Source organism: Oncorhynchus kisutch, linkage group LG27 (genome assembly GCF_002021735.2).
Source record: "Oncorhynchus kisutch isolate 150728-3 linkage group LG27, Okis_V2, whole genome shotgun sequence".
Lineage (NCBI taxonomy): Eukaryota > Metazoa > Chordata > Actinopteri > Salmoniformes > Salmonidae > Oncorhynchus > Oncorhynchus kisutch.
This window is the reverse complement of record NC_034200.2, coordinates 16,603,527-16,747,705: the sequence shown is the minus strand read 5'-3', so window position 1 is coordinate 16,747,705 and position 144,179 is coordinate 16,603,527. Positions and strand designations below refer to the sequence as shown.

The window sequence follows — 144,179 nt, the reverse complement described above, 5'->3', positions numbered from 1 at the left end:
TGATGGAGACAGGAACGTGGAAGTGCCCTACCTGCTGCAGTGTACCATGAATGACGTGCTGGCCGAAGAGCTACACAAGACCAAGAGTGAAGAAGAACATATGACCAACACTTTCCTCGTCATGCAGAGGTATGTGTGGAACACACACGGAGAGAGAGAGAGAGTCATACATCTTCATGTTTAGACAGTATCAGATAGTCAACCGTCTCCTTTTCTGTCTGTGCCACAGGAAACTGGGTACGGCAGGGCAGAAGCTGGGTGGCTCGGCAGCCCTGTGCCACATCAGACACGACCCCACCGACCCAGGCGGCTGCTTCACCCTCACCGCTGCCAACGTAGGCAAGTGCCAGGCCATCCTGTGTCGCGACGGCAAACCACTGCCCCTCTCCCTGCTGCACAGCGTAGGCCTGGAGGAAGAGTACCGACGCATCAGACAACACAACGCCATCATCACTGAGGTACACAGCGAGGGGTGTGTGGAGGGAGAGGAGAGGTTGAGTGTATTATGCGTGTTGTGTGGGGGTGTGTAAGAGGCTGTTAATTTAAATGAAATAGTAACTGATATTATAGCTTGTGATGCACATCAATTCCATTTCACTTTAAATTCTATAACCCCCCCAAGGTTATGCAGGGCTCCACATCCAGGTACATTTTCACACCAGGCCAGTAGCAACAGAAAGCTCCTTGCCCGAATGAAAGAAATACTGGGCCGGGTCAAGATCTGACAGTAAAGCGAATGATGCGTACATCATTTCAATTAGCAAGTGATTTTAAATTTCATTTGAGCTGGGCAGGAAACCTATACTATACATGGATCATACAGACATTACTTTTTCAAGCACTTAATTATAATTTTCAAGGACCCGCATTGTATATTTAATTGTTGTAATAGACTAGAGAAAAAACGAACCATTACCATTCTACATTTTTAATAGGCCTTCCCTTTAATAGGCTTTCCCATTGCCATTCATATTATTTTTACATTCGAAAATATCTCAGAATAATGTGGGCATTGCCTGACTAAATACACCGCATGCACCGATAGTCCCCGGTGCATGCTGATGAAGTCTGTCCAGGTGGTAGCTCGTCAGTCTAGCCATTTGAGATGTCCAGGTGGTAGCTCGTCAGTCTAGCCATTTGAGATGTCCAGGTGGTAGCTCGTCAGTCTAGCCATTTGAGATGTCCAGGTGGTAGCTCGTCAGTCTAGCCATTTGAGATGTCCAGGTGGTAGCTCGTTAGTCTAGCCATTTGAGATGTCCAGGTGGTAGCTCGTCAGTCTAGCCATTTGAGATGTCCAGGTGGTAGCTCGTCAGTCTATTTGAGATGTTGTGTTGCCCATAATAAGCACACATGGTTCTTTAACCGAAATGTCGGGGAATAAATAAAAGCGTTGATTAAAAACGAATGAGAAATGAAATCACAGAGTAAATATATTTGAGCGGTAGAACTTCTAAATCGGCTCGCCTACCGCAACGTCAAGGACTTTTCAAGGACCAGATGCCTGATTTCCTCCGTTGCATGATGACTGATTTACGCATCGCAAATATTGAACCAAGACTTCTGGTTTGTATAGCCATTCTTTTCCTGCTAGATATCATAACTTGGAGCATCTTTCCTACCCAGTGGTGATGTAAATCTTGGTGGGGCAAACTAAAAAATATATATATTTTTGATGCATGCCAGCAAAGCCACTGCACAACAAAATACACCAAACAAGACATTCATTGCACTATAACGGTGATAAACGGTGCCCACAAACTGTTATGGCCTACATAAAGCTGGCCCGACAGCAGAGCTTTCTTTTCAGCACCATGGAGTGAATCCTTACCACCGCTACACCTGGTTATCAGCGGAGCCTTGTCTAGCACCGAAACAGTTCATTCAGCATCAAGCAGACAATGAAAGCGCTTACAATATTCAATGATTACATTTCTCTAAAACAGGCTATAGGCTACAGGTGCACCACCAAGTCAGAACAGTAGGCTAAGTTATTAGGGTGGAAAGTGACCAAATTATTAGGGTTAGGCACATGGGCTACTAACAGCTTACTACACAACATACACATTACTTTCTTGGCTACAGTTCCCGACTTGGCTACAGTTCCCGACTTGGCTACAGTTCCCGACTTGGAATTCCAAGTTGGATGACCGTTCAAAATTATTTTCTGTGTTCTCCCAGTAGTAGATAGTTCCAAGTTCTCTTGAACTCACTGAAGTCTGAGATTTCCCAGTTCCTAGTTTCCAGTTGTTTTGAATGCAGCAGAAGTCCTGCTGGATTGACAGCATGGCCCAATGTATTCAACCTTTCACAATTGGATACCACGAAACTGGAGAGAAAGGGGGTAAAACAGTTTAAAAGTGTAAACATTTACGTTCAACACCATGGGCTAGAGGTTACGATCTTGTCTCATCACTGCAACGCCACTACGGACTCTGCAAAGGTCGAGAGCCAAGCCGCACTGCTTCTTGACACACTGCTCGCTTAACCCGGAAGCCAGCAGCACCAATGTGTCAGAGGAAACACCGTCGAACTGACAACCAAAGTCAGCTTGCAGGCGCCCGGCTCCCCACAAGGAGTCGCTAGAGCACAATGAGACAAGGAAATCCCGTCCGGCTAAACCCTCCCCTAACCCAGACGACACTCGGCCAATTGTGCGCCATCCGCCGTCCAATGGGTCTCCCAGTCACGGCCGGCTGTGACACAGCCTGGGATCGAACCCGACGCTGCTGTCGTGCCTCAGCACTCATTGTTCAATTTGCAATTTCCAACTTGTTGTGTAATGTTTATGTCCAATGGCCAATGAGCACTGATACGTTTTATCTATAATTTTTCAAGGACTGAAAAGGATTTGCCAGTACATTGTCGACTTGATTTATGATGACTACTTGTCTAGCTTGCTAGCTAAGATTTTGAAAGTATGATGTTGACATGATCTGTCCAATCAAAGCAACTGTAGATATTACGTGATTTGACATCATCTTATGTGGCCAATGACCTTGAGCCTTCTTGGATGGGCACTTCTAATGTAAGTCTATGGCAGCACCCAAGGGACATGAATTTTCAAGCTCTACCAGTAGATTGTTTGTGTCCCCATGAGTGATAGATCATTGAGCCAATCACGGCACAACTAGAGAACATTACCAACCCCTACGCTCTGTATTTTCCGCTGGCTACCCCACCACCACAGAAAGAACTGAGCTAGGCTGAAACACCTGCGTTTTGGAGCGGCCAACCTCAAGAAAGCAAAAAAGAGACCATGTTTGTATGCAGCTTTATTAACTCAAGGATGTATTTCTTTTACATTGTTTGCAAACTGATATGTGACACATGCAAAACAGGGACACAAAAAACATGTATACAGTACCAGTCAAAAGTGGGACACACCTTCTCATTCCAGGGTTTTTCTTTATTTCTACTAAGTTCTACAGTGTAGAATAATAGTGAAGAAATCAAAACTATGAAATAACACATAGAATAATGTCGTAACCAAAAAATTGTTAAACAAATCCAAATATATTTTATATTTGAGATTCTTCAAAATAGCCACACTTTGCCTTTATGGCAGCTTTGTGAACTCTTGGCATTCTCTCAACCAGCTTCATGAGGTATGGAATGCATTTCAATTAACAGGTGTGCCTTGTTAAAAGTTGTGGAATTTCTTTCCTTCTTAATGTGTTTGAACCAATCAGTTGTGTTGTGACAAGGTTGGGGTGGTATACAGAAGATAACCCTATTTGGTAAAATACCAAGTCCATATTATGGCAAGAACAGCTCAAATAAGCAAAGAGAAACTACAGTCCATCATTACTTTAAAACATGAAGAACTTTGAACATTTCTTTTAGTCCAAATAATGTCCCTCTGTACGCCTATGTAAATATTCCATTCAAAATCAGCCGTTTCCAGCTACAATAGTCATTTACAACATTAACAATGTCTACACTGTATTTCTGATCAATTTGATGTTATTTTAATGCACACAAAAACAATGTGTGTATGTTTCTCGGAGGGGTTGGGATAAAGCAGAAGAGAAGTTTCTATTGAACAATAAAGTAATCATCTTCTTCCTCTACCCCTCTAGGACAACAAGGTGAATGGAGTGACAGACTCCACCCGCATCATGGGCTACTCCTTCCTGTACCCTGCGGTGATCCCACGGCCCTACGTCTCCAAGGTAACCCTCACCCCGCAGGACGAGTTCTTCATCCTGGGCAGCCGGGGATTGTGGGATTCTCTGTCGCAGTCGGAGGCGGTGGAGGCTGTTCGTAACGTCCCAGACGGCCTGGCTGCAGCCAAGAAGCTGTGTACGCTGGCCCAGGGCTACGGCTGCACTGACAGTCTCTGTGCCGTGGTGGTCCAGCTTTCTGTGAGCGAGGACTGCTGCTCCTGCTGCTGCAGCGACGCTCCCCAGCCGCCCCCCAGCCCCGGCCTGGGCGGCTACCCCTCCTCGGGGGGTTCGTCGATAAAGGAGCGGCCCTCAGGGGACGGCTCCCTCCCGGTCCCTCCGTCGTCTTGTAGCGAGATTAGCAGTGAGATCAGTACTAGTGAGATGAGCAGCGAGGTGGGATCCACAGCCTCCTCTGACGAGCCTCCCCAGAGCTCCCTGGTGCTGCTGCATGAACAGCCCCACCACCACCAGCTCCACCTGCACCACCAGGCCAACCAGCTCTCCCTGCAGGCCCAGCACGCTGCCCAGCCCTGCCCCTACCCTCACCCAGGCTCGGAGCTCCCTGCCCGGGGCTGCTGTTCACTCCACCCTGCCTGTCTGAGCAGCTCCTTCCAGAGGCAGCTGTCCAGTGCCACCTTCTCTAGCGCGCTGTCTGACAACGGGCTGGACAGTGAGGATGAGGAGCCCATCGCCGGGGTCTTCTCCAACGGGAGCAGAGTGGAGGTGGAGGCCGACATCCACTGCCTTAGGGCTGAGGCCTCTTCATCATCATCATCATCATCCGGATGGGAACGCCTGCTGGCCCCTCCTCCACCTCCTCCACCCTGCACCCCGGAACCACTGGAGGAAGGGGTGGAGCTGACCTTGGGGGAGGCGGAGACCAGGGAGCAGAGAGAGGAGGGCTGGTCAGTGGGGTCTGGCAGAAAGGGTGATGATGGGAAGACCCTGGGCAAGAGGAGGGGGAATGGCTCCGTGGCCCCTCAGGAGAAAAGCCACAACCTGATCGAGGTGGCAGCAGACGCCCCTTCTAAGAAGGGCGGAGGGTACTTCACAGCCCCCGCCCAGCCCGACCCGGACGACCAGTTCATCATCCCTCCAGAGCTGGAAGAGGAAGTCAAGGAGATCATGAAGCAGCATCAGCAGAAACAACAGAAAGCACCTAGCCCCGACCAGCCTGCAGACTACTACGACACACCCCTCTGAGCAGACACACCCCCTTACTGCAGTCTACTACAACCCTCCACTATGTTCCTGCAGACTACTAGGACACAAACCCTTGATAAATCCCTACAGAGTCTGCAGACTAGCTGAGTAACCTATGTATCTGAAAAACAGCACCTTGTTGAGCAGTCAGACTACAAGCGCTCAACCCGTTCCTGAGACCACATCACTGGAGTACCATGCACTGTAACCTGCTCCACCCCTTTCCCCAAAATGGCCTATAGGATAGGACATGCAAATGAGACCTTTAAAATAACCGAACCCTATAGGGTATCCTACTTATGAACACACCTTTTATGGTCCAAAGTAGTTCCACTACTACTCAGACTATACTGGATGTTGTTTTTACATTAGACAATAAACCTCTGAGTACCAATGTAATCAACACTAGTCTCTCTGCAATAGGGTTAGCCTACCACAACACACAGTTCATATGGATAATATGATTACAGTTTTTTTTGTTTTTTTTACTTACCATATCTTTTAATGTGAAGAAAAGTCACTTTTTAAAAATGAAACACGGAGACACAATCTTATTATCAATGAAATACATTTGAAATGGTACACACCAATATTAACACGCTTAACTTTTGTAGATAGGGCACTTAATGATACTGTGTTTTTTCAGTAAATCCTGGCTCTTGGCCTGTAAAAAGGCATAGAAATTTTTGTAGAAATTTGAAAGACTAACTCCTAGGAGTTGCATACTCTTTATGGTGACCTAGTCACTTTTACTAATCTTCTCTGAGAGAAATTGTGATTTTTTTTCTTCTTTTTTTCCAATGATTGTAAATAAGAGAAATGTATGCTGATGCTTTTAAAGGAACTGTGTACCCATATGTCTGTGGATGGATTTAGTGGTGTGGAGGGGGTGTGGGTCAGACCAGGTTTAGCCATTATGAAGAGCTCACTTTCCTTTCTCTCCTAGACATCCATACAGAGATATGCACACACACACACACACACACACACACTGTTATACAGTACAAGCACACACAGTTCAGTGGTTCTTCTCTTTCAGTTCTGTCTTATATCTTGGTTATAGTCAGCAGTCCCGCTAGTGTGCTCACAACACACACACAGTAGAATACATACACACAGTATTCCATCCCACCTCCCTCCTAACTGTTATCACCAGCATGACTGTGTCCAGTTCAGTAATGCAAACAAATTCTATATCCACATGGAAAGTAAACCACACAAACGTTCCTGTCTTTGGTATAATAAATCTTACATTTGTGAATATAAGCTTCCTTGTTCTGGTGGTATTTGTATATTTTTGGGTCAAAATTCAAATTCTCTCTTCCGTGTGTGTGTGTCTGATATTTTCAATGTACAGCCCTTTTTTTCACCTTTATTTAACCAGGTAGGCAAGTTGAGAACAAGTTCTCATTTACAATTGCAACCTGGCCAAGATAAAGCAAAGCAGTTCGACACATACAACGACACAGTTACACATGGAGTAAAACAAACATACAGTCAATAATACAGTAGAAACAAGTCTATATACGATGTGAGCAAATGAGGTGAGATAAGGGAGGTAAAGGCAAAAAAAGGCCATGGTGGCAAAGTAAATACAATATAGCAAGTAAAACACTGGAATGGTAGATTTGCAATGGAAGAATGTGCAAAGTAGAAATAAAAATAATGGGGTGCAAAGGAGCAAAATAAATAAATAAAAAACATTAGGGAAAGAGGTAGTTGTTTGGGCTAAATTATAGGTGGGCTATGTACAGGTGCAGTAATCTGTGAGCTGCTCTGACAGTTGGTGCTTAAAGCTAGTGAGGGAGATAAGTGTTTCCAGTTTGAGATTTTTATAGTTCGTTCCAGTCATTGGCAGCAGAGAACTGGAAGGAGAGGCGGCCAAAGAAAGAATTGGTTTTGGGGGTGACTAGAGAGATATACCTGCTGGAGCGTGTGCTTTTCCCTGTGGGAAAATTGCCTTTTTTTTTTTACCTTTATTTTACTAGGCAAGTCAGTTAAGAACAAATTCTTATTTACAATGACGGCCTAGGAACAGTGGGTTAACTGCCTGTTCAGGGGCAGAACGACAGATTTGTACTTTGTCAGCTCGGGGGTTTGAACTTGCAACCTTCCGGTTACTAGTCCAACGGTCTAACCACTAGGTTACCCTGCCGCCCCATTTTTCAGATGCAAATGTCACACAATTTTAAATTAATATAAACGAACAGCCAGAAATGCTGCTAGTAGCACTCAATTAGACTTTCCAACGCATTACATATTATCAAGAAATGCAGGATAATAATCTCTTTGTTGCGTGGCTGTCGTACAGTTTGAGTACGTTCAAAATCATACAGGTGTATGTGCACCTTATGACCAGAAGAGGTCGATATTGTCCAATATCTTTATTAGCACTACCTCAATGAAGCTCTTATTTAACTCGGCAAGTCCGAACAAATTATTATTTACAATGATGACCTACCAAAAGGCCTCCTGTGGGGACGGGGGCCTGGGATTGAAAATAAATACAATAGAAATATAGGACAAAAACACACATCACGACAAGAGAGACAACACACCACTACATAAAGAGAGACTTAAGAAAACATGGCATGACAGCAACACCGCATGGTAGCAACACAACAGTGTAGCGGTACAAATATTATTGGGCACAGACAACAGCACACAGGGCAAATACATCAACTGTCAGTAAGAGTGTCCATGATTGAGTCTTTGAGATAAACTGGACAGTTTTGAGCGTTTGTTGCAGTTCGTTCCAGTCGCTAGCTGCAGCGAACTGAAAAGAGGAGAGGCCCAGAATGTGACTGGCAGAACGGTTGTTGTATGTGGAGGATGAGGGCTGCAGTAGATATCTCAGATAGGAGGGAATGAGGCCTAAGAGGGTTATATAAATAAGCATCAACCAGTGGGTCTTGCAACGGGTATACAGAGATGACCAGTTTACAGAGTGCAGTGATGTGTCCTATAAGGAGTATTGGTGGCAAATCTGATGGCCAAATGGTAAAGAACATCTAGCCGCTCGAGAGCACCCTTACTTACCGATCTATAAATGATGTCTCTAATCTAGCATGGGTAGGATGGTCATCTGAATCAGGGTTAGTTTGGCAGCTGGGGTGAAAGAGGAGCGGTTACGTTAGAGGAAACCAAGTCTAGATTTAACTTTAGCCTGCAGCTTTGATACGTGCTGATAGGACAGTGCACCATCTAGCCATACTCCCAAGTACTTGTATGAGGTGACTACCTCAAGCTCTAAACCCTCAGAGGTAGTCATCACACCTGTGGGAAAAGGGACATTCTGCTTACCAAACCACATGACCTTTGTTTTGGAGATGTTCAGAACATGGTTAAGGGTAGAGAAAGCTTGTTGGACACTAAGAAAGCTTTGTTGTAGAGCATTTAACACAACATCCGGTGAGGGGCCAGCTGAGTAGAAGACTATCATCTGCATATAAATGGATGAGAGCTTCCTACTGCCTGAGCTATGTTGATGTAAATTGAGAAGAGAGTGGGGCCTAGGATCGAGCTTTGGGGTACTCCCTTGGTGACAGGCAGTTGCTGAGACAGCAGATCTTCTGATTTTATACGCTGCACTCTTTGAGAGAGGTAGTTAGCAAACCAGGCCAAAGACCCCTCAGGGACACCAATACTCCTTAGCCGGTCGACAAGAATGGAATGGTCTACCGTATCAAAAGCTTAGGCCAAGTCAATAAAAATGGCAGCACAATATTGCTTAGAATCAAGGGCAATGGTGACATCATTGAGGACCTTTAAGGTTGCAGTGACATATCCATAACCTGAGCAGAAACCAGACTGCATACCAGAGAGAATACTACATCCAGAAAGTCAGTCAGCAAAGAAGAAATAGGCCTATAACAGTTAGAATCAGCTTGATCTCCTCTTTATTTAAAGGACGAACCATGGCTGCCTTCCAAGCAATGGGCACCTCCCCAGAAAGGAGAGACAGGTTAACAAGGTTGGAGATAGGCTTGGCGATGATAGGGGCAGCAACCTTAAAGAAGAAAGGGTCTAAGGAGTTTAAGGAGATCCTTTAGCACCTCGGACTCAGCGACTGCCGGGAGAAACTTTGTAGCGGGACAGGGGAATAAGAGGGAGAAACATCGGGGATAGTCGCATTAGAATGGGTGGGAGATGAGGAAATGTTGGACGGGCAAGGAGTCATGGCTGAGTCAAATAGGAATCCTGACTTAATGAAGTGGTGATTAAAGAGCTCAGTTATGTGCTCCTTGTCAGTAACAACCACATCATCAACATTAAGGGACATGAGCAGCTGTGAGGAGGAGGGTTTATAGGTCTTTAGCCATTCTCCAGAACTTCTTGGGGTTAGACCCACAGAGAGAACTGCTCCTTAAAGTAACTAACTTTGGCCTTCCAGATAGCCTGAGTGCACTTATTTCTCGTTTGCCTGAACGAGAGCCAGTCAGCCTGAGTATGCGTGTGCCAAGCCTTTCGCCAAATGCAATTCCTGAGGTGGAGTAACTCTGCAAGACCACGGTCGAACCAGGGGCTGAACCTGTTTTTAATTCAAATTTTCTTTACGAGGCGTGTTTGTGACCAATACCACTGAAAATATCAAAAAAGAAGGTCCAAGCGTCTTCGACAGAGGGGATCAAGCTGATTCTATACCATTTTAGAGGCCAGTTCATGAAGGAAGGCTTGCTCAAGTTTTTTAGCAAGCGTCTTACAAATCAGGACAGGTTGTTTCACTGAGCAGCCAATACGAACACAGGCTGTAAAACAGTGATCACTAAGGTCATTACAAAACATATTAAACTAACCATAGAAGCACTGTAATGATATGCCGCTAAAACCATCTATTCTATGACTGCAACTATAGAAAAAAAAAATGGTATTATGCATATTTTTTAAATAATCTGCATTTAAAACTGTTAAGATCCTGGTATGATGGAAATGACATGTCAGCAACAGTAATGCAGCATCTATCGTACACAATACTGTAGGCACACTTCATAGCATATGTATTTATAACCCATCTTCATTACATCTACTTGATGCTGGCCATGGGTCATTTTGGTGCTGGCAGGGAGAAAACACACTACATCCCTGTAATGCTGACATTGAATATTGTGATGCCCCAGTCTCCACCACCACCACTGTTCTTGTAATTCCTCTTCACACACACACAACCACGGTCACCACCAACACGCCACCCAGCACAGAGAAAGAGGCTATCAACGCTGTGGTCACTGTGTCCTGGGTGAAGCCAGGATACTGACAAGTCTCTCCATAGTACCACCAGTCATCGCCAATTGCACACCTGGATAGGGAGTGAAAGAGGATGAGTGAAAGAGTCAACAATCCACCCACTGCACACCTGGACAGAGAGGAATAGAACGAGTGAGAGAGAGAGTCAACAATCTACCCACTGCACATCTGGATAGGGAGTGGAAGAGGATGAGTGAAAGAGAACAATCCACCCACTGCACACCTGGACAGAGAGGAATAGAACGAGTGAGAGAGAGAGTCAACAATCTACCCACTGCACATCTGGATAGGGAGTGGAAGAGGATGAGTGAAAGAGAACAATCCACCCACAGCACACCTGGGCAGAGAGGAAGAGAATGAGAGAGAGTCAACAATCTACCCACTGCACATCGAGCGAAAGAGAGATCTAACAAGACACACCTATATAGAGGGTGGAGAGAGAAAGAGGGAGTCACTACACAGGCAAAACTAGTTGAAATAACGCCATTATAACCACAAACTTGTCATTATAACATCTTAACCAGTTTTGCCTGCTGGGCTGTTTGTGTGTTTGTAAAGGGAAAGACTGAACACCCTCTGGGGAAAAGGGAGGGAATAACTACAGTAGCTCTGTGACGCTGGAGGGAGATAATACAATGAGAAGAGAAACACGCAGTAGTTATTAATGAAGCGAGAGGGAGAGAGATAAATACAGTACAGACCATTGTACTGTGTAAGCTACAAGCCCTGACAGTAAAACAGCATTTCCAGCATCCAATACACAGACTCCCTCATTCCCACACGTGATGTTAGTGCAGGGGTCAGAGTGCGGCATGGCGGTGGTAACCATGGTGACGGGTGGCACGGTAGAGGAGGGGACGGGTTGGATCGCCGTCAGATGGGACACATCTGTAGAGAGTAACGAGATGGGGGGAGGGGGGGGCATATAAGTGATGAGATGAGGACAAGCACAAACCATATTAACATAGAAATGAATGTACAGACACGGATAGGATTGGATAGCATGATTGGTTATAGAAATTGCGAGTGGGTGTGAATTTCATACCTTCATATGATGTGGACGTGTTGGTAAATAGGGGGACCACCACAACCTATGGAATTTGAATGAGTGCGATGATAACCAACAAGGTAGTGTTAATTGGATATGTATGAAACATGGTATGCTAAAGATAGAGAGAATCTATCATGCTTTTAGAGAATGTAGAGAATAGTTTTAGCCTGTTTTTGATCAACTGCTAAATACGGTAGTCTGGTCCCAGATCGGTTTGTGCAATCTTGTCAAACGTGGCAATGACCATAGGACTTGGCGAGAAAGCACTTAATAGATCTGGGACCAGTGGAAGTTTTCAGTGCTTCTTACCCTCCATGGTGAGCATGAAGATGGTGTCTCCCCCATTGATGAAATCCCTGCTCTTGGCCCTGCCATGGGCCTGGTACACGGGTGTCCCGGTGCCCGGCCCATGGAAATATTTGGTCCCATCCGCCTCTGACACCTCAATGCCCACCTTACAAGGGTCTCCCCAGAAGAACAGCTCTGAAGTCTCTGAAAGGTAAAAAGGTTTCTCAATATTCTGTAAACATGTAAACATGACTTCATCTATGACGTTACAAGACTGCTACTTTAAGTCAGTGCAAAACCAGGTGGAAAATCTCCGAAAATAATGGCAATTTCACTCATCTGTCAATGGAATGTAACTCCATGTCTTAAAGGAATTCCCTTTGTCTCAAATCTGTCAGCTGATCTAGGATCATAATGAATAATATTTAATGGAAAGGGGGAACCTGATCCTAGATCAGTACTCCCACTCTGAGGTGCTTATGTTAACTAGGCAAGACAGTTTAGAATAAATGATTATTTACAATGACGGCCAACCCCGGCCAAACTCTAACCCGGACGATGCTGTGCCAATTGTGCGCCGCCCTATGGGACTCCCAATCACAGACAGTTGTGATAAAGCCTGGAATCGAACCAGGATCTGTAGTGACACCTCTAGGACTGAGATGCAGTGCCTTAGACCGCTGTGCCGCTCGGGACAGTTCACCCAAATCAACAAAGTCACTTATAGATGATTTCAAAATGATGAGCCCAAAATGCTAATATCGGTACCAGGACTTGGATGGGATTTGTGCTACAAATGCAAAAATGTTAGCTTTTCGAATCTTGTGCCAGGGAAACTAAACCAAAGCATGGATTTCTGTAAAAGCTTGTCCATAGACTGCTTACAGGGTAAGGAAATGTGTAATTTGGGTGAACTATGCCTTTAATGAATACTGGCCCTGGACTGACTACTTCATGAAGCTGGTTGAGAGAATGTCAAGTGTGTGCAGAGCTGTCATCAAGACTTTGAAGAATCTTACTACATGATTCCATATTGTTATTTCATAGTTTTGATGTCTTCACTATTATTCTACAATGTAAAAACCCTTGAATGAGTAGGTGTCCAAACTTCTGACTGGTACTGTATATAAATATTGTTACATACACCTAATAGGTGTAGTTAAATGTGTTGTTTTACAGGATCAGCCATAGTGGTACGGCTGCCCATGGAGCAAATTAGGTTTAAGTGCCTTGCTCAAGAGTACATCGACAGATTATTTATCTTGTCAGCTTGCGTAATCGAACCAGCAACCTTTCGGTTACTGGCCCAACACTTACTGCTAGGCTAGTCTCCCTAATGATTCTATATTATACAGATTAAACAGGTTCATTAAAACCAATACGATGGGTGTAAACTACTGATGTTAGAGATGTTGCCAACTAATGAGCTAAATAACCCGCTGGTTCCGGTTGGGGTGGGCTTCATCGTACTCTCGAACCAGCTGATCATTGGCGGTCCCCCTGATCTAGAGGAAGAATTGCAGGCACAGGTAGAGTAGTCTGCTGTCCAGCCTGGCTGTGTCTGCTGGTTTGCCTGTGGCAGTGCTCAAGTGCATGAAGTAGCCCAAGCCTTTGGACAATGGACACCAGTATCAATTTTCCTTCGGATTGTTAATAACTAGGGCTCAGAGTTTCCCTGACCAGGTATCAGGGTCAGGGAAAACTCTGGGCCCTATTTATAACTGCAGTTTTTAATAACACACAAATGAACTCCGCAGGACCTTTGATCATCCTTTGGACTATAAGATAATAATAAATCTGATCTGCCCCGTCAGGTACTGAGGAATGGAGGTTGATAGTGTTGTTGTGTGGTTGTTGTGTACTGGGGGGGTGCTCACCGGTGCATTTGCCCATGTTGGATTACTCCGTGGTGGGCCCGCTGGGGGCCTGGGTCACCGTGCTCCAGTCTGCCTGGTCTTCCGGGCCATACCACAGATGTTCTCCCTCTCAAAGACAGGTGTCCAAGAAAGTGGTGGAGCGTGCTGTATCAAAAGGACACATACTGAACATCGACTTGCCAATAGCTAAACAGCAATCACAGGGAAACTTTGACTTGCTGTAGACTCCATCCAGACACACATATCGATTATACAGTATGTGCCAAATGTTGTGCCTTTTTATCTAATTTTACCATGTACCCAGGCAGCTAAGACATCTATTCTCTCATAAAGTAACAATCAAATCATGTTTTATTTATCCACTAGGGTTCCCAAATACACACTAAGAAATACACCTACTGTTCCTGTTTTTACAAAATACCTAATTTCATCAAAATCAACAGGTGTTTTGCTTTGTACATATTACCTAGCTAATCACTGTACTTCAGGTGTGCTTTTTATAACAAAAATGTGAAATTCCAGCAAAGGAGGTTCCCTGCACTGTGGGTTTGATTGAACTACAGCCACTGATAAATATATCGGCAGATCAGAAGGCCAATGTGACTGTGACTACTGACTTGGTAGATCAGTCAGTCTGCTCAGACAGTTGTAGAATAGGATATATACTTTATAATGGAAATGTGTCTTCTGCCTTTTCCAACACAACCAGAGATACACACAAGTTGAGAGGCACAGGGTCAGCCACAGTGCAGCACCTCTGGATGATGAGCAATTGTGGGGGTTAAATACCTTGCTCAAGAGCACAGCGGCAGGAGATGGTGAATGGGATCAGAGACCATCAGCCTTCCAACTGTCAGTTCAGTTCCTTTCCCATTTTTGTGTCTCCCGGCATGGCCCTTCCGGTTGCTAGTCTGCCTCGCTCACCTCTAGTCTACTGACACCCAGAGATTAGTGTCCTAATATATCTGAAGGCTGGATTCAATCTGTATCTCAGAAGTATGGCGGAAGATCCACGTTGAAGCGGGATAGAAAATTAAAGGGCAAGGTTCCCGCGTTCACGGAGACAACCTTTATGGTAAACGCTGCATATGTCGGCTCAATCTAATATTACGTTGACCTTTTTACAGATTGAATTGAGCCCAAAGTCTCACTGTAGTTGTGTAGCTTAAAGTAACTTCATTTGAATTGGTCATTTGATTTCCAATTCAGCTGACATCTGCAGCATTTACCTGAAATGTGATCCCCACGAACGCAAGAACACAGCCTTTAAAAAGGTGCATTGTGGATAGCGGTCTACAGATTGAATCCCGGCCTTACTGCAATTGTAGAGCATAAAGCGACTGAGTCCTACTGCAGTCGTAGAGGCTCCGAACCTTGTCGAGGTCATTGTCGATGAACTCCACGCACTGTCCGACGACGTCGGCGAAGGCAGGGCTCTTGGTGAAGATATTGGGCTCTGTGCCATAACGCTGTCTTACTGTAGTGCATCGTGGAACCGTAGTTGTAGGGGACGCCCAGAGAACTCGATGTGGTGTCGTTGTAAGTGTTGAAGTTGTGTTCCCTGCCTGGGGATGGAGGGATAGAGAGAGAGGGGGTGTGAGAGAGAGCTGGCATGAAAGGGAGAGAGAGGGGGGACGAGAGCAGGGAGGGGTGAGAGAGAGAGTTCAGCCAGGTTGGAGGGATCAATTTCATTTAAATTTGGCAAGTTTAGCCATTATTTTCAAATCTAGCCTTGGATTTTCAATTTGTCTCCTGAATGGACAGAGTTGACATGTAATTGACCTTCAGACCCGAAAGGTCAGGGAGACAATCTCCCCAATGGCAGATCTGCAGGGTTAGGACTTCATGTGGATTACAGCATGCTGACTGGAATCTTAAAAATCATGTCGCTGCTCTTTGCCCTTCAATTACATCTGACAAAAGTAAAGCAATGACATGATAACAATGAATTGATAAACCATGCCCTAATCTCAAGTTATGCTTCCATCAATGCTTATATGGTGTCCTTAGCCTGCTTGTCTGAGAAGATTAGGCATGTGATCAGCACAATAAGACTTATTTGTTTGTCCTGATCACATAGCTTATTGCTCTTGGGAAAAGGCAAGATAAATCAACTGTGTCTTGTGTGTGAAACAACTCGTGTTTGATTAGGCTAGCACTAATCTGCCTTTTTGTTGTCATGTTGACATTGTGACTTTGGGACTAAAAAGGTTCTATCTGCAAAAAGCATAGTTCTGAGAATCAGTGTTCCCCATCCCAGATCTCAGAAGTGTTTTGTTGTGAATTCTTCTTTCATAGCCCATTAAGGTTCTCACCTTAAAGGTACCTAAAGTGCAGAGGATCAAAATCCTGAGGCAAGTTTAAGAAAACTGTAGCTAATTGAATAAATACATGATAGAATAACACTATTTTACCAAGATAGTCAGAACGCATCATCAAATACATTAAGAAATGTATTATGATCATCAGACGAAATAGTCATCACTGAACAACGATGTGGTAACATCATTTATTTTAAGATTTCTGACCGTGTTGTTTTTTGCTTGCATGCCATTGTAGCCTAGACCAGCGAGATGGCAAAGACGTGTTTTGATTGGTCTAACTTTATTTGTTCCGGCTTGTGATTGGATTGCAGATAGAACCTTACAGCTCCAAGATCAAATGGGTTTACGCAGGTAGATCTTTCAAAAAAATAAACATTTCACTTAAAATGTACTTCACAGGCATATGAATAATCATATAAAAATCATAGTGGCGGTCAGTGCCATTTTTAAGATGAGGGAGGAGGATTTTCTTTCTAATACAGCATATTGGATGACTCTCATTCATATTCCATTCACCCAGTTCAATGTAACAGCGATAGGTTTAGGCTACTACATGATACTCGAATTTTCCTTATACCCATCATGAGGTTGCTACAACCTAGCCTATGAATGACATTTACAACGTCGAGAGACAAACTTGAGGTGACAGACAGTGACATGAAATACTGCTCTTGCCTACATCTAGCTGATATATGGTGTAATCATTAGTCCAACAGTTGCAAACGAGAGTTTCTATTGGACAAATCCATGTATGTTTATCCCGGTTTTGTTCTGTTTGCTTCCGTTTAAGAAACGTTTTTCAACAGAATTAGCGGAATGAATACACACCTGATCACGTGTAAACATGAGTTCACTCTCATAACAGCAACGTTGTATTTCCCTCTCTTCCATTCGCTCGTGGACTTCATCAGTTCACAACAAATCAGCTGTATGTGACCAGGCGAAAAAAACCTTTCCTAGCCAAACCTTTACAAACAGCCAACATCGTTGTTACCATATTAGCTAAAGTAACGTCATAGTCAGCATAGCTAATATAACTAACATGTTATTATACAACGAGTGGGTCTAATCCTGAATGCTGATTGGTTAAAACCGCATTCCAGCTGGTGTCTATTTAACAATGGCCTGGTGTAACATAGGGTCCTTCTAGCAGTGGTAAGGCCAAAAATTCAGCAGTAGGTGGGCAGGCAGAGGTATAAATGGGGATTGATTTGCACAGCGCTGGTGATGATGGTACAATATACAAGACGATACAAGTTGATACACTACCAAAAGTATGTTGACACCTGCTTGTCGAACATCTCATTCCAAAATCATGGGCATTAATATGGGCAATTAAGTTGGGTGATTAGGCCTGGCTCACAGTCGGCATTTCAATTCATCCCAAAGGTGTTCGATGTGGTTGAGGTCAGGGCTCTCTACGGGCCAGTCAAGTTCTTCCACACCGATGAACAACCCATTTTTGTATGGACCTCGCTTTGTGCACTGGGGCATTGTCGTGCTGAAACAGGAAAGGGCCTTCTTCAAACTGTTGACACAAAGTTGGATCACAGAATCCTCTAGAATGTAATTGTATACTGTAGTGTTAAGATTTCCCTTCACTGGAACTAAGGAGCCTGAACCATGAAAAACAGGCCCAGACCATTATTCATCCTCCACCAAACTTTACAGTTGGCACTATTGCATTCAGGTAGGTAGCATTCTCCTGGCATCCGCCAAACCCAGATTCGACAGTCGGACTGCCAGAACATGAAGCGTGATTCATCACTCCAGAGAACGGGTTTCCCTATGCTCCAGTGTCCGCGAGCTTTACACCACACCAGCCGACGCTTGACATTGCGCATGGTGATCTTTATTTATCTGTTATTTTACCAGGTAAATTGACTGAGAACACATTCTCATTTGCAGCAACAACCTGGGGAATAGTTACAGGGGAGAGGGATGAATGAGCCAATTGTAAATTGGGGATTATTAGGTGACCATGATGGTTTGAGGCCCCGATTGGGAATTTAGCCAGGACATCGGGGTTAACACCCCTACTCTTACAATAAGTGCCATGGGATCTTTAATGATCTCAAAGAGTCAGGACACCTGTTTAACGTCCCATCCGAAAGACAGCACCCTACACAGGGCAGTGTCCCCAATTACTGCCCTGGGGCATTGTGATATTTTTTTAGACCAGAGGAAAGAGTGCCTCCTACTGGCCCTCCAACAGCATCTGGTCTCCCATCCAGGAACTGACCAGGACCAACCCTGCTTAGCTTCAGAAGCAAGCCAGCAGTGGTATGCAGGGTGGTATGCTGCTGGCATCTTAGGCTTATGTGCGGGTTCTCGGTGATTTAATGTTTGTCTATGGAGATTGCATTGCTGTGTGCTCGATTTTATACACCTGTCAGCAACATGTGTGGCAGAATGGTGTCACATCCCTCAATTAGAGTTCCATACATTTGAAGAATCTATGCCAAGGTGCATTGAAGCTGTTCTGGTGGCTCGTGGTGTCCCAACTCCCTATTAAGACACTATGTTGGTGTTTCCTTTATTGTGGCAGTTACACGTAATTCATTAATTGTAGTATTTATTTTATACAGTATATTTTGTTCATGTTTATCAAGGGTGGCAATCATTTTGGAGGTGACTATATTTGTCATTAGAAACATGCTGATTGAATTTCTTTGAAAAACATGTCATCTAATCGTTTCTCCCCACAAACATAAATATTTTGAGATGTCAAATGTCAATAACATATAATTTATATTTCAGTGGAGGCTCCTCAAAGGAGGAAGGGGAGGACCATCCTCCTCAGTAAATTTCATAAAGATTTAAATCAAACATTTAAAAAGTTATCCTGTTTAGATAAAACTATACTAAATATAATCACGTCAACAAATAACTGATTAAAACACTATTTTGCAATGAAGATCTACAGTAGCTTCAACAGCACTCTGTAGGGTAGCACCATGGTGTAGCTGGAGGACAGCTAGCTTCCGTCCTCCTCTGGGAACATTGACTTCAAAGCTAAAACCTAGGAGGCTCATGGTCCTCACCCCCTTCCATAGACTTACACCGTAACTATGACAACTTCCGGAGGACGCACTCCAGCTTATCAGAGCTCTTGCAGCATGAACTGACATGTTGCCCACCCAATCAAAGCATCAGATAATTAAATCTAGTACTGAACACATAAGCTACAGCTAGCTAGCACTGCAGTGTATCAAATGTGGCGAGTAGTTGACTCAAAGAGAGTTGAACAGTTTGGAACAAATTAATTTCTTCCAAAATGAAGGAGAAGCAAGAGAAACAGAGATTGTCATATTTTTTCACTTTCAGTTTCACTTACTTAGCTAGCAAATGCAGCTAGCTAGTTTGACAACTGAAACACCCTACTCAAACAGATGTCTGCTATGTTAGCTAGCTGGTTATGACTTTCCAACGCTGGAACTCTTCCAAGTCAAGGTAAGTTTTTGGTATTATTAATTTAGGGTTTCCTTAAGTGTTAATGCTCAACAAGCCAGTGTTTGGAGGATATATTGACATGGGTGTTAGTAATATAATAAAACCAATATAATCTCCAAACACCGGCTTTGAGGGCATTATCACTTTTATACAACGGATTACCAACACATTCACATAACGTTATTTTGATTAATTTATTCATACTATTTCGTCCTTTCACAAGATATAGTCCCGGCACAAATCTAGGGTTGCTAGAGACGAGACGTCGTTCAGTCTATTTGTTCTGTATCTATGGACCTTGTCAATCGTTCTAAATGTGCCATTGCCATACTGGCTGGCAACGTTCGAATCCCTTGCTTGCTAGCTAGTCAACTACGGCTAAGTTATTGTGATGTAAACCAGAATAACAGCAAAGTAGCTGCATTTGCACTTGTTTAAACTGTGAAATTTATTTGAGTACATCCATAACAATGAGCTAATGAGGCGTGATTTTGCCTGGCATAGAAGCTAGTCAATAACACAATCACTTCTGAAGCTGGAAATACGGCAAAGTAGCTGTGTTTAGTTTGACCTTTTTTTGTATATATCCATAAAAAATTATGGCAGCTGATTCATGATTTTGACTGGCTGAGAAACACTGCCTTCCTTGTCTCGACTCATTCATTACTACGGGACAGCAGGAGATCGAATTTGAATATTGAAACAATGTTGCACATGTCGGAGAGACAGACAGCAAGGTTCAAACAAATATCCGCTGTTGAAAACTAAATGTTAGTCTAAAAGAAATGTGAGATAATGTCGAGATGCTTTTTATAGTGGAGATCAGGTTTATAAGTTGCCTGGCTGGGCTGATAAGACAGTGAATTGCGCAGTCAGATGGAACAGAGTAAATAGGCATTTCAACGTCATAGATTTAGCCAGTGGCAATATGTGGATTATAAACTGGGTGGTTCAAACCCTGAATGCTAATTGGCTGAAAGCTGTGGTATATCAGACCATATACCATGGGTATGACAAAACAAATATTTTTACTGCTCTAATTACGTTGGTAACCAGTTTATAATAGCAATATGGCAGCTCTGGGGTTTGTGATTTATGGCCAATATACCACGGCTAATGGCTGTGTCCTAGCACTCAGAGTTGCGTCATGCATAAGAACAGCCCTTAGCCGTGGTATATTGGCCATATACCACACCCCCTCGGGCCTTATTGCTTAATCTCCATGAACTCTAAACAGAAGGTTTATTTAAAGAGGAAAGAACGCTGATGGAAGGGTTGATTACACTGCATCCATACCTGTAAATCAGAATTAAGACTGTGGCTGATATGTCACATATGATATCTAGCCATTTTAACACCTTCATGAGTTATTCACAAATGTAGTCACTTCAGACGATTTATCATCAAAGAGAACATTTAAATGAAAAAGTTTCAGTCCTCTTGCCGAAGATCCAATACAATGTGTCCTGTCCTTGATTATAGGTTGCAACTGGGACAAGGTAAAGATCGACCAATCAAACTGAGCTTAATATAGAATCTGAGTTCACTGTTGTGAAACTAGGACTCAGGTGATTGGTTATTGATATTCTTAGGACGCTGCTTTATTTTACTTAAAATAATAGGATCTTAGGGAGATGCCTAATATTGTAGAACTGATTCAGTCTCAGCTCTGGCCATGCATTCACCTTCACTGACCATTAAGAATTCTGGGTAGTTACAGCACTATGGCCTCTGGAACACTCAAATAAAGGTTCAATAAAAATAAATATTGAAAAAAAACATTGCCACCGTAGTCAGGTACTCTCTGATACTACTACTAGTAGTACCACAGTACTAATACTAGTACTTCTAGGTTTAGTACTTTGGCTACTACAGCATTATTGAAATGATTGGGTTGTTCACCAATGTGGAGCCTTTTGAGAAGTGTAACTTGGTTAAAAAAAATCAGAATAATTGATTTCACCTATCATTCTGTCACTAAGTACACATGTTCACCTTCAGAAAAACATGTTTTCCCATCTAAAGAGGTTGAATAAAAAATAAAAAATCTATAGTAAGTGCCTATTAAGTGCCAAATAAACTTACAGGGTTGACCGTAAATTTCATCTTAAATCATCCATAAATCACCTTGTGACGGCGTGAATGGAAGCTTCTTTTATTCAACAGGGAGTGGCAATTGAATATAAGTGTCAATCTTTTTTATTGTTCAAGGCCCAGTGCAGTCAGAATTCTGTTTTTCCTGTGTTGTGTATTGTACAACAGCTGGTAAAACTAACACTGGAAAAGTGTAAAAATCAGTGTTATTTCCTGAGTTGCTGGTTGAAAATAAAATCTACACAGGATCTTCTATTTAGCAGGTTTGCATGGGCAGGAATTTCATCACCAGGCGGTAAATTCGTTAATAGACCAATAAAAAAAAAAGAGAATTCCGAACCCCTCTGCCAATAACAGCTAGTTTTCCCCTCCCAACTCAGACCACCCCCAGACAGCCCTAGCTAAGTTTTGCTTGAGATGTTTTTTTGTTGCTAAAAATCTATTTTGATCAATTATTATAGAAAACTATTACTATTAAAACGTATAATGTTCAAGACTAATAATGTTCAATGTTTCTTCTTTATTTAAAAATGTATAATTTCACCATAATAAAACGGTTCAGTTCAGTTCACGTAGCAGGGTTGACCTTAAAATGAGGGGACAGATGTAAATTAATCCCTAATCACATGAAATAAATAATAATCTTCAGAAATGACCAACTAGGTTCAATAAAAATAAATATTTTTAAAAAACATTGCCACCGTAGTCAGGACCACGGGTGGGGCAGTGGTCTAAGGCACTGCATTGCTGTGACACTAGAGACGCTGGGTTTGAGCCCAGGCTCTGTTGCAACTCTGTGCACCAATATTGAATTTTAAAAGTCTGTTCTATTACATTATTATTAGTCTCCTATAGACCACATGGAGAATTCAATAAATCTGTCGCAGCCGGCCGCAACTGGGAGGCCCATGGGGCAGTGCACAATTGGCTTAGCGCCGTCCGGGTTAGGGAGGGTTTGGCCAGCAGGGATATCCTTGTCATCGCGCACTAGTGACTCCTGTGGCTGGCCGGGCACAGTGCACGCTGACCAGGTCGCTAGGTGTATGTCGTTTCCTCCGACACATTGGTGTGGATGGCTTCCGGCTTGGATGCGTTCTGTGTTAAGAAGCAGTGCGGCTTGGTTGGGTTGTGTTTCGGAGGACGCATGGCTCTCGACCTTCGCCTCTCCCGAGTTCGTACGGGAGTTGCAGCGATGAGACAAGACAGTAACTACTAACAATTGGATACCGCGAAATTGGGGAGAAAAAGGGGGTAAAAAAAATAATAAATGACCAACTAGGGCTAATGGGGAAAACCTGGAAAAAAATATTTGGGGGTTAAGTGGGTTGAAATCTTCCTAGAAATCACAGAGGGACATTTTTGTACTTTAGCAAGACTTTATTCATATGACAAATCTGATTCATTGAATTGTCCATGTGGTCTATATTAAAGGGGACTAATAATGTAATACAACAGACTTTTAAAATGTAATATTGGTTCCTACTTAAAATATCAAAGGGATGCATGCAAAAGGCACCATTTCATGGAATGACCTCACTACTAGTAGTACTAATCCTATGATTCTGTGGATTTAGTGTCTGTATACTCGCCCAGTCATGTGGATCGTATCCACAGGAACAGGGCTGACTTTCTTAGTGGCTGATGTGATGGGTGGGGGTGGTGCTTCAAGATGGGTGCCGTACTCAAGGTACTTCCTGCAGCTTTAGTAGTTCATTCTCATCTTGTTGAAAAACTTCTGAAAAGTGAAATCCCAAATGAGGTATAACCATTAACATAAAATGGGTGATGTGAGGGTTAATATTAGGTAACACCTCATGTAGAACAACGAGCCAGATATTTCACCAGGTGAATAAATGTGAAGCATCTGGTTGGTGTTTCCATTCCCTACCTGTTACGTTCCTTGTCGTAAGGCATGGACCAAAGCGCAGCGTTATAAGTGTTCATGATTTTTATTCATCAAATCACTCGAACAAAAAAAACAAAGTGAAAGCCGAACAGTCCTGTAAGGCAAAGGAACTATACAGAAAACAACTACCCACAAAACACAGGTGGGAAAAGGCTGCCTAAGTATGATTCCCAATAAGAGACAACGATAGACAGCTGCCTCTGATTGGGAACCACACTCAACCAAAAACAAAGAAATAGAAAACATAGAAATAAAGAAACTAGAATGCCCACCCTAGGCACACCCTGGCTAAACCAAAATAGGGAATAAAAGCCTCTCTATGGCCAGGGCGTGACACTACCAAATATGGTGATGAGAGGAAGCCCAGTGGCTAGCAGTGGGAGATGGATTTTGGTCGACATTCTGCACATTTTCTCAAGGATGATACATTTGATCACCATACATTATTTTTCTAAAACTAGAATAGACTTTACCCTTTGCCAAAGTTTTTCAAAATGTCATTTTTTAGGAGTGCAAGAACAAATTGAGTTTTTGCACACGTGCAGTTCACAGAGTAGGCGTTCCCTAACAGAAATATGCAAATAATGCGAGAAAGCTCCAAAAGGCAAGCTCGCGAATGGCTCTGCTCAACTCCTTGTTGTTCTGCCCACTATGATTAATTTGCTCCCATTGGAAACGACAGGCTCTGGTCTAGCTTGAGTTAGTTATAAAAATCTTTGGTAACACTTTATTTTAAGGGGCCCTTATTTCAGTGTAATTATGTAACACATATGTAACACATATTGTAATTAATTGTAATAATTCATAGTTACTGTACTAACATGTAACTGGTGGTATTTGCAGTCCGTAATTAACGAGGTGTAACAACGAATGATTGTTACCACGCTTGAGTCAAGTTTCTGATACCATACGAACACATTTGTTAGTCTGCAGAAACCATGTTATACTGTAACTGTTAGCCCATTGAAAACCAACCACCTCATTGACACAACTCAGTGTACAATGTAAATCTGGTCATGGTGTGATTTGGGTGGGCATTCTATGTTCTATTTTCTATGTTTTGTATTTCTTTGTTTTGGCTGGGTATGGTTCTCAATCAGGGACAGCTGTCTATCGTTGTCTCTGATTGGGAACCATACTTAGGTAGCCCATTTCCCTCCTTTCTGTGTGGGAAGTTGTCTTTGTTTGTGGCACTATAGCCCTTAAGCTTCACGGTCGTTTTGTATGGGTTATTGTTTTGTTGGTGTCATTTTAAATAAAGGAAAAATGTATGCTCACCACGCTGCACTTTGATCCAGTTCTTTCAATGGCCGTGACAGAACTTCCCACCACCAAAGGACCAAGCAGTGTGGTGAAAGTGACTCCTGGACATGGGAGGAGATCCTGGATGGTAAGGGACACTGGAGGCAGGCTGGGGAATATCGCCGTCCAAGGGAGGAACTGGAGGCAGCTAAAGCAGAGCGGCGGCGATATGAGGAGGCAAGTCACCGAAGCAGACACGAGAGGCAGCCCCCCCAAAAAACAAATTGGGGGCACACGGGGAGATTGGCAGAGTCAGGTTATAGACCTGAGCCAACTCCCCGTGCTTACCATGGGAAGAGAGTGACTAGTCAGGCACCAGGTTATGCGGCTCTGCGCTGTGTGTCTCCAGTGCGCTCTCATAGCCCGGTGCGCTCTCTGCAAGCTCCCCGCAGTTGCCATGCTAGAGTTGGCATTAGGCCAGGAGGGATTGTGCCGGCTCAGTGCTCCTGGTCTCCGGTGTGTCTCTTTGGCCCGGGTTATCCTGCGCCAGCTCTACGCACGGTATCCCCAGTTCGCCAGGAGAACCCCGTGCGGCCAGTTCCAGCACGTGCCGGGCTAAAGTGGGCATGCAGCCAAAATGAGAGATGCACGTGGTAAGCATCAGATCCCAAGTGCTCCCCCACAGCCCGGTTCATCCTGTGCTTCTTCTAAGGACCAGGCCTCCTCTGTCTTCCCAGCCTAGTGGGCCCTGTGGCAGCCCCACGCACCAGGCTGTCTATATGTCTCTCCCATCAGTGAGGGTCCCCAGTCCGGAGTCTCCAGTGACGGTCTCCGGTCCGGAGCCTCCGGCGACGGTCCCCAGTGTGATTTGGGTTGGCATTCTATGTTCTATTTTCTATGTTTTGTATTTCTTTGTTTAGGCTGGGTTTGGTTCTCAATCAGGGACAGCTGTCTATCGTTGTCTATGATTGGGAACCATACTTAGGTAGCCCTTTTCCCTCCTTTCTGTGTGGGAAGTTGTCTTTGTTTGTGGCACTATAGCCCTTAAGCTTCACGGTCGTTTTGTATGGGTTATTGTTTTGTTGGCGTCATTTTAAATAAAGGAAAAATGTATGCTCACCACGCTGCACTTTGGTCCAGTTCTTTCGACGTGACAAGATATGACACCAATCTCGATGAAAATGTGCAAATCAATTTGATTGGAAGTGCACAACTCCATGCCTCGTCAAGAGCCATTTCTCACTAAATTCTGCCATACGTGGAGAATCTAGGATTTACATGTACAACAAATTATTGGGATTTATCAAACTGTTGCAGGCAACATACAGGCATGTTTTTATTAATAAATCAGAGCCATACTATGTATATTTCTCTGGTAAACGCCCTCCATTCACCTTTTATGGTAACAGAAACACCCTAATTTGCTGTCTGATTTGGAGATGTTGGAACTGAGCCATGACAGTTTTGGTATGGGCAGAATGTGTTAATCTTTTGCAGTGACCTTTTCATGCCACCTATACCCTCACATCACACCCCTTGGCTGTGCTGCTCATGCATTGAATCTGCTCCTCAAGGACATCATGGCACTGAAAACAATGGATACACTCTACAAGAGAGCCAATGAAATTGTTAGGTATGTGAAGGGTCCTCAAGTTATAGCAGCAATCTACCTCACCAAGCAAAGTGAGAAGAGTAAGAGCACCACATTTGAAGCTGCCCAGCAACACCCATTGGGGTGGTGTTGTCATCATGTTTGACAGTCTCCTGGAGGGGAAGGAATCTCTCCAAGAAAGGGCATTATCACAGTCTGCCGATATGGACAGCCCCATCAAGAGGATCCTCCTGGATGATGTATTTTGGAAGAGAGTGGTAAGCAGCCTGAAACCTATAGCAGTAGCCATTGCACGGATTGAAGGAGCGAATGCCATCCTGTCTAATGTTCAGACTCTGCTTGCAGATGTAAGAGAAGATATCAGTACTAGCCTGCCCACTTCACTGTTGCTCCAAGCAGAGGAAACTGCAGTTCTGAAATACATCAAAAAGCACGAAGACTTCTGCCTGAAGCCCATACATGCCGCAGCGTACATGCTGGCAAGAGCATCCTGTCTGGTGCAGAGATCAACAAGGCGTATGGTGTCATCACTACCGTGTCTCGCCACCTTGGCCTGGATGAGGGCAAGGTTCTTGGCAGTCTGGCGAAGTACACTTCCAAGCAAGGGCTTTGGGATGGAGATTCAATATGGCAGTTGTGTCAACATATCTCATCAGACACCTGGTGAAAGGGACTTTGTGGATCTGAGGCTCTTTCCCTTGTTGCCTCCATCATCCCCCTACAAATCCCATCAACATCAGCTGTCTCAGAGCACAACTAGTCCTTGTTTGGGAACACACACACCAAAGCACGCAACAGGCTGACCAATACAAGGGTTGAAAAATGTGTGGCCATCCAAGCAAATTTTGGGCTTTTTGAGCCTGACAACGAGCCATCCTCAACAAGGTTGGAAATTGACAGTGAAGATGAGGCCTCAGAGTCTGATGTTCAAGAGGTGGACATTGAGGAGGTCCAGGAAGCAGACATGGAAGCCTGAGAGGAAGACAACTAAATCTTTAGTTTCTAGACTATCATTTTACAGATGTATGTTAAATGTTTTTGGGAGATGCGATGGATCATTGGGGATCATTCAATATTTCCTTTATTTTGTTGTTCAGTGAAATCATCCCATGTGAAGAGTCAACTCATTTAATTAAAGTTCAATTCGTAACTAAATAGTTTTTTAAAATTTCTATTGGAAGCATTTGCAATTATGTCTACATATGATAAGGTAAAATGTTTATGTTTCTGTCTCCATATGATATGGTAAATATATCCAATGCAAAAAACATCTACATTTAAATGGTATTAATATGAATTTGCATACATTTCCGTTAATTCCCATATATTCCTGTTAATTCCCATATATTCCCATTAATTCCCACGGAAAGTTTCCACCTCTGAATATTCCCCAAAATGTGCAACCCTAGTCACAACATGTTGAAGTAACAATGCATTAGAATGTTGTCCACGACCATTCTCTTACCTTACCCTATTGGATTAATAAATATTGTTAGACTCCAACCATCTGCCTCATGTGTCTGCATCTGGGTCTCGCCTTGTGTCATGATACCACCTGTACAATCTTCTTAGAGAATTGTAACTGATTTAAATTGAATTGACAAGTGTAAATACAACAGGGCAAACCCACCTGACAATTACATTTTCACTTTCACTCTGTTGACGTGAGGAAGTTAGGAAATTACCTAATTTCTGACCGCTTAAAACGTCATTCACTCATACAAGTCTTTGGCTTTGAACTGGTCAGGTGTACAAGGCATGTAACAACTTTGATTAGGCAATTTCTTAATCATTTTCTGGACACTAATCTTTGGAAATGTTCAAGTCATTACAAAACTTCAAAGGGATCAATTTAATGGTTGTTTGCACATTATTATTCACCAGTAAGGGCATGATACCTGTTAGACATTCAGCCCTCAGCCTCTGACGCTGTCATATAGTTCCTTACCTACAGAGAAGCGACTGCTAACCTCCCTGCATTGACTCCAAGCTACGCTGTGTGCTTTATTATCAAAACAGTGGCAGAGTGAAAAAATATTATACAGCTAATTTTTTCTGACAGAAGTCAATATCTGACCATTAGTTAAAGGTACCAGCTCATGTACAAGTACCAGTCAAAAGTTTGTACACACCTACTCATTTAAGGGTTTTAATTTGTACTATCTTCTACATTTTATAATAATAGTGAAGACATCAAGACTATGAAATAACATACATGGAATCATGTAGTAACCAAAAAAAGTGTTAAACAAATCAAAATGTATTTGAGATTCTTCAAAATAGCCACCCTTTGCCTTGATGACAGCTTGATGAGGTAGTCACTTGGAATGCATTTCAATTAACAGGTGTGCCTTGTTAAAAGTACATTTGTGGAATTTCTTTCCTTCTTAATGCATTTGAGCCAATCAGTTGTGTTGTGACAAGGTAGGGGTGGTATACAGAAAATAGCCCTATTTGATAAAATACGAAGTCCATATTATGGAAAGAACAGCTCAAATAAGCAGAAACGACAGTCCATCATTACTTAAGACATGAAGGTCAGTCAATCCGGAAATTTTCAAGAACTTTGAAAGTTTCTTCAAGTGCAGTCGCAAAAACCATCAAGCGGTATGATAAAACTGGCTCTGATGAGGACCACCACTCTGTGAAGCATTTATTTGGACTGCAATTTCTGAAGCTGGTAACTCTAATTTAACACGTTTGTTAGAGTTAACAGCCTCAGAAATTGCAACCCAAATAAATGCTTCACGGAGTTCAAGTAACAGACACATCTCAACATCCACTGTTCAGAGGAGACTGTGTGAATCAGGCCTTCATGGTCAAATTGCAGCAAAGAAACCACTGCTAATGGACACCAATAATAAGAAGAGACTTGCTTGGGCCAAGAAACACGAGCAATGGACATTCGACCGGTGTAAATCTGTCCTTTGGTCTGATGAGGTCCAAATTTGAGATTTTTTTTGTTCCAACCACTGTCTTTTTGAGACACAGAGTACGTCATTGATTGTGTATTCATTTCACGCTTTCTATCTTTCTATTGATCGAGTTCCCACTGATCGATCACATGATACTGGTGGACTTCCCTCTATCTATCTCTTCTTGCCATTAATATTCATATCTACATTTACAGTCATGTCTAATGTGAGATGGAGAGTGGATGAAGGTTTCATTACTGGCGAACCGGTCGTCCAGGGATATCCTGAATTGTGACCTCTCTCTCTGCCCGGCAGCTGTGGTCCTGTCCAAATGGCGGGGCAGTGCTGTGGCAGTTGGGAAATGGATGTGTGACTGAACTGCTGTGTGGTCTGGTACGTGTTATTTAGGCCTTGTGCAGGCGCTGTAGTCGACTGAACTGCAATGTAAGAGCATCATTGGCTCAGCAACCACTGGCTACAGCTGTTCATATCAAGGGGTTTGAACGGTGATGTCCTGGAACTGTCGAGAGATCAACTGGAGTTACGGAACAAACAACACTGTTGCATTCAGTATACGTCAAACTACAGGCAGAATTTGATATAATGTATTGTATACACATGTAGGAGAAAAACAAACTTTTTATTTGACGTTTTGAGAAACTTGCTGAACACCTATCAGGGCCAAGTATTACTATACAGTATGTGAGTTCAGTTGAAATATGGTCATAATAGGCATGTATTGATCTTCGTCTTGCTTTAACAGCCAACACCTTTTGATACACCGAAAGAGTTGTGCCTGGGGAGCTTTTTCAAAGTAAAGAGGCACATTCTCACACAGAAGGATTCAGGAGGAGGAAGTAGTTAATTAACCGCCTGACCAGTCTAGCACTGGACATATTTGTCAAGTGAGTCAAGTGAAATGGAAAGATGATAGCACTTAATCATGCATGGATCATCGACCCCTATCGCGGCAGAGCTTCATTTGAGCGAGTTCCAGTCTCAGAGAAATCTGGTCAATTGAAGGCCCCTTGTTACACAGCCAGACTAGTTAGAACTCTCATTACTCTCATTTGACTGTCCTCTATTAAAACAATGATCCATGTGCTCCCAACTCACCCTAAACTATCTAAATAAATATATATGGAGTGTGTGACTTTATTTTGATAGGTTATCGTTTATTTGCTGTTAGTCAGCAGGCTTTTGATCCCACCTTGTTTTAACACATGCGATTAAGCTGATCAAGCTCGTGGTGAGAAGCTAATTAGTAGAATACGGTGTGCTAGATTTAGGATGGAACGAAAGCCTGCAGGAGGGTAGGGAGCTGATGTAGATAGTATCACTTTACATGCATGCACACACACTCAAGGACACACACACAGACAGATTGAGTTACATAAGAGGCTAGCCTATAATAGGGCAGGGGCCAAATACTTTAGATATGGTTATGAGGGATAAGGCCCAGGGCCCGGTTTCCTGATAGCGATGGAACTTAGGCTTACAAGTGTTTTAACATGCAACTTTACTACAACGGCCAAAGATGTAATATGCATTTCCCAAAACACCAGGCAAAGACAAATGTTGTCGTTGGAGCAGGGTAACCTAGTGGTTAGAGTGTTGGGCTAGTAACATTAAAGGTTGCAAGTTCAAATTCCCCCAGCTGACAAGGTACAAATCTGTTGTTGTGCCCCTGAACAAGGCAGTTAACCCACTGTTCCTAGGCTGTCATTGAAAATAAGAATTTGTTCTTAACTGACTTGCCTAGTTAAATAAAGGTAAAACATTTTTTTTTAAATGTGTTGATACTGATAGGATCGAAAGCAAGGCAGCGCCTCTCTTGGGTCAGCTTTCGCTTTTCAAATATCACCTTAACTTAACAGTAGAATTATTCCAAAATACTGAGGACTGATCAGCTCCTATAGATATATGATCTATGGCTTCTAATAGGTCATATTGAGGTGGCTTATTCTAATGACTCACCATATATGAAAGCACAAAACCAGAGATGTGGCACATTGTGAACACACATCATGAAACATATTGTGGCAAAAATAAAATAGCCTAGGCTACAACAGCCTACAATTAGCAAAACAGAATAACTAAATTGATTGAATATGAAATAGATTTCAATAGCCCAATTCTTGAAATACATAGGCCTGTGTGTAGCTCTATTTTATATTTTAATGCTATCATCTCAGTTTTCATTTTAAGCTATTTTTTCTTTTCGCTTGTTTGTAACACACTCCAGAGGCTCCAGTGTGGCACAGCGATCTAAGGCATTGCATCTCAGTGCTAGAGGCGTCACTACAGACTCTGGTTCGATACCGGGCTGTATCACAACCGGCTGGGACCGGAAGTCCCATAGGGTGGCACACAATTGGCCCAGCGTCGTTAGGGGAGGGTTTGGCCGGGGTAGGCAGTCCATGTAAAATAAGAATTTTTAACTGAATTGCATAGTGAAATAAATCTAATTAAAATAAACTGCAAAGGCATTGGCAATTTTGAATTTCTTGTTATCTTCTTTCTGAATTCATCAGCGGTCAGATACAGATAAACATCTTGATTCCATACTGAACAAAAATATAATTGCAACATGTAAAGTGATGGTCCCATGTTTCATGAGCTGAAATAAAACAGCCAAGAAATTTCACATATGCACAAAAAGCTTATTTCACTAAAATGCTATACAGAAATGTGTCTACATCCCTGTTAGTGAGCATTTTCCATTTTCCAAGATAATCCATCCACCTGACAGGTGTGGTATATCAAGAAGCTGATTAAAGAGCATGATCATTAAACAGGTGCACCTTATGCTGGGGACAATAAAAGGACACTCTAAAATGTGCAGTTTTGTCACACAACACAATGCCACAGATGCCTCAAGTTGAGGGAACATGCAATTGGAATGCTGACAAAAGGAATGTCCACCAGAGCTGTTGCCAGAGAACTTAATGTTTATTTCTCTACCATTAGCCGTCTCCATCATTGCTTTAGAGAGTTTGGCAGTACCTCCAACCAGCCTCACAACCACAAACCACATGTAACCATGCCAGCCCAGGACATCCACATCTGGCTTGTTCACATGCAGGATCATCTGAGACCAGCCACTCAGACAGCTGATGAAACTGTGGGTATTGCGGTGAATTGTTAGATACTACTGCACTGTTGGATCTAGGAACACAAGCATTTCGCTACACCCGTAATAACGTGCTAAATATGTGTATGTGACCAATAACATTTGATTTGATTTGATTTTGAATTGGGAAACCGGGCCCAGTTCTGCACAGCATGCTACGGAACACAGAAAACAGTCCATTTTACATTACAATTCATGAGAGTGATAGAATCAAGCTGTAGCATAGCCTTAACAAGGATGTAAGGATGTGAGAGCCACAAGTAAGACTTTTAAGACCGTTAGCAGAAAGGTAGAGCTTTTTTAATGTTTTTTCAAATCCATGTTGCTGTTTGAAAAGCCATTATCTTGGCATATAACACATTTCTTGTAAATTCATAAAATGGGAATGACCTGTATTTTTTGTTAATATCTGAACATTGACCTCTCTCTGTCTTCTCCCATTGATTTCTTTCTCACTCAATCTTTCCCCTCACACAATCTCCATCTCAACTTTATTTTCTCTTCTTCCCCTTGTCATCATCCTCTATCAACCTCCACTCCCCAACAGCGTTTCACTTAGTGTAAAAGAGTCAAAGAGTCTGAAAAAGTTTACATCAGGACATTTCCTCAGTTCCCATTCATAATGAATTCATTCATAATCCTCCATCATCACAAATGATCACACAAGACAACACCTTATTCAAAAAATGTCATCCAGGTCAACCATATAATGAAACTTGTTGGCTACTTTATGAACAAGAAAAGGGTGAATTTGGGTTTTATAATACCTGACTCCTGACTTTGCAATTAAATTAAATTATACTCCGAATTACTAGCCTCTGAAAATCCTCGGCATACCGACACTCACCACGGATGTTTCTGTGATTGAATATCGATGTTGCTGGTCATACAAATTCAAACGGGCCACACTGTATGGTGTATTGAAGGAAAGCCTCATTTGTTGTCTGTGGTGAATTTTAATGTTTTGCTCGAAGAGTTCCACATTAAAACACTTCCCTTTTTTGGGGGTTTAAAATCCCATCATGGTCACGTGTCAAAACCTTACTGGCTCTGATGTTGGTAAGGGATATTAACACTGTTGTGGGTTTTCCTATGTGAACTTATGAGGTCCAAATTGATGATAATGAGCATTGTCAAAGTCCCTTGTAAAAATGAACGAGTGGAAATTATCAAAGTAAAAAGACACCTTGAGAACATACAACTGGCGTAAAAGAGAATTGACAACTACAACTTTTCCACGCATTTCTTTCTTTGTCAACTCAAAGAGAACTGAATCTGAGATGCCCTTTGAAGATACTGTATCTGCAGAGAAGATCTACAGATATAGTGAACAGAAGTGGAGGCCGGCATGAGCTTCTTATGTTTGAATCTTCAGTGAAAGGAGTCATGGAATAAAACACAGGCAGGCAGACAATGCATTCTTTTAGCATAAAAAAAGAGGTTGAAACAAAGGGCCGGTTGGCATTATCCTTTCCCCTGTCAGTTCTGTGAATGTCACGCCCTGGTCTTAGTATTTTGTGTTTTCTTTATTTATTTGGCCAGGCCAGGGTGTGACATGGGTTTATTTTGTGGTGTGTTTTTGTATTGGGGTTTTAGTAGGTATTGGGATTGTGGCTTAGTAGGGTTGTCTAGAAAAGTCTATGGTTGCCTGAGGCGGTTCTCAATCAGAGGCAGGTGATTATCGTTGTCTCTGATTGGGAACCATATTTAGGCAGCCATATTCGTTGAGTGTTTGGTGGGTGATTGTTCATGTCTCTGTGTTTGTTTGCACAAGATAACCTAAACAGCCTTTCGCGTTACGGTTCTTGTTTTTGTATTGTTTGTGTTTATTCGTTTATTAAACATGTATGAAAATTACCACGCTGCATTTTGGTCCGATCCTTGCTACACCTCTTCGTCAGAGGAGGAGATAGAAGAAAACCGTAACAGGAATCACCCACCACAACAGGACCAAGCGGCGTGGTGACAGGCAGCGGCAGCAGGAGCAACTAAGTTTGGAATATACGACTTGGGAGGAAATAGACAGGTGGGCGGTCGACCCAGGGAGAGTGCCGGAGCCCGCCTGGGATTCGCTGGAGCAGTGCGAAGAGGGTTATAGGAGAATGGAGTTGAAGAGATTAGCATGGCGGCGCGGAAAGAAGCCCGAGAGTCAGCCCCAAAAATGTATTGGGGGGGGGCTCAGGCTCAGGCTCAGGGAGAGTGTGGCAGAGTCAGGGTTCAGACCTGAGCCAACTCCCCCTGTTTATCGTGAGGATCCAAGGAGGAGACCAGAACCAGAGCCGGTGTTGGAGGTGAGCGAAGCAGAGACTGTGAAGGAGTTAATGGGGAAAGTGGAGGAGAGAGATGAGGGAGTTGCTAGTTTGGTGCTTTAGGTACGATATTCGCCCGACGGAGCGTGTCGGGGATTTGATGGCACCTGGGTCAGCGCTCCATACTCGTCCTGAGGTGCGTGTTAGCCGGCTGGTGAATATTGTGCCAGCCTCACGCACCAGGCCTCCTGTGCACCTCCCTAGCCTTGCCTGTGCCAGCCCTGCTCTCAAGCTCTCCAGTACGCCTTCACGGTCCGGTCCATCCTGTGCCACCTCCACACACCAGGCTTCCTGTGCGTGTTCTCGGCCCAGTACCACCAGTGCCAGCACCACGCACCAGGCCTTCAGTGCGCCTCGCCTGTTCAGCGCTGCCAGAGCCTTCCTCCTCTCCAACGCTGCCGGAGTCTCCCGCCTGTTTAGCGCTGCCAGAGCCTTCCTCCTCTCCAACGCTGCCGGAGTCTCCCGCCTGTTTAGCGCTGCCAGAGCCTTCCTCCTCTCCAGCGCTGCCGGAGTCTCCCGCCTGTTTAGCGCTGTCAGAGCCTTCCTCCTCTCCAGTGCTGCCGGAGACTCCCGCCTGTTTAGCGCTGCCAGAGCCTTCCTCCTCTCCAGCGCTGCCGGAGTCTCCTGCCTGTTCAGCGCAGCCAGAGCTGCCAGTCTGCATGGAGCAGCCAGAGCTGACAGTCTGCATGGAGCAGCCAGAGATGCCAGTCTGCATGGAGCAGCCAGAGATGCCAGTCTGCATGGAGCAGCCAGAGATGCCAGTCTGCATGGAGCAGCCAGAGCTGTCAGTCTGCATGACTAAGACTTGGTTGGAGTGGGGTGGGCGTCTGTCCACGGTGGCGGCTCCGGCTCGGGACGTGGACCCCACTCCAACCAGGAGCAGCCAGAGCAGCTAGATCCGCCAGTCAGCCAGGATCCGCCAGTCAGCCATGATCTTCCAGATCCGCCAGTCAGCCAGGATCCGTCAGTCAGCCAGGATCTTACAGATCCGCCATTCAGCCAGGATCTGCCAGAACCACCACAAGGGGACTAAGACTTGGTTGGAGTGGGGTGGGCGTCTGTCCACGGTGGCGGCTCCGGCTCGGGACGTGGACCCCACTCCAACCAGGAGCAGCCAGAGCAGCTAGATCCGCCAGTCAGCCAGGATCCGCCAGTCAGCCATGATCTTCCAGATCCGCCAGTCAGCCAGGATCCGTCAGTCAGCCAGGATCTTACAGATCCGCCATTCAGCCAGGATCCGCCATTCAGCCAGGATCTGCCAGAACCACCAGCTAGCCAGGATCTGCCAGAGCCAACTACCTGCCTGAGCTTCCTCTCGGTACTAGGCTTCCTCTCGGTACTGGCTTCCTCAGTGCCGAGCTTCCCCTCAGTGCCGAGCTACCCCTCAGTCCCGAGCTTCCCCTCAGTCCCGAGCTTCCCCTCAGTCCGAACTAGGACAAGGTCGGCGGCGAGGGTCGCCAATCAAAGGACGCGTTACAAGGGGACTAAGACTTGGTTGGAGTGGGGTCCACGTCCCGAGCCGGAGCCGCCACCGTGGACAGACGCCCACCCGGACCCTCCCCTATGGGTTTAGGTTTTCGGCCGGGAGTCCGCACCTTGCGGGGGGGCGGGGTTCTGTCACGCCCTGGTGTTAGTATTTTGTGTTTTCTTTATTTATTTGGCCAGGCCAGGGTGTGACATGGGTTTATTTTGTGGTGTGTTTTTGTATTGGGGTTTTAGTAGGTATTGGGATTGTGGCTTAGTAGGGTTGTCTCAAAGTCTATGGTTGCCTGAGGTGGTTCTCAATCAGAGGCAGGTGATTATCGTTGTCTCTGATTGGGAACCATATTTAGGCAGCCATATTCTTTGAGTGTTTGGTGGGTGATTGTTCATGTCTCTGTGTTTGTTTGCACAAGATAGGCTGTTTAGGTTTTCGCATTACGTTTCTTGTTTTTGTATTGTTCGTGTTTATTCGTTTATTAAACATGTATGAAAATTACCACGCTGCATTTTGATCCGATCCTTGCTACACCTCTTCGTCAGAGGAGGAGATAGAAGAAAACTGTGAAGGTGAATTAAAGTGGAGTCATTCAGGTGTGTAGCCAGAGTTTCTGGTCTACACACAATACCACATAATATCAAAGTGGAATTATGTTTCTAGACTTTTTATTTTTTAGAAATGAATTAATATTGAAAAGCTCAAATATCTTGAGTCAATAAATATTCAACTCCTTTGAAATGTTCTGCTCGACTGAGGGACCTTACAGATGGCGTATCAATAAACCCAGTCACTACAAAGATACATGCGTCCTTCCTAACTAACTTGCCGCTGAGGAAGGAAATCACATTTCACCATGGCTGTGATAGTTTTCTCCTAAGGTTGTATCAACAACATTGTAGTTACTCCACAGTACTAACCTAATTGAGTGAATAGAAGGAAGCCTGAGCAATTTTTTTTTTTAAATGCATCCTGTTTGCAGTAAGGCACTAAAGTAATACTGAAAAAAATGTTGTACACATTACTGAGTGCCACTCTCCATATTTTTAAGCATAGTGGTAGCTGCATCATGTTATGGGTATGCTTGTGATCTTTAAGGACTTTTTTTCAGGATGAAAAATAAACAGAATGGAGCTAAGCACAAGCAAAATCTAACAGACACTCCAGACACCTTTCAGCAGGACAATAACCCAAAATACAAGGCTACACTGGAGTTGTCTACCAAGAAGGAAGTGAGTGAATGTTCCTGAGTGGCCTAGTTACAGTTTTGACTTAAATCTGCTTGAAAATCTATGGCAAAACATGAACATGTTTGTCTAGTAATGATCAACAAACAACTTGACAGAGCTTGAATGATTTTGAAAAGAAAATGGGCAAATATTGTACAATCTAGGTGTGCAAAGCTCTTAGAGACTTACCCAGAAAGACTCACAGCTGTAATCACTGCCAAAGGTGATTCTAACTTGTATTTACTCTGCGGTGTGAACACTTATTGTGTTGGAATTATTCTAATCAAAAGGGGAGACTTTTAGATTCCTTCAAAACAATCTAACTTTATTATTTAATTACTGCAGTAATGGAGCTTGTCAACGACCCTCCCGTAGGTGATTTGTTGAGAGCCCTTCCAGCAGGACTAAGCCACAGCATTTTATAGCAAAGTCCATCCTCCTGAATGTTCATGACAAATCAAAGATGAGAGAATTTATACAAAAGGTACATTTTTCTCTCACGCAACAGACATCAAGATTTACATGGCGCCAAATATCTGTCTCTAGTTCATTTACTGCTTGCTTATACAGGAATACTGATGCAACATAGACACTAGGTCCTTTCCTTAAATAAACTGGAGATTGGGTCTCTCTGGGAACCAACAGACAGGCACACATACACTAATCAGGGAACGGAATGTTGTCTTATCACCAAGCCATCGTAAATCCATAAATCCTTGCGGTCAAACAAGGAAATGATTCCAATCATTTTTACACCATGCATTTTTCCCATGGGGGATTTTAGAAATAAGGGCTGTGTTTCGTGTAGGCTTACCCTGGAGTGACGTTTTCATAATTGTTTAAATCTCTCTAGGACAACGTGAATAATCAATATATTTCCCATTATTGTGTATGTGTTGGATACAAAGATGGTGTAGTAATTTAAAAACCATGTTAAACACTATTATTGCACACAGAGTAAGTCCATGCAACTTATTATGTGACATTTTTACTCCTGAGCTTGTTTACGCTTTCTATAAAATGGTTGAGTAGATTCCACTTTGACATTATGGGGTATTGTGTGTGGATGGGTGACACAATCTCAATTTTAAATGCAGGCTTTAACACATCAAAAGGTGTGAATTCTTTTTTAAAGCATTTTATATTCCCCAATTGTTCTACCTTTGGGATCGCATTTTCCAAATATGTCATATTAAATGCATGTCTTCAGCTAACTGCACATCCTTCTACATGGGACCTCCATCTGAAAAATTCAAACAGCCAAGGGCTGACCATGTGAAATAACCAGGTCTTTTTGAGATGAGAGATGGTGCTAATTTAATTAGCGCCCTGCCAGCCTGATTCATAGAGCTGCTGGTGAGTGTATTGGGAACGGCGGGTTAATGTCTTCCCCAGTCCACACCGTGGCTTCACCAGTGAGGTGATGGAGTGTTTCTAACACAAAGTGTCTCTCTCCATCTCCCCCTGAGTATCTCGTTCTGCTCTCCTGATTCAAACGATCAATATTAAGGAAAAACTAGGTCAAGGAAGAGTAGGAGCGGCGATGAGGAGGAGTGTCAAAGGGGGGTCTTTCCTTCAAAAGGTCTCTCTTTTCACCCCATAGGAGAGGACAGAGGATGTGCTTATTATGTTAAACTCTAATGTATAGGATCAGTAGTTAGTAGTAGTTGGTTCTTTCTGTAGGCGTATTCGGATTATAGGAAGGAAACCCTGCTGACATGCATGGTCCAGAACCTTCCAATGTGTTTCATGAAAGCTATTTTAAGAATATTAGGTTTGCTTTCTTTACTTTCATCTGTGTGCCTACTGCACGTTGCGTCACAATGTTGCTATGAATGTTCTCTTGAGGACTGGTGCCAGAATGAATGTATTACCTAATGCATTCTCAATTGGCGCTGATGAAGATTTAGTCTAAAGTGCAAATCATTAGTATTAAAACCTTTTTCCATCATTGTGATGTTGACTTTAGATGTAGGTGGACGTAGGGCCAATTGCAAGTTACAGTAGGTCAAAGTGGAGCAATACAATTTCAGAGGGTGGTTTTCAACTTATAGAGTGCAGAAGAAAGAATAACAGTGACATTTTATTTTGCCTGTCATTCAAGGTGGGGTTCGAATGAGGCTAACACACAGAACGCATAAAACCTTGCTTAGCTTTCCATAATGGTCTGTAAATGACTTGTGTGTGGTCCATGTCTTTTTACGTGAATGATAAGGTTGTCAAGGTGATGAGGAAATGCTATATGTCGTGTTATTTGTCACCTCAGCCGCTCCTTTGTCCTGGTTCTCTGTCCATTCAGATGAAAGGCTTTTGAGAACAACCTCCCACCTGCTCTTCAAAACATTGAAGGCAATGGAAGGAGAGCATTTCCTATCAACATCATTTCAATAACAGCTGTCACCTCCATTTGCAGCATATTTAATTATACATGTTTTATTGTCACATTCACTAGAAAGGTCAAGTGAAATGTGTTGTTTTATAGTCAGCCGTAGTTGTACGGCATCCCTGGAGCAAATTCAGGATAAGTGTCTTACTCAAGGGAGCATCGACAGGATTTCACCTTTTTGACTTGGGTATTCAAACCATCGACCTTCGGTTACTGGCCCAACACTGTAACCGCTAGGCTATTTGTTATATTACAATCTCAAACCAGTGAAAAATGTTGTTTAGAGCTCTTTGAAAATTGCATATTGATGAGAAAAAAAGACAAAGGAAGAAAATGTAATATTTTACATTGTGAAGGGGAGTGGGTTTGCATACTCTTAGAGGACAAATTGAATGTTTTACATTCTGAAGGAGAGTTAGTTTGCACACTCAACTAACTCCCGTTCAGAATTTAAAATATTGAATTATTTTCTAATTGTTTTCTAACACTTAGACCTGTAAATGAACAGACTACAGGTTAGAGAGAGACAGAGGACTGGGGACACATCCATAAAGATGAGCGATTTTAAAATATACTTTATGGTACACCTTGAGTCATCCAAGTTCAACAGTAATATACTCAGTCTGTGCAGGGAAATGGAGGAAGGAAAGGATGGTCTTGCATCACCATGGAGCAATTTAATGCAGCCTAATGGCTGAAGTGGGAAAGACCCAGACTAGCTTGAAGGCCATTTTTTTTCTGTTTATGCAAATACTACAGACAAGTTTTTTTTTTAAACAGTCATTTTCAAAATACATTTACATTTGAAAGATTTTGGGGGAAAAAGCAAAGTAACTGTTTTTCAAAGAGAATCCTTTCATTAAAGTAAGTAATGGACTCGTTTATACACCCACTGAGATACAGTGCCTTCAGAAAGTATTCATACCCCTCGACTTATTCCACATTTTGTTGCGTTACAGCATGAATTCAAAATTGATTAAATATATGTTTTATCTCACCCATCTACACACAATACCCCATAATGGCAAAGTGAAAAATATTTTGGGGTATCAGGTTGATTGTAGAGGTCTACACATTGCGAAACGTATAGTCATTTAGCTAACGTAGGCTAATGCGATTAGCATGAGGTTGTAAGTAACAAGAAAATTTCCCAGGACATAGACCTATCTGACATGGTCAGAAAGCTTAAATTCTTGTTAATCTAACTCCGCTGTCCAATTTACAGTAGCTATTACAGTGAAAGAATACCATGCTATTGTTTGAGGAGAGTGCACAGTTGTGTACCTGAAAATGTATCAACAAACCAGTTAGGCAAATTTGGACAGACTTGATACAACATTTTGAACATGTCTAATGCAACGGTTCATTGGATCAGTCTAAAACTTTGCTCATACACTGCTGCCATCTAGCCTCCAAAATCTATATTGTGCCTAAACTGCAATATTACATTGTGGCTACTTCAAAGATGATATTTTACCAGATCTAATGTGTTACATTCTCCCACATTAATTTCCCATTTCTACAAACTTCAAATTGTTTCCTTACAAATGGTATCAAGAATGTGCATATCCTTGCTTCAGTTCCTGAGCTACAGGCAGTTAGATTTGGGTATGTCAAGTGACATGGCCTACTAACTAATATGACCACTCTATACCCTCCTCTTTGAGACACTCACAAACAAGCCCCCACGGAGCTCGTCTGAAGTGTGTAGCGCCGATGTGCCAACTTCTGTCTGTAGTGTCCGAATTGTTTGGGCTACAAACTAATGTGACCCCACTATGGAATGGGGAGATTCTCACGAACAAGATTATGTTTTCCTACAACCCCCACAAGTGTCGTGGACCTCGTCTGAATGTAATCTCATACCAGTTAAAAAAATGAAGTATAGAGGTAGTTTTGTGCCAATATGGGTTAAATATGTGTCAAAAAACGTAAAATATTTCATAAGCTTTCTTATATCTCCTAGATGTAAGACAGACAATTCACAACCTTACTCCTTATGATAGTTATTTTAACTGTTTTGCCATTCATGAATGTTTTAGTTAATGCATTTCTGTGGACTATATTAGTAAAGGCCAAATTCAATATTTGTCACCCGTTTCAAGAAGCTAGGCATATGTTGCACATCACTACTTCACAGGAAGTACACATCGACAACAGCCACCCTCGAAGCATCGTTACCCATCGCTCCACAGAGCAAGGGGAACAACTACTTCAAGGTCTCAGAGCGAGTGACGTCACCGATTAAAACGCTATTAGCGTGCACCTAGCTAGCCATTTCACATCGGTTACACATGTGACAAATAAACCAGAGACGGTAATGGGAAGAACATGACCTGCACCAAAATCAGATTACGATATAGGCCAAGGACTAGATAAAGTCTATTTTTACCTGGAGTTTTTCCTTATTGTAGGCTACTACTTCCCCCACTTTTAGTCTTGATATCTTTGGTTGTTTCTACCTTAATCAATCTGTTTGGCACATGGCCTCATGTATGAATCCTTAAAGAGATGGACGGGGCTAAGGCTTAAGAGGGTGTGAACGATGCTGAATGTGTGTAGACAAAGAAGAGCTCTCCAGCAGGTGTACCAAAACATTCACGGGACATTTTCTCAAAAGCAGAGTTACAAGTTTATCAACTTTCAAAGCAGAATTTCTTTCCCATTGTTTCTCAAATGGAGTGTTTATATGTAATTTCTATTAAGAAATATAAGGTAACTGCAGTTTGACAGGGTTTTCATCCTCCCCAGGGCCAGTTTATTTCAGGAGTTTTTTAAAACCATGTGACCTGATTAGGAAAAACTGGCCCCATCATAGCTCATATAAAACCTTATAATAACTGATTAATCACTGTCATACCTTATAGGGTCCAGAGTTTTCCTAGTTAGGTTAACATATACGGAAAAACTCCAGGCCCCAGTGGTAAAAATTGCCCCACTGCTCTGGGACATATGGTGCCACCAGTCTGTTTGCAGTTGTCAGTTATCGTCAGGTATGTGGATGATCAGGGCTTTATTCAGGAATGTTTCTTGGGCTACTTTGTGTGCAGTCTGTGTTTGACTTTATGAATGTTGAGATGTCTGATTTTTACTTCATATATAAATACATTGTCCAAACCTACGATGGCACAGCTGTAATGGAATGTATCTGCTATTTGTATTTACAGCCAAGTCCCCTCCTGTTCCTCGAATAAGAGGTGATGACTACACCACTCCACTCCCATTGTCAACTTTCTACTGACATGAACTGAAGCCACGTCTCATGTGCTCGCTCATCCACTGGCACATTGAAGGTTTCCCCTCCAAGCACTGAGTACCCCTATCAATTTTCTCTCATTACTATATGTTTAGTCAATCACATTTTTGCTCATCAATTATTTTACTCCTTGCTTGGAGTAACTCATTCTTACCTCTGTTGTCTAACTGTGTAGTGTGTTGTGTTATTGTTTTGTGTCTTCCCAGTCAAATCCTGCCCTGCACTGGTCAAGCCTCTGAACAAGTCAACTCATGCCTCATACCCTCAGTCAATCACTGCTGTGATCCCTTTCCAGCACTGTGTAAGTAGTCCTCTCATTCCCCATAATATTGTACTAAACATGTCTTTATTATATGCTTTAGGTTGAAATCATTTGTCTTTGACGATTTTTGAAACACTCCTTGTCATCTCCGTGCGTTCCGCACCTATACCATGGGTCTCCCATCCACCTCAATGTTCCAAGTCACCAGCCCCCACTGCTACAGGGGTCCTAAAATTCCAAATCAATTAGATAAATGATCAATGGTATTACCATCTTAAAACAATCCCCCCCCCCCCCCTCCTCAATTAGAGATGAATTGCTGTGATAGGAGATAACTGAGGATGGATCCATAACATTGTAGTTACTCCACAATACTAACATAAATGAGTGAAAAGAAGGGAGCCTGTACAGAATAACCATTCCAAAACATGCATCCTGTTTGCAAATAAGGCACTAAAGTAAAACTGCCCAAAAATGGGGCAAAGAAGTTCACTTTTTGTCATGAATGTTTGGGGCAAATCCAATGCATCACTGAGTACCACTTCATATTTTCAAGCATAGTTGTGGCTGCATCATGTTATGGGTTTGCTCGTCACCGGCAAGATCTAGGGAGTTTTTTAGGAATAGGAAAATAAACAGAATAGAGCTAAGCACAGGCAAATCCTAGAGGAAAACTTGGTTCTGCTTTCCAACAGACACTGGGAGACAAATGCACCTTTCAGCAGGATAATGACCTAAAACACAAGGCCAAATATACACTGGAGTTACATACCAAGATGACATTGAACATCCCTGAGTGGCCTAGTTACAGTTTCGACTTTAATCAGCTTGAAAATCTGTGAAAGACATGAAAATGTCAAAAATGAACTTGACAGAGATTGAATAATTTTCTAAAGAATAATGGGCATATATTGTACAATCCAGGTGTGCAAAGCTCTAACAGACGTACCCAGAAGGAACCAACGGCATTAATCACTGCCGAAGGTGATTCTAATATGTATTGACTCAAGGCGTTGAATAGTTATCTAATCAACATATATCAGTGTTATATTTTCCATTCATTGCAGAGTATTTTGTGTAAATCATTGACAGCGTATGACAATTCAATCAATTTTAATCTTACTTTGTAACACAATAAAATGCAGAAAAAGTCAAGTGGTGTGAATACTTCCTGAAAGCACTGTACCTGTATTGCAGTACCTAGGGAGAAATCATTTTACTGTCATGTAGCAATTAAGGAGGAAGAGTAGATGTGGGGTTTGAACAAGCAACCCTGTGGAATCAGAGTGAACTTCCTTCCACCTGTGCCAAAAAGGCTCACATCTTGGCTGAGGCTGTAGTGAACTGATATACAGGGAGAACGGATATGCTAATGTCTGCGAGAGAGTCTGAATGTTTGTCTTGTCAGATTCAAATTCTCCCCAAATTGGGAATGAAAATAAAATCATAAAAGATATACACACTTCCAACTGGGCACAGATGTAAGTTTAACGTATAGATTTGATTTACATTTGGTTGAGTTGTCAACTATTGTGAATTCAACAAAACATTTCACCATGTCTTTGGATTTAGGTTGAAATGTAGGTGAAAAATTTACAAAATTCCCTTATGTTGATGACTTTTTGCAAACTCAATGATTTTCCACTTTGATTCAACGTCATCACATAGATTTTTGGATTGAAATGATGTGGAAACAACGCTGATTCAACCAGTTTTGGCTGAAAGGTGTTGCTGGTATGAAAGCCTAAATGTTTATTTCCTCAAATCGACATACTCATAATTGCGGTAAAGTTCTCGGTAAACCAGTCCACGCCTATGCCCACTTCTAAACATGCCGGCATGAGCAACGGAGATATAAAAGCCTTATCCCAGCAAGAATGTGGTAAAAATGGGACTGTGACTTGGGTCCTAAAAAGCATTGAGTTTTCAATCCTTAGATATTTTGCATGATGAAGTTCTCCACTTTATAATACAACATAGTATAATGACAATAAGCAACAGCTTGTAGATAAAGGAAATACATTGTATCAACATAAAGCTAACTTCCGTTAAGGCTTTTTATCCTTGATTGAACTGCAAACAAGTGCTAACAACTGTGAGACGTTTTTGCCAAACAATGAAATGTTCATGTCTGAGGCTGTGTTCAGTATTATCATCAACATTAAATTCATTCTAACCCACATGGATGTCTGGGTGCTTCAAGGACACTACATTATCATCTTTCAGATAAGCTTTGTGCTTCATTAGACCAATTATAGCAGTACCACTGTCACGGTTTTCTTCCGTCGAAGGAGAGGCGGACCAAAACGCGGCGTGGTTGAAGTTCATGGTTCTTTACTAAGAAAACTCAAACATGAACTAACTACAAAACAATAAACGTGAAAACCGTAACAGTCCTAACTGGTGCATAAAACACAAAGACAGGAAACAATCACCCACAAAATACCCAAAGAATATGGCTGCCTAAATATGGCTCCCAATCAGAGACAACAATAAACACCTGCCTCTGATTGAGAACCAATCTAGGCAACCATAGACTTACCTAGACACCTAAACTGAACACAACCCCATAAATCTACAAAAACCCCTAGACAAGACAAAACACATAAATCCCCCATATCACACCCTGGCCTAACCAAAATAATAAAGGAAACAAAGATAACTAAGGCCAGGGCGTGACAACCACTAATTGAATGTCCCTTGGGAATCACAGATGCAAGATAGACCTTTGCCGGGTCACATACAGTTCATGTTACTTTTAATAAACAATATTTAGCTGCGCCACCAAGTAATGATACAATAACAACAACCTGTGGTTAAAGGAATGTAAAGGGATCAATGTTTAGCCCATTTTTATATCCCAGGTCTTTCTAGCTATAGTAAACAAGAACTAAGGAACAAAAAGTTTCTGCCAAACAATGCCTTTTCATTCCTGGTAGGCAGAACCCTCCCCAGTGCTGGTTTTAATCTCATCAAGATTAAATTAATTCTATCCCCTGTGGGTTTCTGTGTAGACAATTAATTCATGGTCACTACCTTTACATCTCTGAGATAAACTAGCTTAGCAGTGTTCTAGCATGATTCACTGTTCTGCGTGCCAACGCAGCGCTGTAGTGGAGGGGAGAGAAAGGCATATGGGAATCCAGGGGCCAATGGAGATAGTTTAAACATGCAAGACGGGTAACTCTTCCTCTGCCGATGCAATTTGTTTGAGGATAATTCATCTCAGCTTTCACGGTATGACAAATGTGAATGTTTCCCCCTTTTTTCATTTTCTGTGGCAAATTACATTTTCAAGAGGTAACCATATGCGCATATTAACCATGTAAAAAATCCTTTGCAGGAATTGCCTACAGTATTATGCATCTTATTAGTCAATTGTTGAATGAATGTATGTGGATAAAAATGAAATAATTATATATAGCACAACCAAGGCAAAAGGGTTATACATGCTTATGGCTGCTAACCTGGTTTTGTCGTGCAAGTGGCACTTTGTGCTCTTTTCAAGGGATGGTTGCCAACTTCTTAATAACCTTTTGTGACTAGGGGGCAGTATTTTCATTTTTGGAAAAATAACGTACCCAAAGTAAGCGGGATATTTTGTTAGGACAAGATGCTAGAATATACATATAATTGACAGCTTAGGATAGAAAAAAACACTCTAAAGTTTCCAAAACTGTAAAAAGATTGTCTGTGAGTATAACAGAACTGATATTGCAGGCGAAAGCCTGAGAAAAATCCAATCCGGAAGCGCCTCGTGTTTGAAAGCTCTGCGTTCCAATGCGTCCCTATTGAGCAGTGAATGGGCTATCAACCAGATTACTTTTTCTACGTATTCCCCAAGGTGTCCACAGCATTGTGACGTAGTTTTACGCATTTATGTTGAAGAATACCCATAAGCGGCTACATTGTGTAAGTGGTCACCTGATGACTCTCAGAGTGACTTTCGCGTAAAATACAGAGGTAGCCATTATTCCAATCGGTCCTACTGAAAAACCAATTGTCCCGGTGGATATATTATCGAATAGATATTTGAAAAACACCTTGAAGATTGATTTTAAACAAAGTTTGCCATGTTTCTGTCGATATTATGGAGCCAATTCTGAATATTTTTCGGAGTGTTCGTGACCGTAATTTCCGGTCGATTTCTCAGCCAAAATGTGAAGAACAAATGGAGCTATTTTACCTACAAAAATAATATTTTGGGAAAAAATGAACATTGGCTATCTAACTGGGAGTCTCGTGAGTGAAAGCATCCGAAGCTCATCAAAGGTAAACCATTTAATTTGCTGCTAGCTGGACAAAATGCTATGCTAGGCTATCGATAAACTTACACAAATGCTTGTCTAGCTTTGGCTGTAAAGCCAATCTGAGATGACAGGATGATTAACAAAAGGCTAAGCTGTGTCTCAGTATATTTCACTTGTGATTTTCATGAATAGGAATATTTTCTATTAATATTTATGTCCGTTGCGTTATGCTAATTAGTGTCAGTCGATGATTACGCTCCCGCACCCGGGATGGGGAGTCACTAGATCCATGTGTTCAGGGGTGGTCTGCCAGTCACAGGGACGACAACCCTACCTGGGATGGGGGGTGGTTTTTGAGGGAGGGAAATTGGAGGACAACTGGAGGTCTACTTAGAGTCAGTTGGAGCTACAGTATGTTTACCAGGGCATCTATCGTGGTACAGCTACGTAGATAACGGACAGGCATCTATTCTGGAGGTACTGGTAGGTATGGATAAGCATCTCAAAATAAGGGTAAGTATATCAAAATATAACCCATCCTGGTGAATTGAATATAGGTAGCTATAATTAAAATGGTTTGGCTGACAATAGCAAAATAAGTATAGTTTTTACATGGCGAAAGAAGAAGGATTACCATATGTATTGCTTACAGGAGACTCATTCAATATATTCTGGGAAAAAACATTGCTATGGTAAAATATATGTCATGTGCTAACGCCTTCACAAGGTGTTATGATCCTATTAAAAAGAGTATCTAGATCTTGAGGTGCAATCTGTTCAAATAGATTCTCAAGTAAGATGGACTGCATTTAATATAATAGACTACATGACCAAGAGTATGTGGACACCTGCTCTTCACACATCTCATTCCAATATCATGGGCATTAATATGGAGTTTGCTGCTAAAACAGCCTCCACTCTTCTGGGAAGGCTTTCCAGTAGATGTTGGAACATTGTTGCGGGGACTTCCATTCATCCACAAGAGCATTAGTGATGTTGGGCAATTTGGCCTGGCTCACAGTCAGTGTTCCAATTCATCACAAAGGTGTTTGATGGGGTTGAGGTAAGGGCTCTGTGCAGGCCAGTCAAGTTCTTCCACATCGATCTCGACAAACTATTTTTGAATGGATCTCACTTTCTGCACAGGTGCATTGTCATGCTGAAACAGGTCAGGGGCTTCCCTGAACTTTTGCCATAAAGTTGGAAGCTCAGAATCTTCTAGAATGTTATTGTATGCTGTAGTGTTAAGATTTCCCTTCAGTGGAACTAAGGGGCCTAGCACGAAACATGAGAAACAGCCCAGACCATTATTCCTCCTCCACCAAACTTGTAGTTGGCACTATGCAAGTACCAGTCTCCTGGCATCCGCCAAACTGAGATTCGTCCTTTGGACTGCCAGATGGTTAAGCGTGATTCATCATTCCAATAAACACATTTCCACTGCTTCAGAGTCCAATGGCGGCACGCTTTACACAACTAAAGCCGACGCTTGGAAATCCATTTCATGACGCTCCCCACAAACAGTTCTTGTACTTACGTTGCTTCCAGAGGCAGTTTGGAACTCGGTAGTGAGTGTTGCAAACAAGGACAGTGCACTATCAAAAAGATTCCCGGCAGCTCCGGAATCAATCAGAGCTAATCGGAGTGAGAGGCTAGGGTATTCAGGGAATTTAATGGGAAAACACACTGCTTGAGTTGACAGAAAAGGACGGGAGATCTTGCATCCCACCTTGGTTGGAGCAGGAGAATTCCCTGGCTTGTCACCTCCTCACCTCTTAGTGGATAGAGAGCAGGTCGGGGATAAATTACCACTTTCTCCACAATAGGAGCAGAGGCCCAGATTCCTCCCTCTCCTACACTCTGCCTTGGGCAAACGTGCAGAGCCCATCTCCATCGGCTCTGGCCACTGGGCATGTGTAGCCATGGACACCGGATTCTGCACAGGTCTTCGACGGGACCGCAGGAGGTTATCCAAACAACTAGCCATGATGATGAGCTGGTTGAGTTATCTGTACCTCCTCCCACAGTCCGCAGCGGAACACGGTGACCAGAGCCGACACGTTCCATCCGGTGGAGGCCACGATGGTCCGGAACTCCAGAGCGAGGCAGTCCTAGATCCCTGGTGTAGTCGGAGTAGGTGCTCACCCTCCTCTCGGCCCTCCACAGGATTATCAAACACCGAGCGGAAGAGGAGGGTGACGCCCTCATAGGACTCAATCGCCCATTTCCCAGACCGCGGCACACCAGTCCAGGGCCCTTCCGTCGGTTGCCACCGAGATGACGGTGGCAACCCTGTCTCTCCCGGAGACAGCCTCGGTGTGGCGAGTGAGGTACAGGTCTCATTGCAGAAGGAATCCCTTGCATCTCGCTGGCTCGCCGTCAAAGCGTTCCAGGAGGGACAGGGGTATTCCGAGAACAGGTCTGAGGTTCCAAGGTCTGCAGAGACAGTCCTCTTGATGCTGGACTGTCTCTAAGATGGTCGACAGTTCGGTCTTTCCTGCTGTCTCCATTTAGTGGGTTGGTTATTCTGTCACTCTGTATAATGATAGGAGACAAATGCAGGAATACGTAATAGGGGGTTTTATTTTCTCCACCCAAACAAAAGAGTAAGGTGTAAACCTTTAAATAATGCACGGAAGGAGACGTAAAACAAGTGCACAATAACGCGTAGCATGAAAGTCGCTACAACAGCACAGGTTCTCACAGGACCAACAGACATAGTAACAATAACAGTTGAAGTCAGAAGTTTACATGCACTTTAGCCAAATACATGTAAACTCAGTTTTTCAAAATTCCTTGTCTTAGGTCAGTTACCAGGGCTCCAGTGCTCCCCCACAGCCCGGTCCTTCTGGTGCCTCCTCCACACACCAGGCCTCCTGTGGCAGCCCCACGCACCAGGCTGTCTCTCCGTCTCCTCCTTCCAGGTTCTCACGTCAGTCCTGAGCTGCCAGAGCCGCCCGTCTGTCCTGAGCTGCCGGAGCCGCCCGTCTGTCCTGAGCTGCCGGAGCCGCCCGTCTGTCCTGAGCTGCCGGAGCCGCCCGTCTGTCCTGAGCTGCCGGAGCCGCCCGTCTGTCCTGAGCTGCCGGAGCCGCCCGTCTGTCCTGAGCTGCCGGAGCCGCCCGTCTGTCCTGAGCTGCCGGAGCCGCCCGTCTGTCCTGAGCTGCCGGAGCCGCCCGTCTGTCCTGAGCTGCCGGAGCCGCCCGTCTGTCCTGAGCTGCCGGAGCTGCCCGTCAGTCAGGAGCTGCCGGAGCCGCCCGTCAGTCAGGAGCTGCCGGAGTCTCCCTTCACTACGGCCCTGCCGGAGTCTCCCTTCACTACGGAGCTGCCGGAGTCTCCCTTCACTACGGAGCTGCCGGAGTCTCCCTTCACTACGGAGCTGCCGGAGATGCCCTTCACCACCGGGCCGCCGGAGTCGCCCTTCACTCCGGTGCTGCTTGAGACTCCCGCCTGTCCGGCGCTGCCGGAGTCTCCCGTCTATTCGGGGCACGCTGTTAGGGTCCCCAGTACGAGGTCGGCGGCGAGGGTCGGCGCTCCCAAGGCGCCACTTAAGTGGTCCAAGACTATGGTGGAGTGGGGTCCACGTCCCGCGCCAGAGCTGCCACCGCGAACAGACGCCCACCCAGGTTCCCCTATAGGTTCAGGTTTTGCTGCTGGAGTCCGCACCTTTGGGGGGGGGGTACTGTCACTTTCTGACCTTAGTTCCTTTATTATGTATTTTATTGTGTATTATGTCTTTGTGTTAGTTGGGGTGGGTAGTCTATGTTCTTTTTTCTTTCTATGTTGTATTTCTGTGTTTGGCCTGGTATGGTTCTCAATCAGAGGCAGCTATCGATCGTTGTCTCTGATTGAGAATCATACTTGTAGAAAAAAAATTAAGAATAACCCTTGAAAGAATAGGTATGTTGAAACTTTTGACTGGTACTGTACATATTATCTCAACTAACCTGTGCTGTACCCCGGCACATTGACTCGGTACCGGTACCCCCTGTATATAGCCTCGTTATTGTTATGTTATTGTGTTATTTTTTTACTTTATTTCATTTCATAAATATTTTCTTAACACTTATTTTCTTAAAATTGCATTTTGGTTAAGGGATTTAATTAAGCATTTCACAGTAAGGTCTGTTGTATTCTGCGCATGTGACAAATAACATTTAATTTGATTTTAGCTTATACTATACTAAATAAAACAAATGATTTGAATAACAGTGCCAAAAGTGTGGTTTCACATAATATTATTGTGTAAGTTTTCCTTCAACGGGATATGACCTCATACCCTTACATCCCTGAAAGTTCCATAGGTCCCTACTCTACCTGCCTGTGGCTATCCAGGGAACAATGGACAGGTAACTCTTCCTATGCAGATGCAATTTGTTTGAGGATAATTAATCTCAGCTTTGAGGGTATGACAAATGTGAATGTTTCCCCCTTTTTTTAATTTTCTGTGACAAATTGAAAATGTATTTTCACAGAGGTAACCGAAAGGGCCTTTGACTTAATCCAAGCAATGGAATCCATTTAAGGTTACGTGGGGGGGGATATGCAATGAGCATCTATTGTAATTAATGCTGGATCAGGGAGGCACATCAATCAAAACTATTTAAATTGAGGTGAATGGGGGTGAAGGATGACCGCATGAAATTATGTTGGTCCTAAAATTCATTATTAATATTATTATTATTATTCCACTTTAGGAGCTGTTCTGCCAGCCAATCATGTAGAGTCCCTAATAATAATAAAGTTGGTTTCAAAAGTTGTGTTGAGCTTGTATTGAACACTCTAGTTGTTGACCTATTTAACCCCCTAGAATGTTGTCCAATGCCCACAAACATTTTTGAATGTGAAAATATATTTGGAATACAAGTATGTACAGATACAGTACATCCAATTAAATGGTGATGGATCCGTACATACTGTACAGTGGAAGGTTATGCGACCTCTAAAGACCCTTAGGGTTGGGTGAGTGACATGGCCAAGGAATAATTTGACATGTGTACCATAATATATCACAGGGAATGCTCACACAGAATACAGGGAACTATTTTACACAGAGACATATAGATAATGGGGTATTGTCCACAATTAAAAGCTACTTTTTTTCCTCTTCAGCATATAATGATCCTACTCACATAAGCTACATAAGTGGAGAGGCTATTGATCCATGGAATGCCATCACACAAATCCACAAAGTAAATTATGCATTTCATGTAGGTTACTCATCCCACTAAACTAAAGGGAACTATTATCATATTTAGACGAGTCTAGTCCAATACAATTTATAACTTGTTAAGTTGAGGAAGTTTTAGATTTTGAATGGAAATAATCAAAATACAATTTTAGATAAGTGTAATGTGCAGTCAGGTAATGTTGTCATGTATGAATAATTTTCTGAATACCATACATACAAAATAAATATGTGTATCGGTAAAAGCCCCGGGCTCCAATTGGCTCCAGAATTCTACAAATTTCCACCTGACATCAGTCATTAACAGAAGCGTCATGCTGTTGAATTCATTCGGTAGTGTTTTGACAAAGCCAGTGTAGTAGGCTTCAGAACACGTGGTCAGATTTCTATCAGAATCCCAATTGACACACAGACGATTCTCTCACAGATGCACCATGCCACCTTTCGCCAGGAACCTCAGCGTTCATTTTGGAGACCGGGGAAGCTGATTGTTTTGTGTGTATGTTTCCGACACACAACTCATTGAATAACCATGGCTGGACATGATCAATGTGGATTGGAGGGCATCGAAAGGTAACTTCCTGGGGCTTTCTAGAAATTGACAAGCAACATACCTGGAACCCAGCAGCACGCTCTGACAAGGTAAGAAACTGAATTAGCCTAGACTTTTTTTCATTTTGAATGCACTATTAGGCTTTTGGAATGGGATTCAATATGTAGCCTACTATCAACACTTTTATAAAAGCTTTGCCTGCAAGAGTTGGTATCAAATATGTTTCATAATTTGATTTTTTTTACAGTTCTCATTTTACATAACAATAGAACACTGTTTATTGCTGTTATCACCAGTGGTGATGCTCTTTGGGAATTATTGTTGGACATAAAAGACTGTAAAGTCAGCAGCAAATCAGTTCCAGGTGATTTTCATTTTGGAAATCTGTTCCAAAGTATTCCCACGTATAATATACAGTATCTTTCAATTATATGTATAATATACAGTATCTCTCAATTATATGTATAATATACAGTATCTCTCAATTATATGTGTAATATACAGTATCTCTCAATTATGTGTAATACACAGTATCTCTCAATTATATGTATAATATACAGTATCTCTCAATTATGTGTAATATACAGTATCTCTCAATTATATGTATAATACACAGTATCTCTCAATTATATGTATAATACACAGTATCTCTCAATTATATGTATAATACACAGTATCTCTCAATTATGCGTGGGAATACAGATTTCCAAAATGAAAATCACTTGGAGCTGATTTGCTGCTGTTTTTACAATACGTTATGTCCACCAATAATGTGATCGTATACTAATGTAAGCAAGGTTTGAAATGATTATGTTTTAGTCATATATGATATCTGTTTGGGCTTCTTGCGGTCATTTTGCAGTCTACAAATTATTTGTAATTATGTGACCATCCGCTCAAGAAAAAATTGTCCCGCGGCTGAATCTAGTTGATGATCCCTGGGTTAGGGGTTAAGTTTAGGGGAAAGGGTTAGCTAACATGCTAAGTAGTTGCAAAGTACCTAAAAAGTAATAAGTAGGTCCCAAATTGCTAAAATTATAAAGTTGTCCATGAAGAGCAAAGAAAGCGCAACCTTTGGGTTGCTAGACACTCGTTATACACCCACCCATCCACCCTGACCAACCATCCTCAATTCAATTTTGCCTTCAGTTAGCTTCTGTCTTATGTAACCATGCCAAATGCAACATATACTAATATGAGTGTCCCTGATTTGTTACATCTAAACCAGGCTGGGATTCTACAAAACATGTACAACATTTTTCACAACCACAGAGCTTTGTTTTGTCAGGATATCCAATAATAAAAAATGCAGAGAACTCACACGATACAAAATCACTCCATAATCCATCTCAATTCCACTGAATTGAAAAAAATCTAGACGGCATAGTCTAGGCTAGAATTCATGTTACTCACCAAAGGTGTTGAATTGGTGTGACAGAAAACTCAGCTGCAAAACATCAACTGAAGATACATAAAATCAGAGTTAGCGCATACCTGGTAATTAATTACCGTTCAGAGTTGATGACGTGTTCTGCTTTCGAACGGAGCTCACGGCAAATCAATTACCGAATTTGGCCAACCGTAAGAAAAGTCGTTTCAATTTAACAATCCTCCAGTCAGCATGGAGTTGAATTTAGTTTGCTAACCCCCAGGGTGACTTTTGATTAAAGCAGTGGTGTTCTAAAGTCTAGGTCATTGTCTTGTCATCCACACAGGTAAGTGGTAACCCTGCACTTCACCAGCCTACTTCTGTCAAACGAGTCAATCGAACTCTCATTTAACAGCTGTGGTGGTTGTTTAAAGCAGAGCTCGCAACACAGTGTTCAAAGTCAATACAAGTGCTTTTGGAAGATATTGATCCTCTTGTCTAATCATTGTCTTGTCTTGGACTAATGACAATACGAGTTCTAACAAGGTGATACATTGACATTTTAATTGTGATTTCAGATCTGGTTGGAGATGTTAGTTATGCCATTGCTCAATATCCGGTCTTTCTAGGCAACCCAAAGCAATTGACCCCTGTGACCCCTGTGTCTGGTGACATCATTGGTCTGGTATCAGATGTCTAACAGATATGTACTTGATCCCCTCAATGAAAATGGATGATTAAAGATGGATCACCTGTAAAGGATAGTTTAGATACAGCCTTTATTGTTTTAGTTATTATGTCATTCGTTAAGGCTGCTAGTTTCACTGCAGATTTCATGTCCTATTTCTGCAATACTTTTCATGTGAAAATGGAAAAAAAGCATCTCATATAATGATTGATGTTTCATCTTAGGGAGAATAACATTGAACCAACAACAGGCTGAGAGTTGATGGATAAGTCACAGGAGGCTGCTGAGGGGAGGATAGCTCATAATAATGACTGGAACAGAGTGAGTTAAATGGTATCCAACACATGGAAACTATGTGTTTGCTGGTTTTAATAGCATTCCACTCATTGCTCTCGAGCCATTACCACGATCCCATCCTCCCCAATTAAGGTGCCACCAACCTTCTGCACTGTAAGTCTACATCCTTCCCCCCCCCCCCCATGTCTCCATCTGTTTCTTTCTCTCGCTCATACACACAGACACACACCATCTTCTTTAGAGTAACCTACACTAAATGATGCATGCATAAAGATTGCAGTCTTGCAATGCCAATATCCATTCAGAAATCCATTTCATACTACCACCAATGGTCCCAGCGCCATGCACTGGTTTAAATGTGTGACCACATACACTCAAACAGACTCACACTGAGCTAACATGACCCTGCAGTGCTAAGCACCACATAAATCATTGCTGTGAGCAGCCGAAAGGATCATATACTACCATAAGGTATAATCCCATTCATTTCTTTCTGATATCCCACCACACACACGCTCTCACACACATACACACACACAAAAAAAAATCAGGCGTACTCTCAGCTCCCATCCCTCTCTATGCCTTGGAGCAAAAAATAGTTCTTACTCATCTTTCTGTTAACAATGCAACTTAAAACCACCCTTGTGATGGGTTGTGTGGACTGAGGGGCTTGGATTTACTGACGAGAGGGAGAGAGAGAGAGAGAGAGAATAAACATTGATCATGTTTAGTACACATTTGTAACTATATCTCTTTCTATTCTCTTCCATTTCAGATGAGGGAGATTGCCAACGTTGAGGACATTGCATTCCATTCAAACATACCTGTGGCGGCGGACATAACAGTAGCCATAGTGTATGCTGTGTTTGGTAAGTGAGCTCTCTCTTCAAAAAGGGTTCACTTACACCCCCACCCCCCAGTCAGCCACATGTGAATGTAGGCAGAGAGGAGAGGATGAAGCATGTTGCTGACCTGTAACATGATGACCAACTCTCTCTGTCAGTTCTCGGCATGACGCCAGACTACACACTGGGACTTAACCTGGGAGTGTGTGTGTGTGTTCTCATGTGCGTACGTTTTATTAGTCGAATGTAGAGGATACACATGGTATGCACCGTCCAACGAAATGCTTATTTGCAGGTTCCTTCTCGACAATGCAACCAGAAGAAACAATAGAAGATAAGAACACGAACATAAAGTAAATGGCTCAGTAGAACAGAATAAATATGTCAGCATACATTTAATGCAGGAAGGCACAATTTACAGAATAATATGTACACATGTTTTGTGCAGTGTCGGTATCTAGCAGGAGTAGGCAGGGTTGCCATGTCCATCACTTTCTAACCACATAGAGCAACTTTTAAAACGATGTCACGGGTGAAAATGTATTGGTCGCTGGTTGTTTTTTGTTGTTGGCTACTTCTAAGTTGCACCCCGCCAGCCATGTAATTTCTCTTTAAAAAAACTCAAATCGATTTCACTGTGACCTGCTGGTGACTATCAGGCACTGAGACAAGCTGTTGCTGAGTCAGGGGTACCGTATGGGGTGGGAAAGTTAAGACAATTCTAAGGGCCTGTGACTGATAGGGGCCCTAAAAAATGATTAGAACATTAGGTTAAAAAAATTCAGCGTTAAATTATTAACATATCATCATTAATATACGTTTTTATTTGCAATGTACAAATAAAACCAGCGTTTTATTTTTCTTTTCTTGTTTTTGGTAAAAAGTTAACCTCTTGTTTTCGAGAAGACCCTCTTAGGGGGAAGGGATGTAGCCACTATGCAGAGTCTCCCTCTCATGACTTTAGTAGGCCGTGGGTAGACAGAGGCCTTGTTCTTCCACCAGCTCAGAGGATCCTCCAAATAGGATCGCACCTCCATTATGGCATCTGCTGAGGGATTCCTTCATGCTGCATCCCCAGTTGCTCTCTCGTCAAACAGCATCCAAACAGAAGACGTTTCTGGCACCACTGCTGGTGCTTCTGCTCCATCTGATCCCTCTTCTTCCTGTTGCCCTGGTGCCTGAGCCAGCTGACTGCTGGGGCTGTCCCTCCCTGCTGCTGAGGTTATTCCTTGAAGAGCCTCATCAATCAAGTGCAGCGGTTTCTGATAGCACGTGATTATATTCCATTCTGTGGAACTTTCTCTCCATTGATGAACATAGGGTGTCCATCAACTCTGTCACATGTCCTGTGGTTACATTTGCTTCTCTCTGGCGGCTGGCTGTGATTCGCTGCAGACCCTTACACAGTATCATTTTTTAGGCTGTCACATAGCTGAAAAGAGAGAACAGTAACTTATTAGTTCAGGTTCAAGTTTTGTCTACTGATACTGCATTCATATACATATATAATGCTGGATTAAATAATGATGTTGTAATAACTGCTTACGGTACCTGTCTCCACTGATCTCCACAGTGACTTGCTCAAAGGGTTCCAGGACTCTGCACACCTCCTCCAACACCTGCCATTCCTCTTGGGTCAGAGCATCAACAGGTGCATTGACAATGGCCAGGGTAGAGATCATGGCATCCTTTGACTCAAGAAACAGCTTCAACATATAAAATGTTGAATTTCACCTTGTAATGCAGTCTTTTTCAGGCCTCAGCTCAGGCATCCCCATCTGGCGTTGTGTAGACGTTCGTTTTTGAGCACCTGCTGTGCTCCTGTTGAAGTATTCCCCAAATGCTTTCACTTTGTCCACAGTGGGCTTCATCACCTTCAGAGCATCTCTTACAACCAGGTTGATTGTGTGGGCAAGACATGGATGATGGAAATTCTGAAAATGTTCATGGCTTTGGTTATGTTAGTTGCATTGTCGCTAACACGAGAGACCACTTTTCCATCTACTTGCCATTCTCTGGCCACTCTCAACAGTTCCTCTACCAAGTTCTCTGAGGTGTGTCTGTTGCTGAACTCAAAGCAGTCCAGAAGACAGCTAGACATCAAAAAAATCTTCAATGAAGTGACATGTAACCAACATGTAAGAAGTGGTTACCCTTGATACCCGACCATTTCGAATCCCTCCGTACCTTCTCCACTATGCAATCTGGTTTCCAAACTGGTCATGGGTGCACCTCAGCCATGCTCAAGGTCCTAAACGATATCACAACCGCCATCGATAAAATACAACACTGTGCAGCCGTCTTCATCGACCTGGCCAAGGCTTTCGACTCTGTCAATCACCACATTCTTATCGGCAGACTCAATAGCCTTGGCTTCTCAAATGACTGCCTCGCCTGGTTCACCAAATACTTCTCAGACAGAGTTCAGTGTGTCAAATCGGAGGGCCTGTTGTCTGGACCTCTGGCATTCTCTATGGCGGAGCCACAGGGTTCAATTCTCTTTTCTCTGTATATATCAATGATGTCTCTCTTGCTGCTGGTGATTCTCTGATCCACCTCTACGCAGATGACACCATTCTGTATACCTCTGGCCCTTCTTTGGACACTGTGCTAACAAACCTCCAAATGAGCTTCAACACCATACAACTCTCCTTCCGCTGCCTCCAACTGCTTTTAAATGCTAGTAAAACTAAGTGCATGCTCTTCGACCGATTGCTGCCCACACCCTCCCGCCCGACTAGCATCACTACTCTGGACGGTTCTGACCTAGAATATGTGGATAACTAGAAATACCTAGGTGTCTGGTTAGACTGTAAACTCTCCTTCCAGACTCACAATAAGCATCTCCAATCCAAATTTAAATCTAGAATAGGCTTCCTTTTTCGCAACAAAGCCTTCTTTACTCATGCCGCCAAACATACTCTCGTAAAACTGACTGTCCTACCGATCCTTGACTTTGCCGATGTCATTTACAAAATAGCCCCCAATGCTCTACTCAGAAAACTGGATGTAGTCTATCACAGTGCCATCCGTTTTATCACCAAAGCCCCATATACTACTCACCACTGTGACCTCTACGCTCTCGTTGGCTGGCGCTCAATACATATCCCTCACCAAACCCACTGGCTACAGGTCATCTATAAGTCTTTGCGAGGTAAAGCCCCGCCTTATCTCAGCTCACTGGTCACCATAGCAACGCTCACCCGTAGCACAAACTCCAGCAGATATATTACACTGGTCATCCCCAAAGCCATTACTTCCTTTGGCCACCTTTCCTTCCAGTTCTCTGCTGCCAATGACTGGAACGGATTGCAAAAATCTCTGAAGCTGGAGTCTTATATCTCCCTCTCTAACTTTAAGCATCAGCTGTCAGAGCAGTTTACCAATCACTGTACCTGTACACAGCCAATCTGTAAATAGCACACCCGACTACCTCATCCCCATATTATTACTTACCCTCTTTCTCTTTTGCACCCCAGTATCTCTACTTGCACATCATCATCTGCACATATATCACTCCAGTATTAAAGCTAAATTGCAATTATTTTAGCCTCTATGGCCTATTTATTGCCTACCTCCCTACTCTTCTACATTTGCACACACTGTACATAGATCTTTCTATTTTTCTTTTCTTTTGTGTTATTGACTGTATGGTTGTTTATGTGTAACTCTGTGTTGTTGTTTTTGTCGCACTGCTATGCTTTATCTTGGCCAGGTCGCGGTTGTAAATGAGAACTTGTTCCCAACTGGCCTACCTGGTAAAATAAAGGTGAAATAAAATAAATAAATAAATAAAAAATGTCCAGCAGTCAGTGGTAAGGCAAACTGCAGTCGCTTTCCTGCACTGAAGCCTTTGTGCTCTCGTACAGTTGTGGAATAAGGGATTTTGAAAGGGGTTTTCTGCTTGGAATTGTGTACATTGGATTTAGACTATAGCTATAATTTCTACAATCTCCACAATCGAAAATGGCTGGAAATCGGTGGCAATCATTTTAGCCAATGCAATATCAATTTTGGCCTTGTTTTGCAACAGACATAGAGTTTGGCATAAACTGGTCCATAGAAGACTGCGTTGCTGTGGGTCGCGGAGTAGGCCTACTTGACTGAGCGGATATATCTGCACGTGTGGGTGCACAGTTAGCGTATGCCGGTATAAGTTGGGCATTTATATGAGATTTTGTTTTGACAAATTCTGGTGCTCTAACATTGTCTACATTATTAAAATAAATCCAAATGCTACTGTGCTTCTGACTCATTTTCCAGCTGTTGTTTTCACAGTTGTCCTTCCTCTCTTTCCTCGGCTGCTAAGTGTGTGACTGTGAGTGAGTTGGCTCGGCCCTCCCTCACGCATCTTTGGTTCATTGGTTGACACTGCGTGTCTGATTGACAGGAACAACAGGTGAGGCTGTTAGTCTGAGCAGACAGTAAGAAAGTCTGTGTGTGCTCGAGCATTTACCCCTATATTATTTTATTTCATTTTTCATTCTTTGAATTAGTTAATTCTATTAATTTAAAATGTTTAATTATTCATATCCTATTTAAAAAAATATATATATAAATAGATTCGGCTTCTTCTGATATGTGTCTCCCAAAGATCACCTACAAGAGCTGGCTCTTGGAGCAAATGACCCTTCACTAATAGCATTGAATTGAGAGTGCGGAGTGCCGGTGGAGCATCATGCCTCAGCTTCCTAAAGAAAAATATGGCTTCCAAAAATGAAAAGAGAGAAAAGAAAGGGCGACAGAATGTCACCCAATTTTTCACAAAGGAAGGTCGGTGTCGCCCATGAGTGGTGGAAATTGACCTGTTAGCTTAGTCCATATTGAAATAAGCAAATGTTGCTCTCCTAACATTAGCTACTTCATATCTTCACAGAAAATTCAGAGTGTTTTCATTTCGCTCCACTTTTAGCCAACATTTAATCAATGTGGGCAAAGTTTTTGCAAGCTATTCATACTAAATCAGTTGTCCCTGCCCCTGCCTGGTGCCAGGCCCAACAGATGCAGCTTCAGGCTCAGCAGCCCCGTCTCCCCATCCCCATACCCCTGAACCAACCCCGTCTCCCCATCCCCATACCCCTGAACCAGCCCCGTCTCCCCATCCCCATACCCCTGAACCAGCCCTACTCCCAACTGAAGAAGGAGGTGAACAGCATTGTATTGAATGACATGTAATTTAGCCTAATTGCAGGTACTGCAATGCATTGAGGACAGGAATGTGATTCCTCAGTCAGGAAAAATCTCACTTGACACAGAGGCAGCCAATATCATAGCCTTAAAAGGAAGAGATGCAGGCTCTTAGAGATGGATGGGAGTCCGTCCTGTCTGAGGCAACACTGATTGCTACGCATATTTAGCAAGGAACACAGCCCCCACAGGTAACGGAAGAGATTCCATGATGAGACCTCTCAACAGACAGCTCAGGACAGTGCAGCAATGGTGTTTCGGAACACAGTGTTTTTTTAAAAGAATTTTCTGCTGTTCTGAAAGTTGGGCAGATTAGTGAGGATTAAGAAACACCCTTCTGTTTGCCAGCCACTGATCATGAAATATTCCAGAGATCTTACACCTGAGATTCAAAAGGAAGTAAGACACCTGAACACTGTATATGCTGCCACTTTCCCCCCTAACTTGTCCCCTCTTGGTCTCCTGAATGCAATTTGTAAGATGCAGCTGCAAAGTATTTTTGGAGAAGTGTGCATTGCTTTACGTATATTTGCACACTGCCTGTGACCGTTGCTGGTGGCGAGAGCATTCAGTAAGCTAAAACGGATAAACTATTTGAGGTCCAATATGTCCCAGGACAGGCTTTGCAGTCTCGCCATGCTGTCCATTGAAATTCAGTTAGCTAGAAATCTGAACTTCAAAGACTTGATCAGTGACTTTGCTAGCAAGAAGGCTCAGCACTGGGCTCTTGGTGAGTAAGGCTGAGCAAGGGCCAGTGATAACTGTTAAATGACATGGCTGTGGATATTGGATCACAACACACATGATGCCCACAGGCTGAGAACAGACTGAGAACAGACTGAGAACAAGATATATCGCAAAGTAATTGCGTGATTTCCATAAAATGTGTTGTGCACAATCAAGTCCCCAAGTGGAAGAAACCTATTGATTTGGTGACCTCTTGACCTTTCCTCTAGCGCCACCATCAGGCCTTTTCATTTTGTTGTCCATTTTCCATTTCCACTTTTACAGCTGCTTATTTTCTAGTTGTTATGTATACATAGCTCAAATCTGCTGCTGATTTTATTATTTTGTTTGTTATAGAATTCTATAGATGACCATGTTAATTTATTTTTAATTGAAGAGGTTAATGTATATTTAAGTTAATTTATTTTAAGTTATTCATTAATGTTAAGAGAATTTTCCATTAAAATTATCTTTAGACTGTAAAAGATGGCATTTAGCACATTTCTTATAGAGGGTATCAGTCTTACATCAAATAGTGAATTCCATTGTACGCAGAATGTTGCATGCATATCTGCACAGAGTTATATTTTCATAGCTCACTGTCAGTAAATATTGGACAACAAGAGAGTTGCTGGCCTGCAAAGGTAGAGTTATTTAAAGCTTTGAATGGGTCGGTTGGGTTCTGGAGGTGTGTGGTTACAGCAATTGCGCAGGGTTGGTGTGGCCTGTGGTGGTGCGGCCCAATGTGATATCTTTTCACGCCTCTGTGCTGAGTGAGTGAGTGGTGGGCTGGGGAGGGCGCGTGTGTGTGTGTGTGTGTGTGTGTGTGTGTGTGTGTTGAGAGAGCACTGCAGCAAGTGCGCCTCTGTGCTGAGTGAGTGAGTGGTGGGCTGGGGAGGGCGCGTGTGTGTGTGTGTGTGTGTGTGTGTGTGTGTGTGTGTGTGTGTGTGTGTGTGTTGAGAGAGCACTGCAGCAAAAAGCTTAGTCCACTACTGGCTGAGTCATGTGAGTGAGAGGAGACAGAGCAGAATGCTCGCACGTTGTGACAACTGTTGACCAGTTGTAGGTCGGCTATTTAGATTATCAGTATATAGACACCTTTTTAAAAAACCTTTTTCCCATAAAACATATTAACACGCTAGAACTGATGTGTTTCAGGGATGCTCAGTTCTTGGGTCTCGGGGGCTGCCTGAGTGGAAATTTGAAATGTAAGTTATGGAACTCCCTTGTGTGCTTCTGTTATGAGGAAAAGTCCTCAGTGAAATTTAGATGTGGATAATGATGCATTTGCATCTGTTGGCCATCAAGTAACCTATTAATGTATATGCCATTGTAGGCTACCATTTGATACAATAAATATGTTGAGTCATCGCAAATGAATTTGTGCCACTTGTGTAGCCTACCGGTAAACAGACTGGTAAACAGATTTAATAAATAGCCTATAACAGATTATTGTTGTTGTAGCCTTGTGTTTTTATTTCATTATTAAGGGCCATGTTTAGTTAATTAAATTGGAAGTTATCAAAACTCTGTCGCAATTGCAGTTCAATTGTTAGTACGCATAAAATTGACGGTAACAGGCAGTCAGATTAGGCTACAGGTAAATAAAATAAACGCTGGCTGTTGTTGACCAGCATATTCAGTTCATATCCACATTATTCATATTTCATTCGGTGATTGAAATTATGACCACATCCTCAGAAGCCTATTCCAGCAGGCTATTGGGAAACACAAAGCACTTCTTACCTCGAAATCGCCTTGTTATTCATGTTGAATCAATTAGTCTGTCAATTTGAACTAAGCAAGCTGCTAAATCATTCAGTTTACACCTTGCATATATCTTGACTAGGCTACTGTAGCCCATCTGAAATTAGATGTAAGCCTATCAGGGGCTATAGGCTACCTGCATCTTGCTAAGCAAACCATGGCAAAGTTGGATTACAATCATATACCCAGTTTTTAGTCAGTAGTATATGCCTATTAAAATGACATGTCAATCTCTCAAGTATGCCATTTATAACGGGTTGTAGTCCTAATATCTGGCACATAGGGGAGGATTGTGGACTACAGGAAAGGAGGACCGAGCACGCCCCCCATTCTCATCGACGGGGCTGTAGTGGAGCAGGTTGAGAGCTTGTGTTATTATGCCATTATTAATTACCATGTTAAGTTAATTAAATTGGAAGTTCCTTGGCGTCCACATCACCAACAAACTGACAGTGTCCAAGCACACCAAGACAGTTGTGAAGAGGGCACGACAAAACCAATTCCCCTTCAAGAGACTGAAAAGATTTGGCATGGGTCATCAGATCCTCAAAATGTTTTACAGCTGCACCATCGAGAGCATCCTGACAGGTTTCATCACTGCCTGGTATGGCAAATGCTCGGCCTCCGACTGCAAGGCACTACAGAGGGTAGTGCGTACGGCCCAGTACATCACTGGGGCCAAGCTTTCTGCCATCCAGGACCTCTATAAAAGGCGGTGTCAAAGGAAGGCCCTAAGAATTGTCAAAGACTCCAGCCACCCTAGTCATAGACTGTCCTCTCTGCTACCGCACGGCAAGTGGTACAAGTGGTACCGGAGCACCAAGTGTAGGTCCAACAGGCTTCTAAACAGCTTCTACTCCCAAGCCATAAGACTCCTGAGCAGCTAATCAAATGCCCCCTCCTTTACGATGCTGCTACTCTCTGTTATTATCTATGCATAGTCACTTTAATAACTCTACCTACATGTACATATTACCTTGACACCGGTGCCCTGCACATTGACTCTGTACCGGTACCCCGCTATTGTTATTTACTGCTGCTCTTATTTGCTATTCTTATCTCTTACTACTTTGTCTTTTTTTTAGGTATTTTCTTAAAAATGCATTGTTGGTTAAGGGCTTGTAACTAAGCATTTCACTGTAAGTATTCGGGGAATGTGACAAATACAATTTGTTTTGATAAATAATTGCCAGAAAATAGTTTTTTTTGCTCAGAAATTTTGAGAACATCTGTCCAACTTTCTTCACTCACACTCTCCTGTCGGATTGATCTGTAGTTATGCAGAAGAGAAGAGATTTATGTACAAATATAAACTGGGTGGTTTGATCCCTGAATGCTGATTGGCTGACAGCTGGTATGACAAAGCATTTATTTTTACTGCCATAATTACTTTGGTAACCAGTTTATAATAGCAATGAGGTAGTTCGGGGGTTTGTGATATATGGCCAATATACCGCGTTGCTATACCACATTGCGTCGTGCATAAGAACAGCCCTTAGCCATGGTATATTGGCCATATACCACACCTCCTCAGGCCTTATTGCTTAATTATAAACTGGGTTCGTGCCCTGAATGCTGATTTGGCTGAAAGTTTCAGACTCTTACCAGGGGTATGACAAAAAAAACTATTTTTGCTGTTTTAATTACATTGGTAACCAGTTTATAATAGCAATAAGACACCCCTGGATTTTTTGGTATATGGCCAATATACAATGGCTAACGGTTGTATCCAGGCACTCCGCTTTGGGTCATGCTTAAGAACAGCCCTCTGCGGTATTATATTAGCCATATACCACACCCCCTGGTGACTTATTGCTTAACCATAGCAGTCAAATGAGTTAAATCGACATCCATTGATGGAAATTGATCTGACAAGTTTACGGGCTAATTATATTTTGTCTTGAGACATATTCAAATTCCATTATTATGTCATAACTTACAAGAATAGTCATTTTGATGAAAACTGAATTTTGCTTCTAACGTCGTAACAAGTTAAAAGGATATTCCTTCTTAATTTTAGGGCCCGGCCCCTTTTTTCTCCACTTCCTGCTTGAATGACATGCCCAAAGTAAACTGCCTGTAACTCAGGCCATGAAGTCAGGATATGCAAATAATTGGTACCATTGGAAAGAAAACACTTTGAGGTTTGTAGAAATTTTAAAATAATGATGGAGAATATAACACAAAAGATATGTTAGGAGAAAATCCAAAGAAAAATCAACCAGAATAATTTTTTTTGAGACCATTCTATTAGAAATGCAAGAGAAAGGTCATATTGAGAATTAGCTCCCTGGATGCAATTCCTATGGCTTCCACAGGGTGTCAGCAGTCTATGTTCAAGGTTTCAGGCTTGTAACTTCAAAAACGAATAAGAAATATCAGTTTTAGTAGGTCACAGTCTTGGAAATTCGTGTTTGTGCGCACCATGAAGACATTACGCACCTGTTAAAATCGGTTTCCTATTGAACATACTTCTTTCCGAAACAAATATTATAGTTTAGGGTATCTGGGGAGTAAATAGAAATGTATTTTGACTTGTTGAAACAAAGTTTAGGGGTAGATTTTCGGATTCCTTTCTCTGCAAGTTGAACGAGTGGATTACTCAAATCGATGGCGCCAACTAAACAGACTTTTTGGGCTATAAAGAAGGATTTTATCTAACAAGACTACATGTTATAGTTGGGACCCTTTGGATGACAAATCAGAGGAAGATTTTCAAAAAGTATGTGAATATTTAATTGTTATATGTGAATGTATGAAACCTGTGCTGGTGGAAAAATATTTTGACGTTGGGCGCCGTCCTCAAACAATCGTATGGCATGTTTTCGCTGTAATGGCTACTGTAAATCGGACAGTGCAGTTAGATTAACAATAATTTAAGCTTTCAACCGATATAAGATACTTTTATGTACCTAAATGTTTAAAATCCACAATATTTATGATTATTTATTTGAATTCCCCGTCCTCAAGTTTCACCGGAAGTTGTCCCGATAGTGGGACACCGATCCTTAAGAAGTTTTAATTGACTCGATAACGTTATAGAAAAAGGGTGGCAATTCCTCTCTTGCTACAGAAAAAAAGTGGGCTAGTTTTCAGGCATTTTGGGCTGGTTTTGAGTGGTCATTGTCTTTGAAATTTTGGTTAGTCCTGGCAACCCTGGGTGGAGGAGGCGTCTTGCGGTGGGTGTACTGTGAGCAAGTGACACGGGGAACAAAGATTTTTATAACTAAACCATGATAGACCACAACTTGTCGTTTCCAGTGGGAGAAAAATAATCGTAGTGGGCAGGACAATAAAGGAGGTGAGCAAAGCCAAGCACGAGCTAGCAAGAGCCTATTTGAGTGTTCTAGCATGTATTTGCATATTTCTGTTTGGGACACACGCTCTGAAGTGCACGTGTACAATCACTCAAATCGCCCTTGCACTCCTTCTAAACAACGCAATGTTTAAAACGTTCTTTGTACTTCTATACTGAACAAAAATATAAAGGTAACATGTAAGGTGTTGGTCCCTTGTTTCATGAGCTGAAATAAAAGATCCCAGAAATGTTCCATACGCATAGAATTCTCTCATTCTGTGCACAAATTTGTTTACATCCCTGTTAGTGAGCATTTCTCCTCTGCCAACATAATCCATCTACCTGACAGATGTGGCATATCAAGAAGCTGATTAAACAGTATGAGCATTACACAGGTGCAACTTGTGCTGGGGGCATAAAAGGCCACTCTAAAATTGAGTTGTCACACACCACAATACCACAGATGTCTCGTGTTTTGAGGGAGCGTGCAATTAGAATGCTGACTGCAGGAATGTCCACCAGAGCTGTTGCAAGAGAATGTAATGTTAATTTCTCTACCATAAGCCGCCTCCTACGTTGTTTTAGAGAATTTGGCAGTACGTCCAACCGGCCTCATAACCGTAGATCACGTAAAAACACGCCAGCCCAGGACCTCAACATCTGTTTTCTTCACCTGCGTGATCGTCTGAGACATGCCACCCTGCCAGCTGATGGGTTTGCACAACTGAATAATTTCTGCACAAACTGTCAGAAACCGTCTCAGGGAAGCTCATCTGCGTGCTCGTCATCCACACCAGGGTCTTGACCTGACTGCAGTTCAGCATCGTAACCAATTTCATTGAGAAAATGCTCACCTTCGATGGCCACTGTCATGTTGGAGAAGTGTGCTCTTTATGGCTGAATCCCGGTTTCAACTGTACTGGGCAGATGGCAGACAACGTGTTTGGCGTCGCGTGGGGAGCGGTTTGCTGTTGTCAACATTGGGAACAGAGTGCCCCATGGGGATTTATGGTATGGGCATGCATGAGCTATGGACAACAAATGCAATTTCCAGCAACTTGGCACAGCCTTTGAAGAGCAGTGGGACAACATTCCACAGGCCACAATCAACAGCCTGATCAATTAATTAAATATATTATATGCAAAGGAGATGTCGTGCTGCATGAGGCAAATGGTGGTCACACCAGATACTAACTAGTTTTCTGATCCACACCACTACATTTTAAAAAAAGAAGAAAGAAGGTATCTGTAACCACCAGATGCACATCAGTATTCCCAGTCATGTGAAATCCATAGATTAGGGCCTAATGAATTTTCCTTATACGAACAGCAACATCTTTGAAATTGTTCCATGTTGAATTTATATTTTTGTTCCGTGTAGATTTATGCAGTGTCCTTGTTCATTAGTTACATCAATGTGTAATTACGCTCCATTGATAGGAAAAGTCTGGGGAAATAATATACCATATTCATTGACTCTGAACACTGCCCTTAATATTCCTTTGGGACACAGCCCCATTGGGACGTCATTTATTTCAAACATGTTCTTTAACTATACTGATTACAGGCATAGACATAGAATTACTAGAACGGACATACCCAACAGAACACGGCCATTCGACAGTACAGCCGTGCCCGTTCTAGTGTTTATATTTCTGCATATTTATATACCCCTCCAGTTGTTGTCCTGAGGCGTGTCCGTCTCTGTGGTAATTATCACAGCAGAGTACTGAGTGGTGTCTCTGTCTCTCTCTCTCTGGTCTGCAGGTGTGTGCTCTCTGTTTGGCAACAGCACACTGCTCTACGTCTCCTACAAGAAGAAGCGCCTGCTCAAACCAGCTGAGATTTTCATTATCAACCTGGCCATCAGCGACATGGGTCTGACCCTGTCCCTCTACCCCATGGCCATCACCTCCAGCATCTACCACAAGTACTGTACACCCATGTTTACACCACAGAGCCAAGCCTAGCAAATATCTACCACAGGAACTGTACAAACCATCAAATAATAGTGAAATAAGGGAGTACCCAGGTCTGGCACTGTATAGTATTTTACAGTGCCAAGCCAAGCTGTACTGTGCTGTCTGACCTGGTTACTCATCCACTGGATCCTCCTGGAAAGGATCATGTGAAAAGGACATTTCCAGGCCAGCACAGTGCAGTTCCCAAGCCACAGTAGCAGCCCATTGGAGAGGAGAGGAAATGCTTCACCTCACATGTGACTGGCTCCTATACTTCACAGACACACTGTAAAGGAATCCTGTAGTTTTGTTACGGTAACTTACTGGCAGCCAATTGCCTGTACATTACTGTAAATAAAGGTACATTAAGTTCATGTAAAAACCAAAAGGATTTTACTTTCTTTTTTTTACAGTGCAGGAAACTGTAGTGTTTTGATGTCTAACGCTGGCCTTATGCCACAACACTGTGTAAATGCAGATTAGTAAAGGTTTTGGGTTTGGATTAAAAACTATCCTCTCCAACAGGTCCTGCTTTACTGTACATTGAATGATTAGTGTGTTCTCACTCTCTCTCTCTTTCGGTATTTCTCCCCCCCTTCTCTATTTATCCCTCTAATTCCCTCTCTCCCTCTACGGCCTTTCTGACCCCTCCCGCTCTCGCTTGTTCCCTCTCTTTCTGTTCCTCCCCCTCTCCCTCAGGTGGCTGTTTGGGAAAACGGTGTGTTTGATCTACGCGTTCTGCAGCGTGTTGTTTGGGATCTGCAGTCTGACCACTCTCACCCTGTTGAGCATGGTGTGTTTTGTGAAAGTATGTTATCCTCTCTACGGTAAGTCATCAAAGAGCCTGGCCCTAGTCTTGCCCATGGAATTGACAGAGGATTAGTAAAAGTCGACACTAAGTAGTTGACTGTTGATTTATTGATGGGGCGAAAATCTAAAGTTCAAAGGAACTAGATAATCAAAAGAAGTAGATAATTCCTCAGTGACCGAACAAACATCAGCCACTGCTTTGATGGCTGACAAGTCCACTTGCAACTGACTAACCAACACTCAATTAGTATGGCTTGTGATGTTGGCAAAAATTGTGCCATCCAGCTGAGGCACACTCTAACAAATGAGTTATTAATGTATTCTCTCATTGCTGTTCTTTCTAAATATGGTCTAGTACATAATGGATCAGTTATCCATGTATTTAGTATGTGCACCATAACATACCCAGGGCTGGAAATTGAGAAAATCACTCTGGGAGCATTCAAAACAGTTCTGAAAAATGTGTACCTGTCAAAATATTCCCCTATGACATTTTCAGTTTTAGAAATCCCCACCTGTGCTTATCAGAATCTCTAATGATGACCATGCTATCCTATTAAGCTGACTATCTCCCTATCCATCCATCATCTCTCCATCTATCCATCCTTCTCCCATCCATCATCCATCTCTCATCTCCCCTTCCATCCATCCTTCTCCCCACCATTGATCGATCCATCTGTCTCCCCATCCATCCATCCATCTCCCCATGAATCCATCTCCCCATGCATCCCCCATCCATCTCTCTACCCATCCATTTGTCCATTCAGGTAACCGATTCAACCCGGGGCATGGCCGTCTGCTGATAGTCTGTGCATGGGTCTGGGCCCTGGTGTTCGCCTTCTCCCCTCTGGCCCACTGGGGAGAGTATGGTCCAGAGCCATATGGCACAGCCTGCTGCATCGACTGGCGCCTGTCCAACCTGCACCCCGTGGCCCGCTCCTACACAATGGCGCTCTTTATCTTGTGCTACATCGTGCCCTGCTGCATCATCACGGTATCCTACACGGGCATCCTGATGACGGTTCGAGCCTCTCGTAAGGCCATGGAACATCACGAGGCCCGGCCGGCCAAGATGAGCAACATCCAGGCTGTTATTGTGAAGGTGAGCACTGAACAGAGTCTAACAGGGGTACTGTACCGTAAAGCATGTTCTGACAACTGTTGATTTTAAAAAGGGATAAATATATAGTAGTAGTCAAGTTTGGACACATTCAAGGGTTTTTCTTTATATTTACTATATTGTAGAATAACAGTGAAGACATCAAAACAATGAAATAACACATATGGAACCAAACAAGTGTTAAACAAATCAAATCAAAATATATTTTAGATTTTAGAATCTTCAAAGTAGCCAGCCTTTGCCTTGATGACAGCTTTGCACACTTTTGGCATTCTCTCAGCCAGCTTCATGAGGAATGCTTTTCCAACAGTCTTGAAGGAGTTCCCACATGTGCTGAGCACTTGTTGGCTGCTTTTCCTTCACTCTGCGGTCCGACTTATCCCAAACCATCTCAATTGAATGACTTTCCCATTGTTCCTCAAATACAGTGTATGATATACCATTTTGTAGTTCTGAGTCTATACTTTTATCCAATGTGGTGAGTGAAAAATGTACTTTTAACAAGGCACACCTGTATTACAGGTGACTACCTCATAAGGCCAGTTGAGAGAATGCCTAGTGCAAAGCTGTCATCAAGGCAAAAAGGGTGGTTCCTATGAAGAATCAACAATAAAATATTTTGATTTGTTTAACCCTTTTGTGGTTACTACATGATTCCATATGTGTTATTTTATAGTTTTGATGTCTTCACTATTATTCAACAATGTACTGTAGAAATTAGTACAAATAAAGAAAAACCCTGGAATGAGTAGGTGTGTCCAAACTTTTGACTGGGACTGTATTTGATTGGATGATTCATTAATTCAAAATTCAATTCAGAGTATTGTAAAGTTGTAAAGAGTACTGTACCTGTATATGCACCCCCATAGGGGCTTTATTAAAGTACTCATCCTCTCCCAGTCATGTACAGTACAGTACAGTATGTGCATCAACGCAACGCAACACACACACACACACACATCTCTCCCTGCAACCAGCCCCGCTCCAGGGGTGATGGTCCCCCCTCACCCACTCATACCGGAGATTGATGCAAATCTTATTATCAGGAAAACTACTCTGGTTGGGGACTCTTCTCTGAGGCGTGATTCCAACGTCATCCTCCATATTGAAAAGGGAGGGCCTAGGAGTCAGAATTAAACAAATTTAGAGGAACGAAGCGACGGGTGAAATATATATATTTTATATCAAAAGCCTCGCTTCAGAGACAGGTGACTTTCTAAAGTTCAGCTCCATCTCTCTCTCTCTCTCTCCCTGAGATTGGAAGTGACCTCAATAAATCCCCTAGTGATGGGAGGTTCTCATCAGAGGGATTTGGCTAGTTATACAGGAATACATTATGATGGATGTGGAGTCGGGTGCCTGCTGCACCCGCAGCTTAGTGGGCATCATCAGCCACAGCCTTCCTTGCTATACGTTTGGCTCAGGATCCATACGAGAACGCTTCACCAATACCTTCTTACTCTCTTCATCCAATCAGTGGCAGTCAGATAGGCCCTAATATCCCTCGCTCTAACCGTGTCGTTAAAAGAATCTCAATTCCTATTTCAATCATTCAAGCCTCGGGAGTCAGTCAGTTGTGAATGGAGTGCCTAGTGCACTAAAACGCCATCTGCCAATAGATCTTGTTAAACTGTTAAATAACATTTGCTCTCTCCTTCTCTCTCACTCTTTCCTTCCCCCCTTTTCTGTCCTATTGTTTATCTTTCTCCTCCAGCTGAGTGTTGCTGTCTGTATCGGTTTCTTCACAGCGTGGAGCCCTTATGCTGTGGTGTCGATGTGGGCAGCGTTTGGACACATGGAGAACATCCCACCATTGGCGTTCGCCATACTCGCAATGTTTTCCAAGTCCTCCACCATATACAATCCCATCATCTACCTGCTGCTCAGGCCCAACTTCCGCAGGGTGATGTACCGGGCCCTGCTGAGCTTTCGCAGGGCCTGTCTGAAGGGCTGCCTGTGCTCCTGCTCCCTACGCGCTGTGGGGAAGTGCCGCTCCGGCTCTGTGGTCCAGGTTAGCCTCCGGTCGCTCCGCAGACCACCAGGACACGACCAGTCCTGTTCCACCAACTCATCTGCCAACCAAGCCCTCGCCGGGTACAGAGGTTGTAGCAGCACCTGCGAGAAGTGCAGCGATGCCTTCGAGTGCTTCAGACACTACCCCAGAGATTGCCATGGTGGCACCAACCCCCCCAGCTCCTCAGTCAACACTAACGCACCTCAGGATCAGCTCTCAACAGAGCCCCAGCTGCAGCCACTGACACAGAAACCAACACGGAAGCAGAGGCAGAAGCATAAAAAACAGGAGGCCTGTCACAAGAAGTCCCTGCGAGCCACCATGAGCAGCAAAAGGACCTCGGAGATCGACAACCTTCAGATCAACTTGGAGATGGTGCCGGGACACGCAAAATTTGCCTGGCCCTAGAATGTGATATATGCGTCCTCTGGTTTTATACTTTTTACATCTCGGATATATATATATATATATATATATATATATATATATATATATATATATATATATATATATATATATATATATATATATATATATATATATATATTTCAGTTGATATTTAAAATGACTTTATTTATTTATCTGTCAAGATAGACAGTGACTTTGTTGAAATGCGCTTAGTAAAAACCTAGGTTGTCCTTCAGGGATTCATGTGGGCTGGAGGAGAACACAGTGGAACAAAATGGCACCCCATCATCCTCGGAAGGATCGGGACAGAAACCAAGGTACAATACTGTTTGCGGCAATAAACAGTTTGACACATGGACGATGGAAAGCGAAACCCACATTGACATCAGTTCCTCTTCCTCTACAATCCCATTTCCATCCGGTGTTTACAGTTGTCTAATACAGGAACATATACAGTAGGTGCTGGATTGTTTTATGTTGGTTCAGTACAGCATGGTTTAACTCAACATGAAACTGTTGACTTTATGTACAAAGGAGATCGATGAGAGAGACAGCGATAGAATCAACCAAAGTCATACGCAACAGCTGAAGATACTGATATTCACTCAACAATAAGCACTCCAGTATACATACTGTGTACACAGTGGGGCAAAAAAGTATTTAGTCAGCCACCAATTTTGCAAGTTCTCCCACTTAAAAAGATGAGAGAGGCCTGTAATTTTCATCATAGGTACACTTGACAGACTATGACAGACAAGATGAGAAAAAAAATTCCAGAAAAGATCCCGCAGGTCCCCCCGTGTGGTTCTGGGACACATTGTGAACCGTGTTGTGTGTGAAAACTGTGTGAAATATGCATGGCAGTCATCGGCATGGAATGTCCTCCGTTGCAAGGTTAAAAAAATGATTTGACCAAATCTACAAACTGTTGATTCCTTCCAATCATGTTACTAGCCATTAAATCTCCCCCCTGTTTTCCACAGCTGAACTAACAGTACTGTAGCACTTTGCCATGCACCTTCTCTCTCTGGGTAACTGTCTGTTGATTTATTCATTCATTTAAATGCCAACTGCCTATATGAGAAACTAATGAGCAAAGATATTTTTGTATTCTTGGTTAAAGTAAATATTGGTTCTTAATTAGATTGAATTATGGGGAGTCAATTGGAACAAAGTTCATTTAAACATCCACAAATCTGATATAATGTAATTATTGCGTGGAAAACAGACGCTAATCAGCATTTGCATTCGCTGATTTATTCATTAATCATACATGCAGAGATACATTTGCTCCTGTTTGCGAAGCGGATTAACAGGCTCCAGCCTTGATAAGAATGTTAGCATCACGATGTGGGAAGGTTTACAAAAAACATGAACCAATGCCTTTCAAAAGTGTCGAGCTTATCTCTTCTTCGTCCCTGATCCTTTTCAAGACATGCAATTAAAAAACAGTGTTTCGCAGCAGCCCATCGGCCGTGTGGTAGTCAGATAGAGATGGACCTCTGGGATCGGATCTGGGGTCAGATCTGGGGTCGGATCTGGGGTTGGATGGGTCCACACTCCGAGGAGAAGCTTCCTAAATACAGTAGCTGATGTTATTCTAATCAAATGCATATAGGCTCTACCCAGGTTCCTGTTGTTGCCTGCTGCCTGGCCAAATGAAATCTGGGCACTAGTCAAATGAAATTGAATTGGTCATGTACACATATCTTGCAGATGTTATCGTGGGTGTAGAGAAATGCTTATGTTCCTAGCTCCAACAGTGCAGTAATACCTAACAATACACACAAATCCCAAAAATAAAAAGGAATTAAGAAATTAGAACGACCAATGTCAGAGTATGGAATATGTGGCTCATATATATATATATACAGTTGAGGTCGGAGGTTTACATACACCTTTGCCAAATACATTTAAACTCAGTTTTTCACAATTCCTGACATTTAATCCTAGTAAAAATTCCCTGTCTTAGGTCAGTTATGATCAACATTTTATTTTAAGAATGTGAAATGTCAGAATAATAGAGAGAATGATTTCTTTCAGCTTTTATATCTTTCATCACATTCCCAGTGGGTCATAAGTTTACACACACTCAATTAGTATTTGGAAGCATTGCCTTTAAATTGTTTAACTTGGGTCAGACGTTTCTGGTAGCCTTCCACAAGCTTCCCACAATAAGTTGGGTGAATTTTGACCCATTCCTCCTGACAGAGCTGGTGTAACTGAGTCAGGTTTGTAGGATCCTTGCTCGCACACGCTTTTTCAGTTCTACCCACAAATGTTCTATAGGATTGAGGTCAGGGATTTGTGATGGCCACTCCAATACCTTGACTTTGTTGTCCTTAAGCCATTTTTTCCACAACTTTGGAAGTATGCTTAGGGTCATTGTCCATTTGGAAGACCCATTTGCGACCAAGCTTTAACTTCCTGACTGATGTCTTGAGATGTTGCTTCAATATATCCACATAATTTTACCACCTCATGATGCCATCCCAAGTCTGGTTCATCCTTGGGAGCAATTTCCAAACGCCTGAAGGTACCACATTCACCTGTACAAACAATAGTACGCAGGTATAAACACCATGGGACCAAGGAGCCGTCATAGCGCTCAGGAGGGAGACGTGTTCTGTCTCCTAGAGATGAACGTACTTTGGTTCGAAAAGTGCAAATCAATCCCAGAACAAGAACAACATGTGCAGTTTGCAACTGCACATGGGGACAAAAATCATACTTTTTGGAGAAATGTCCTCTGGTCTGCTGAAACAAAAATTGACCTGTTTGGCCATAATGTCCATCGTTATGTTTGGGGGAGGCTTGCAAGCCGAAGAACACCATCCCAACCGTGAAGCACGGGGGTGGCAGCATCATGTTGTGGGGGTGCTTTGTTGCAGGAGGGACTGGTGCACTTCATAAAATAGATGGCATCATGAGGAAGTAAAAGTATGTGGATATATTGAAGCAACAACTCAAGACATCAGTCTGGAAGTTAAAGCTTGGTCGCAAATGGGTCTTCCAAATGGACAATGACCCCAATGGCTTAAGGACAACAAAGTCAAGGTATTGGAGTGGCCATCACAAAGCCCTGACCTCAATCCCATAGAACATTTGTGGGTAGAACTGAAAAAGCGTGTGCGAGCAAGGATCCTACAAACCTGACTCAGTTACACCAGCTCTGCCAGGAGGAAGGGGCAAAAATTCACCCTACTTATTGTAGGCTTATTGAAGGCTACCGAAAACGTTTGACCCAAGTTAAACAATTTAAAGGCAATGCTACCAAATACTAATTGAGTGTATAAACTTCTGACCCACTGGGAATGTGATGAAAGAAATAAAAGCTGAAATAAATCATTCTCTCTGCTATTATTCTGACATTTCACATTCTTAAAGTAAAGTGGTGATCCTAACTGACCTAAAACAGGGAATATTTACTAGGATTAAATGTCAGGAATTGTGAAAAACTGAGTTTAAATGTATTTGGCTAAGGTGTATGTAAACTTCTGACTTCAACTGTAGACCAGTGTTCAATGAATATGTACATAGGGCAGCAGTCTCTAAGGTGAAGCGTTGAGTACCGGGTGGTAGCCGGCTAGTAACAGTGACCAAAGTTCAGGGCAGGGTACTGGGCAGAAGCCAACTAGTGGTGACTTTTTAACAGTGATGGCCTAGAGATCAATGCTATTTTTTTTGTCTCTTTGATGCATCTGTACTGTATCTGCCTTTTAGATAGTAGTGGGGTGAACAGGCTGTGGCTCGGGTGGCTGAGGTCCTTGATCTTCTTGGCCTTCCGGTAACACCGGGTGCAGTTGCCGTACCAGGCAGTGATACAGCCCGATTGGATGCTCACAATGGTGCATCTGTAGAAGTTTGTGAGAGTCTTAGGGGCCAAGCCACATTTCTTCAGCATCCTGAGGTTGAAGAGGCACTGTTGTGCTTTCTTCACCACAACATCTGTGTGGATGGACCATTTGTCAGTGATGTGCACACAAAGGAACTTGAAGCTTTTCATCCTCGTCACTGTGGCCCAGTCGATAGGAGTGTGCTCCCTCTCTCTCCTCATGGTTTAGTGATGAGCAAGGAGGGCACTATGGTGTTGAAGGCTGAGCTGTAGTCAACGAACAGCATTCTTACATAGGTATTCCTCTTGTCCAGTTGTGATAAGACAGTGTGCAGTGTGATGGTGATTACGTCATCTGTGGATGTTGGGGCGGTATGCAAATTGTTGTAGGTCCAGGGTGTCAGGTAAGGTGGAGGTGATATGATCCTTAGCCTCTCAAAGCACTTCATGATGACAAGTGAGTACCTAAGTCCTGTTGTTGCTGTCTGGGTACACTAGTACATCATCTGGGGCCGGGTCAGGAGTTTGTCCTGGTCAGGAAAAACCATAGAATTGGAATTAAGAAGACTAATAATGAATTTAATAGGATCTCCTCTATGGGAACAACACTATTGGCCCCATGTAATGTTTCTTGGTGCTTCAACGGAGAATGGTATATCCACATTCAGAAGATTTGTATGGACTAGAATCAATCCGATTGCCCCTTTTCGGCTATGCACCTAGCATGACTTAGTGAGTCATTGACTACAAACAATTAGATCGCTTCTCAACAATTATGACAAAAATTCACTTCTCTTGAAACAGACTTTATTTAAAAACACAGTGAAGTGACAACACCAGCTCTTTTTGAGATGCCTCTCTCACCCACATATGAGCATACACACACACACATTTAAGCGTGCACACACACATGCACACACACACACACTACTAACTGCTACTGCCAAGCATCAAAATAACATACAAGCACGCACCAAAGCACATTCATTGACGTACAATCAGGGTCATGTCCAAGAGCAGACATTTTGATGGAAAATAGACCTGCAGTGCATGACTGCTGTTTTGTATCACAAAACACTACAATAGTTCATTTAAACTAGCCTAGAGACAAGAGGTTTCAATATCAGCGGACCTTTAATCTGTCAAATAGGGAATTGCCTCAAACAAATTCATATGCATTCATGTTTCATTTGCCGTACACTGGGGTAACTAATTGTCATGCATGGAGGAGGAAATTCCTGCCTGGCAGCTGTATGGGATAAATAGTGTAAGGTTGGAGCCCTTCGATGAGGCTGGTTCCGCATGATTATGAGACAAACCTGACAAGGAATACATACATTCTGCTGCCCTCTAGCGGAGAGCAGGTGAGCAACGACGTCTATGCTGGACAAGTCACATGTTTGTTGTCCACAGGAAACATGCATCTCTGTTCTGTTCTTGGAAAGCTACTGTACATGGTGTGCTTTTGAACTACTGCTGACCTAAATAATCAAGGTCTCGAATGTTGATGATCGAATGATTGGTTGAATCAGGGTGTGTTGGTGCTGCACAGCCATAGAATTAGAATGAGTTAATTATATTTCTATATGCACTGACTGCACACCACGTAGCTCGCCTAGACCAAGGATCACTATACTGGAAGGATTATAATTTATTTTTAAATGTTCACTTCCGTTTTTCTTTGGTGCTGATAAAAAAATATTAAAATCAACTAAGATAAAATATGAATAAAAACATATTTCTGATTGTGAGTGTACTGGATTTTTAGAACGTACTGTGTGACACAAAATGTGTCTCTGAGTTCACAGCAGATGTTTCCAGTCCAAAGGCTTGTTTTATCCAAGTGATTAACTTTTTGAAAGACTGACAGGTAGTGGAAGTAAAGAAGATGACACTGTCAATTAAATTGGGAGTTTACGAGGGTGTCGGAGACAGGTTTGGAATGTGTTCTTATGGATGTAAGGACTGACCATCCACAATATCAAAATTATAGTTTTAACCATGTTTGGAGGCTATATAGTGTTTGCTTACATTTACTTTGTTTACAAACATTGGAGTAAAACAAGCCAATATTCGGAGTTCGGAGTGGTAAATTACGACGCAAGCTAGACTTTTATAAAGCTAGCCAGCTTCAGTTAGCTCCACATTCCATCTCAGCCTGTACTACGATGGTGGATTTTGCTTGTCTGCCTGCTGCTTAACTCTAGCAGGCTTTAACTGCGTGTGCATGTCACACATGTCTAGTCAAAGGCCGAACTCTTCACTGAGACAATGCTGAAACATTCATCCAATGCGAATCAGCACCACATTTTTGTTGTTGTTGTGTGGAAATCTAAATGAAAGAAAAGTTATTTAGCAAATGCAGCAGGCTATGGTGTGAAATAGGCTTTTAGAAGTGCAGTCTTTATTTGATATATTATCGTTAATGCCGTCTTTTGTGTGCTTATCCAGGGGTAAAAAAAAAAAAGTATAAATTCCATGACTGAAACTTACGTCGATCTCGGATCGATTGTCTAACCTCTCCTTTCATGTAAGAAAGGCATGACCATGCTTTTATGGAAATGGGATAATTTGATACATTTAGTAAACTGTGAGTTTAACCAATTCCAGTCTCCTTGCTTAGGGGGTTCGGAGTCCTCCCTGGGATTATTTTTTATGTAGAAGGAATGAAAAGCTCAGTTCTGGTAACTTTTTAAAAGGACATTTTACTCCAAAATTTACAAAAATAAAATTATGCTGCAACATCTAAAATATCATTTTCACCTTTAGAAACCGGCCAAATAACATATTGGTAAAAATTATTTTAACATAATGGACCATGCACATAGCCTATACATGGTCTATTTTATTAGATGTGCTATTAGCCAATAAGCATAATCACCTGTAGCCTACTGTAACTGACACAGCATAGGGGCTATAAAATTATGTACATATGATGAAGCAAATGAAGCATTTCTCCATCTGCATACCACATTGGACACAAAAATCCTGATTGTTATTATAAATCATTATTTATTATAAATATGAATATATACAGTGTATTCGGAAAGTATTCAGACCCCTTCCCTTTTTCCACATTTTGTTACGTTACAGCCTTATTCTAAAATGGATCGAATACATTTTCTCCTCATTACGCCCCATAATGACAAAGCGAAAATAGTTAGATATATTTTCGAAAATTTAATCAAAATAAAAAACAGAAATACCTTAATACCATAAGTATTCAGACCCTTTGCTATGATACTCGAAATTGAGCTCAGGTGCATCCTGTTTCCAATTATCATCCTTGAGATGTTTCTGCCACTTGATTGGAGTCCACCTGTGGTAAAATCAATTGGAAAGGCACATACCTGTCTACATAAGGCCCCACCGTTGACGGTTCAGGTCAGAGCAAAAACCAAGCCATGAGGTCAAAGGAATTGTCCGTACAGCTCCGAGACAAGATTGTGTCGAGGCACAGATCTGGGGAAGGCTACCAAAATATGTCTGCAGCATTGAAGGTCCCCAAGAACACAGTGACCTCCATCATTCTTAAATGGAAGAAGTTTGGAACCACCAAGACTCTACCTAGAGCTGGCCGCCCGGCCAAACTGAGAAATCGTGGAAGAAGGATCTTGGTCAGGGAGGTGAACAAGAACCCGATTGTGGAGATGGGAGAACCAGAAGGACAACCATCCAGCATTCCACCAATCAGGCATTTATGGTAAGGTGGCCAGACAGAAGCCACTCCTCAGTAAAAGGCACACGACACCCCAAAAGGCACCTAAAGGTCTTAGACCATGAGAAACAAGATTCTGATGTAACCAATATTGAACTATTTGCCCTGAATGCCAAGTGTCACGTCTGGAGGAAACTTGGCACCAACCTTACTGTGAAGTATGGTGGTGGCAGCATCATGCTGTGGGGATGTTTTTCAGTGGCAGGGACTGGGAGACTAGTAAGCATCGTGTGAAAGATGAACGGAGCAAAGAGATCCTTGATGAAAACCTGCTCCAGAGCGCTCAGGACCTCAGACTGGGGCGAAGGTTCACCTTCCAACAGGACAACGACCCTAAGCACAAAGCCAAGACAATGCAGGAGTGGCTTCGGGACAAGTCTCTGAATGTCCTTGAGTGGCCGAGCCAGAGCCCGGACTTGAACCCGATCAAACATCTCTGGAGAGACCTGAAAATAGCTGTGCAGGGACGCTACCCATCCAACCTGACAGAGCTTGAGAGGATCTGCAGAGAAGAATGGGAGAAATTCCCCAAATAGAGGTGTGCCAAGCTTGTAGTGTCATACCCGACAAGACTCAAGGCTGTATTCGCTGGTGAAGGTGATTCAACAAAATACTCAGTAAAGGGTCTGAATACTAATGTAAATGTGATGTGTAGATTGGTGAGGATATATTTCTATTTTAGAACAGTGGGTTAACTGCCGGTTCAGGGGCAGAACGACAGATTTGTACCTTGTCAGCTCGGGGGTTTGAACTTGCAACCTTCCGGTTACTAGTCCAATGCTCTAACCACTAGGCTACGTAACAAAATGTGGACAAAGTCAAGGGTTCTGAATACTTTCCGAATGCACTGGTGGTTGCGGCTGTTGCAAATGTGAAAATACAATCACAAGTTTGCAAAGCGGATGCTATCATTTTTTATTTTATTTATTTATTTTACCTTTATTTATCTAGGCAAGTCAGTTAAGAACAAATTCTTATTTTCAATGACAGCCTAGGAATAGTGGGTTAACTGCCTGTTCAGGGGCAGAACGACAGATTTGTACCTTGTTAACGCAGGGGTTTGAACTTGCAACCTTCCGGTTACTAGTCCAACGCTCTAACCACTAGACTACCCTGCCGCCCCATTACAACTGTATGTGTAACATGAAGATTTTTTTTTTTTTACACACAAAAACATTTGATTAATACAAACATTTAAATCAGTCGGCTTCCTCAAATGGAGGGGATGATGACAAGCTTTGCATGGAGGGTATCTGATTGAATTATTCCTCAACTTTTGGCTCAGACACTTCATTCAGGATAAAAATTTGTTGCCGATTATCCCGAGGATTTGACCAAGGTTGCCTCGCCAACTCCTCAAACCTGATTTGTAGTATAGGGCTCTGATGTGGCCCAACAGTTGAACTAAACTCATGAGGCATTTATAAGTTCTTCCTTCAATAATCAAATGGGTATATATTGTTAACTTAAGTCCAAAAATGGATGAAGCAACTGCAGATTTCCCAAAGATTGGAATGGTGTATTTGGGCTGCTACACTCATATCCAAATCATATGGCAAGAAAATTACAGCCAGACTACCTTCAGTAAGTAAGTAGTTCAAAGTCAATACTAACAACTCAACTCACAATCATTACACGTTAGACTGGTTGGTAGGAATGTAAGGGTGAGGGTGGGGGGCTGGAGTCAATAGTAACCCCTCTGGTATAGGGGTAGGGGGAATTGAATACAGTTGATACAGGCTACTGTACCTACAGAGAACTGTTGGTCCCGCTGGAGTGCAGAAGCCTCTTCAACAGGTCGACTTTAACACAGTTCTCCAGGGCTCTGCAGAGCCGGCCCACGGTGCAGCCCACACAGCCCTCCTTCATCCTCCAGCGCTCCAGCATCTGGTGCACCTTTTCAGGCAGCCCGTCACGTTGGTAGTCATGGTCGATGGTCTCCACCTCCACCTCGCTCAGTCCCAGACGACGGGCGCAGCGCTTCCAGTCCTTCCCGATGTTATCTCTCAGGAGATCCAGGTGCTCCTCCGTCACAGCCTGGTCCTCTGAACACAGGAAAGGACCCAACATAAAATATTGTATAACGTGAAAGTTAAAGCCCTTTTCTGTGATATTCACAAGGGTTTTTGATAATTTACTGTCAATTAATGATACATACCAATTGACTGTTGAATAATATTATTTATAAATTCCCCATGGTCTTAGTTTAACTATCCAACCAAATTATAACCCCAAATATATACTGAACAAAAATTTTAGCAATTTCAAAGATTTTACTGAGTTACAGTTCATATGAGGAAATCAATCAATTTAAATAAATTCATTCGGCACTAATCTATGGATTTCACAACTGGGAATACAGATATGCATCTGTTAGTCACAGATACCTTATAAAAAATGGGCCTCTAATGGGCAACAGGATCTCATCACTGTATTTTTTGCGCATTCAAATCGCCATCGCCAATTGTGTTTGTTGTCCGTAGCTTAAGCCTGCCCATACTATAACCCCACCGCCACCATGGGGCACTCTATTCACAATGTTGACATTAGCAAACCACTCGACCACACGACACCATGCACATGGTCTGCGGTTGTGAGGCCGGTTGGACATACGGCCAAATTCTCTAAAACAACGTTGGAGGCGGCTTATGGTTGAGAAATAAACATTACATTCTCTGGGAATAGTTCTGCTGGACATTCCTGCAGTCAACATGCCAATTGCACACTTCCTCAAAACTTGAGACATCTGTGGCATTGTGTTGTGTGACAAAACTGCACATTTTAGAGTGGCCTTTTATCTTGGCCAGCACAAGATGCACCTGTGTAATGATCATGCTGTTTAATCAGCTTCTTGATATGCCACACCTGTCAGGTGGATGGATTATTTTGGCAAAGGAGAAATGCTCACTAACAGGGATGTAAACAAATTTGTGCACAACATTTGATAGAAATAAGCTTTTTGTGGTTATGGAACATTTCTGGGATCTTTTATTCAGCTCATGAAACATGGGACTCAGACTTTACATGTTGCGTTAATAATGTTGTTCAGTGTAAATTTGTAAACAAACAATGCATAGATGAATGGTTTTATGGTACATTTTGTGGTTCCCTTCCTGAACCAGATAGCATAGAACCCCTCTATTGTGGCCAAATGCAAAATCTGTGACTAGTAGAAAACATGACATAGACAAATAGGAAGCTGATGTCTATTTTCAGGAAGTAGGCTCCTCTTTGCAGGATGTAGTCTACTCTTACCATACATCTGCAGGTTTTCTTTGAGCAGAGAGAGTGAGTTGGGCCCGTTGGAGAGAGAGCTGGCTGAGCTGCTGTATGACTCATGACCCCTGATGCTGAGTGTGTTGTTGCTGCCTATCTGGATCCCACTGGCATTCTGGATAAATAGGCCTGCTGCAACACACACGCACATGTACACACAAATGCAACGTTTCTCATAAATGCCTTCCTGATTGAATTGCTAGATAGCTGTCATGTTGACTGTGGAATCTACATCAGCTGTAGACTAGCTGTAGTAATGGTGATACTGGTATCAAGCACTGTAATCTTTGTGCATCATCCTTACCTGGGTCTTGTGAAAGTCCAACCTTGGCACCTGAGTTCAGGCGCAGCCCTGCAGTGAGGTCTGGGGCAGCTGACTCTGGCACTGGGTAGGCTGGCCAGGACTGGAGGCGGTCATACTGGGCGTAGGGATATTGCTGCTGGGGGGAGTACTTGCCATGGCTCAGAGATGGGCTGCTGGTGGACTCAGGGATGTGGCTTGACAGCTGGTGTCTTGGTGTGGTGGTACCGGAGGGGGCCGTAGCCTCGTACAGGTCAGAGAGATGGAGGAGGGGGTCCACCTCCACGCTGCTGGGCTGGACGGCCTGGGTTTTGGTCCAAGACTGGACAGAGGACACTGGGGGCTGAGGGGGCCTGAGGTCTGGGAGGCCTCTGGTGGAAGTGAGGTCCTGTGAGGAGAGGCGCTGTGGGGTGGCAGGGTGAGGGTAGGGGCTGAAGTCCGGCTGGTCCATCCGGCAGTAGCTGCCGAATTTGTGGTACTCGTACTCCTGGGCTAATTTGACCTCCAGGTTTGACCTCGAACTGGTGACCAGTTTGAGCTCCATACCCGAGGGGGTGCTGATGGGGCCGAGGGCCCGGGCATCTGGCTGGATTAGGGATGGCTCACAGGGAAGGAAGAGGTTCAGGTCCTCAATGCTGGCCTCCACTGGACCAGCTTCTATACGGACAGCCCCAGCACTGTCTGAGCTCAGCAAGGGAGCTGGCCGGTCTATAGTGAGAAGAGGTAGAGGGTTCATTAAAAAAAAGATGAATTCTAAATTGAGATCCATGTGCATTACCTCTTAACGTCGTATAAATGGTTTATTGGTGAGAATGAGAGATTTGAACGAAAAAGCTAAATACGGGCAAAGATCTCAAGTTCGGGTCTTAGTTCGGGCTGTTACGGTGACGGCATTACCGCCACAGTGGCGGTCAAGAGTAATGAGTGCAGTCGAATTCCATCCATATTTTTTTCCTTCACATTTTCAAACAGTTCATTTAAATTTTCCAATGGGGCAATACATTTGGGTGAGGTTTTTTTCTCGCCTGAGTAGCCTTGTTTCACTGCCAAAAAATAAAATTAAACCATCTAGTGTTCAGCGAAATAACAACACAATGTCAAATACTGGAAGCCTAGTCAAATAATTAACATCAATCACATTAACCGTTACTCTCTCGCGGGAATTCCACTAACGGTCCTTATGTAGCTAAACGTAGCTGCTGCTCATTCCGTTTGCTCGAAAATGGATAAATGGTTAAAAAAAGTAAGGCCCGCGTCCATAGAGACACATACCAGCTCTACTGGTAGTACTGCTACTACCAGCAGTACTACACCTGCACCTGATGATGACACAAGTTGTTCTGCTTCCATGAGCAAATCCAATGCTAGCATCAGCAATTCTACATTTGTTGTTAGCCCAGCTAGCATGGACACTGACAGTTGTGAATCTGATGCAGCCGAAGAGCTACTGCCCCCTTACCCAGGAAAGCACCGAAAGAAAGACAGGGACGTTTAGAAACATTACATGCCAATTTGAAGAATAAGCCACGGGAGATTTTTTTGAGCGAGAATTAAGATGACTTTTGGGTAGTTAAGACATGTTTAAAAGCAACAGATACCATTAATAAGAAGGGGCTAGAAAAGTATTATATGGTGAGCTACGGAGTGGCTAGGACAGGCAAGCCCCATACTATTGTGGAGGACTTAATTATTCCTTCTGCCGTGGATATGTCTGGGCCAATACTTGGGGGAAAGGCCAAAAAAACTATATAGACAATGCCTTCAACAAACAAAACTGTTTGTGACATGGAAGGAGATGTTTTGAAACAATTACTGCTTCGCATACAAGCCAGTGAATTCTATGCGTTACAGCTGGGTGAGTCAACAGACATGGCGGGCCTTGCACAGCTCCTGGTATATGTCTGTTACGTTTATGGGGGGTCAATTAAAGAGGAAATCCTCTTCTGCAAAGCACTGGAAACACAGGACAACAGGAGAGGATATTTTTTAAGTACTGGACAGCTTTGTGACATCAAATGGACTTTGGTGGTCAAGATGTGTTGGTATCTGTACTGATTCCGCAAAAGCCATGACAGGGAGACAAAGTGGAGTGGTATCGCGCGTGCAAGCAGTTTCCCCCCCGACGCCACGTGGGTACACTGCAGCATCCACCGAGAGGCTCTTGCTGCCAAGGGAATGCCTGACAGCTTGAAAGACGTTTTGGACACTACAGTGAAAATGGTTAACTTTCTTAAAGCAAGGTCCCTGAACTCTTGTGTATTTTCTGCACTATGCAACAATATGGGCAGCGACCATGTAACGCTTTTACAACATACAGAAGTGCGCTGGTTATCAAGGGGCAAAGTAATGACATGTTTTTTGTTAATTGAGAGACGAGCTTAAAGTTCTCTTTACTGACCATAATTTTCACTTGTCTGACCGTTTGCATGATGATGAGTTTCTCACACGACTGGCCTTACTGGGTGATGTTTTTTCTCACCTGAATGATCTGAATCTAGGATTACAGGGACTCTCTGCAACTATATTCAATGTGCTGGACAAAATTGAGGCTATGATTAAGAAGTTGGAGCGCTTCTCTGTCTGCATTAACAAGGACAACACACAGGTCTTTCCATCATTGTATGATTTTTTGTGTGCAAATGAACTCAAGTTTACAGACAATGTCAAATGTGATATAGCGAAGCACCTGAGTGAGTTGGGTGCGGAATAACACAGGTACTTTCCCAAAACGTATGACACAAACAACTGGATTCATTATCCCTTTCATGCCCTGCCTACAGTCCACTTACAGATATTTGAACAAGAGAGCCTCATCGAGATTATAACAAGCGGTTCTGTGAAAATTACATTTTATCAGAAGCCACTGCCAGATTTCTGGATTGGGCTGCGCTCAGAGTATCCTGCCTTGGCAAATCGCACTGTTAAGACACCGATGCCCTTTGCAACCACGTACCTATGTGAGAGTGGATTCTTGGCCCTCACTAGCATGAAAACTAAATACAGGCACAGACTGTGTGTGGGAAATGATTTAATACTGAGACTCTCTCCAATACAACCCACCATAACAGAGTTATGTGCAAGCACACCCTTCTCATTAACCTGCGGTGAGTTATTCACAATTTTCGATGACCAAATGAAGTTTTATATGTAAGATGGCTAAATCAAAAGCAAAATTATTGATTATTATTATTTGTGCCCTGGTCCTATAAGAGCACTTTGTCACTTCCCACGAGCCGGGTTGTGACAAAAACTCACTCATTCTTATGTTTAATAAATGTATTGTAATAGTGTGTGTGTGGCAGGCTTACAATGATGGCAAAAAACAACATTTGAGAGTGCGCTGACCCTGGTGCTAGAGGGGATACGCAGCTGGAGGTTGAATGTTTTAAGGGGTACGGGACCACTGCTCTAAACAATCTGACATCAATGCAAATGTAATCCAAACACTTCATGAGAGCCCATGAGCTCATGTTGAGCAACATTTCTACAGGCTCTGCAATATGCTTGAGAAAAAGGAGTGATCCCCATCAGCTTTCTATAGGCTAGACCTACTATTTATTTCTCTCAACATTGCTAATATTAAGCACATTGCTTCTCTTCACAACTAGAGTATAGCCTACCTGGCTGGCATGAAAATGAACCATGGGAAAAGCGTCTTCCAATCGCTATTTAAGTGCATAGATTACATGCATTTTTTCTGCTGCATGTTTTGAGACAGGTGCATGATAATGGTCCATTCTAAATCAAAACATATTCCATTCTAAATCAAAACATATTCCATTCTAAATCAAAACATATTCCATTCTAAATCAAAACATATTCCATTCTAAATCAAAACATATTCCATTCTAAATCAAAACATATTCCATTCTAAATCAAAACATATTCCATTCTAAATCAAAACAAATTTCACTTATATTATTTAGAATATGTAAAGACAAGATAGTGTGACAATATAAGTGTGACATCATTCATCACACTTGTGAATGATGCCCAGCTTAAGGCAAGAAATCATAGTCGCACACCTCATGTAGCCTAGCCCATATGCCTATATGTTTTGATGATACTTGCATCAAAACTAAAGTGGCCAAATAACTTCTTAAAATTAAGCACATTAATCCACTTTACAACTGGTGTAAAGCCTAACTGGCATACATGCGCACCGTGCGAGTTTCAAGTTTGAGGAAAATAATTTCACCATAAAAATTCACCTTTTATAATTAAAGCATAATCGCATTTGTGCTAATGGAACATTTGCGCTTATAGCCTACTGCCATGTGTGCGCATTGCTACACTTATAATATGATGAAATAGCATAATAGTTATTAATATTTTAAGCTAAACATAGTTTTTTTGATGCTATTGGTTGTATTAATTTGGGATCTATCGCATCCCACAACTGTCCCAGACTATGTTTGGAATATTTATTACTCACACAGAATAGAATAGGTTGACTTTTGTACTATGGGGGATAGTAAATAGACATAAATTAATGCTTTTGCTGTTCGTTAAGACTTCTCATCTTGGTGGCTGATGAAATGTACAGTAAATATGGACAGTTCTTCCTAAATCTTCAATATGTGCCTAGGAATTGGATAAGGATCCAGGCCGTTGGGTCCCTGATGTGTCTGTCTTTGCTTGTAGCCTGTGAGAAAGACCCGATCACGTGACGGAGAGCCAAGTGAGTGAGAGGTGCTTCGGCACGCAGCTGGGAGAAGGGAATTATGATTATTATATTCAGCCCAAGGGCACAATGGCCACTTGCCGCAAAAGGCACGGATGTTTTTAGGGGCTATTACAGCCACACAAAGGGGATGCAGCCGGGAAATTCAAGGCATTATCAAATACGTGTCAAATTGTGAATGAGAGACTGATGAAGTATGTACAGACTGCACAAAAATCAAAGCAGAGCTCATGCCTTTCGTGCAACTTTTTTCAAATCATCATTAGTCACATCATGCAGCCTTAGAATGTATGAAAATATATAACCCAACATTTGTATCGCAACTAAAGTTACATAAATAACTCTAAATGAAGCATATAGGAGGCCCTGTTTCTTTGTTAACCGCTCACCACAGAATAGTCATGTGTTCACTCCCTCAAATCGTTTGGAGAAAATATCCTTTCTATTTTATTCAGCTTTGTTCAATAATGCCACAGACTTCTAAGCAAATATTGTCTGCTAAATTAACTAGTGTAGCCCACAGCCATATGGCATAGTCAGATCAGGGCCTAACATAAGGACAACTCAGAGTATGCTATTCTGTTCTTCTGAAAGAGACTACATTTTCTTCATATCATGTTTCTTTAGACCTGTCTAAAATAAATAATGGATTTATTGTGACGGTGTAGGCTATATTTCATGGATTTGACTTTTTAAAATGTAGATGTTCCAAAAGGTCTGCATCAGTGGCTTGTAGGCTATGCGTTTTATGTTAATTAACAGTCAATTAACATAAGACGGGCAGTTATTTGCTTGACAATCACCAGCTGACAGAATGTCACGACCGCCACAGCCCTAGTCTTAGTGTATCCTGTCTCGTAAGATGTTTTTTTTTTTTTAAGTAAAAAAATAAATAAAATTGTCATGCCAAATAGTTCAGTGGACTTTGACCAACCTCTTGGATCAGTGTGCTTAGGCTGAGTATATTAAACTTGACACAAGTCTACACCATGCTGAGACTGTAGACAGTGTGCGGTGTAGAGTTGTAAGACATAAGGCTGTGAGTGGTCTAGAGGTATACGGCCAGGGCAACAACTACTCTTCCTGAGGACGAACCACACCAAAGCAGCCACATTACATATAAAACAAAAGATAAAACAGTGAACTATGTTTGTACTAAATGAGCTTAAGAGAAAACGGTACATCATATAACATCCCTACACCACCACATATTCACATCACAAAATATTCAATAGCACCATACAACTATGTGTGCGTGCGTATGCATGTCTGTACCTTTGTGCGTCTCTTCACAGTCCCCTTTGTTCCATAAGGTGTATTTTTACCTGCTTTTTAAATCAGATTCTACTGCTTGCATCAGTTACCTGATGTGGAATAGAGTTCCATGTATTCATGGCTCTATGAAGTACTGTGTGCCTCCCATAGTCTGTTCTGGACTTGGGGACTGTGAAGAGACTTCTGGTGGCTTGTGGGGTATGTATGCATGGCTGTCTGAACTCTTTGTTAAGTGTTGCAGTTATTTCAATCACTGTAGTATCTGATGTGTATAGTGTTGAGTCATCTGCATACATATACACACTGGCCTTACTCAAAACCAGTGGCATGTCATTAGTAAAGATTGAAAAAAGGAAGGGGCCTAAAAAGCTTCCCTGGGGAATTCCTGATTCTACCTGGATTATGTTTGAGAGGCTTCCATTAAAGATCACCCTCTGTGTTCTGTTAGACAAGTAACTATTTATCCACATTATAGCAGGGGGTGTAAAGCTATAACACTTACGTTTTTCCAGCAGCAGACTATGATTGATAATGTCAAAAGCTGCACTGAAGTCTAACAAGTATAAAGAGGAAGCGAGCAGTCTGGAGTTGTAAGGCGGAAAGCTATAAAAGGTCAGGGCCTTGAAGCCCGCCTCCCGTGGTGCTCAGACCACTCACCTGCTGTAAGGCTCTCAGGAGGCATCGATAAAGATTTCATCTTCTCCACCAGCTCCTCAGGCCCCTCGTACAAGTCCTACATGCCAATGAAAAAGATCACAAGACGCATAACATAGTTTAAAATGTGTTATGGACCTTTTATGATAGATGAGGTAATATTGTGGTAATATAATGAGGTAATCACACACTCACAGAGGTGATAGTGTTTTCAAGAGTTAACAACAACTTAGTGAATCGCCACAAACAATGAACCCATCAATATCTTTCACTAAGTTACTGTATTTGTTTCGACAATGTTTTGTGAAACACTTGGTTAATTAAATTATGTACTCATGACAATGCTATCACCTTGTTCACGCAATCAACTTACTCTGAGACCAAGTGAGTCCCTTTCTACATCTGGCTCCAACTTCTCCCTGTAGACGGGCAGGAAGAAGTTGTAGCCCTCTTGTCGAGAAAAAGAGAGAGAAAGCAATTAGAGCAGTCATATTACTAACATAGCCACATAAGAGTGTGTATTAGACTCGTGAATACCAAGGGATCACTTGAATTGACTTGCCCCTGAACAGGCAGTTAACCCACTGTTCCTAGGCCGTCATTGAAAATAAGAATTTGTTCTTAACTGACTTGCCTAGTTAAATAGAGGTAAAAAATACACATTTTAATTTAAAAAAATTGATGCTCGTTGAAGTACTCATTTATCCATTAGGTCCAAAGTTGACTTGTGATGATGACACAGCACATTGGTTAAATATTGCACTTGTTTAGAACTCGTGTTGGAATGTACAAGTTGCAAATGCTCTGTAATACACCTTTTAATACCACGTCTGTACACGTGTGTGTACGCACACACACACACACACACACACACACACACACATTCAAAAGTTTGGGGGTCACTTAGAAATGTCCTTGTTTTTGAAAGAAGAGCTAATTGTTTGTCCATTAAAATAACATCAAATTGATCATAAATAGTGTAAACATTGGTAATGTTGTAAATTAATATTGTAGCTGGAATCAGCAGTGAAGAGGCGACTCCGGGTTGTTGGCCTTCTAGGCAGAGTTGCAAAGAAAAAGCCATATCTCAGACTGGCCAATAAAAATAAACGATTAAGATGCGCAAAAGAGGAACAGAGGAACATCCAGGAGTCGCCTCTTCACTGCTGATGTTGAGACGGGTGTTTTGCGGGTACTATTTAATGAAGCTGCCAGTTGAGGACTTGTGAGGAGTCTATTTCTCAAACTAGACAATAAAGTATTTGTCCTCTTGTTCAGTTGTGCACCGGGGCCTCCCACTCCTCTTTCTATTCTGGTTAGAGAAAGTTTGCGCTGTTCTGTGAAGGGAGAGTAGTACACAGTGTTGTACAAGATCTTCAGTTTCTTTGGAAATTTCTTGCATGGAATAGCCTTCCTTTCTCAGAACAAGAATAGGCTGACGAGGTTCAGAAGAAAGTTATTTGTTACTGGCCATTTTGAGCCTGTAATCGAACCCACAAATGCTGATACTCCAGATACTCAACTTGTGTAAAGAAGGCCAGTTTTATTGCTTCTTTAATTAGAACAACAGTTTTCAACTGTGCTAATGTAGCCGGTGTGAAATGGCTAGCTAGTTAGCGGTGGTGCGCGCTAGTGGCGTTTCAATTGGTGACGTCACTTGCTCTGAGACCTTGAAGTAGTGGTTTCCCTTGCTCTGCAAGGGCCGCAGCTTTTGTGGAGCGATGGGTAACGATGTTTCGAGGGTGACTGTTGTGTGCAGAGCGTCCCTGGTTCGCGCCCAAGTCAGGGCGAGGGGACGGACGTAAAGTCCATACTGTTACACTAACATAATTGCAAAAGGGTTTTCTAATGATCAATTAGCCTTTAATAAGTATAAACTTGGATTAGCTAACACAACGTGCCATTAGAACACAGGATTGATGGTTGCTGATAATGGGCCTCTGTACGCCTATGTAGATATTCCATTTAAAAAATCTGCCGTTTCCAGCTACAATAGTCATTTACAAATGTCTACACTGTATTTCTGATCAATTTGATGTTACTGTAATGGACAAAATTGCTTTTCTTTCAAAAACAAGACCATTTCTAAGTGACCCCAAACTTTTGAACGGTAGTGTAAATCCAGTTAGTCACAGGTGTATTGGGACCCCTGAAGGGTCTGGTTCCTCTCAAGGTTTCTTCTTCACCCCCCTAAATAGTTATATCAAGCTCCTGTTGCCCTGAACTTGCTATTTAGGTCTGGGTTTCGTGAATTAAGCAGTGATATTACTTTGTAAAAAGTGCTATACAAATACAATTTGATTGATTGCCATTGTGCGTATACTGTAATACATGATTTGAAATACCTGTACCTCAATCTCACCACACATATGCACACACACCTCTGAATGTTGGCCGCCATTGTGGATCCTGATGCCAGCAACTCTTCATTAGCTCTATGATCTCTACAGGAGTATCACCAGGGATGAGGTATTCATTCGGACGATCGCCTTTACGGACACACTGGCAGATATGGTCCTCACTCCGAGCATCTGAAAATACAGTAGTCCAAAATGAATTCAGTGCATCTGTACAGGCATTTCAAAACATTCATAAAATGTTTACTATAAAATACAGTGGTCTCCAAAAGTATTGAGCCAGCGACACAGTCCAAAAGTATTGAGCCAGCGACACAGTTTTTGTTGTTTTGGATCTGTACTCCAGCACTTTGGATTTGAAATGATAAAATGACTATGGGGTTAAAGTGCAAACTGTCAGCTTTAATTTGATGGTATTTTCATCCATATCAGGTGAAATTACTGCACTTTTTGAACATATTCCCCCCATTTTAGGGGTCCAAAATTGGGACAAATTAAGTTGTGTATTAAAGTAGTAAAAAGTTAAGTATTTGGTCCCATATTCATAGCACGCAATGAAAACATCAAGCTTGTGACTCTACAAATTTGTTGGATGCATGTGCTGTTTGTTTTGGTTGTGTTTCATATTATTTTGTGCCCAATAGAAATTTATGGTAAATAATGTATTGTGTAATTACTTATTGTAAATAAAAAATATATAATGTTTCTAGAGTGAGAAAGTTACCGATGCACAAATATCAACCTTCCCAAAAACATTCTAACCTCCCGTTATTGTAATGGTAGAGGTTAGCATGTCTTGGGGGTATGATATTTGTGTGTCTCTAACTTTCTCACTCATCATTATTCACGGTCCATTCAGGATAATGCATTATTTACCATTCATTCCTATTTGGAACTAAATCATCTGAAACACAACCAAAACAAACAGAAAATGCATCCAGCAAAGTTGTAGTCACAAACTTTGTGTAGTTCAGTTACCTTTATATTCTTGGGTACCCTGCCAACATATGTTTCGTGTCTAAGCCGTTGAATTGCAACTCCACCTTGTCTCTAATACTGAAGTTTTTCCTGTTTGATTACATTGTGGAGGGAATGACTACTCCGTTTGTATTCTGTCATATTCCCAGTCACCTTGCCATGGTTAAATGCGGTGGTTCGCGCTTTCAGTTATCTGCGAATGCAGCCATCTATACATGTTTTCTGGTTAGGGTAGGTTTTAATAGTCACAGTGGGTACAACATCTCCTGACACTTCCTGATAAACTCAGTCCCTGTCTCAGTGTATTAGTCAAAATTATTATCGGAAGCTACCCGGAACATATCCTAGTCCGCGTGATCAAAACAATCTTAAAGTGCAGATTCCGATTGATCAGATTAGCGTTGCATAGTCCTTAGCATGGGTACTTCTTGTTTGAGTTTCTGCCTAGAGGAAGGGAGGAGCAAAATGGAGTCGTGGTCAGATTTGCCGAAAGGAGGGAGAGGGAGGGCCTTGTATGCATCCCGGAAGTTGGAGTAACAGTGGTTGAGTGTTTTAGCAGCGTGAGTACTGCAGTCGATATGCAGCCTCAGGATATACAGTGGGGAGAACCAGTATTGCCGATACTGCCGTACACTGCCGATTTTGCAGGTTTTCCTACTTACAAAGCATGTAGAGTTCTGTAATTTTTTATCATAGGTACACTTCAACTGTGAGAGACGGAATCTGAAACAAAAATCCAGAAAATCACATTGTATGATTTCTAAGTAAATCCTTTGCATTTTATTGCATGACAAGTATTTGATCACCTACCAACCAGTAAGAATTCCGGCTCTCACAGACCTGTTAGTTTTTCTTTAAGAATCCCTCCTGTTCTCCACTCATTACCTGTATTAACTGCACCTGTTTGAACTCATTACCTGTACAAAAGACACCTGTCCACACACTCAATCAAACAGACTCCAACCTCTCCATAATGGCCAAGACCAGACAGCTGTGTAAGGACACCAGGGATAAAATTGTAGACCTGCACAAGGCTGGGATGGACTACAGGACAGTTAATGGAGGCGAATGTGGACATTGAGCCTAAGGGAGAGTTGCGAGTAGTATGCACCAAATCTCCAGTGCTCAACCACAGCTCGGTTCAACCTGTGCCTGCACTCTGGATGGTCCAGGCTAAAGTGGTCATCCAGCCTGGAGGAGTGGTGCCAAGGCTGCGCACCAGAGCTCCCCCACAGACCGGTCCATCCGGTGCCTCCTCCACACACCAGGCCTCCTGTAGGTCTCGCCAGCCTGGTGGGTCCTGTGGCAGCCCCACACAGTCTCTCCGTCTCCACCCTCCAGGTTCTCTCTCCAGGCCAGAGCCGCCTGTCTGTCCTGAGCTGCCAGAGCCGCCCGTCTGTCCTGAGCTGCAAGAACCGCCTGTCAGTCAGGTGCCTGCCGGAGCTGCCCATCAGTCAGGAGCCGCCCGTCACTCCCGCGAAGCCGGAGCCGCCCTTCACTACGGCGCGGCCGGAGTCTCCCATCTATTCGGGCCCGCTGCAAGGGTCCCCAGTCTGAGGATGGCAGCGAGGGTCGCCGCTCCAAAGGCGCCACTTAAGCGGTCAAAGACTATGGTGGAGTGGGGTCCACGTCCCGCGCCAGAGCCGCCACCGATGACAGACGCCCACCCAGACCCTCCCCTATAGGTTCAGGTTTTGCGGCCGGAGTCCGCACCTTTGGGGGGGGGGGGGGGGGGGGTACTGTCATGTTCTGACCTTAGCTCCTTTTTTATGTCTTTGTGTTAGGTTGGTCAGGGCGTGAGTTGGGGTGGGTAGTCTGTTATTTTTTCTAGGTTATATTTCTATGTGTTTGGCCTAGTATTTTTTTTTATCAAGCAGGTGTCGTTCGTTGTCTCTGATTGAGAATCATACTTAGGTAGCCTGTTTTCCCCATTTTGGTTGTGGGTGTTTAATTTCTGTTTAGTGTTTGTTTACCTGGCAGAACTGTTTAGTTTTCTCTTCGTTATTATTTTGTGTAGTGTTCAGTTTGTTCAATTAAAAAATGACGAACACTTACCACGCTGCATTTTGGTCCTCCTCTCCTTCCACCAACGAGAAGCGTTACAATATGGATGAAAATACCCTCAAATTAAAGCTGACAGTCTGCACTTTAACCTCATAGTCATTGTATCACTTCAAATCCAAAGTGCTGGAGAAGAGCCGAAACAACAACAAAATTGTCACTGTCCCAACACTTTTGGAACTCACTGTATATGGCTGAAATCACATCCGATTACTATAACCCCAACAGGCCTATGTAGACTGAATTAGCAACACTCACTTTCAAAGGGCTCCCTGGCAGTGAGGATGACCCAGATGACAATAGCGAAGCTATAGATGTCAGACTTCTCAGAGGAGAGTGTATGGATGCTGTCAAGGTGCTCAGGAGCCATGTAGCACAGAGTACCAGCTGCCCTGGCACCCCCTCCTCCAGCCCCCATACGTCCTAGCCGGCTCTGCCTGCGAGACTCCTCCTTAGTCAGTCTGCTCCACGTCTGACAGGTGGCCAGGCCCAGGTCTGCAATCTGGAGCACATTTACAGACATGCATATTCATACATGTACATGCATTACGCACACGCATACATGGATTTCACACACACATCCATACACATACACTACCATTCAAGAGTTTGGAGTCACCTAGAAATGTCCTTGTTTCTTAAAGAAAAGTGTATTTTTTGTCCATTAAAAGAACATCAAATTTATCAGAAATACAATGTAGACATTCTTAACGTTGTTAATGGATTATCTACATACAGTTGAAGTCGGAAGTTTACGTACACCTTAGCCAAATACAATGGAACTCAGTGTTTCACAATTCCTGACATTTAATCTTAGTAGAAATTCCCTGTCTTAGGTCAGTTAGGATCACCACTTTATTTTAAGAATGTGAAATGTCAGAATATTAGTATGATTAATTTAAATCAGGTAACAATTAAACATAGTTCATTAGATAACAGTCTTCAAATGAATGTTAAAGTCTAGTCACGACATATATTATACAGTGTGTGCTGTACCTTAATATGAAAATCGTTGTCCACCAGTATGTTTTCTGGTTTGAGATCCTTGTGTATGACACGGTTCTTCATCAGGTACACCATCCCCTCCAGAATCTCCAATATGATCCTGCCCTTGATAGATATCGGCACAGAAACCTGGAGAAAAGACAGGAATATATAAAAGTTGTTATCCCAAAGAGAAAACAGCTCGTTGATATTACACAGACCAAAGTGTGATGCAGAGACCTCCCACCTCTGCAGCGAGGATGGAGGCTAGCCTGTGAGTTCAGGAACTAACCTATAGTGAGACTGTAGACTAAGTTAGATATTGTTGTTAATGTAGTTGTCATTGTTTTTGTTGTGATCTCCTCTAACCTGGTCCAGCATGGCCAGCAGGTTGCCTTTAGGGAGGAGCTCCATGACCAGAGAGTAGTCCCCATCCTCCAGGATCACCCCCAGCAGCCTGACCACCCGCTCATGGTTCAGTCTTGTCATCAGGCTGCCCTCTTCTAGCAGGGACTGCTTATTGCCCCTGGGGAAGACAGGGAGGAAGGCTTGGTCAAGATTACCAGTTTGAAAAATGTGTTAATTTGGAGATGTATTACTATGTAATAACTAAGCTAACTGTAGGCTACTTGAGCACTATACACACTACAGACACCCATTTTCTCTGTTTTTATCATCATTTGTGTCACAGGAATAGAGAAGTGTAGCCTACCCATTGGACTGGTTCTTTTTCTGTGTGAACTCATAAAACATTATCTAAAACAGTGGTTACCAAACTGTGGGGTACGCCCGTTCGTTTTTAAAGGAACTCAGTCCGACTTTAAACTTACTCTTGAAAGTTGTAATAGTAGAATGCACAGGGTGCAATTTCGAAATTGGGTAGGGCATCATCAGTTCCTCTTGTCATGTTAGTCATTACGTACCTTAAGAGAGCTATTTATAACTATCCCAACACAAATACACATTAGACATGGCAAAATGTATAGATTTGCAAGACAATTAGCTTTAAAACTGCAACATTTTCTTTGCACCACATAACAAAAAGTGTAGAATTGCAGGAAATAAGCTTGAAACCTGCACAATTCTCTCCACCAACAATAGGTGTGTGAACAGTTTGTGTCATGAACAATGCTGGGCGCATAGAAATAGACGTGGCGCGGGATGTTCCCAAATGCTGAAAGGGGAATCCCTGATCTAAAAGTTATGTTAAACCATGCAAGTAAGTAGCATATCATTCAAATCATTTTTTTATCTAACTAAAAATAAAATATTAGGAAACAAACTTTACTTCATGGATAGCATAGAAAAATATACTTTAAAGTTGCTTCTTTAAATTAGAAAACAATATGAAACTTTTGGAGCGTGACAGTCACAACACTGGTCATGGACACTGGGGAATCCCCACCATGGCCCTCTACTCACTCATTGCGTGGTGGCCCGGTGTAGACGCTCTTCAGAACCACCTGACCGAGGGTTTTGTGATAGCACAGGTACACGGTACCGAAGCCGCCGTAGTCCAGAGGCTCCTTTTTGATAAGGTCAGAGGATTTCATGTAGATAGAGTCCTGCACTGCAGCCATGGTGGCTGTCTACCTGGTCCGACCTCGGTATGTCCCTCTAGCATTGAGATTAGACCAGCGCATAAATTGTTAATAATAAAGCGCAATATCTCATTATGTAAAAGTATCAATAGTTGATTTCAGAACGAAATGAGCAGTAGGCTAATGAGATTAAGCGGCGTTGAATCGAATTACAGAACTGAATCTGGAAGTGAAACGTTACGTTAGTCAGACATCCACGACTGTAACGTTAACTTCAACACATTTAACGACAATGTTGTCAATTTCTAAAGTACACAAAATGAAGCCCGCATACCGTTTAACATTCGATGTAAATAGGTTATGCCTATGTATGCACTATGATTTAAAAAAATGTTGGACAAAACTGTAAATTATAGAGAAATATCCTACTTTCACACTCCACGGATAGTTCCGGGATTTGTCAAACTCGCTTTTTCTTCTTCGACGGGGTTTAAGGGCGGTTGGCATTCAATGTTGTTGGTGCATTACCGCCACCAACTAGAAAGGATAGTGAACGAGAAAAAAAATCCATTGCGGGGAAAAGGTGGAAAACGACATACAAAAATAGACACATCCATAAACAAAACACATCCCAACCCTTCAGTCATAACAAATATTGTAAATTAAAATGACCGCTCTAACAATGGAAATACATGTCATCGGAAATGGAAGGCAGGTGGGAGGTGAGATGTGTAACCATTCTAGCCATTGTGAGGGCAGATACACATGTAAACAATAGGCCATTGAGATAGTTAGAGAATGTATCGTTGTATCTGTGCCATTTTAGAGTCTGTGACAGAATAGGCAGTGCCATTGAGGCTTTCTCCATTTTAAAGTAGTCCATTTTCTTCATTGTCTGATTGCTCCCATTCATAGGAATTCCCACCCAGTTGACTACCTTAAAATGGTGGACGCCCTCAATGGCAAGGTCCATGCTAAAACGTTACATAGTAACAATAATATGCCAACTACTGTCTAAAAATAACAATGAAATAATAGTATTTTTTTTTTAAGTACATTAACAGCATTAAAAAAGTTTTACAACTACTATTAGGCTTACGACGAATGAAACTAATAAAACGAAGTATCAATAATATATACATATTATACTATGTAAAGTAGTTTTTTCAAAGATGCCTAAATGCCACGTTCGTCCACTTATATCAGTGCATTCATGACAACTTAACCAACTTCTAAACTTCTATTCGATCAAATAAGACTCACAAAGCAAATTAGCAATTACATTTTTTGTTGACCAAATTCGTCACCCTCTCATTGCCCTCCGTACAAAAATTCCACACTTCGTGTGCTTATTTTTTGGACAGATTTTGGGCAGAGTATACAGTACAGTACCTCTCACTTAGACTCTTCTTCCCTGGTCACAGACCAATCCAAAACACATCCCTACAAAGGCTCAGCTATAGAGTACCACAGTATGAGTCTTAACACTTATGTTTCTTAATACATTGTTGGATAGGCACTTGTAAGTAAGCATTTCACTGTAAGGTGTACCTGTTGTATTCTACACCTGTTGTATTCGGCACGTGACAAATATTTGTTTTGTTTTGATTTGAGTCATAATACCTATAAATTATAGCGGTCAAACACGGAGATGGTTCCAATCTCCCCCCCCCTCACTTTTATCAATATAGTCGCCTTACCCCCCCCCAAAATGAAATACTAATTGCCTGCTTATGTAGCTTTCATAAAGAACTAAAAATGCCTGTCTCAACACTGTAAAAAGTGATTAGTTGTATCAACTTAATTGAATTACTTCAACTGGTAACAAGCAAACTAGTAAAAAAAATTCAGGTCAAATAAACACTTTAGATTAAATGTAATTATTAGGTCAATGACACTTGTATTATTTGATTACAATCACAATTTGCCTCCGTAAAACTTAAATGTTCATTTTTTCCAAACTTGTTTATTTGATTTACTGAAAACTAAAATACTATGCAAAAACAACCTCAAATACAACAGATGATGCAATCTCTATTGCACTCCACACTGCCCTTTCCCACCTGGACAAAAGGAACACTTATGTGAGAATGCTATTCATTGACTACAGCTTAGCGTTCAACACCATAGTACCCTCAAAGCTCATCACTAAGCTAAGGATCCTGGGACTAAACACCTCCCTCTGCAACTGGATCCTGGACTTCCTGACGGGCCGATCCCAGGTGGTGAGGGTAGGTAGCAACACATCTGCCATGCTGATCCTCAACACTGGAGCCCCCCAGGGGTGCATGTTCCAGTCCCCTCCTGTTCACCCACGACTGCCTGGCCAGGCACGACTCCAACACCATCATTAAGTTTGCAGACGACACAACAGTGGTAGGCCTGATCACCGACAACGACGAGACAGCCTATAGGGAGGAGGTCAGACACCTGGCCGGGTGGTGCCAGAATAACAACCTATGCCTCAACGTAACCAAGACTAAGGAGATGATTGTGGACTACAGGAAAAGGAGGACCGAGTATTCACCCATTCTCATTGACGGGGCTGTAGTGGAGCAGGTTGAGAGCTTCAAGTTCCTTGGTGTCCACATCACCAACAAACTAGAATGGTCCGAACACCAAGACAGTCGTGAAGAGGGCACGACAAAGCCTATCCTCCCTCAGGAAACTAAAAAGATCTGGCAAGGGTCTTGAGATCCTCAAAAGATTCTACAGCTGCACCATCGAGCTGCATCCAGCTGCACCAGTGGTTGCATCACTGCCTGGTACGGCAATTGCTCATCCTCCGACCGCAAGGCACTACAGAGGGTTGTGCGTACGGCCCAGTACATCACTGGGGCTAAGCTGCCTGCCATCCAGGACCTCTACACCAGGTGGTGTCAGAGGAAGGCCCTAAAAATTGTCAAAGACCCCAGCCACCCCAGTCATAGACTGTTCTCTCTACTACCGCATGGCAAGCGGTACCGGAGTGCCAAGTCTAGGTCCAAGAGGCTTCTAAACAGCTTCTACCCCCAAGCTACTCTATGTTCATCATATATGCATAGTCACTTTAACCATATCTACATGTACATACTACCTCAATCAGCCTGACTAACCGTTGCCTGTATGTAGCCTTGCTACTTTTATAGCCTAGCTACTGTATATAGCCTCGATACAGCATTTCATCGTCTTTTTACTGTTGTTTTTAATAATTTACTTACCTATTGTTCACCTAATACCTTTTTTGCACTATTGGTTAGAGCCTGTAAGTAAGCATTTATCCGGCACACGTGACAAAAACAATTGATTTGATAATTAGGCTTCAAGAAAAACAAACTCTTGGATTGGAGTAATTTAACTGAGTTACTTCAACTGGTAACATCTAATTGAATGAAGTCCATGCAAAACAAAATATTAGGTTGTTCAAAAACATTAAAGTACAGTATGACAAAACCTTTCTTTCACAATGACACATTTTTGGACACAACTTGCATGTACAACACAATCTGCATGTATAAAAAAAACTCTACACAAAACTCTTCAGTGTAGTAGGTTACAAGAGCGGATTGTCAGGGAAATAGATGGGAAAGCAGAGTGGGGGGGAGATAGAGATTAAAGGGAGAGAGAGGAGGTGTGTTTTACAGAGGTATAACCTATTCAAACAAAATCACCTTAAATCCTAAAATAAACAAAAATATTTGGACCAATCAGCACTGGGGTGCAATAGTGTTTGTTACAATGGGTTTTATAGTTTGCTAAACAGGTTTTGCAATTTGGAAGCAATAACTGAGTCATCAAGCGATCAAAAACATTTTGTTGAACTATTGTGCAAGCCCAAGAAAGACAACTCCTTCAATGTACACAAACCAACTGGTCCAAACTAGTTGGGAAGTGTCACATTGAATACTGATTGGAGACAGGCGCAGGAATACGAAATATATATATTTTTTAATTTCACCTCCCCAAAATAGCGTATGTCATAGACATGATGGGGATGAAGCCCAAAACAAACACTTATATATAAACTCAGCAAAAAAAGAAACGTCCCTTTTTCAGGACCCTGTCTTTCAAATACAATTCGTAAAAATTCAAATTACTTCACAGATCTTTATTGTAAAAGGTTTAAACACTGTTTCCCATGCTTCCCAACAATTCATGAACATGCACCTGTGGAAAGGTCGTTAAGACACTAACAGCTTACAGACTGTAGGCAATTAAGGTCACAGTTATGAAAACTTAGGAAGCCATTCTACTGACTCTGAAAAACATCAAAATAAAGATGCCCAGGGTCCCTGCTCATCTGTGTGAACGTGCCTTAGGCATGCTGCAAGGAGGCATGAGGACTGCAAATGTGGCCAGGGCAATACATTTCAATGTCTGTACTGTGAGATGCCTAAGACAGCGCTACAGGGAGACAGTACGGACAGCTGATCATCCTCGCAGTGGCAGAACACGTGTAACAACACCTGCACAGGATCGATACATCCGAACATCACACCTGCGGGACAGGTACAGGTTGGCAACAACACACCAGGAACGCACAATCCCTCTATCAGTGTTCAGACTGTCCGCAGTAGACTGAGAGCGGCTGGACTGAGGGCTTGTAGGCCTGTTGTAAGGCAGGTCCTCACCAGACATCACCGGCAACAACGTCGCCTATGGGCACAAATCCACCGTCGCTGGACCAGAAAAGACTGGCAAAAAGTTATCTTCACTGATGAGTCGCGGTTTTGTCTCACCAGGGGTGTTGGTCGGATTTGCGTTTATCGTCGAAGGAATGAGCGTTACACCGAGGCCTGTACTCTGGAGCGGGATCAATTTGGAGGTGGAGCGTCCGTCAAGGTCTGGGGCGGTGTGTCACAGCATCATTGGACTGAGCTTGTTGTCATTGTAGGAAATCTCAATGCTGTGTGTTACAGAGAAGACATCTTCCTCCCTCATGTGGTACCCTTCCTGCAGGCTCATCCTGACATGACCCTCCAGCATGACAATGCCAGCAGCCATACTGCTCGTTCTGTGCGTCATTTCCTGCAAGACAGGAATGTCAGTGTTCTGCCATGGCCAGCGAAGAGCCCGGATCTCAATCCCATTGAGCACGGCTGGGACCTGTTGGATCGGAGGGCTAGGGCTAGGGCTAGGACCATTCCCCCCAGAAATGTCCAGGGAACTTGCAGGTGCCTTGGTGGAGGAGTGGGGTAACATCTCACAGCAAGCACTGGCAAATCTGGTGCAGTCCATGAAGAGGAAATGCACTGCAGTACTTAATACAGCTGGTCGCCACACCAGATACTGACTGTTACTTTTGATTTTGACCCCCTCCTTTGTTCAGGGACACATCATTCCATTTCTGTTATTGACATGTCTGTGGAACTTGTTCAGTTTATGTCTCAGTTGTTGAGTCTTGTTATGTTCATACAAATATTTGCACATGTTAAGTTTGCTGAAAATAAACGCAGTTGACAGTGAGAGGACATTTCTTTTTCTGCTGTGTTAATATATTTAAAAGTTTGTGAGGGTTTTAGATGCCAAGCCACATTTCTTCAGCCTCCTGAGCGCTGTTGCACCTTCTTCACCACTGTCTGTGTGGGTGGACAATTTCAGTTTGTCAGTGTTGTGTATTCCAAGGAACTTGAAGCTTCCCACCTTCTCCACTGCGGTCCCGTCGATGTGGATAGGGGGGATGTCCCTTTGCAATTTCCTAAAGTCCACGATCAGCTCCTTTATTTGGTTGACGTTGAGTAAGAGGTTATTTTCCTGGCACCACACTCCCAGGGCCCTCACCTCCTCCCTGTAGGCTGTCTCATCATTGTTGGTAACCAGGCCTACTACTGTTGTGTATTCTGCAAATGGGATGATTGAGTTGGAGCTGTGCATGGCCATGCAGTCATGGGTGAACAGGGAGCACAAGAGGGGGCTGAGCACACACCCTTGTGGGGCCCTATTGTTGAGGATCAGTGAAATGGAGGTGTTGTTTCCTACCTTCACCACCAGGAAGTCCAGATGGCACCAACAGATAGGGCAGCCGTGCTTCTAGTTCCTAGGCAACTTTGCAGTATTTTGTTTTTATCTGTTATTTCTTACATATTTTTGGGGGGAGTAATTACATACAGCCGGGAATAACTTTTAGATATCAGAGCAGAGGTAACTCACCAGCATTACAACCAGGAATAAGACTTTCCTGAATCGGATCCTTTGTTTGTACCCCCCAGGGAAATGTAACTGATTCGAGAGGCTGATCTAAAATACTGGCAGCGGAGAAGAGATATTCGGAGTGGACTTCTAATCCACAACTTCCAAGTATATTACTCGCTAATGTTCAGTCTCCGGATAATAAAGTAGATGAACTCAGGGCAAGGATCTCCTTCCAGAGAGACATCGGGGATTGTAACATACTCTGTTTCACGGAAACATGGCTCTCTCAAGATATACTCTCTGAGTCCATACAGCCAGTTGGGTTCTCAGTTCATCACACAGACAGAAATAAATATCTCTCTGGGAAGAAGAGGGGTGTATGTTTCATGACTAACTACGAAGGGAGGGCCCTCCCCTGATCACGACTCCATTTTGCTGATCACGACTCCATTTTGCTCCTCCCTTCCTATAGGCAGAAACTCAAACAGGAAGTACCCATGCTAAGGACTATTCAATACTGCACTGACCAATTGGAATCCACACTTCCAGATTGTTTTGATCACTCAGACTTGGATATGTTCCGGGTAGCCTCTGAGAATAACATTTACGAATACACTGATACGGTGGTGACTGAGTTTATCAGGAAGTGTATAAGAAATGTTGTACTTACTGACTATTAAAACCTACCCTAACCAGAAACCGTGGATAGATGGTAGCATTCGTGCAAAACTGAAAGTGCGAACCATTTCCTTTAACCATGTCAAGGTGACTGGGAATATGGCCAAATAAAAGCAGTGTAGTTATTCCCTCCATAAGGCAATCAAACAGGCAAAATGTCAGTACAGAGTCGCAATTTAACGGCTCAGACACAAGACGTATGTAGGCAGGGTCTACAGACAATCACGGACTACAAAAGGAAAACCAGCCACGGCTTCCTTCCTGGACAAGCTAAACACCTTCTTTGCCCGCTTTGAGGATAACACAATGACACAGCCCGCTACCAAGGACTGTGCCTCTCCTTCTCTGTGGCCAACGTAAGTAAGACATTGAAGCAGGTTAACCCTCCTAAGGCTGCCGGGCCAGATGGCATCCCTAGCCGCGTCCTCAGAGCATGTGCAGACCAGCTGGCTGGAGTGTTTACGGACATATTCAATCTCTCCCTATTCCAGTCTGCTGTCCCCACATGCTTCAAGATGTCCACCATTGTTCCTGTACCTTAGAAAGCAAAGGTAACAGAACTAAATGACTATCGCCCTGTATCTCTCACTTCTGTCATCATGAAGTGCCCTGAGAGACTAGTCAAGGATCATATCTTTTCTACCTTACCTTACCTGACACCCTAGACCCACTTCAATTTGCTTACTGCCCCAATAGATCCACAGACGATGCAATCGCCATCGCACTGCACACTCCCCTGTCCCATCTGGACAAGAGGAATACCTATGTAAGAATGCTGTTCAATGACTATAGCTCAGCATTCAACGCCATAGCTCATATCCAAGCTCATCGTTAAGCTCGAGACCCTGGTTCTGAACTCCGCCCTGTGCAACTGGGACCGGGACTTCCTGACGAGATGCTTAATCGATATTTTTAGATAGTAGATCTTATGTATAGGATATGTTTTTTCATTTATAACACTGTCGTGATTTCCATGTATTCATGTTACAGAGATCAGCACATCAATAACCTTCCATGTAAGACATCCTATAATCAATTAGGCTACACATTGTGTGTGTGGGTGTGTGTGTCCATGTCCTGTTTTGGACAATAAATCTAAAATGTACATGTTATCTGACAGAGTTGATAATGTTGTGGTGCTTTTGTTCTGTTACCTACTTTTCTTTATCAACTTTTTTTTACCGACCTCAAGACTCCATCTGTCTATTAAACTACATTGATTGGTTGGGGTATATCGGTGGCCCTGATAAGGGCCTACTTTTCTTACATAGGCAATGGACAATATCATTGAGGAGTTGTAATCATTGCCAAAGGTGATTCTAACATGTACTGACTCAGGGGTGTGAATATTCATGTAAATGAGATAGTTCTGTTTCAATTTCAATACATTTGCAAACATTTCCAAAAACATGTTTTCACTTTTTCATTATGGGTTATTGTGTGTAGGGTAAAGGGGGGCAAAGAAAATGTAATCCATTCAGAATTCAGTCTGTAACACAGCAAAATGTGGAATAAGTGAAGGGGCATGAATACTTTCTGAAGGCACTCTAGCTAGCAAATCTTTCCTTGACGTTCTTCTCTCCAGCACCACTTTACTCACAAAAGTAAAACAAGAATGCAGGAAAACCACGGACTACCACTTAGCAGTACGTTTTGTGTACATTTCTTGAAACTTTTTAAAGCTGTGTTGTTGTGTATCCTACAGGGCGCTCTGTCCCAACTGCTGTATGGTCAACCTGCTGTATGGAATGTTGACGATGTGCTTGAGCAAGCAGGCTGCCTGCATGCAGAGAACTATTACTGTGCAGCAGGTAAATATTCCAATCCAAGTTTTATCTGGAACTGATATGCCTACCTCCTATTTAGCTATTGAAATTAAAATAAAATTAATGCATGCATTATGTTAATTGCTTAAAAGCTACAAGGGAAAGAATAATAGTCATGATAGTTATTTAGTCAAATTCAGGGGTAAAAAAAAGGGTTGTGTAAATTCTGGTGGATTGTTGCAGGATATTGAAATAAAAGACAGAGGCCTGCATGTTATTTGTTGAATTTTGAAAACAAATTGAGTTAATCATAATAGAACTTCAAAACAGCATTCATTGGAACAGAAGACAATGTGCAGCACAATAAACAGTACAATTAGCTAACACACATCAAAGATTACCATCAGAAGCCAACATCAAGCGATCCGATGTCATTAATTAAACAACCAATTATTTCATTGTACTGCAGTTTTACTGTATTTTAAAATGGCAGTGCATTTTTTGTAAATGTATCCTGTATTATTGTGCATGTTTATCTTACATGTTGGTAGCCTAGAACAAATGTTATGGAAGTGAGTGTGCCCTTTTCAATTGGGTGGACTGCAACTACGGCATAGCCTGTAGCAAAAGCAAAAGCATTTATAGCATCAGAGATTTTCTAAATTAGGGACCATCTCTGATAGCTATAGGGCCATAGAGACTGTCACAAATGTTGTGCTTTTAATGAACTAGCAAATTCCATGACTTGGGGGTGAAATATATCACATTTCTTTGTTTAAAAAAAAATTGTATTTCAACACCTGCCGAATAAAAGCCTAAAATGGCCCTACTCCTGAAAAATATGATTCTGCCGGACCTTGGAAGAGCTTGGCCCGCATGAAGCACCCCGAGTCCCCCAAGTCTCAGATTTATCCCATTGTGTTGACTGGGTACGTTATGCCACGATACCCTAATCTTGTCACGCCCTGGTAGAAGTATTTTGTGTTTATATTCATGTATTGGGTCAGGCCAGGGTGTGGCATGGGTTTTTGTATGTGGTGTGTATATATTGGGATTGTAGCTAGTGGGGTGATCTAGCAAAGTCTATGGCTGTCTGGAGTGGTTCTCAATCAGAGGCAGGTGTTTATCGTTGTCTCTGATTGGGAACCATATTTAGGCAGCCATATTCTTTGAGTTTGTCGTGGGTGATTGTCCTTAGTGTCCTTGTTCCTGTCGCTGTCAGTTTACACTAGTATAGGCTGTTTCGGTTTTCGTTACGTTCTTTGTTTTTGTAGTGTTTAATATTGATTCGTGTTTTTTCGTTTTTTGTTCATTAAACATGGATCGCAATCTACACGCTGCATTTTGGTCCGACTCTCCTTCACACCTAGAAAACCGTTACAAATCTGCTTTTGTTGCACTCTGCCAGCTGATGTTTGCCAAGTGCTGAATCATACAAACCCTGTTGAAAAATAACTTTAATAATTGTAATGGTTCGAGTGTCTTACATGCAATGGGTGTATGGCCCACGAACAATATGCCCATGTTTATATAGATTGATGTCTATTAATTGAACAGCATTTTATATAACTGGTCAGTTGTTCAATCAGATTTCAACCAGAAACCAGATATCAACCAAAAAGACATCTTGAACTGTTTGTGATCTGCTTATAGGACTTCCAGACCAGATTTCAACCATTTATTTTGGGTGGTTTATGTTAAAGTGTGAATGCAGCTGGACATTTTGGTTAAAGAGAGACTCTTAGCCTGTGCCGTAGGCTAGGTTACACACAATGATGTCACAGTTAAGACAACTTTTTTTGGTTCCAAAACAATTCACATGTTCATGGAATTACTTAGCTATGGATGTTCTTGCATATGTTGAGTCTTGACAGTGTTTGCAACATATGTAACAAATGTTGTTACAATCCGAATATCTGTGACTAATTTATATGCATTAATGTGCATCATCCACGTGTATATTTATTGATCAATAGCTGCCATATTGCTTTGAGAGAGATGTGTCCTTAAATGACACATATCAATTGTCGTGCAGAGCCGTCATTCAGTGCCAGAGGAGTATCGTTTTAACTGTTTTTCACAACATAAAAAATTGCGGAAAATCCATCATGGCGGACCAGAGGCAAATATGTTCCTTGTGAGGAGAGGGATTTATGTACTCTGTGTCCTAACCTTAGATCAAATGGGGTGAGGGGAGTTATAGTGCCCCTATCTGGTCAGTCAGTGTAAATGTTGTAAATGCCAGATCTCTATGACAGCTTTTTGTCTAAATCGGGACGGTGCTGTCTGAGCTATTGTGTCATCCACAGTCTCCTTCCCGATTTGATTGTGGGGGACAATAAAGAGCGCAGTAAAAATAGACCACTATCACCACCTACTGGTGGAATACATTTTCTCACAATTAATCTACCAAAGAGAATATAACGTCTTACTACATAGGCCGATGCACAACCACACACCTCCTGACTATTGGGAGATGCACATTATAGCGTGATTGTCATTCTAAAGATCTAAGTATTACACCATACTGCTTCAAGTCACCTCTCCAGCCTACAGTATAACAGAGAGTGTTGTGTGGCACTTCCTGTTGCTGCAACATCATATTGTTAGGGAGCTTAGAAGACCTGTTGGCGCTGACCGCAATGATATTTTGTGTGTGTGCATGTGTGTGAGAGAAAGCATGTGAGTGTGTGTGTGTGTGTGAGAGAGAGAGAGAGAGAGAGAGAGAGAGAGAGAGAGAGAGAGAGAGAGAGAGAGAGAGAACATGCATACACATACAGTGCATTCGGAAAGTATTCAGACCCTATACCTTTTTCCACATTTTGTTGCAATACAGCCTTGTTCTAAAAAGATTTCCCATCATCAATCTACGCACAATACTCCATAATGACAAAGCAAAAACAGTTTTTTTAGAAATGTTAGCAAATGTATTACAAATAAGAAACAGAAATACCTTACATAATTATTCAGACCCTTTGCTATGAGACTTGAAATGATGGTCACTCTGACAGAGCTCCAGAGTTCCCCTGTGGAGATGGGAGAATCTTCCAGCAGTACAAACATCTCTGTAGCACTCTACCAATCAGGCCTTTATGGTAGAGTGGCTAGGAGGAAGCCACTCCTTAGTGAAAGGCACATGACAGCCCACTTGGAGTTTGCCAAAAGGAACCTAAAGGACTCTCAGACCATGAGAAACAAGATTCTCTGGTCTGATGAAACCAAGATTGAACTCTTTGGCCTGAATGCCAAGCATCACGTCTAGGGGAAACCTGGCACCATCCCTAAAGCATTGTGGTGGCAGCATCATGCTGTGGGGATGTTTTTCAGCGGCAGCAACTGGGAGACTAGTCAGAATCGAGGCAAAGAATAACGGAGCAAATACAGAGAGATCCTTGATGAAAAGCTGCTCCAGAGCACTCAGGACCTCAGACTTTCAGTATGTATTTATTTTCTGAAATTTGCTAAGATTAAAAAAAAAAATACTATTTTTTTTTTTTTGCTTTGTCATTGTGGGGTATGGTGTGTAGACTGTTGATGATTCTTATTTTTTAAATCCATTTTAGAATAAGGCTGTAATGTAACAAAATGTGGAAAAAGTCAAGGGGTCTGAATACTTTCCAAATCCACTGTAGAGGAAATATTGATTGTGTGTCTGTCTGTGAGACAGTAGGCTAGCCTAATTCTTGAAACGTGTACCATCCAATATGGATGTGAAGATTTTCTTGATTGCTCAGAGAGAGAGAGGGTCATGGTCATCTGAATCATGTAGGCCACTTTACCACAGCCTGGCTGTTCCTGGAAGTCAATGGACATTGATAGATAATGGGTCATGCTGCGCAAGCATATATCAGCCATGGCATTGTGAAAGACAGACTGCACTAGATTGTTTTTTATAAGGATCGTTACCAGAAGGTTTTGTTTTTGGACACCGTCTCAGTTTGACTTTTTTATGACTACTTGAACCTTTTCGACCTATCAAGTAATGACATACAGTATATCAACAACACTTATGACAGTGAAACACACAGGCAGCAAATGTCATATAATAATACAACATAAAAATAGCAAACCCTAAAATAACCAGAATGTTTTAAATAATCTATTTCAGAGTACTTTACAGACAGTAAGAAATACACAACAAGACACTTTCACTTACCGTCAGAATGACTCAACACAGCCAAATCACACTGAATTAAAAAAAAAACGCAGTCACAAAACAAGAGAGATTATGATCCATTGATAAAATAAGATTTTCTCTGAAACCAGGATGGGAAACCACCTGAATTGTTGCCCATCTGACTGTGTGGGTGACATGTGACTCGACTGAAACATGCAGAGTTAGAACCTAGGCCTAGATCTGGAGTATGATGTACGCTGTAAACACCCCCGGCCTCAGCTTCGTTCTCTTTCTGTCCCCACACACTAAAGCCACAACAAAGTATTTCACATCATTTGCTATGGCTCTGGGTTCTCTTTCATGAGTCATGGTCATTACGGTAACCCTGACGTTCCACTATTTTACTGGATCTTATCATCTGCCATATGTAACAGAGTTAATCAATTTGGTTTAAAGACGCACAATGCAGAAATCGCACTGCCATTTCCTGGTTGCTAAAATTCTAATATCAGTTTATGTGACAAACAAGCAAGTATAGTGTAGAGAATCCTTGTACTTTCTAAACTGATGTGAAATATATTTTCCATAAACAAAAATCTTGTATTTTCAGCTGTTTGAAGCTGGTGTATAAAACAGAAAGTAAAAGACGCACAAATTAATCTTAAGAACAGGCAGCATAGAAATAGTGCACATAGAACAAATCTAAGGCTTCTTAGACTTGCTTTCAATGAGAATGACAGATACAGTATATAACACACATTTCTATGTGAATTTGGTTGGGTTGCCCAAAAAGTTACATAGTGCAGCTTTAATCAATACAATGCCTTCAGGAAGTATTCTAGCCCCTTTACGTATTTCACATTTTGTTGGTCTGGTCTCTGTGGTTGAACCTTTGTTTGAAATGTGTGGGGTACAGAGATGAGGTAGTCATTCAAAAATCATGCAAAACAATATTATTGCACACAGTGAGTCCTTATAACTTATTATGTGACTTGTTAAGACATTTTTTACTCCTGAACTTATTTAGGCTTGCCATAACACAGGGGTTGAATACTTCTTGACTCAAGACATTTCAGTTTTTATTAATTTTACATGATGGGGGTATTGTGTGTAGGCTAGTGACACAACATCTCAATTTAATCCATTTTAAATGTAGGCTGTAACACAACAGAATATGAAAAATGTGAAGGGGTGTGAATACTTTCTGAAGGCACTTTAAATGTATGGGTGTAGTCAATGCATCACTGTCTATCTAAATGTCTACTTTGTATAAGTTAGCATTGTAACCACTTCGGCCCACAGCAAAGCTCTTAATACGTTTGGTAAGCATTTGATTCAAAGCAAATAACCCTCAATATGTTTTTAAGCTTCTGGTCACGATGTAATTACAATTATCACACAATATATACACAGAGTACAAAACATTAGGAATACCTGCTCTTTCCATGACATAGACTGACCAGGTGAATCCAGGTGAAAGCTATATTCCCTTATTGATGTCACTTGTTAAATCCACAATCAGTGTAGATGAAGGGGAAGAGACAGGTTAAAGAAGGATTTTTAAGACTTAAGACAATTGAGACATGGATTGTGTATGTGTGCCATTCAGAGGGTGAATGGGCAAGACTAAATATTTAATGGCCTTTGAACGGGGTATGGCAGTAGGTGCCAGGCGCACTGGTTTAAGTGTGTCAAGAACTGCATCGCTGCTGGGTTTTTCATTCTCAACAGTGTCCCGTGTGTATCAATAATGGTCCACCACCTAAAGGACATCCAGCCAACTTGACACAACTGTGGGAAGCATTGGAGTCAACATGGGCCAGAATCCCTGTGGAACGCTTTCGACACCTTGTAGAGTCCATGCCCCGACTAATTGAGGCTTTTCTGAAGGCAAAAATGGGTGCAACTCCATATTAGGAAGGTGTTCCTAATGTTTTGTACACTCCGTGTACATTAGTTGTCTCATATTAAGATAGAGAAAGACATTGGCAGCATCTCACTACTTTCCACATCTCCAAAATAATAAGTCATTTAATTAAGAGTGATAAACACATACGTAGAGTTAGTGGCTTTTAACAAAAATGCATTTGTATGTTGTGAAATTAGAATCCTTTTGTTTTGACACGGTGTTGACACGTTCATTCATTGTTTGAGAGATCTTTGACTGTATAGGTATGGCCTACCCATAGCGTCTATGGCATAGACGCTAAACAAAAAGTGAGTAAGAGTACCGTCCTTAATTTGCAGAGCGCAGACCTCTCTAGATAAGAAAACACTACATATCCCAGGAAGCATTGGCACTGGTGATGGGCATTCCAGCTCCCAAACTGCTCTTTCAACAAAATATGTTTTGTATTTTATCAAGTCAAACAGTTTGCGATAGTTTGTCTATGATTGGTGTTAAAGCAATTCTAATTAAAGTATTAAATGAAATCATACTCTACCTTAACCACAATGTATTTAAAAATGCATGGTTTGTTATGAAAAAGAATGCTATTAAACATTTGCATTTAAAGTTGAACTTTTTAATGTATGTAAACAAAGTGCATATAAATCTGACCATTCAAAACGAATACAATCTAAACAGCATAATAAAATATTGCACCATATCAAAGAAGAATTTATAACAATGTGCAAAACTGCAGCATCCCACTTAAAACATTAAACTGGTCCTTCTTTTCTCTCTCTTCTTTATTGCCATGTTATAACCAGCAGCACACAGCAATGCTGACCATATTTAGCTTTTATCAGAGATTTGCATTCAGAAATGCAAGCTGCCTCACTTTCGAGGGGCTGATGCGGTTTCTTCTCTCGGTAATTATTTGTCCTGTTTTCGAGAAGACCCTCTCAGAGGGAAGGGATGAGGCCACTATGCAGAGTCTTCCTGTCATGACTATAGTAACCCATGGGTAGACAGAGGCTTTGCTCTTCCATCAGCTCAGAGGATCTGCAGATCTTGGAGGGGCTCCTCCAAATAGCATCGCACCTCCATTATGGCATCTGCTGAGGGATTCCTTCATGCTGCATCCCCAGTTGCTCTCTCGTCAAACAGCATCCAAACAGAAGACGTTTGTGGCACTACTGCTGGTGCTTCTGCTCCATCTGATCCCTCTTCTTCCTGTTGCCCTGGTGCCTGACCCAGCTGACTGCTGGGGCTGGGGCGGTCCCTCCCTGCTGTGGAGGTTATTCTTTGAAGAGCCTCATCAATCGCTCTGGCATCACTGAAGGCTAACTTCTTACACCTGGGGTCAAGTGCAGCGGTTTCTGATTGCACATGATTATATTCCATTCTGTACAACTTTCTGTCTATTGATGGACATAGGGTGTCCATCAACTCTGTCACATGTCCTGTGGTTACATTTGCTTCTCTCTGGCAGCTGGCTGTGATTCGCTGCAGACCCTTACCACAGGAGTTGTCACGTTTCTTCAAAATTGAACCCAGAAGCAGACCAGGACAAGGAGAGTAGGAAGAAGGTGAGTATTTATTTACAAGTGAATGTGAGTGGGTAGATACATCCAGGTGGCGTAGCGGGCAGCTGTGGTGAGTTGATGGGAGTAAATAGGTGGATCCAATGGGGAAGCGGAATCCTCCGACGACCAGGCGGGAATGTGGTAAATGATCCGGGTGAGTAACTGAAGACAGAACAAACGGAGGTAAGTTGAAGGCAAGCAAGACGTACAAAACAACAAAACAAATTCTATCCAACTTGAGGCTGATACTATGGCACAACATACTGTTCATGGCTAACGATCCGGCAGGGAATGGTTGTCAGGTCCGGGCTTATGAAGAGGAGAGATGATGATCAGGACCAGGTGTGCAGATAGCTGATGGGATACAGGTGCGGGTAATCAGAACTCCCAACTGGCTACATTGCCCAGGAACCAGACAGGGTGCGTTCCAGGATGCCGGAAAAAACACTCCAGGACAGAACACTGGCAAAAACAGACTCAGGAAATGGGATTCGTGACAGGAGTATCAATTTTGAGGCTGTCACATAGCTGAAAAGAGAGAACAGTAACTTATTAGTTCATGTTTTGTCTACTGATACTATATTCTCATCTACAGCTCATATACAGTGGGGAGAACAAGTATTTGATACACTGATGATTTTGCAGGTTTTCCTACTTACAAAGCATGTAGAGGTCTGTAATTTTTAGCATAGGTACACTTCAACTGTGAGAGACGGAATCTAAAACAAAATTCCAGAAAATCACATTGTATGATTTTTAAGTAATTCATTTGCATTTTATTGCATGACATAAGTACTTCGCTTATGTTAGCTGCATTGTCGCTAACACTTTTCCATCTACTTGCCATTCTCTGGCCACTCTCAACAGTTCCTCTGCCAAGTTCTCTGAGGTGTGTCTGTCGCTGAACTCAAAGCAGTCCAGAAGACAGCTAGACATCAAAAAATCTTCAATGAAGTGACATGTAATCAACATGTAAGAAGTGGTTAACCTTGATGTCCAGGAGTCAGTGGTAAGGCAAACTGCAGTCGCCTGTGTGCTCTCATACAGTTGTGGAATAAGTGATTTTGAAAGGGGTTTCCTGCTTGGAATTGTGTACATTGGATTTAGACTATTGCTATAATTTCACAATCGAAAATGGCTGAAAATCGGTGGCAATGATTTTAGCCAATGCAATATCAATTTGGCCTTGTTTTGCTACAGAAATATACTTTGACATGAACTGGTCCATTGAAGACTGCGTTGCTGTGGGTCGCGGAGTAGGCCTACTTGACTGAGTGGGTGGAGGTGCTGGCTCCACCACTATCACTAGCAGGCCCGCTAGTTTCTCGAAGCTCCGCTACAGCTAGCTTCACAATTGGGTGCACAGTTCGCCGGTGTAGGTTGTGCGTAGAACCAGCTTTATATGAGATTTTGTTTTGACAAATTATACACTTTGCTCTAACATTGTCTACATTATTCAAATGCTACTGTGCTTCCGAATCATTTTCCAGTTGTTGTTTTCACAGCTGTCCTTCCTCTCTCCTCGGCTGCTAAGTGTGTGACTGTGAGTGAGTTGGCTCGGCCCTCCCTCACGCATCTTTGGTTCATTGGTTGACACTGCGTGTCTGATTGACAGGAACAACAGATTCTGAGCAGACAGTCAGAAAGAATGTGTGTGCGCATGAGCATTTAGGCCTATATTATTTTATTATTTTTTTCGATCTTTGAGTTAGTTAATTCTATTCATTTAAATATTTTTATTTTATTTTATTTCATTTATTCTATTTTTTTTATATATATATTTTTAGAAATAGATTCGGCTCTTCTGATATGCGAGCCAGCTTCCAACGTTCACCTTCAAGAGCCGGCTCTTAGAGCCGTTCGTGAAAGACCCATCACTATTTGGCACCACCACGCTGTTGCGGACTGTGTGAGGTCTTCGCTCGCAATTTGGGGAGCTTTTGGGATAGCCTTTGGAGAACTACTTCTCGAGACAAGAGTGCAACAATATTTTACGTAATTTTCCTTCCATTCGTTGGTTTTACAGACGTATTTGATTTCAATGGGTAATGGGCTCAATAAGGTATGTTATTTGTTGAAATATAGCCTATGTGCATGCGCTCATATACTCGGTCTTCGCGTACACTAGTTCGGTAGACCGCAGGTTTCAATTAATTATACGATGTCGATCAAGAACGCGTAGTCAGCTGTATTTAATGTGTGCGTTCTATTGCTGCAGTAAAAACATATTACGCCTAATGTATTATATTGAATCAGGTATACATTTGCGTCATATCATTTCCACTTTATGCCATAAGATTGTCACTTGTACTGCTCTATGTACTGTACCCTTGAATTAATATAGGTGTCTTTCAAAGCAGCTTTCACACACACCCGGTCTGTAGGCGTTGTGCTTTTATATTCCAACTCCTTGGCTACACAGTGGATAAATTCCATCGAAAACAAACCACATGGTTTGGTGATATTACTTGTTCTGGGTGTAATGCATTGCTGTGTGTTATCACATACTGTAGGCTACATGTCATGAATACTTTAGCGATTGACCTTTTCAAAAGTTGGCTTGGTACTTGTTGTACACAACAGGCGTCATCAACTCATTTCAATTGGAAAATATTTCTGCAACCCTCATCAGTGTTATTCCAGCTGCGGGATGAGGGATAAAGACTTTTACCACACGCACGCGCGCACGCACACACACACACACACACACACATATCCCCATTAACATTTCTTATTATCACCATTATTTTGTGCGGAGTCAGAGTGACACGTATCAGTTGTCTGAGCTCACTCGCCTCAATACCAATTGTGTCAAACTAAATATACCGTCCCTGCACCTCCACATTGTCTTTCCTGGAGTACACAGGCTATATCTTTGAGTTTCGTCTTTGCTGTCAGTAATGGTAGAATAAGCCAGGGGACTTGTATTTTGACTAGTAATATGGTTACCTAGCCTAGCTATTTGGGTAATGATTTTAATGCGTGTTGTAATTATGTTAGGTTTATGTACAACAGTGAATGAATGTAAACAAGAGGTCACACATTAATATTCTATGCTTACCTTCCCATAGGTCCTGCCTGACTTGTACTTGGGAAACTTCAAAGGTATGTGTTTCTTCCCCCCACTCTACTGGTCAAAGGCTTGAGCCTAAGGACAAGACAAGCGTCCTCCGTCACTGTTTTCCCCTTCCAGTACATTTCAGTGGCACATTCATTTTGAGAACATTCTATGAATATTTCAAGATTCGAATAAATATTTCTAGTTTGTCATTCGATACCTTTTTTCCTCTCACAGATGCGAGGGACAGGGAACAGTTAACGAGGAACAACATCACACACATCCTCTCCATCCATGACAGTGCAGCCCCTATCCTGCCGGTAAGAAAACACTACCCAGGGTGCCATTTACTAGAACGAAGCTAAATACCACCTCAGAAATGTTTTACGCATGAGGCCATTATATGAATGAATGTACACATGATGTAATGATAGCCGACGCATGCATTTACACACGTTCATTCATGCTTATCCCGTATCATGCACGGTTAAAATCCAGTTTCGGGAAGAAATTCCAATTTAGATGGATGTCAAACATATCAATCATGTTTACCATCGAAATATGCGCGCACAGTTTGTTTAAGGAAATGAATTGCACGTCTGACAGTCATGGGAAGAGTATCAAATCAAATCAAATCAAATTTATTTATATAGCCCTTCGTACATCAGCTGATATCTCAAAGTGCTGTACAGAAACCCAGCCTAAAACCCCAAACAGCAAGCAATGCAGGTGTAGAAGCACGGTATGGTAAGTATGGTAAGTATGGTGAGTATGGTGCGTGTTTGCCCCTGGACCTGTCTGTCAGGTAATTCCGGACTGCAGTATGAGAGTAGGGCTTAGCTTGTAGCATTAGACTATGCCCCATCCCAAACCAACCAGGTTCCCATGACTTCAATAGAAATCATCTGTTGGAGCCTGTATGAGCTCTGTGGGAGAGTGTAGGTGGGGGATTAGGCAGAGAGGAGTTTCATTTGAGTTTCTGACCCAGTGCTCTGGCTCGAGTTTGTGTGGAACTCGGTGCTCTCGCATTCTACTACTCCCTCTAGCAACTAGCAAGGTCTGTCCCCTTCCATCACTTCCTCACTACAGCTGCAATTACACTTTCACAAACACAGCCTATAGGCAAGGCCCTTGTGTGTAAGCTTACATAATGGTTCTTGCTGTTTGCAGAAACACTTGTAAGACTGAGGATTCAGCATGGATGTAATAGTGTGTAGTGAGTGGTGTTTTCAACGATCCTGTTGTCCGACTTTGCCTATTAGATTGTGATTGTGTTAGACCGTTTAACAGTTGGCCGTTGTCCTGCAGGGGATGACTTATCTGTGCATCTCAGCAGCAGACCTGCCCACACAAAACCTGTAAGTACCCAAATACACAGCACCACACAGTGCTCAAGGCTACCGGGTACAGAACAGAACAGCACAGGACTGAAGCGAGGTAGACCATTCATATCCATTCTATCCGGCACATACACTCTGTGTGGGCGTTTCTAGTTCATGTTCTATTGGTATGAAAATGATGTGCTTCACATTCTCACCATTTAGCTGTGAATCAAAGCACTGAATAAATTACTAGATGACAAGGTGATTCAGCTTCTTATTTCTTATTCAGAAATCATGGAGGGATTTTTTACACACTAAGATTAAGACACAAACATATACAGAGATGTACTGAGCACTCATACCAACATATATTATACATACATACATAGATAGGTGGACAGATAATGCTGAAACACACACACACACGCACACACATTTACTCTGGTTAAGTGTGTAGAATGCAGGAGGTCTGGTCCTCTGATATGCAGGAAGGAACAGGAAGTCTATGGTTCTGTACTGCAGTGTTGCCTCGTCCATCTGCACTGTGCCTCTATTTTTATAACACTCCCCAAAACGCACGCACTACGCATGCACACACACACACAGATGTGCTGTCATTAACCCCTGTTACCCCCACTCCTCGACGCTCCAGCGCGGTGTGAAACCTGCAGGCAAAATATGAAACTGGCCCTGACTAACCAGAGATGGAGACAGACAACAGTTTCTCATCCTGGTCTTGTCAGGAGGATAGATGGATGGTCCTAGAGCCTAGTAGAACACACCCATCCTCACCCCTATGGCCCTCTCATCACGCATACCTCACCGCTCGCACACCCTTAACCACTCATTACCCCAGTTTTTATGACTAGGGAGGGGGCACGTTTTTGGGCAACTTAAGTGTTACTTGTCCTATGTGCTTTCTTTTCCACAACTGATACAATTGTGTTACCATTATGGGAATGGCAACTGGTTTGTAACTTTTTTATGACCTGCTTATGACCTTACATAACCTGTATTTGTGTCATTCTCAGGAGAATGCACTTTAAACAGAGCATCATGTTCATTCACGAGTCACGTCTCAAAGGAGAGGGTTGTCTGGTCCACTGGTGAGAAGCTTTATCAAATACGAAACAACTTTATTTGTCCAACTGCTACTGTATCTCTGGGTTTAACTGAGTGCTCACAAGTGAACCCATGTGTGACGATGGTAAGCAGAAGACAGATAGATAACGCAGAATGCTATTCTTGAACTTCCCCAAACAACAATCTTGATTTGAATGTATTGTGTTTGCTAAGCTATCTGAGGTATATCTGGTGAGGTTGAGGGTCTTCTGAGAAATACAGAGGAAGACCTTCCTTGATATTCATTCTCTAATGTTGCCTCCACATCATACCCTCCTTTGTTTGACTTCCAATTCAATGTATTGTCTTTTAATATGGCCTTCTGCTGATGTCATTTTATCTCTATCATGGCCATACCCACTCCTATCCATCTCTCCTTCACCATCCATCCCTCTCTCCATGGAGTCTGGCGGGTGTGTCTCGGAGTGTCACCCTGGTGGTGGCCTACATCATGACGGTTACAGGGCTGGGCTGGCAGGAGGCTCTGGCTGCTGTGAGGGTGGCTCGGCCCTGCGCTGGGCCCAACCTGGGCTTCCAGCGCCAGCTCCAGGAGTTTGAGACCAATCACGCTGACCAGGTCAATACAGAAGGGGATAGAGGAAGGATAGATGGGAAAATGTCATTCTTGGAGGAAAATGGAAGTTCTATAAAAAGTTACTTATCATTAAAAAGGAATGTGTTAAAGTTCCAATGCAGCCGTTTTATCTCAATATCAAATCATTTCCGGGTAACAAGTCGTTTCCGGGTAACAAGTCGTTTCCGGGTAACAGTTAAGTACCTTACTGTGATTGTTTTCAATTAAAATGGTCAAAAAGGAACAAGAAAAGCAATTCTACACATTTTGCTATCACATTCAGTCCGGGTGTCCGTTTGTTAATCTGGCCATGTTTCGAACACTCTTTCTTATTTGTCTATTAACTCATTTACCGACTGATGTCATCAAAACTCCATCCCACCAAAATAGGCTGATAATTCAGGTGGTCTTTTCAAGCAGCTCTTACACTAAAAGGGCATTATCATAATTTTCACAATTTCACAGTATTATTCCAGCCTCATAATGTAAAATAAAAAACACAGGAACATTCCCATTTTTGACTGCACTGGGCCTTTAAGCATTAAAGCCTTCAGAGCGAGGAGTCAGACTATGCTGTAGTTACTTTAGAAAGAGAATACACCTGCCTCAATAGACAATAATATTGACATACTGTATTTTGTTGTATGTCTCTGCAGTACAGGGAGTGGCTTTGGCAATTATACAAAGAGAGGCCCTTCAACGACGAGGATGACATTCGCATCCTGTTGGCCAAGAGTTTCAAATCCAATGGGGTGGGGGTGGAGGTGAATGTTGAGCCGTCCACCCCTCCAGGATTGCAGGGTACCTGAGATCCCTTATCCAGGTCTGAAGGCTTACACTGTGGGATGATACCACTCTGGCTCCTAGAGGGTGGGTGGGGGGTTCTTTCTCTGTCGGTACGCTGTTAGACCAGTCTCTCTCTCTCTCTCTGTTGTTGTTCCTCTACTGGAGAAGACTGGGGGAGGATGGATTGATGGATGCACCATTTTGAGAATGTTTATTGATGTTTTATTATGGCTAATACCACTGGTTTTATTACCCCTAATTTATGCACAGTGTTTAGTTATATATGGCACTTTCAGCATTTGTACTTGTTTTTCTAAACCTCGAAAATGTATGATATTGTTGTCATGTCATTTGTTCCTACTTGAAGCCACGTCAGCTTTTTGTGCATTAATAAAAGGATTAAAGATGAAATTATGACTGAGATGAAATGGTTATTAACTACCGGTAGGTCTGCTATGCTGTCAGATACAATGTGATGACAGACAGACATTCTCTGCTCTGTTTACCTCTGTTTCTGGGTCTATTTCCTGTTTGTGTGTTAATGCAAAGGAAGCCTTGCATGACAGCAGTAAAAACAACATTTTCAGCCCCCTCTGTCAGCATTGGAGGGATACAGAGAGCTGGGCATGCGTGCCACTGGCTCTGAAAAGGGATGCATTTGAATTTGTCTGTTGCCTACCAACCCACGCACCTACATATAATGTAGCCCTTCTCCAATAGATATAGCATAGAGCCTATGAATTAGACCCAGTTGATATTAAAGGTTATGTGCATGACACAACCACTGGAGGGCAGCAGTATAACCACAGTAAAACAAATTGAGGCTATATTGTATTTGTGAATGAAATGAAAACACACTCCACTAAAATATCCCATATTTTCATCAATGTCATAGGCTACTGTAATTAACTTGCAGGAGGATTGAGTACATTTTAATTGCCATATAACTACATTATGAAAACAACAGCACAAGAACAATTCTATTTTAGGACTTTATAAAACAATATTTAAAGCATAAACATAATGGTAATGGAATCTATTGACATAATTACAATTTAGGGAGTTTCTTTTTTGATATTGACACAGGTAATTGTTCCATTCCATGGTGACGTTTGCTTCCTGTGTTTGCCACTCGAGAGGGATTCCCCATCGACTGTAGGTTGTTCTCGATAAGCTTCAGAGAATTGCAGCTCCTCCCAGTCGCGGCACCGACACATCAAGATGTGACTGACTATATGAATAGGGCACCCGATGCTCTCACTTGAGAACAGTGTCACTAAATCGATTTCATCACTTGTCAGAGAAGCTCACATGGTTAGAGGTAAGGAGTTTATTCTCACTCACAGTAGGCTATAGGAAGCATAAGAGAGGGGAACGTTCTGAAGTTGATGCAGTGATGTTGATGCACTTAAAGACTATTATGTTATTTATTTTATGCATGTGATTATAACACTGTTTTTCTGATTTTACTTATGAGCCTACAAAATATGAATTCCATTGTCTTTGAATTAAAATAACCCAAGACATCCAGAAGGGTTTCATTCTTAAATTAAGGCCTACCTATTTTGTATGTGATTTATTTTATGCAATTCAAAAATAAATAATAATAAATGTGTTAGTGCATATTTAATCAACAAATATATACTATCAAATAAGTTGTGATATTATAGCTTAATTTCATGAAAGCATGGCATTTAAAAAAAAATAAAAGTGTGACTTCCCTGATAACATTAACCTTCATCACTCAGCACAAACTGACATTGTTTTGCATTGCATGATAACGGACTTATTGCAACGCACATTACCTACCTTAGTGCAACGCACATGCCCATCCTTCTATTGCATGTGCTTTTTGACAGAGATGAACTTAGAGGGGGACAGCGGTCTGTCAGTGAGCTGCGGCAACGGGAAACTTAGACAGTGGCTAATCGATCAGATTAACAGCAGTAGCTATCCCGGACTGGTTTGGGAGAATGGCGAGAAAAGCATTTTCAGGATCCCCTGGAAACATGCGGGCAAACAGGATTACAATCGAGACGAGGATGCTGCACTCTTCAAGGTGCGTTTGGACCCACACACTCACTTCACCATACTTCTCTGCAGTTTTTTTCTTCTACTTTTTAGTTACTATATACAACGGGTGAATATTGAATATAGTGTGCAGGTACCCCATGAAGTATTCCTAACTCAATCATATTCAGTCACTCAATTCACTCTCCAGACCTAGTCTACTTGGGCAGGTGTAATTTACATAATTTTCTATAGACTACCTGTTGTTGTTTTTTTGTACAGTATAACAAGTGATCATCTTTGTTCAAGGCAATGGATATTTGTTCAAGACAAAGACCAATGCATGTTGATTTTGATGCAGGCCTACTAATGCCTTACTTATTGCCAGATACATTTAAATTGAATGCAGAGACAAAGTATAAATCAAGTCAATGTATTATGCTGTTGATTATTGCAGGCTTGGGCATTGTTCAAAGGGAAACACAGGGAAGGAGTGGACAAACCAGACCCCCCCACATGGAAGACTAGACTGCGATGTGCTCTTAACAAAAGTAATGACTTTGACGAGCTGGTGGAGAGAAGCCAACTTGATATATCAGACCCTTACAAAGTCTACAGAATCATACCGGAGGGAGCTAAGAGAGGCAAGTTTTGTTCATCTAATTGCTGTATTTCCAAAGTCAAGTCCATGTCACAAGTGTAACTTGCTGTCAGAAATGTCTACTGTACCATAATTAATTTATATAGGCTACTGGCAGGTGATGTCACAGATTTCATATGTCAAAGGTAATGAAAACACTGTCTAACTCTTAACATACCCGAGCAGACACACACACAGCCAGCAATGTTTCATTTTGCCACCATCGTCTAATGAGGCAGGAAGCCGAGAGGAAGCCGATGCATCGACCAAAAAGGCCTCTGAGCTTTTTTTAGAGGGCTTCGGTTTACCCGTGCAGAATGCACTACATACACACTTAACCTTGCATAACGAAGGCTGAAGGCTAGACAGAAGACCCCTTTGTCACTCTCATATGGCAGTCTTCAGGAGTGACTCTTAGAGACCATACCTGCAACCTGGGGTTTCAAACACTTGAATCAAAAGTTGTTATCGCAAGCTTGTATAGTTGTTGTGTTCAACTGTTTGAAGGGGCTGAATAGCATGTGAGCTCTGTCTAATAATGTTGACTATAGTGACATGTTTTTTTATTGAGGATTACACACATTTCTGAGGGACCTCCACATCATTTTGCATTGTAGATTGGAATATAGAGAGTTCTATGTGTGATGTCTAGTGTTACATTTCCGTTATGTAGGGATCAAGACGGCAGAGACAACGTTACATATGAGCTCAGAGAGCAACTACCCCATGCACTCTCTGTACCCAACTCTACACAGCCCGGTAACGTCATTTGTTTACCTCTGCAACATGTACCTTCAAAGGTCTTCAGATCTTCAAAGTTCTTCACAGTTCTCTCTTCCTGCTGTGTGTGGATCAGGAACCCACCACTATCTGACTAACAGCTGTCTCCTCTCCCCCTGGCTTTGTCCCAAGGTGTCTGGCAGCTACATAGTTCCCCAGGAGAGGAAGGAGTGGAAGGACTACAGCCACACACAGGACCACCAGCAGCAACCTCAGCCTCAGCACCACCAGCCACCCCACGTTGAGCTGCAGTATAGCCAGTGCCACTACCCATCGCCACTCAGCCGACTGTGGCACACCGGGCCACACACAGATAACGGTGAGACATGGCATAGCATGGCCATGGTTATGGGGTGGGCACTGATTATAGGAAAGAACAGATAATGGAGAGAAGAATACACCGTATATTTATTTGTATTTATTCATTTGACCTTCATATAAACGTAACAAGGAAAAACGTCAACGATTTTACTGAGTTACAGTTCATATAAGTAAATCAGTCAATTGAAATAAATTCATTAGGCCCTAATCTATGGATTTCACATGACTGGGAAAACAGATATAAATCAGTTGGTCACAGATACCTTAAAACAAGGTAGGGTGGTGGATCAGAAAACCTGTCAGTATCTGGTGTGACCACCATTTGCCTCATGCAGCGCCACACATCTCCTTCGTATAGATTTGAGCAGGCTGTTGATTGTGGCCTGTGGAATGTTTTCTCACTCCTTTTCAATGGCAGTGCGAAGTAGCTCTATATTGGCGAGAAGAGAAATACGCTGTCGTACATGTCGATCCAGTCCAGAGCATCCCAAACAAGCTCAATGGGTGTCATGTCTGGTGTGTATGCAGACCATGGAAGAACTGGGACATTTTCAGCTTCCAGGAAATGTGTTCAGATCCATGCGACTTGGGGCCGTGTATTATCATACTGAAACATGAGGTGATGGCTGCAGATGAATGGCACAACAATGGCCTCAAGATCTCGTCACGCTATCTCTGTGCATTAAAATTGCCATCGATAAAATGAAATTGTGTTTGTTGTCCATAGTTTATTCCTGCCCATATCATAACCCCACCGCCACCATAGGGCATTTGAAGAATCTGGATGTGGAGATCCTGGGCTGGCGTGATTACACAGGGTTTGCGGTTGTAAGGCTGGTTGGACGTACTGCCAAATTATCTAAAACATTACATTTTCTGGCAAGAGCTCTGGTGGGCCTTCCTGCAGTCAGCATGACAATTGTACGCTTCCGCAAAACATGAAACATCTGTGGCTTTTTGTTGTGTGACAAAACTGTCCATATTAGTTAGAGTGGCCTTTCATTGTCCCCAGCTCAAGGTGCACCTGTATAATGATCATGCTGTTTAATCAGCTTCTTGATATGCTACACCTGTCAGGTGAATGGATTATCTTAGCAAAGGATAAATCCTCACTAACAGGGATGTAAGCAAATTTGTGCATACAGAACATTTCTGGGATCTTTTATTTCAGCACATGAAACATGGGACAAACACTTTAATGCTGCATTGATATACTTTTTTCAGTGTACTGTGTACATATATTTATAAACTGGGTGTTTCAAGCCCTGAATGCTGATTGGCTGACTACGGGCATGACAAAACATTTCTTGTTAATGCTCTAATTACTTTGGAAACCAGTTTATAATAGCAATAATGCACCTTGGGGGTCTGTGGGATGTGGCCAATATTCCAAGGCTAAGGGCTGTATCCAGGCGCTCCGCATTGCGTCGTGCATCAGAACAGCCCTTAGCCGTGGGATATTGGCCATATACCATACCCCCCCTGGCCTTGCTGGTTTGAATCCCCAAGCTGACAAGGTACAAATCTGTCTTTCTGCCCCTGAGCACTCCTGAGTCCTGAGCACTCTGGAGCAGGTTTTCATCAAGGATCTCTCTGTACTGTGCTCTGTTCATCTTTCCCTCAATCCTGACTAGTCTCCCAGTTCTTGCCGCTGAAAAACATCCCCACAGCATGATGCTGCCACCACCATGCTTCACCGTAGGGATGGTAAACAGGTTTCCTCCAGACGTGATGCTTGAAAATTCAGGCCAAAGAGTTCAATCTTGGTTTCATCAGACCAGAGAATCTTGTTTCTCATGGTCTGAGAGTCCCTTAGGTGTTTTCTGGCAAACTCCAAGGAGCTTGTCATGTGCCTTTTACTGAGGATTGGATTCTTTCTGGACAGTCTACCATAAAGGCCTGATGGGTGGAGGGCTGCAGGGATGGTTGTCCTTCTGGAAGTTTCTCCCATCACAGAGGAACCTTGGCGCTCTGTCAGAGTGACCATCAGGTTCTTGGTCACCTCCCTGACCAAGGCCCTTCTCTTCCAATTGCTCAGTTTGGCCGGGCGGCCAAGGGTCTTCCTTTCCTTTGGCGGTCCTCATTAGGGCCAGTTTCATCATAGCGCTTGATGGTTTTTGAGACTGCAAAAACTTTCAAAGTTCTTGAAATGTTCATGATTGACTGACATTCCTGTCTTAAAGTAACAATGGACTGTTGTTTCTCTTTCCTTATTTAAGCTGTTCTTGCCAAAATATGGACTTGGTCATTTAGCAAATAGGGCTATATTCTGTATACCACCCCTACCTTGTCACAACACATCTGATTGGCTCAAACGCATTAAGGAAGGAAAGAAGGAAAGAGATTCCACAAATGATCTTGTAAGAAGGCACACCTGTTAATTGAAATGCATTCCAGGTGACTGACTACCTCATGAAGCTGGTTGAGAGAATGCCAAGAGTGTGCAAAGCTGTTATCAAGGCACCGGGTGGCTACTTTGAAGAATCTCAAATATAACATATATTTGAATGTGTATGTGTGTCCAAACTTTTGACTGGTATATATATATATATATATATATATATATATATATATATATATATATATATATATATATATATATATATATTAAGACAGTGCACTATTGTATAGGCTAAGGTCATTGTATGACAAACACACATTGTAAAAAAAGCTTTTGGTTGACAGTGAAGGCTTTGGTGGCTGCCACTTCTACAAAATATTGAGGGCTTTATTTGACATGCTCTCGTCAGGTTCCTCCTGAGATAAAATCATGACAACAAGGTGTAGTGCATTATCCGCGATGAAATGTACTCTGTAAACACTTATTCATCGGGTTAATAACAATACTCCTTTCATCTTTTCCTCCCAGGTTATCAGTTCACTGGCTCCTTCTATTCATACTCCTCCTCAGAGTCCCACCCCACAGCATTTACAATGGACCACAACATGGCCACCCTTTCTGGTAAAGGCATATTTATTCTATTACTACTACATTACTTAGTTACTACTGCTGCTGCTGCTGAAGCTGCTGCTACTGCTACACCACCGAACATTGCAATGACAGCTAGACACAAAGGGCAGGAGTAGTAAGATGTAGTGGAGTGTACTGAATTGTTATTTCTTGTTACCAACCACTAGAAACTAGAAGCTATTTATAGGACAATTACTTCCCTAATCTGGGTTTTAATAAGGTTAGTTGTTTGTTCTCATATTAAGTGTATTCTATGAGTATACTGTTGAAAACTGTTGTTTTAGATGGGTAACTGTAGAGACCACTACAGTTAAAGTACAATGATTATGAAAGTCGTAAAGTTCAGTCATTTGCTAACTTCCCTCATTCACTTTCTTTCTACATACACTGTTTATACATTTGTTTTCAGACAGCTGTCCGTCTTGTTTTATTTGGAATACTTCTGCTCACTTGTTTATTCTCTAACAACCTCCCCCCTCTCTCCTCCAGACTTCCGACTGCATGTGTCCCTGTTCTACCGTGAGGCTTTGGTCAAGAAGGTAACCACCTCTGGTCCTGAAGGCTGCCAGATCACCTCGTCTTCCTCCTCCTCTTCCTCGTCTTCCTCTCCCTCCTCCCCCTGCCCTGTGGACAAGCTGTACAGCGGTGCAGAAGTGGTGCTGTTCCCGTCCCCTTACCCCGAGTCACAGAGGAGGGGGGCGGAGAAGCTACCCAACGTCCTGGAGAGGGGCGTGCTCCTGTGGATGGCGTCAGATGGGCTCTATGCCAAGCGGCTTTGCCAGAGCCGAGTGTACTGGGAGGGCCCGCTGGCCCCGTACACGGACAAACCCAACAAACTGGAGAAAGAACAGACCTGCAAGCTGTTTGACACTCAGCAGTTCCTCACTGGTGAGAAACTGTATTTTGATTGTGATGCTTATGATGACGCTGATTATGATGATGATAATGGGGGTGATGATGATGATGAAGATGATCGGAGGAGACGTACTGTAGAATGTAAAGTCCCTCTCCATACTGTGGTATCAGTGGGTAAGAGACTTGTCACGTTCTTAGCGGCGGCCTATCCGTGGTGTCTCTCCATGAAACACCCCCCGTTTTCAGGTTTATCACTCATTTTTCACACCCAAGGACTTCCTTGCAAATGACTGGAAAAATGTTTCACTGACTCCTCTTTCTGATTCTGTGAACCTTATTCTCTCAGCATAGCATATTCCTTGCAGTGCTACTGTATCACAATACCCAACCTTCTTCAGCTGAAGGTGCATCCTTCATGAGCAAAATAGCTGTTTTCAGCTGATAGAGGGCAAACTGATGATTTGGGGTGAAATAAAGTGAGAAACTCATTGTACACTCACTCCCTCCTTCCAGAGCTGCAGGGGTATGCCCAACATGGCCGTCCCATGCCCAGGCACCAGGTGGTGCTGTGTTTCGGTGACGAGTACCCAGATCCCCAACGCCAGACCAAGATGATCACAGCACAGGTACAGTACACTACATACTTCCACTTTTTTAATGCATTTCAATAACAGTTCAACATGAGAAAGGTTTAAACTAAATGACATCTCTATAGCCTGCCTAGCCTTGTTAGTCATGATGTGAAAGAAAGGACTCTATCAACCGGTTCCAAATCGCTCCCTCCCCCTTGACCCCAACTCATCAATGTTTGTAGATCTGCAGGGTCCGGATTGATATAAACAGTGCAGTGCATATTGCTTACACCTTACAGATTTGCAGAAACTAAAGGGAGAGGTAGGGAGAGATTTGGTAAATGTGAGCAATCTTTATTCATTGTCATTCATCATTCATAGTGTGACCTCTGTATGTGTTGCAGGTGGAGCCAATGTTTGCCAGGGAACTGTTGTACTTCACCCAGCAGAACAGCAGTCACTACCTTAGGGACTACGAGCTTCAGGGACACACAGAGAGCTCCCCTCCAGCTCCAGGAGACTACCAGAGGACCCTCCAACACATGCAGGAGTAACACATACAAACATTCCTCAGGAGCCATGGACATGCATGTAGATAGACCAATGAGCTTAACTACTGTAATGTATATGGTATACTCAGGTCTTGGACTAAAATGCCTCACTGTGATTTCAATGTAAGACTGGACTGTGCCTCCATCATCAGTGTCAACAGTTTGAGCCAAAGATGATCAAAGACGAAAGTATCTACCCTAGTTTGTACAGCCTTACATTTATGTTTCTAATCATCATTTATTTGTTTGTTTTTTAAACAATATGAAAAACTGATTAAGTATTTTTGATTTGATCTGTTGTAATAGTTTTGTTTCAATATCACATCTGGATGCCAGTGTCTAGGTGAATGTGTTTGATTGATTGGTTGATTTTGCTAAACCTGCTCAAGGTAGCTGTAGATAATTGAAGTGATTGGTTTTAGGCTGATCCTAGCATTGGTTCCCACTTGATCCTTGATACATTATAGCTACAAAGTGTGTGGTGTGTGTAGGCTTATCACAAGAGATAGTGTGTTTTCCAGTGACATCTGTAGGAAACCCACAACACCCCCTGACCTGTGGTAGTGGTGTGGTGGGCGGAGGTAGCCTGCCCCTGTCTCTCTCTCCCCATCTCGGTCTCTCTTTCTTTGTCTCCCTCTACATTTTCTCTCTTGCTAACACTTGCTTTCAACGAGAGAGGGATGCATGTGTTTGTGTATGTTTGTGTGTATGTGTGTGTGTGCGGGCGTCTGCATGTGAGATTGTGACAGTGTATAGGATGCGGTTTGAGGGGACGAGGACCAATGTGAAGCAGAGGGCGACTGACAGAAGCAGGAAGCACCAGTCACAGCTGCACAGGAAGTGGAGTAGCCCTCAGGAGAAAGGGAGAAGAGGCTTAATGTGACCCATTTCCAGAAGCTAGGCATATGTTGAACGTCACTACTTCACAGGAGAGACAATTTAAGGAAAAACATTTTTTTTTATATCAAAATACTTTTTGGGGCAGAAATGCATTTTGGAGCATATGAACTTTCATGTGCCTTAATAACAAACTTGTATGCCATCTGTAAATACAAATAAAATGGTTAAATTACGAGCCTAGTTGGTTTAGCCAGGAAAAAAGACAGGAACCTTCCGATAGCCATGATTGGCTGAGATATGCCGAGAGATGAGTTCTGATTGATCTGCCATGAAGCACGCTTCTGTCCATAACATAAGCTGCTCAGTATGTGTTGATAATCCATGCTATGGCGGCCTTTTTGAAATAGATAACGTTAGCCATGGAGAACTGCAAAAGGGTTGCTACTGTTCTCAACAACATTGTTGCCCTGAATTTAGCAGGCACTATAGACAAGATCTGTGGGAAAAAGTTGTGATGGACTACTTTCTGCACACGGTCAGTGTGAACCAGAGTGACATGACACAACGAGCCAAATAAGGTGTAGCTAGCTACAAATAAAATGGAAAATACACAGGATGTCTTAGTTAGTTAAAGTGGTTCCAGTCTGGAGTGAAGCGTTCATCCATGTATACGTTAAGTGTCTAGCTACATTTTTCAGGTATTTTACTTTTCAAACTTTTCATTGCAAGTTAAAGCTTATTTTTTGCTAGCTAGCAAACATTTGCTTACTGGCTCGCTACCTAATGCTACGTGTATGATCTGTATAGTAATATTATTGAGACAGATATTTCACCAGATGTATAAATGAGAATCATCCGGTTGGCATTTCCACTGTCTACCAAATATGTGACCCGTTTCAGGAAACTAGGCATATGTCGCGGGTCACTACTTCACACGAGAGCCATTTGAATGTAATCTTTTTCAATTTTTATCAAAATGCATATTTTGGCAGAAATGCCTTCTGGAGCTTGTGAACTTTCATGTGCCTTAATAACAAACATGTATGCCATCTGTAAATACGAATAAAATTGTTAAATTACAAGCCTAGTTGGTTTAGCCAAAGAAAAGACAGCAACCTTCCCGCTACCAATGTTTGGCTGAGATAATGAGTGTGCTGGACATGCTGAGAGAGGAGTTCAGATTGGTCTGCCATATACCCCCCTTCTGTCTATTTGAGCTGGTTAGTATGTGTAGGTAATCTTGTCTAACGCAGATTTCAAAAAAAATATATTGCTTAATAGTACTGCATAAATGTTGCTCACCACTTTCTGGAGGACCGAGTTTAGAAATCAGTGGAATTAGAGTATGATATCTAAGGAGAAAAAAAATCTCTGGATTAAATCTGCAAACCAAGGGCAACCATGGCATCTGTGACAGGGAGAAGCGTCCAACCATGATGTATACGGGTAAGATATTCTAGTTAGCTACATTTCCAGATTACAGGTTTCACATTTTTTTATTTCAAGTTATTAAAGTGTACTCTTAGCTAGCTAGCTAACGTTAGCTGGCTGGCTCGCTAGCTAACATTACGTGTATGATCTTATTATTCGTATCTCAGAGCCATTTGTTTGGCTAGTTATAGCCTAATGTTAGCTAGCTAACATTGAACCTGGTTGGTTAGCTACCTGCAGATTCATGCAGAGTAGTAACATCATGAGTTGAGATTATGGTTCATTGTTGCGCTAGCTAGCTACATGTCTTAACAAAAGACTCCATTATGCAAGTATCCATTTTAATAGAATGTTACTGAGACAACTATTGACAACAGCAGGCTGGACAATAGAATGAGTCAAAATTCACCCAAGGCTGAAAAACGGCTAAAGAACTTTGGCTGAGCTGGAACACTAGCGTGAGGCCATAGCAAATTAATTTTTAAAAAACTTTGCAGATCCTCTTCTGACTGGTGATGCTTAGAATTCCACTTCCCCTAAATGGCACCAAAAATGTATCCCTTTTTATTTTACCACTACAATCTGTTCTTAGGACAAAAATAAATAAATAAACTAAACATCCGCACCTCGGTGGTATAGTAGGGAAAAAATGAAAACTTCTGACTATTTCTGGTCTAGTGATCGATGACAACCGAGCATACTGCCCTGACTTACATAATTACAAAGAGGAGATTCTTCTGATTAAAATGGTGTAAAAAGCTCTCCGTCGCCATCCATTTTGCAAATCTGACCATAATTCTATTCTCCTGATTCCGTCAGATGAAGCAGATGCAAAGCTACAGGACTGTTTTCCTAGCACAGACTGGAATATGTTCCAAGATTCCTGAGAAGGCATTGAGGAGTACACCACATCAGTCATTGGCTTCATCAATAAGTGCACGGATGACGTCGTCCTCACAGTGAACGTACGTACATACCCCAACCAGAAGCCATGGATTACAGGCAACATCTGCACTGAGCTAAAGGCTAGAGCTGACGCTTTCAAGGAGTGGGACTCCAAGAAGCTTATAAGAAATCCAGCTATGCTCTCTGATGAACCATCAAACAGGCAAAGCGTCAATACAGGACTAAGATTGAATCATACTACACCGGCTCTGACACTCATCGGATGTGGCAGGACATGCAAACCATTACAGACTACAAAGGGAAGCACAGCCGAGAGCTTCACAGTGACACGAGCATACCAGATGAGCTGAACTACTTCTATGCTCGCTTCGAGGCAAATTACACTGAAACATGCATGAGAGCACCAGCTGTTCCGGAAGACTGTGTGATCACACTCCCCACAGCCAATGTGAGAAAGACCTTTAAACAGGACAACATACACAAGGCCGCAGGGCCATAAGGATTACCAGGACATGTACTGCGAGCATGCGCTGACCAGGTGAAGACATTTTCAACTTCTCCATGTCCGAGTCTGTAATACCAACATGTTTTAAGCAAACCACCATAGTCCCTGTGCCCAATAACACTAAGGTAACATGCCTAAGTGACTAGCAACCCATAGCACTCACGTCTGTAGCCATCAAGTGCTTCAAAAGGCTGGTCATGGCTCACATCAACACCATTATCCCAGAAGCACTAGACCCACTCCAATTTGCATACCGCCCCAACAGATCCACAGATGATGCAATCTCTATTGCACTCCACACTGCCCTTTCCCACATGGACAAAAGGAAAACCTATGCGAGAATGCTATTCATTGACTACAGCTCAGTGTTTCAACACCATAGTGCCCTCAAAGCTCATAAATAATAGTTATCAAACATTCCCCATTCCGCAGGTTCAGAGTTAAAGGGATAATCCATGGTCTTCTTCTGAGCTGTCTTTTGTTATTCATAAATGTAATCTAGCCTAGGCTAAAGCAAGGAGATCATGTTCTAATGCTGATTTGCTTCTTTTAGGCAGTTCTTCTTTTCTCAGGAAGGCCAAGTCTGAATATTTTATGTCTGTCACAACTGATAACCGGAATGACCCTAGAAGGTTTTGGAAGGCTAATAAGTCTATGTCTGGAAACAGTAATGTTTATGAATTACCATCATGTGTATTGAAGGACTCTGTTGCTGTACATGAGAAAACTGAAATGCTGAATTGTTTCAATGACCACATTGTATCATCTGGTAGGCTGTTGGATTCAGTGTCCTCTGTCTCTGTACAACCCTGTGTGGATGAACCAGCAAGAGCTGGCTTTTGCCATTCTCAGTGCAGGAGGTACATAGAGCCCTGAAATCCTTAGATCACAGAAAGCCTGCAGGTCCTGATCTTCTTGATCCCTGCTTTTTAAAACAGGCAGCTGATTTCATAGCTGAACCACTTACCTATCTGTTCAATCTAACCCTGGAATGTAATGAAATTCCAAAGATCTGGAAATCAGCATTTGTCCTAACACTTTGGAAAGGGGGAGATCCAACTTTAAAAAATAATTATAGGACAATCTCAAAGCTGTCACCTCTGGCGAAAATACTTGAAACCCTTTTTAGTGAACAGCTAAAAGAGTTTTTATATACGATCTCTATTTTATCAATGTACCAATCGGGCTTCAGGAAGAAGCATAGCACAATTACAGCAGACATTAAGGTTTTAAATGATATCACTGAAGCTCTTGACAAAAAACAGCACTGTGTCTCACTTTTTATTGATCTCTCTAAGGCTTTTGATACAGTTGATTATGCTATACCAAGGCAGAGATTGTCGATGTTAGGTCTTTCAGAGCATGCAGTTGCATCTGGTTGATAGAACAATTTGATGGGCTCATGTCTGTTAAATTGTCTGTCTGTAATGGTGTGCCCCAGGGCTCTGTACTTGGTCCCCTCTTATTCACTATTTATATAAATAATTTAGACAGAAATGTGCAAAATGCGCAACTTCAATTTTATGCTGGTGATACTGTTATTTATTGTTGCACCTTGTCTCTCACAAAAGCTTTCCAGAACTTGCAAACTGCTTTTGACATTGTTCAACATACCTTGTGTCAATTGAAGCTTATCCTCAATACTGACAAAACTAAACTAATGGTGTTTTCTAAATCAAGAAATAGACCTCTGAACCTTTCACCTAATACTACCTTTCAGGGCAATGAGATTGAGACTGTAACCTCATATAAATATCTTGGAATTTTAATTGATGAGGGCCTCTCTTTTAAATTGCATATTTAACAATTTACAAAAATATTTAAGCTGAAGTTGGGTTTTTATTTTAGGAGCCAGAAGGAGGCTAGGATCAGCTACCTTTATGCCTTTACTAGACTATGGGGATATTGTATATATGAATGCTTCCTCTCAGTGTTTGAGATCAACATCCATGATGGTGTAGCAGTTCAGACGTCTTTGTCTTTGTCTTGTTGTGTCCAGTGTATATATATATTTTTTCCTTCGTATATATTTTGTATATATTCTTTTATATTTTTAACCTCAGTTTCAACATACTCTCCTGCAACCCGCCTCACCCTATGTGGTATGGATCTGCTATTTTCTATACTTCAGAACTGGAACCCCCAACAGAAGCTTGCCAGCTAACTAGCTAGTAGTCCGTTAGCCACTCCTAGCGGTCATCAGCTAACCTTAGCCCGGTCAACTCCTGCCAGTCTGTACAGCGCGATTCAACCCATAGCATACCGGACTGCTTTTTCTCCACATCTCCAGTTTCCTACCGCAAGCTCTGAACCTTTTCACATGGCTCATCGCAGCTAACTATCTGCTATCCGTCTATGGCTAACGTCTCTGTCCCGAAGCAAGCACCAGTGAGCCTGGAACTATCCTCGTGCTAGGCCCATCTCCCGGCTAGCTTAATAGGTCCATCATACACTCCTTGGGCTACAATACATATTTTGCCAATTGGCCAGGACCCCTTTTACTGCCGACACGGAGCACTGCCAATTCAATCACAACTGGTCTACCGACGTTATCCGCCCGAGGGGTTTCAACAGGCTCCTCCGTCGTGATGTCCCCTGAAGGCCCATTCGCTAGTCTGCTAGCCGCGGCCCACTAGCTGTCTAGTGCATATCGGACTGTTAGATGAAGAGGACCATCAGCCAATTTCTTGGGCTACAATACCTATTTTGCCAATTGGCCAGGACCCTTTCACTGTCAACACAGAGCCCTGCCAAACCTATATCTATCCTACCCTGCCGTTCAAAGGTCTTTAAAAGCCAAATTAACAAACAGATCACCGACCATTTTGAATCCCACCGTACCTTCTCCGCTATGCAATCTGGTTTCCGTGCTGGTCATGGGTGCACCTCAGCCATGCTCAAGGTCCTAAATGATATCATAACCGCCATCGATAAAAGACAATAATGTTCAGCTGTCTTCATCGACCTGGCCAAGGCTTTCGACTCTGTCAATCACCACATTCTTATCGGCAGACTCAACAGCCTTGGTTTCTCAAATGACTGCCTCGCCTGGTTCACCAACGACTTCTCAGACAAAGTTCAGTGTGACCTCTATGCAGACGACACCATTCTGTATACTTCTGGCCCTTCTTTGGACACTGTGTTAACTAACCAGACGAGCTTCAATGCCATACAACTCTCCTTCCGTGGCCTCCAACTGCTCTTAAATGGAAGTAAAATTAAATCCATGCTCTTCAACCTATCGCTGCCCGCACCTGCCTGCCCGTCCAGCATCACTACTCTGGACGGTTCTGACTTAGAATATGTGGACAATTACAAATACAGAGGTGTCTGGTTCAACTGTAAACTCTCCTTCCAGACTCATTAAGCTTCTCCAATCCAAAATTAAATCTAGAATCGGCTTCCTATTTAGAATAAAAAGCATCCTTCACTCCTGCTTCCAAACATATCCTAGTAAAACTGACTATCCTACCGATCCTTAACTTCAGCAGTGTCATTTACAATATAGCCTCCAACACTCTACTCAGCAAATTCGATATAGTCTATCACAGTACCATCCGTTTTGTCACCAAAGCCCCATATACTACCCACCACTGTGACCTGTGTGCATTCGTTGGCTGGCCCTCGCTTCATATTCGTCGCCAAACCCACTGGCTCCAGGTCATCTATAAGTCTTTGCTAGGTAAAGCCCCGCCTTATCTCAGCTTACTGGTCACCATAACATTACCCACCCGTAGCACTCGCTCCAGCAGGTATATTTCACCGGTCACCCCCAAATCCTTTGGCCACCTTTCCTTTCAGTTCTCTGCTGCCAATGACTGGAACGAATTGCAAAAATCACTGAAGCTGGAGACTCATATCTCCCTCACTAACTTTAAGCATCAGATGTCAGAAAAGCTCACAGATCATTGCACCTGTACATAGTCCATCTGTAAATAGCCCATCCAACTACCTCATCCCCATATTGTTATTTTTTTCTCCTTTGCACCCAAGTATCTTTACTTACACATTCATCTTCTGCACATCTATCACTCCAGTGTTTAATTGTAATTACTTCGCCACTGGGACGCTCTGGAAAAAGTGATTTCAAATCTCAATGAGCCCTTCCTGGTTAAAAAAAGTTCAAATAAGCTAAGGACCCTGGGACTAAACACCTCCCTCTGCAACTGGATCCTGTACCCAAGAAAGCGAAGGTAACTGAACTAAATGACTATCGCCCATAGCACTCACTTCTGTCATCATGAAGTGATTTGAGAAGCTAGATAAGGATCATATCTCCTCTACCTTACCCGAAACCCTAGACCCACAGCAATTCGCATACCACCCCAATATATCCACGGATGATGTAATCGCCATCGCACTGCACACTGCCATATCCCATCTGGACAAGAGGAATTCCTATGTAAGAATGCTGTTCATTGACTATGGCGCAGCCTTCAACACCATTGTACCCTCCAAGCTTAACATTAAGCTCGGGCCCTGGGTCTGAATCCTGCCCTGTACAACTGGGTCCGAGACATCCTGATGGGTCGACCCCAGGTGGTGAAGGTAGGCAACAATAGTTCCGCTACGCTGATCCTCTACACAGGGGCCCCACAAGGGTGTGTGCTCATCCCCTACTGTAGTCACTGTTTACACATGACTGCGTGGCCACTCACGCCTCCAACTCAATCATTAAGTTTGCAGACGACACAACAGTAGTAGGTTTGATTACCAAGAACAACGAGACAGCATACAGTGAGGCGGTGAGGGCCCTGGCGGAGTGGTGCCAGGAATATAACCTCTCCCTCAACGTCAACAAAACAAAGGAGCTGATCGTGGACTTCAGGAGAAAGCAGAGGGAGTACGCCCCTATCCACATTTACGAGCCGCAGTGGAGAAAGTGAAAAGCTTCAAGTTCCTCTGCCTACACTTCACTGACAATCTGAAATGGTCCACCCACACAGACAGTGTGACTGGGAACTGGGAAACTAGTCAGAATCGAGGGAAAGATGAACAGAGCAAAGTACAGAGAGATCTTTGATGAAAACCTGCTCCAGAGCGTTCCGGACCTCAGACTGGGGCGGAGGTTCACCTTCAAACAGGACAACGACCCTGAGCACACAGTCAAGACAATGCAGTAGTGGCTTTGAGACAAGTCTCTGAATGTCCTTGAGTAGCCCAACCAGAGCCCGAAACATCTCTGGAGACCTGAAAATAGTTGTATAGCAACGCTCCCCAACCAATCTGACAGAGCTTGAGAAGATCTGCATAGAAGAATGGGAGAACCTCCCCAAATACAGGTGTGCCAAGCTTGTAGCATCATACCCAACAAGACTCAAGGCTGTAATCGCTGCCAAAGGTGCTTCAACAAAGTACTGAGTAGTTCAGTTTTTTATTTGGATCATTTAGTAAACATTTCTAAAAACCTTTTTTGCTTTGTCATTATGGGGTATTGTGTGTAGATTGATGAGGAAAAATAACAATTTAATCAATTTTGGAATATGGCTGTAACCTAACAAAATGTGGAAAAAGTCAAGGGGGATGAATACTTTCCATTCCTAATATTGAGTTGCACTCCCTTTTGCCCTCAGAACAGCCTCAATTCGTCAGGGCATGGACTCTACAAGGAGTTCCACAGGGATGCAGGCTCATGTTGACTCCAATGCTTACCACAGCTGTGTGAAGTTGGCTGCATTGTCCTTTGGGTGATGGACCATTCCTGATGCACACGGGAAACTGTTTATCATGATAAAACCTAGCAACATTGCAGTTTTTGACACACTCAAACCAGTGCACGTGGCACATACCCCGTTCAAAGGCACTTCAATATTTTGTCTTGCCCATCGACCCGCTGAATGGCACACATACACAATCCATGTCGCAATTGTCTCACGGATTTAAACAAAAATGCTGCCTCCTCCTCTTCATCTACACCAGCGTTTCTTAAAGTATGGCCTTGTTAATGGTGGTTCGCGACGTAAATGTATTTTTATTTCATTAATAACTGGAATTGATTTGGCCAAGTGCAACTGCACTCTCGGTTCATTGCGCTCTGTGCTTAGCAGCGATCTCTGTTCAGTTTGGCAGCTGCGAGTGGGCGTGAGAGAGGGAGATGCCCATGTGCTTCGCGGTTTACCGGATCTTTTTTTCTGCAGTTTTCTTGAAGATCGCTCCGCGTCACACGCTGCAACGTTGACGTTCAAGCCACTGACTTGTCATTTCCACGCGACATTACTCACCGCTGTCATGAATTGGACTCATGCTAGCCACAAGTTCTGACAGCTCAATCGTCATGAAACGCAAATATAGTGATGATCTCTTTCATACAAACTTTGAGAATAACGAGGAGCGCCCACAATGTGTTTTGTGTGGGGAAGTGCTTAGTAATGAGTCTCTCAAAACGAACAAATTAATAAAACGACACGTCCTGACCAAACATCCAGGCACAACATAACGGTACACTCAGGGAGTTCTTTCAGAACAGGGGAGAATGCTTCAGAACAGTGCTTCGAAAGTAGAAAAGTAAGTCAACTAGCTGGGCATTGTTGTAATTTTATAACAGGTGATGGATGATAAGCTGAAATGAGTTTCTCTTTCAAACAATCCCCTAGCCTTGCAATTTACACAGCTAATAGCTAACGTTAGCCAAAGCAAGCGAACTAGTTACTGATAGTGCAACCCTAGAAACAGTGCAGATGAAAAATTATCAGGCCTACTGTACATTTTACTGTATAAATGATTGTTGAAAACAAGTCTAGGTTGGAACCGTTGCTGTTAAAATACAAGTAATATGTTTGATTCTGAACTGGAATAAACTGATTGAAGCAAGATGCTTTTTGAGTTAAACACACACAGTTCTGGGTTGCTCATCTGCAGCAGGAAGCAGTCTCCTGCCTGACTGAGAAAGCAGTAGATGTTCTGATCCAGTTTGGCACCACATGCCTATGCAAATCAGGAAACAATGTCAATTGACACTGTACAGAAACAGTGTCAATGCTGAGCATGACCTCAGAGTTGCACTGTCAAAAACTGAGCCCAGAATAGGCATGCTTGTTGAAAACTTCAACCAGCCACACACCTCTCATTAGGACTGTGTGTATGTGTGTTTTTTTTTTGTATGTGTGTTTTCTGGTCTACATCTGTGTGATTTGATCAGTCTGTTTATTCCAGTTCAGAATAAAAACATATGTATTTTAACAGCAACAGTTTCAACCTATACTTTTTATCAACAATAATTTATACAGTAAGATGTACAGTAGGCCTGATCAATGTTTTTCTGTACTGTTACTTAAGGTTGCACAATCAAAAAGCCTGTGTGTGTGTGTGTTCTGTTATACATCTGTGTGATGTGATCAATCCGTGTATTCCAGTTCAGATTGAAATGATTTATTGCATTTTAACAGCAAGAGTTCCAACCAAGACAGGTATGTAAGAGTGTTTTTAATGGGGAAAAATAAACATGAAAATATATTTATGGGTATTTCATTGTTATTTGTTTTCGTCTATGTTGCATTTTTTTTAGGCATAAGGGCAATGAAATGTATCGATATTTACATATAGTTGAATATTTTCCTAAGCTTGAGTCCCAGGAAAACACAGAATTTCAAATTTGAGTCCCAGGCTGAAAAAGTTTAAGAAACCCTGATCTCCACTGATTGTAGATTTAACAAGTGACATCAATAAGGGACCATAGCTTTCACCTGGATTCAGCTGGCAGTCTGTGACATGGGAAGAGCAGGTGTTCCTAATGTTTTGTATATTCAGTGTTTTACGAAGTGGTTATTATAATTTCACATGTACGAAATAACTGACAGGACAGGATTGTCAGGAAAATGTCACCATTGTCATAGTTCACTGGTGGGAAGAAACCACACCTGTTCCCCATGACTCGAAACTGGTGGGCAGGCTAATGGGAAGGGAAACTATCTGTGGTCTCCATTTACTATAGGGCCAGGCCAGCCAAGACAGGAGCTTTCAGGTTGAACCACTCTGAACTAGCATCACACAGGGAGATGCTTCCATGTTGCAAGTCCACAGACATGCAGCTCACATGCTACTGCTAGTCTATTGATAGTTTGTTGAGCACCTATAGATGGACTATCCAACTAAAGTGCAGTACAGATTAAATCTAATGTTATTGGTCGTACACACATATTTTGCACATGTTATTGCAGGTGTAGCGAAATGCTTGTGTTCCTAGTTCCAGTATTATCGACCAATGCACAACAATACACAGAATTCTAAAAGTAAAAGAATGGAATTAAGAAATATACAAATATTAGGACGAGCAATGTATACATATATAGAGTATACATATATGTATGTATATATATATATATTACAGTATGTGGATAGAAAATGTACTGTATCTGTAGATTACGCAGGATAGAATAGTATATGTACAGCAATAGTTGAATAGGATGGCCTTGACTAGAATACAGTATTATAAACTCAGCAAAAAAAAGAATCATCCCTTTTTCAGGACCCTGTCTTTCAAAGATAATTCGTAAAAATCCAAATAACTTCACAGATCTTCATTGTAAAGGGTTGTTTCCCATGCTTGTTAAATGAACCATAAACAAATAATAAACATGCACCTGTGGAAGGGTCGTTAAGGCACTAACAGTTTACAGATGGTAGGCAATTAGGGTCACAGTTATGAAAACTTAGGACACTAAAGAGGCCTTTCTACTGACTTAAAAACACCAAAAGAAAGATGCCCAGGGTACCTGCTCATCTGCGTGAACGTGCCTTAGGCATGCTGCAAGGAGGCAATGAGGACTGCAGATGTGGCCAGGGCAATAAATTGCAAGTCAGGGAGACAGGACGGACAGCTGATCGTCCTCACAGTGGCAGACCACGTCTAACAACACCTGCACAGGATCGGTACATCCGAACATCACACCTGCGAGACAGGTACAGGATGGCAACAACATCTGCCCGAGTTACACTAGGAACGCACAATCCCTCCATCAGTGCTCAGACTGTCCGCAATAGGCTGAGAGAGGCTGGACTGAGGGCTTGTAGGCCTCCTGTTGTAAGGCAAGTCCTCACCAGACATCACAGGCAACAACGTCGCCTATGGGCACAAACCCATTGTCACTGGACCAGACAGGACTGGCAAAAAGTGCTCTTCACTGATGAGTCGCGGTTTTGTCTCACCAGGGGTGACGGTCGGATTCGCTTTCATCGTCAAAGGAATGAGCGTTACACCAATGTATGTACTCTGGAGCGGGATCGA

At 42.5% G+C, this 144,179-nt stretch overlaps 5 protein-coding genes across 10 annotated transcripts in view; 4 read left to right on the top strand and 1 right to left on the bottom strand.

Annotated features, from left to right (window-relative positions):
• The window catches only part of LOC109871887 (PH domain leucine-rich repeat protein phosphatase 1-like), an 81,094-nt gene extending 74,459 nt beyond the window's left edge, over window positions 1-6,635 (top strand). Inside the window, exons 15-17 of the mRNA XM_020462907.2 lie at window positions 1-129; window positions 230-458; window positions 4,080-6,635. The exon at window positions 1-129 is cut by the window's left edge and continues 66 nt beyond it. Coding sequence (XP_020318496.1) covers window positions 1-129; window positions 230-458; window positions 4,080-5,369 — 1,648 coding nt within the window. The 3' untranslated portion in view covers window positions 5,370-6,635. The remainder of the gene's footprint in view (window positions 130-229; window positions 459-4,079) is intronic.
• A 48,303-nt stretch (window positions 6,636-54,938) lies between these two features.
• Window positions 54,939-73,935, top strand: LOC109871528 (opsin-5-like). Its single transcript, XM_031807129.1, has 8 exons — window positions 54,939-55,130; window positions 55,363-55,491; window positions 55,697-55,793; window positions 56,545-56,638; window positions 69,360-69,522; window positions 70,253-70,380; window positions 71,131-71,465; window positions 73,198-73,935. The coding sequence occupies exons 3-8, from the start codon at window positions 55,734-55,736 to the stop codon at window positions 73,903-73,905; spliced, it is 1,488 nt and encodes a 495-aa protein (XP_031662989.1). The 5' UTR covers window positions 54,939-55,130; window positions 55,363-55,491; window positions 55,697-55,733; the 3' UTR covers window positions 73,906-73,935.
• Window positions 73,936-78,530: 4,595 nt separating this feature from the next.
• Window positions 78,531-100,208, bottom strand: LOC109871759 (receptor-interacting serine/threonine-protein kinase 1). 3 transcript variants are annotated; one of them, XM_031806869.1, is made up of 11 exons: window positions 99,904-100,207; window positions 99,451-99,645; window positions 98,398-98,554; window positions 98,041-98,178; window positions 97,303-97,546; window positions 94,030-94,179; window positions 92,022-92,098; window positions 91,652-91,727; window positions 85,039-85,743; window positions 84,714-84,866; window positions 78,531-83,503 (listed from the first exon to the last, which is right to left on the bottom strand). In XM_031806869.1, the coding sequence occupies exons 2-11, from the start codon at window positions 99,606-99,608 to the stop codon at window positions 83,208-83,210; spliced, it is 2,154 nt and encodes a 717-aa protein (XP_031662729.1). In that variant the 5' UTR covers window positions 99,609-99,645; window positions 99,904-100,207; the 3' UTR covers window positions 78,531-83,207. The 3 variants fall into 3 exon arrangements, with proteins under 3 accessions (XP_031662729.1, XP_031662728.1, XP_031662730.1); XM_031806868.1 differs by having other exon boundaries at window positions 99,999-100,207; XM_031806870.1 differs by having other exon boundaries at window positions 84,714-84,863; window positions 99,451-100,208.
• Window positions 100,209-117,331: 17,123 nt separating this feature from the next.
• Window positions 117,332-122,988, top strand: LOC109872246 (dual specificity protein phosphatase 22-B-like). Of its 3 annotated transcripts, XM_020463418.2 has the most exons (7): window positions 117,332-117,774; window positions 118,784-118,817; window positions 119,008-119,090; window positions 120,079-120,128; window positions 121,124-121,198; window positions 121,620-121,791; window positions 122,445-122,988. In XM_020463418.2, the coding sequence occupies exons 1-7, from the start codon at window positions 117,754-117,756 to the stop codon at window positions 122,595-122,597; spliced, it is 588 nt and encodes a 195-aa protein (XP_020319007.1). In that variant the 5' UTR covers window positions 117,332-117,753; the 3' UTR covers window positions 122,598-122,988. The 3 variants fall into 3 exon arrangements, with proteins under 3 accessions (XP_020319007.1, XP_020319006.1, XP_020319008.1); XM_020463417.2 differs by having other exon boundaries at window positions 117,335-117,774; window positions 121,620-122,988; XM_020463419.2 differs by lacking the exon at window positions 121,124-121,198 and having other exon boundaries at window positions 117,335-117,774; window positions 121,620-122,988.
• A 707-nt stretch (window positions 122,989-123,695) lies between these two features.
• LOC109872268 (interferon regulatory factor 4) lies at window positions 123,696-132,349 on the top strand. Of its 2 annotated transcripts, XM_020463445.2 has the most exons (9): window positions 123,730-123,895; window positions 124,434-124,633; window positions 125,042-125,228; window positions 125,898-125,983; window positions 126,137-126,323; window positions 129,195-129,287; window positions 129,786-130,184; window positions 130,665-130,777; window positions 131,128-132,349. In XM_020463445.2, the coding sequence occupies exons 1-9, from the start codon at window positions 123,826-123,828 to the stop codon at window positions 131,275-131,277; spliced, it is 1,485 nt and encodes a 494-aa protein (XP_020319034.1). In that variant the 5' UTR covers window positions 123,730-123,825; the 3' UTR covers window positions 131,278-132,349. The 2 variants fall into 2 exon arrangements, with proteins under 2 accessions (XP_031662782.1, XP_020319034.1); XM_031806922.1 differs by having other exon boundaries at window positions 123,696-123,895; window positions 125,898-126,323.
• The last annotated feature ends 11,830 nt before the right edge of the window (window positions 132,350-144,179 follow it).

Excerpts from the sequence above, each read along its gene's own strand:
- LOC109871528 (XM_031807129.1), top strand. The coding sequence starts at position 55,734 with ATGGATAAGTCACAGGAGGCTGCTGAGGGGAGGATAGCTCATAATAAT. Across the intron at positions 70,381-71,130 it reads AGTATGTTATCCTCTCTACG|GTAACCGATTCAACCCGGGG; the intron begins GTAAGTCATCAA and ends TTGTCCATTCAG. Across the intron at positions 71,466-73,197 it reads TCCAGGCTGTTATTGTGAAG|CTGAGTGTTGCTGTCTGTAT; the intron begins GTGAGCACTGAA and ends TTTCTCCTCCAG.
- LOC109872246 (XM_020463417.2), top strand. The coding sequence starts at position 117,754 with ATGGGTAATGGGCTCAATAAG. Across the intron at positions 119,091-120,078 it reads GTGCAGCCCCTATCCTGCCG|GGGATGACTTATCTGTGCAT; the intron begins GTAAGAAAACAC and ends GTTGTCCTGCAG. Across the intron at positions 120,129-121,123 it reads GACCTGCCCACACAAAACCT|GAGAATGCACTTTAAACAGA; the intron begins GTAAGTACCCAA and ends TGTCATTCTCAG.
- LOC109872268 (XM_031806922.1), top strand. The coding sequence starts at position 123,826 with ATGCTCTCACTTGAGAACAGTGTCACTAAATCGATTTCATCACTTGTC. Across the intron at positions 124,634-125,041 it reads AGGATGCTGCACTCTTCAAG|GCTTGGGCATTGTTCAAAGG; the intron begins GTGCGTTTGGAC and ends TGATTATTGCAG. Across the intron at positions 130,185-130,664 it reads CACTCAGCAGTTCCTCACTG|AGCTGCAGGGGTATGCCCAA; the intron begins GTGAGAAACTGT and ends CCCTCCTTCCAG.
- LOC109871759 (XM_031806869.1), bottom strand. The coding sequence starts at position 99,608 with ATGGCTGCAGTGCAGGACTCTATCTACATGAAATCCTCTGACCTTATC. Across the intron at positions 92,099-94,029 it reads ATGGCGGCCAACATTCAGAG|AGGGCTACAACTTCTTCCTG; the intron begins GTGTGTGTGCAT and ends TTTCTCGACAAG. Across the intron at positions 91,728-92,021 it reads GGGACTCACTTGGTCTCAGA|GACTTGTACGAGGGGCCTGA; the intron begins GTAAGTTGATTG and ends ATTGGCATGTAG.